At 43.7% G+C, this 140,516-nt stretch overlaps 1 protein-coding gene across 1 annotated transcript; it reads right to left on the reverse strand.

The window, feature by feature from the left end:
• Positions 1–31,308: 31,308 nt before the first annotated feature.
• On the reverse strand, positions 31,309–108,609 carry NHSL3 (NHS like 3). The gene is made up of 7 exons (XM_073615347.1): positions 108,206–108,609; positions 64,116–64,265; positions 60,267–60,304; positions 56,850–56,958; positions 47,578–47,694; positions 44,681–47,461; positions 31,309–35,797 (listed from the first exon to the last, which is right to left on the reverse strand). The coding sequence occupies exons 1-7, from the start codon at positions 108,384–108,386 to the stop codon at positions 35,793–35,795; spliced, it is 3,381 nt and encodes a 1,126-aa protein (XP_073471448.1). The 5' UTR covers positions 108,387–108,609; the 3' UTR covers positions 31,309–35,792.
• Positions 108,610–140,516: the final 31,907 nt, after the last annotated feature.

Genomic DNA, 140,516 nt, shown 5'->3' on the forward strand with positions numbered 1-140,516 from the left:
GAGCTTTGCCAACTCAAGAAAATACAGTTATGGGAATCTGGGCGCCATCTAGTGGTTTGTTAGTTAATGATCAGTCATCAGATTCCAATACCGCATATCAATTAGCCAGATCACAGAATTTACCTGAAACATGTTTAAAAGAATCCATTGCTTGTGAAATCTCTCCGTTAGGTTTTCATTTAGCTAATGCGGTGAAAGAGAAAATTTGGAGAGGAGAATTTTTAGATATGTTATCTTTACTTCCTTCTGCTAAAGAGTTCATCGTTAAAGAAAAGAAAGAAGAGGATGATAGAAGGAGACCAGTTACTAGGTCATTTAATAACTGGTTACAGGCTTTTTGCATTTTTTCAGGTATTCTGTGTGAAAAATTTCCGGAAAAAAGCGCAGGCCTTTTTCAACATCTGGACATTGTTCTCGAGGCTTTTAGGAATTTTGGTGGCACTGCATGGTTTAATTATGATGAGGCTTTTCGCCAAAAATTATCGGTACATCCAACATTGAATTGGGGATTGAAGGATGTGGGCCTTTGGCTCAGTCTTTTTCTTCCCCGAGAACGAGTTTTGTTAAGCAGAGCCAAATTTCTCAGCCTTCAAACAATCCCATCTATAGAAAAGGAATCTGTTTCAACTTCAATGATGGTCAGTGCAAATGGCCAAACTCGTGCAAATATCGACATGAGTGTGCCTTCTGCACAGGAACACATCCAATTTCAAAGTGTTTCAAAAAGATGTCAGCAAACAACCAACAATCAGGGAATGTTCACAAAAGCAATTACACCCGTGAGATGGCAAGATATACTCCCTTGGCTCAGAATATTTCCAGACAAGTTGAAGGCCCAGCTTCTAATTGAAGGCTTTAAAGATGAATTTTCATTACCAGTTTTTTCCGGTAAAGGGTGTGCTTTGGTTAATAATCTTAAATCTGTAGCTCAATTTTCGGATGTAGTATATGCAAAGATTTTAAAAGAAATTATGGAAGGTAGGGTTGCAGGTCCTTTTAGTTCTCCTCCTTTGAGTAATTTCAGAATTTCCCCTTTGGGAATTGTACCAAAAAAAGAGAAAAATTCCTTTAGACTGATTCATCATTTATCATTCCCTTCGGGTCAATCTCTTAACGATCAAATTGATAATATTCTTTCGTCAGTTACTTATGCCTCTTTTGAGGACGCTTTGTCAAAACTGAGACATTTAGGAAAGGGGGCCCTCATGGCAAAAGCTGATATTAAATCAGCATTTCGCCTTCTTCCTATTAACCCAGCATGTTTTAACTCTTTAGGTTTTTTCTTTAATAATCAATTTTATTTTGACAAGTGTTTACCAATGGGTTGCTCTTTATCTTGTTTTTATTTTGAGTCTTTTTCATCTTTTTTAGAGTGGGTGGTTAGTGTAGAATCTGGTTCGCAATTTTTAATTCATTATTTAGATGATTTTTTATTTTTAGGTTCGGCTAATTCTTTTGAATGTTCGTTGTTATTGGAGACATTTTTTAAAATTTTGTAACATTTTTGGTATTCCGCTAGCTTTTGAAAAGACGGCCTGGCCTTCAACTTGTCTTGAGTTTCTAGGCATTACTATTGATTCAGAGTTAATGGAATTTAGGTTACCTGAGGAGAAAATAAATAAACTTACATCTTTGCTGTTGGTTATAATAAGAAAAAAGAAGGTATGCTTAAAAGATATGCAGTCACTATTAGGCCTGTTGGCCTTCGCTTCTAGAGTTATGCCAGTCGGCAAAATTTTTTCTAGGAAATTATTTATGGCTATTTCGGGATTAAAATCCCCCTTTTCTCATATTAGAATAACTCACGACATGAGAGAAGATTTATTAGTTTGGTTACAATTTCTTACATATTTTAACGGGAAATCTGTATGGCAAGAGGAATTTATTTTGGATAAAGACTTTTTTCTGTTCACTGACGCTGCTGGATCTTGCGGTTTTGCAGCGATTTGGCAAGCTCAGTGGTGCGCAGATAGTTGGAATCCCAAATGGCAACAGAAGGGTCTTTTTAAAAACATAGTTCTTTTAGAGTTGTTTCCGATAATTGTAGCTCTAGAAATTTGGGGTCCTTACTTTAAAAATAAGCAAATATTAGTTAGGACAGATAACAAAGGAGTCATGTATGCGATTAACTGTTTAACATCTAAATCTCCGCCGGTCACTGTCCTGTTGCGTTATATGATTTTCAAATGTCTAAAATTGAACATTTGGTTAAAAGCAATTCATGTGGCAGGTAAGGACAATGACATGGCGGACTCCTTGTCTCCCTTTCAGATGGATCGATTTTTTCAGCTGTTTCCAGATGCGGACAAAGTAGGAATACAGTTAAATTATGGGATCTGGTCTGAAATCAATATCGGAATATATTAGAAATTCGGTTGCACCTTCGACATTGGCTGGATATCAATCGGCCTGGTTGCTTTGGCTGTTTTTTTTTTTTTAATTCGATCCAAGAACCTGCAGGTTCTTTTTCTGAAAATTTAGTGCTGCTCTTTTTGAATGTTTTATTCGATAAAGTATATTCGTGGTCTTATGTACAAAGGACCCTTTCCGGAGTTTCATTTTTTCTTAAGCTTAAGAATTTACCTTCTTGTTTGCATTATTTCTCAGTTCGTCAAGCGTTGAAGGGTTATAAAAAAAGAAATTTTACATGGGACCAGCGTAAACCTATTACTCCAGATATCTTAGGTAAACTTTGTTCAATCACTGAACAGGTTTGTTTTTCCGTATTTGAGTCAATACTCTTTAAAGCAGTTTTTTCTATTACGTTTTTTGGTGTGCTTAGAGTGTCAGAATTATTTTTTATACAGGTCAATGACATTATTATCTCCGACTCAATGGTAAGAATTTTTATTAGAAGGTCAAAAACTGACCAACTAGGTAAAGGTATTTGGATTAATTTATATGCTTGTACTAGTTCTCCTATTTGCCCTGTTCAATTATTGAGCAAATATTATTCTATTAGACCTTTCATGTATGATAATTTTTTCATACATGAGTCTGGTTCCCCGTTAACGAAGTATCAATTCAATTGTGTATTCAAAAGATGTTTAGAACAGTAATGCCGCGTACACACGAGCGGACTTTCTATCCTACTTGGTCCGGCACACTTTCCGACGGACTTTGTCCGCCAGGTGCGCCGGACTTTAAAACGAACGGACTTGCCCACACACGCCGGGATTTTCCGGCGGGCTAAGTCCGCCCGTCTTTCCGACGGACTTTCGCCGGAGTTCCGGCGGACTTTCAGAATGAACGGACTTGCCCACACACGGACAAGTCCGTTCATTTTGAACGTGACTCAGGTGCGACGGGACTAGAAAAGGATGTCAATCTTGCCGCTTTTATCGGCTAGATTGACACCTTGCGAGCCCCGTCGCGGGGCATACCAGGCCCTTAGGTCTGGTATGGATTATAAAGGGGAACCCCGCTACGCCGAAAAAACGGCGTGGGGTCCCCCTAAAATCCATACCAGACCCCGATCCGAGCACGCAGCCTGGCCGGTCAGGAAAGGGGGTGGGGACGAGCGAGCGCCCCCCCCCCTCCTGAACCGTACCAGGCTGCATGCCCTCAACATGGGGGGTGGGTGCTTTGGGGGAGGGGGGCGCCCTGCGCCCCCCCCCCCCAAAGCACCTTGTCCCCATGTTGATGAGGACAAGGGCCTCTTCCCGACAACCCTGGCCGTTGGTTGTCGGGGTCTGCGGGCGGGGGCTTATCGGAATCTGGGAGCCCCCTTTAATAAGGGGGCCCCCAGATCCCGGCCCCCCCACCCTATGTAAATGAGTATGGGGTACATGGTACCCCTACCCATTTACCTAGGAAAAAAGTGTAAGTAATAAAACACACTACACAGGTTTTTAAAATATTTTATTAAACAGCTCCGGGGGGGGGATCTTCCTCCGGCTTCGGGGGTCTTCTTCCGGCTTCGGGGGTCCCTCCGCTTCATCTTCTCCCGGCGTCCGGTTGGTTCTTCTCCGCTCTCCGGCCTCTTCTCCCGGTGTCGCAGGTCTTCGGCCGGCCCCTCCGCTCTCTTCATGTAGCTCTATTGCGAGCGGAGGTCCGGACTTCTGGGCTTCTTGGCTTCTTGGCTTGGCTTGGCTTCTCTTCTCTTCCCCCAGATGTTGACACGACGCTCTCTCCGGCTGGACTGGTTTCTGAGGGCTGCGTTGTGACTTATATAGGCGGAGACCCCGCCCCCATATGATGTCACAGTCCCTGGGCATGCTGGGACTGTGACGTTTTAGGGGGCGTGGTCGGGGGGCGTGGTCGACCACGCCCCCTAAAACGTCACAGTCCCAGCATGCCCAGGGACTGTGACATCATATGGGGGCGGGGTCTCCGCCTATATAAGTCACAACGCAGCCCTCAGAAACCAGTCCAGCCGGAGAGAGCGTCGTGTCAACATCTGGGGGAAGAGAAGAGAAGCCAAGCCAAGCCAAGAAGCCAAGAAGCCAAGAAGCCCAGAAGTCCGGACCTCCGCTCGCAATAGAGCTACATGAAGAGAGCGGAGGGGCCGGCCGAAGACCTGCGACACCGGGAGAAGAGGCCGGAGAGCGGAGAAGAACCAACCGGACGCCGGGAGAAGATGAAGCGGAGGGACCCCCGAAGCCGGAAGAAGACCCCCGAAGCCGGAGGAAGATCCCCCCCCGGAGCTGTTTAATAAAATATTTTAAAAACCTGTGTAGTGTGTTTTATTACTTACACTTTTTTCCTAGGTAAATGGGTAGGGGTACCATGTACCCCATACTCATTTACATAGGGTGGGGGGCCGGGATCTGGGGGCCCCCTTATTAAAGGGGGCTCCCAGATTCCGATAAGCCCCCGCCCGCAGACCCCGACAACCAACGGCCAGGGTTGTCGGGAAGAGGCCCTTGTCCTCATCAACATGGGGACAAGGTGCTTTGGGGGGGGGGGGGGGGCGCAGGGCGCCCCCCTCCCCCAAAGCACCCACCCCCCATGTTGAGGGCATGCGGCCTGGTACGGTTCAGGAGGGGGGGGGGCGCTCGCTCGTCCCCACCCCCTTTCCTGACCGGCCAGGCTGCGTGCTCGGATCGGGGTCTGGTATGGATTTTAGGGGGACCCCACGCCGTTTTTTCGGCGTAGCGGGGTTCCCCTTTATAATCCATACCAGACCTAAGGGCCTGGTATGCCCCGCGCTCGCCGCAATAGGAAGATTTGTTTTTCCTATTGCAGCGAGCGCGAGATGCAATACCATCCCCTCGTGTCGTATTTGGTCTGTCGGACCAGCCTACACACGAGCGGGCTTTCCGTCGGACCAGCACACACACGAGCGGACTTTCCGCCCGAAACTGAGTCCGACGGAAAGATTTCAAACATGTTTGAAATCTAGGTCCGGCGGGCTTTTGGGAAGAAGTCCGCCGGAAAAGTCCGCCGCCGCCCACACACGGGCGGATTGTCCGGCACACTCTGGTCCGCCGGACCAAGTATGCCGGAAAGTCCGACCGTGTGTACGCGGCATTAAAGTTACAGAATTCTCACCTTACATCGCACTCTTTTAGAATTGGAGCGGCTACAGAAGCAGCTAGGTTAGGGTTAGACACTAATATGATAAAAAAAGTTGGTAGATGGAAATCTGACAGTTATCTATTATATATTCGACCTAATCAATCTTTCTGATTCATTTCAGGTAAATGCCGGATAATATGGATTGTTGGACATTCCTATGTGTTTTGGGCACATCTGAGAGCTAAGAATAGAGTGTATTCTAACAATTTAGGTTTGGACCCTTTGCAGTTTAGCATTTTTTGGTATGGGAAAAGAGGTATGGTTTGGGAGAATTTAATGTCTGTAATAGGTAGGCTTCTCCAGCGTTTTCCATCTCCAGATGTATTAATTATACATCTGGGGGGGGAACGATATAGGAAAACAAAAAACGTTAGACATTATTTTCAGAATTAGAGATGACTTACACAGGATTCAATTGTCTTTTCCTCACACTGTTATTGTCTTTTCAGAGATAGTGCAAAGGTTGAGATGGCTTTCTCCACCTTCCATGCGCCATGGGGAAAAAAATTAGAAAAAGAGTGAATAGGGCAGTTGCAAAATTTTTACAGGCATTAGGTATAATCTCATTTAGGCATGTGGAATTGGAAGGAAATATAAAAGGTTTATATAGAGAGGATGGAATTCATTTATCCGACATAGGTTTGGATATTTTTAATACAAATTTGAGTACTTGTGTTGAAATGGCCGCGGTGTGGGGTGTTGGTGACAGGTGGTGTTGAAACCACCTGTCCTTTGGATAATTTTGGTTTCTGATAATATTTATGCAGCCTGAGCCGTAGTGGCTAGGTTGTTTTAAGCCTATTGAGTTGGTGTTATTATAATGAATATAATATTGTCTTTAAACCAATAATAAAGCAGCCGCAGCCTTATTTATCCAACACTTGTCTGAGTTTATTATTATAACTTATTATAGTTATAGTTATTAAGGATTCCTGCCTGCTGTCCCATGATAGGAAAAAGGGGTAAACGGTTTCAATAACCCCTTTTTCCTCATGGGAGAGCGGCAGGATGGGCAGTTTCAAGTCTCTCCCTTTGGGAGCCAGCTAAGGCTCTGTCACGACTAATACTCACTGAGGCCAATATGCCGAGAGCGGCTCGCCCTTACGACCACACGCACCCGAGTCCCTGGAAGTGATACAGGGAGTTGGGGGCACGCGGAGGCACGGGCTTCCGGTAACTGCAGAATTCCTGGAAGGCCTGATGGAAGTCCTGGTTGCCGTTGGTACCGGGGAACTGTAGAATAGGAAGTCCGTTAGGCAAGCAGAGGTCAGAACCGGGGTATCAGGCAGAGCAGAGTCCGTTAAGCAAGCAGAGGTCAGAACCGGTGTATCAGGCAGAGTAGAGTCCGCTAAGCAAGCAGAGGTCAGAACCGGGGTATCAGGCAGAGCAGAGTCCGTTAAGCAAGCAGAGATCAGGGATATCAGGCAGAGCAGAGTAATCCGTTGTACAGGCAGAGGTCAGGGGTATCAGGCAGAGCAGAGTAATCCGTTGTACAGGCAGAGGTCAGGGGTATCAGGCAGAGCAGAGTAATCCGTTGTACAGGCAGAGGTCAGGGGTATCAGGCAGAGCAGAGTAATCCGTTGTACAGGCAGAGATTCAACACAGGGTTAACAGGAACTTAAGAGACTTCAGTGATACAGGGGACAGGACACAGCTGACGACAAACCAGCAACCCGACTGGGTGCTGGAGCCGTCACATGTAGCCTTACCGGCAGGCGCGTCAGTGTGACGCGCTACTGGGTACCCGCACGGGCCACGGCGCGCACACGGGGACCGCCGTGCACCCGCGCGCGCTGCACCATTGGGCCGCGAACGGGTGTACATCGCAGCGCATGTCCACCGCGCATGCGCCCCGAAGCCCGGCGGACGGAGGCGACCTGCGCCTCCTGACAGTGCCCCCTTCCTAAGGGCGGACACATGACGCCCAGGCTGGACATCAATTCCGGATGATCTCGATGGAAGGCTTGAATTAAGCGTGGTGCATGCAGGTTTTTTGCGGGTTCTCAAGAATTGTCCTCAGGTGGATATCCCTCCACTGAATCAAGTACTGCAGTTGCCTGTCCTTTTTCCTACAATTAAGGATGGACTCTACCTCGAACTCATTCTCCCCATCCACCCTAATTGGTGGAGGAGGAAATTCTCCTCTTTCTGGAAAAGCGCTGACCACCACAGGCTTCAACAAGGATACATGGAAGACAGGATGGATCCTGTACGTCTTTGGTAGTGCTAGCTCCATAGCCACAGGGTTGATGATTTTTTTGATAGGGAAAGGACCAATGAACTTGGGTCCCAGTTTCTGAGATGGCACAGGTCATTTAAGATTGGTGGTGGACAACCAGACCTCCTCCCCCTCCCCTATATTAAACGTTGGATTCTCCCTCCTGCCCCGGTCATACTGTTCCTTGTAGTCCTCTTGAGCTTTCTGTAACATGTCTTGAATCTTCTGGAAATTAGATTGTAAAGAGGTTATCCTGTCCTGCACTGCAGGGACTGCTATCTCAGGAATATCGTTAGACAGAAACGTGGGGTGGAATTCGCAATTTGCCCAGAAAGGCGTTTGGTTGGTAGCTGCGTGAACGGAATTGTTATAAGCGAACTCCGCATACGGGAGAAGACTGGCCCAATCATCCTGGGATCCTGAGCAGAAACAACGGAGGTATTGCTCTAGGGTCTGGTTCGTCCTCTCCGTTTGGCCGTTGCTCTGAGGATGGTAAGCTGATGAGAGGCAGACTTTGATATCCAGGGCTTTGCAGAGCTCCCTCCAGAATTTGGACGTAAATTGCACGCCCCTATCCGACACAATACTCTTTGGTATACCATGGAGCCTGATGATTTCTTTCAGAAAAATATTGGCCGTCTCCATGGCAGAAGGGGTGCCCTTCATGGGCAAAAAATGAGCCATCTTGGAGAGACGGTCGACCACGACAAAAATAGTGGTAAAACCCCCCGAGGCTGGCAAGTCCACGATTAAATCCATGGACATGTCGGACCATGGCCATTCTGGAATGGGCAGGGGTTTGAGCTGACCCCAGGACTTGGCGTTTTGGCCTTTGTTCCGCTGACATAGAGGACAGGAGCCCACATATTCCCTGCAATCCCGTCTCCACCCAGGCCACCAGAAGGAGCGAGAGATCAGCTCAGACGTCTTCCTTATCCCGAAGTGCCCTGCCAGTTTATGGTCATGGCACATTTTAATGGTTAATGACCGTGTCTCCCGAGGTACAAAAATTTTTCCACGAATCCAAAAAAAATTCCCATATTTTTTCAAGGAATGTACCTCTGGTTCCGTACATGAGTTAGACGAAGATTTGATGGATGACATCAAGTCCGCCTGTGCCAGTCCAAGGAAGTTTTGAGGAGAGAGGATTGTGCTCGGTTCCGAAGTCTGGGAATCTGCCGAGAACATCCACAAGAGTGCGTCTGCCTTTCCATTCTTTGCACCAGGTCTGTAGGATATGTGAAAATTGAAGCGAGAGAAGAAGAGAGCCCAACGAGCTTGTCTGGGTTTTAGCCGTTTTGCTGTCCGTAGGTATTCAAGGTTCTTGTGATCTGTAAAGATCATCACTGGGTGTAGTGCACCCTCAAGCAAATACCTCCATTCCTCCAGGGCGAATTTTATGGCCAGCAGCTCCCTGTCACCCACGTCGTAGTTTAATTCCGGCGGGCTGAGTCTCCGGGATGCAAATGCAACGGGGTGTAGGATGGCTTTAGGTCCCTGTCTTTGGGAAAGAATTGCTCCTGTTGCAATTTCCGAAGCGTCCACCTCCAATACAAATGGCTGAGAAGGGTCGGGGTGACGAAGAATTGGAGCGGAACTGAACAGGGTCTTCAACCTCAGGAAGGCTTCCTGTGCGGCTTGGGACCACCAGAAGGAACCGTGCTGGCGGGTTAGCTGGGTGATAGGTGCCACTATGGCAGAGAATCCAACAATAAATTTCCGGTAAAAGTTGGCGAACCCTATAAACCGCTGGACTCCTCTTTTATCGGACGGGGCTGGCCACTCCTGAATAGCTTGTATCTTTTGGGGATCCATTGCGACCCCATTCGCTGATATGATGAACCCCAGGAACTGTAAAACTGGTTTTTCGAATTCGCACTTTTCTACTTTCAAATAAAGCTTGTGTTGCTTAAATATGGTAAGAACCTTTTTAACGTGCCCCTTGTGTAGCTCAATCGTGGAGGAGAAAATGAGTATATCGTCCAGATAGACAACAAGGAAATCGTCCAGGTATTCTCGGAATATATCATTTACTAGGTGCTGAAAAGTGGCTGGAGCATTACAAAGCCCGAATGGCATCACCAAGTACTCGAAGTGTCCAAACCTGGACCTGAAAGCCGTCTTCCATTCATCCCCGGCCCTGATTCTGACAAGGTTATAGGCACCCCGGAGGTGTTATTTTGGAAAAGACTTTGGCGGATCGGAACCATTGGAAGAGCTCTGGAATGAGCGGCAGTGGGTACCTGTTCTTGATGGTGATATTATTAAGCTGCCAGTAGTCCACACATGGTCTAAGGGACCTGTCTTTCTTTCCAACAAAGAATATACCCACTCCGGCAGGTGAGGACGAGGGACGGATAAAACCCTTTTCCAGGTTCTCATTGATATACTGTTTGAGAGCCTCCAGCTCAGTCTCCAAGAGGGGGAATATACGACCGAACGGGATCTCCGATCCCGGCAGCAGGTCAATCGGACAGTCGTAAGGCCGATGAGGTGGTAGGCGGTCGGCAATCTGTTTATTGAAGACTTCTTGGAACTCAAGATATTCAGGGGGAACATGTTGGAGTTCATCTGACGGAACAGTAACCGTAGCACAAACCTTTGGGACCAAAGGGAGGCAATGTTATGAGCAATACGGAGAGGAGAAAGATACCGCCTTAGTACTCCATTGGATTTGTGGATCGTGAGCCTGTAACCAGGGCAGGTCTAGAATGACTGGGAAAATGGGAGAGTGAATGAGGTCTAGTCGTAGGAGCTCTTGATGCCCAGAATCGGTGGTTACTAGAATAGGCTGGGTCTCCTGGGTGATTGGACCCGAACTAGGGAGAGACCCATCAGCCAGATGCACTTGTAGACCTTGAGCTTTAGTTTGAAAGGGGATACGCAGGTTGTGAGCCAAGGCAGCATCCATAAAGCAACTAAAAGCACCCGAATCAATGATGGCCGGTAAGCAGGACTCCCCTTCCGGTAGCTGTAGAGAAACAAACAACATCACGTAAGATTTTGGAGCATTGTTGTCTTGGCAATTCATCAATTTTGGCTGAAAGAACTTACTGGGCCTTATTGGGCAGTTGCGCAGGAAGTGTCCGGCTCCCCCGCAATAGAGACACAAGTTGGACTGCCGTCTGCGTTGCCTCTCTTCTGAGGTCAGTGGAGCTCGGACCAGGCCAAGCTGCATGGGTTCAGCCTCGGGAGGTGTCGTAGAAACGGCTGCTGTAGGAGATGGTGACTGCATGGCTAAGGATCTGGACGGCGTCCACGCAGGGCGTGGAACTTGGAACCGCTCTGAGCGATGTTCCCGCAAGCGCCTGTCCAGTTTCGTGGCTGCCTGAATTAACTCTTCCAAGGAAGCGGGAGTCTCCATCCTGGCTAACTCATCCTTGAGGAGTTCGGACAAGCCTTGACAGTACTGATAGCACAGGGCCAGCTTGTTCCAATTTGTGTCAGCCGCCCATTTACGGAATTCCACCATATAATCCTCAATTGGTCTCCTTCCTTGGGACAGGTTGTGCAGGATGGCTTCGGCTGTAGCCATACGCTGTGGGTCATCATAGAGCTGGGACATACTCTCGAAGAAGGTATCTATGGTATTACTGTCACGACTAATACTCACCGAGGCCAAGATGCCGAGAGAGGCTTGCCCTTACGACCACGTGCACCCGAGCCCCTGGAAGTGATACAGGGAGTTGGGGGCACGCGGAGGCACAGGCTTCCGGTAACTGCAGAATTCCTGGAAGGCCTGATGGAAGTCCTGGTTGCCGTTGGTACCAGGGAACTGTAGAATAGGAAGTCCGTTAGGCAAGCAGAGGTCAGAACCGGGGTATCAGGCAGAGCAGAGTCCGTTAAGCAAGCGGAGGTCAGAACCGGGGTATCAGGCAGAGCAGAGTCCGTTAAGCAAGCAGAGATCAGGGGTATCAGGCAGAGCAGAGTAATCCGTTGTACAGGCAGAGGTCAGGGGTATCAGGCAGAGCAGAGTAATCCGTTGTACAGGCAGAGGTTCAACACAGGGTTCACAGGAACTTAAGAGACTTCAGTGATACAGGGGACAGGACACACCTGACGACAAACCAGCAACCCAACTGGGTGCTGGAGCCGTCAGATGTAGCCTTCCCGGCGGGCGCGTCAGTGTGACGCGCTACCGGGTACCCGCACGGGCCACGGCGCGCACACGGGGACCGCCGTGCACCCGCGTGCGCCGCACCATTGGGCCGCGAACGGGTGTACGTCGCAGCGCAAGTCCACCGCGCATGTGCCCCAAAGCCCGGCGGACGGAGGCGACCTGCGCCTCCTGACAGGCTCTCAGGTGGACACCTGGTGCTCACATGGCCTGGGGGAGTAGTACATGTGACTTTCCCGGGCTTTTGGGGGTACTAGGGATGAAAGCTGGTTAAATCTGGTCAGATCCAGTGAAATATAGGGCTATATAAACGGGGTTCCGTCTAGTCAGGCTCAGTCGCCTCAGAAGACAGGAGCTGTGGTGTTCCCCTCCCCCCCCCCCCCCCCCCCCCAATTTTTTGTTTTCTGTTGCGGCTGTAATTATGTGGTGGTGTCACCTTTGTAATTAAAAAAAAAAAATTTCAAATACAAAGGGGGACAAATCTGTTTTTGAAGTTATCTAATATTAATTTATGATGTGGATAATTTTGGTTTCTGATAATATTTATGCAGCCTGAGCCGTAGTGGCTAGGTTGTTTTAAGTCTATTGAGTTGGTGTTATTATAATGAATATAATATTGTCTTTAAACCAATAATAAAGCAGCCGCGGCCTTATTTATCCAACACTTGTCTGAGTTTATTATTATAAGTTATTATAGTTATAATTATTAAGGATTCCTGCCTGCTGTCCCATGAGAAATCTGGTGAAGCTCTGCAAAGAAAACAATCAGCTTCCAGGTTCTTTTTGTCAAAGCTTTTTTGAAGCTGAAGTTAGAAGCTGATTGGTTACTATGTACAGCTGCACCAGATTCTGAGTGGACCAATTTTAGTAAATCTCCCCCAATATCTCATAGGACCCTCAGGGACTCGTTCCCCTCCTGCGCACTTCCATATATGTGCTGTTCTGTGCGTGTGGTCTCCAACACGTACGGTGTCTGTGTACAATTCTTCTGAGCAATTGCAACTGGTAGGAATGGATCCGGATAATCCCAGTCTTCTGATTCCTATTGGAACAGTTTGAGAATCTGGTAACATTCTGCCGAGAGCACTATAACCTTCAGACGCTGGCAAAAAACGGAAGTACTGTGCTCAATTCTTTAAAGCATATCGCATGCGGTATTTGGGTCATGTGAAACATTTTTCCCAAGTATCGCATGCATGACTGAAACTGTCAATTCACTATCCCTTTATGCAGTATTTACATCAAAAAGCAGAAACAGCCTTAAAGTCAATTCACTAAAGGAAATTCTTGTATATAATTCTGTCAGTCAGCATCTCTCCTCTCTGCTTCTCCATGCTCATTGGAGCGCTGATCGGTGGAGGGGGTGGGGAGCGGCCGTCTCAGCAGCTCACCGAGACTGCCACCAGCCAAGGCACCTGGCGAATCCAGACTTGGGAAGTCGGGATGACGCGCTGCCTCGACTGATTCTAGACACGTCAGTGGAGAGCAGACTTCTGACCCGTTTTCAGCTGATAGCGGTCTGAGGAGTGCAAAACGAATTGCACTCCTGTGACCCTTAGGAGAAGACCAGCCTAAAAATCTCAGGCTGGACTTCTCCCTTAAAGAGGAAGTAAACCCTGGATGTTTTCCTTTGTAAGAAAAGGCTTCTGTCTTGTCACTCTACCCCATACCCCAGACATATGAAGTATACGGGAGATAGTTGTCACATGTATCACACAACCAGTACTTGCCAGATATTCCTGCAGCTCCTTCAATGTTGCTGTAGGCCTCTTGGCAGCTTCCCCCACCAGTTTTCTTCTGGTCTTTTCAATTTTGGAGGGACATCCAGTTCTGGGCAATGTAACTGTTGTGCCATATTTTCTCCACTTGATGATGACTGTGTATATCTAATGCCTTGGAAATTCTTTTTTACCCTTCTCCTGACTGATACAGGGGGTCCCCTAGTTACAAACATCCCACTTACAAACGACTCCTACTTACAAACGGAGGGAGACAACAGGAAGTGAGAGGAAATCTACCCCTAGGAAGGGAAATTCTCTCCTGTAAGAGCTATCATGGGGGAAAGGTACCTCCACTGATGCTTTAGTACCAAGGCTTGATTCAACAACAACCCAAAATTTTCAAAATCCAATTGTCATTGGGACAGAAAGTGAGGTGAAATCTTCTGAACAGGGGCACACACAGCAAAACAAATGTTACAGGGGTGTTAACCCTTCCCTATGATATCCAAAAAGCTTAAAAATAGTTTTTTTGGCTGGAGCTACACTTAAAAAATGTACCTGTTTCAACTTACAAACAGATTCAACTTAAGAACAAACCTACAGTCCCTATCTTGTTTGTAACCCGAGGACCCCCTGTACCTTTTAACAATGACATCCCTCTGATGCTTTGGAAGCTCTCTGTGGACCATGGCTTTTGCTGTAGGATGCGAATAAGAAAAAGTCAGGAAAGACTTACTGGAACAGCAGAACTTTATTTGGGGTTAATCAGAGGCATGTTAAATGAGGTTTGTACTGACTCCTATTTAACATGAGTTTGAATGTGATTGTTTAATTCTGAACACAGCTATATCCCCAGTTATAAGAGGGTGTGCACAATTATACAACCACATTATTTTAGTTTTACTCCCCTCTTTAAAAGATTTTGGTTTGTTTTTCAATTGAGTTGTACAGTTTATAGGTCACATTAAAGGTGGAAAAAGTTCTGCAATGATTTATCTTTGTCTCATTTTTTTACATCACAAAAACCTGACATTTTAACAGGGGTGTGTAGACTTTTTATATCCACTGTATGTGTTTATGTCAATAGTACATCATATACCCCTGTATGTTGTGGTCGTTAAGGTGCCCATCTAATAGTTTTTTGAAATTATCGATGCTCCCCGTTGATACCACTGCTTGTGGGAATTCCACTTCCTTATTGCTCTGACAGTAAAGAACCCTCTACACAGTTTAAGGTTAAACCGCTTCTCTTCTAATTTTAGTGGATGGCCACGTGTGTTTTTAAATTCCCTTTCGCTAAAAAGTTTGTTCCGTATGCTAGGGTCACCAGTACGGTATTTGTACATCGCTATCATATCCCCTCTCAAGCATCTCTTCTCCAGACAGAATAAGTTCAATGCTTGTAGTCTTTCCTCATAGCTAAGGTCCTCCAGTTCCTGTATTAGCTTTGTTGCCCTTCTCTGGACTCTCTCCAGTTCCAGCACATCCTTCCTGAGGACTGGTGTCCAGAAATGGACGGCATACTCAAGATGTGGCCAGACCAGAGTCTTATAGAGTGGGAGAATTATCGTTTTATCTCTGGAGTGAATCCCCTTTTTAATACATGCCAGTATTCTGGTGGCTTTGCTTGCAGCAGCCTGGCATTGCATGCCATTGCTGAGCCTGTCATCTACTAGGATCCCCAGATCTTTTTCCATCCTAGATCCCCCAGAGGTTCTCCCCCTAGCGATTAACTTGCGTTCGTATTTTTGGCAACCAAATGCATTACTTTACATTTTTCAACATTAACCACTTGCTCACTGGGCACTTAAACCCCCCTCCTGCCCAGACCAATTTTTAGCTTTCAGCGCTGTTACACTTTGAATGACAATTGCGTGGTCATGCTACACTGTACTCAAATGAAATTTTTATCATTTTTTTCACACAAATGGAGCTTTCTTTTGGTGGTATCTAATCACCACTTGGGTTTTTATTTTTTGCTAAACAAACAAAAAAAGACACATTTTTGAAAAATAAAAAAAAACATGTTTCATAGTTTGCAAACGAGTAATTTTTCTCCTTCATTGATATTCGCTGATGAGGTTGCACTGATGGGCACTGATGGGCTGTACTGATAGGCACAGATAAGACAGTGATAGGCACTGATAAGACAGCACTGATGGGCACTGATAGATGTCACTAATGGGCACTGACTGGTGGCACTGGTAGGTGGTATTGATAGGCAGCACTGGTGATGAGGCACTGATTGGTGACATTTATAGGTGGTACTGTGGGCACTGATAGGTGACACTGTGAGCACTGATGGGTGGTACTGTGGGCACTGGTAGGTGGCACAGAAGCATCTGCAGAGGCTCTCCACAATCGGGACTGATGTCCCCCTCACAGCCGCCGGTGATCGTTTTTTTTTTTTTCTCATGCTACCAAGGCATGGATGCCACTCGACCAATTCCCTTTGGTATTAATAAAGTATTCTGTAGACCAGCCTTTCTCAACTGGGGTGCTGTGGCATCCTGGCAGAGAAAAGCTGTCAGATGAGAGTGAGCACCCGACCTGAACTGTACTTCGGCAGTGAGAGAACTCGGGTCAGATTGTTGAATACACTCAGCAAAGTGAAAGCAAAGGGTGGAGAAGTTTGGGCTGTGCTCTCTGCCTCCTCCAACAGTGCAGGACCTCCACAATTAAGCCCTGGGGAAGGGTGAAATGCATTAAAGCATCAGATGAAGTGAGGAAACTAATCTTAGGGCATGCTGCTTTGTGCATCAATGTAAGTAAATGTGATATATGTACATAAAATTGGCTTCTTTGAAATAATTCCACATCAATTCATAAGCTATAAAACTGTTTATCAGTGGTCACATATTAAATTATTTTTTTCCCTCTACTGTATAGTTAAAATTCTATAACATATTAACTGGACTGCCATAAACGCTGAATAGCAGGCTGCTCTAGGTCTGGCCCCGCTGTTTGTTTATCTATGAGGCCCATTGCTGTTATTGGCCAATAGTGAGGTTCGGAGGGGGCAGGCAGACCATAGGAGATCAACATTTATGTTTTACTGGGGCTCAAAAACAGAAAGCAATAGGTAAGCATATGGGGGTGCCCACTATTAAGTGCATGTGGCAGTTTCTTATATTGGTCTTTGCCACAGGTTTATTTTGAGGTGTGCATCCAGCTAGAACTTTTTTAAGACATTTTGAATAGAGTGGGGAAGGGTTAGAACCTCTTTTAGGTTGTTACTGCTATTCAGGGCTCCATTAGAAATGTTTTTTGCCCTCCCTTTCTGACAAATATTTCCAGATAGGAAGTGTAGGAAACTCTTCAACAGCAACACAGACAGGAACAAAAAAAACAACTTTCTTTACAGTAGGTTCACAATACCCGCAGAGAAACGCTTTACATTTTTTCTCTGCGGGTAGTGCTTGCTGCTGCTGGCAAAGGAGGTGGTGGTGGCCACTGTTTCCTCTTTAAAAAAAAAAAAAAAGTGACATTTTATTAATTTTTATGCACATCCGTTCAGCTGCTGTGCATAAAAGGCAAGGTTGCACAGAGACATGCGGAGCTGTGTGGAAAAATGCAGTCGCATTTGATTTTTCTACACCGCTCTGCCTGGCACCTGTTTCTTATACAGAAAAGGGAAGCTCTCCTCACAAGTGTGAACCAACCCTTAAGAGCTAGAACCCCTGTCTGATTTCAAAAAGAAAAAGGAAATATCCCCCGTGGGGTTTTCTAGGCAGCAAGAAATTATGAAAATGGTAAGCTGTAACTTGAAAAGGGTTTTTATTTTGTAGGACTCTAATGGCAACATGATCACAGGGAGTGACCATGATGGTTAAAATAAGAGCTGTGCTACAGGAGATAACACAAATGAAGCTGGCACACAATTATACAATGTTGAAGCGCTATAATAAGATAATAATTCTGACGCGTTTCGACCCCGTTGGGTCATCTTCAGAGGATTCAGGCGCTGTAACAAGATTTACGCATTGAAATTCATGGATATGACCATAAAAATTAAAATGTAATATAATAACCATATGTTTAACAGTATAATTACCAATCACATTGTGTTTGAACAGTTTCTCCTGAGCCTAAAATTCTCTGAAGTCTCCCCCACCGGGTCCCGGCAGGGGTCCCAGGCCGTCCACCACGTCAACAGGGGGAGGGAGGTGGGCTAATCGCCCATGCGTGTCTTACAAGGAGTCACACCAAGTGGATATTTCCCAAGACCAGGGAGGGGCGTGGGGGCAAGCGAGCGGGACCTGCAGTCAAAGCATCAAATAACAGACAACAGTACCATCAGTGCATTATATTTAGCACGGATAGAAATATATGTATCATTATCTTTTTTTATTTTTTAAAATAACTCTGTTTATAATTTGTTTAATGTTGTCTGTACTTATTGGGGTCAGCAATGTGTGGATATTCCCATAGTGGTGATGGTAAAAAAGGGGATTAAAGAAAGGTAGATATGACTACATGTAGATGTCAGTATGTCAGAGTAAGTAATAAGTAAATGGTGGTATCTATATAATTGCCGTGAAATAAGTGGCAAAGTAGAGTGGGGATGTAGGAATGTGGAGAAAGAGGCGAATGTGAGGAAAAAAAAAGGGAACGGACTGACTAGTGGGGATAAAAGGGAAAGGACAAAAAAAAAGGGGGGGGAGAGGGAGGGGGTTGGAAAGAATAGACGGGAAGGAGGGGGGGATGGGTAAAGGGGGAATAGAAAAAAGGAATGGGGAGTAAAAGAAAAGAGCCAAGAGGAAAAGATCCAGAGGAAAAAAGGAGAGAAGGGGCGTAATGGGGAGAAAAAGCAGTGAGGTGTAAAGATAGTGCAGGTGGGGTGATGAATGTGAGTGGAGGGAAGCATATGGGTGGGAAGATAGGTAAGTGCAGTGCAAGGGGCCAAAATGAAGCAAACAAAATGCAATGAAAGCAAAAATATCAACAAAGAAAACAATCCAACCATGGCTAAGTGAGAGATGGAAGTGTGTGATGGTGTGCTGGCGAGGATGTGTGAGTGCTGGAAAGGGGGGATGAGAGATCAAGAAAGGAGAGAGATAGGACAGGGGTGAGACAAGGAAAGAACACAAAAGTTAGGTGCCACAATGGTAAAACGTGTATTATGGGTGGGTAAAATCAGATATAAATTGTCCGAAATGATGTAACTATCACAATAAAGAGAAATGACGTGAAAGAGACCCACAATGCAGGGTATGTCACGTCAGATCCAACTCATCAATATATTCAAATAATGGTGATTACCTGTCTCCAGACTTTAGGTCAGTTGGTCAATCTGATGGAATGGTAGGGACTAAATGAAGATCCCCCAATCTGCTTCATCATTATGTATAGAGTGCTGGCCACTGATTGGATGCCTAATTGGGCTGCAGGTGCACGCAGGCTGACCCCACCCCCCCTCCTCCAACAGGGATAGTGCCACCTGTTGGCACTCCACATGTGGCTCCCCCGGCGTTCAGGAAGATGGATGTCCCGGCACAGCCGTCACATCCGCCGTAATTATGTGACGCCGGGACGTCACGCATACGCATGCAGCATCGCGCGCCCGCAACGCCACGGCGTCCGGATGTGATCCGGAACACCGCTGGCAGGAAGTGATACACCCGAGGGTGCAGAAAAGAGGCACAGGCCCTGTGCCCCCCTTCTTTTCCTGCCAGGAAGAAACACATTGGTGTAAGACACGCATGGGCGATTAGCCCCCCTCCCTCCCCCTGTTGACGTGGTGGACGGCCTGGGACCCCTGCCGGGACCCGGTGAAGGAGACTTCGGAGAATTTTAGGCTCAGGAGAAACTGTTCAAACACAATGTGATTGGTGATTATACTGTTAAACATATGGTTATTATATTACATTTTAATTTTTATGGTCATATCCATGAACTTCAATGTGTAAATCTTGTTACAGCGCCTGAATCCTCTGAAGATGACCCAACGGGGTCGAAACGCGTCAGTATTATTATCTTATTATAGCGCTTGAACATTGTATAATTTTGTGCCAGCTTTGTGTTATCTCCTGTAGCACAGCTCTTATTTTATCCATCATGGTCACTCCCTGTGATCATGTTGCCATTAAAGTCCTACAAAATAAAAACCTTTTCAAGTTACAGCTTACTATTTTCATAATTCCTTGCTGCCTAAAAAACCCCACGGGGGATATTTCCTTTTTCTTTTTGACAATAATCGGGGTGTGCAGCACTTCATATCTTCTCAGCATGTGTCCCTCCCCTTTACCTGTCTGATTTTTTTTTTTTTCCTGTGTTCCTGTAGCAGATTTTCCCTCACATTCTGTCTGCTAAAACAGTTGTCACTGGCATAAAAAGTGAGGGAAAATTCTCTCTAAAGGAGTCCCCGATAGCAAAAACAAGATGGGTTCTAATCTTTCCTACTCTATCCAAGACTATGAAAATAAAAGTTTTGGCCTTGGCATATGCTTTCTTTCCTAACGCTAACATGGCAGCATACATATGATATAGCTCCGCCCCTATATCCACCCACAGGACCTGTTTAGCTCTATAAAAGTCTGACTGAGAGCTACCTCTTCCATTCTCCTTTTTGTCTTCAATGTCTTCAATGATCAACACCTACAGACCGTTACACTCAGGATAAGCTCTTACCTGCTGACTACGTCGGAGTCCGTCTGGGTTCCGCCTCTCCCAGCATGCAGTTCCACATCTTAGGCTGCTAAACACACCAACAAGGTGAGGAACCCCTTCTGGTGGTCTTTTGGGGTTGAGGTGTTCTCTAATTAGAGATGGCAATCCTTTCGTGGCATGCCTGCTTTGGGGTCCGGATCAAGCAGCTGGGGCAGCATGGTGTCTGTGGAACTTTTCTCATGTAAATCTCCCTTTTTGTTTTGAGTTTTATGTGCTAGGAACGGGCCCTCTGGTGCCTTGCCTCCCCGGGGTTGCGAGCACGGCTCTCCTATCCCCTGGAGCCGGCCCAGCTGGCCCAGAGCATTCCCGCCATTCTGCGCATGAGCGGTGGACTCCGGGTCGCCGGCGGACATGTTTTTGGGGCTCAAAGACGCAAGCGCAATGCGCCGCTAGGCCATCTTGGAAGAGGGAAAAGGCTTCCCTCAGACGGCACAGACCTCCTGGAAAGGAGGATGAAGGCAGGGGGCGGAGCTACTCATAAGGCACCCTATTTAAAGGGTAGACATACAAAAATAGATGGCTTTTTGATTTCTGGCAGCAGGACAAACAACATCTCTTCAGAGGAGCAACCAGAGACAGGTGATTGAAGGGGATAGCAGGATGGCTATATTACTAGGGGATGGAAGGCTCTCTGCCCAGATTTTTACCTACCCTTTTTTTTGTAAAGAAAAAATTGTTATGTGTAGATATGTGTGTTTCCCTTCTCTTTTTCTCTTCTTATTTTCCTTCTCTGTTGTCATGCAGTCCCATTTGCACCTTTCGGTACATCTGCATGAGCCTACCACCACATAACCAAGACCACTGCAATACCAGGTATAGGCCAACTTTTGGTAAGTAAGAAGATGCAGGAGAAAAGAGTGCATTATGCAATGAAGAGCATGTCTTCTTGTCTATTGCAGCCCCGGTCGCTCGCACTCCCGCTCTTGGTGGTCCAGAGGCCCTGTGGATTGTCAAGAATTTTCCAGGGCAGAAAGTGACTCCTCCAGTCCTGACAGACCCCAGTACAAGGGACGCAAATGTACACTTAAAAGAAACCACACATCTTCTCCTCCAAGGGCTCAGCACCCGAAAGGCAAATGTTGGTCATGAGGAGATGACCCCATGCCAGGAAAGCTAATTTGCAGCAATTGCTTCAGACAGCTTGCCAGAGACCAGGAGTATGAGAGTCAGCAGGTGTCAACCTTGCTCAAGAAAGTAGTCTGCGACTCCTTGGCAGAATTTTCCGGTTGGCTTGGACAACCAGGGACAGAAGTGGATGAACAGTGTGGGCCCAGCACCAGGTCTAAACCAGGCCATTCAACCCTCTCTAATTAGAGAGTTACCAGGCCCTTCAGGGGTGACTCCAGCCCAGCAGATCAGGGGGGCTCATTCGCCAGACCCAGTATTTCAGCCAACCTTCCAGGCAGGAGGAGAAGATACCGCCTTCTCCTCGGCTAAGGAGCCTGAAGGTTCAGGCTTTGAATTTGCAATGGTGCAGCCATTTGTTAAGGCAGTAAAAGCTGCACTGGAATGGGAAGGCCCGGAACCGCCTCCAAAGAAGGAGAAGACTTATTATCCCCACCTAAAGAAACAGCGAGCTACCTTTCCTTTGCCTGTTTTAAGATGAATGGGAGAAAGGAGAGAGGAAATCGTTTTCAACAAACAGGTTGCAGAAATTGTGTCCACTCACGGAAGAGGATGCAGCGTCTCTATCTAACCCGCCAACGGTGGATGCGGCAGTTACTAGACTGGCCAAGAATGTGACACTTCTAATGGAAGTTTCCCCCTCTTTTCGGGATGTCTTGGATAGACGCATTGACTCAGACTTAAAGTCCTACCTCACAGCAGGTGGTGCCTGTAAGCTGGCTGTGGCTTTAACGTCAGTAGCAAGCGCTATGCGAGTGTGGACGCAGAACCTGGAGTATGCACTCAATAACCACTTATGGTCATGTAAATACATTTCCACTTTCCGGGATCAAACGATATCCTTGTACAGGGAATTACCCTGCTACATCTCTCAAAAGACCCCCTACTTTTATTATTCGGTTACTGGGACAAGCAACTGCTGATATGGTCTTCCAATGCTAATCATTCACATAAAGATTTGATCCCAATCTGCCTATTCGCGGCTCGGAGAGCAATACTCAAAGATTGGACCTCTTCATCCTGTCCAAAAATCTCACAGGTTAAACAAGAGCTATTGCTGCAGCTTCACAAAGAAAAAATCAACACTGACTTTAACCACACAGTCGCAAATAAAAGATTTTTCTCACGGTGGGGGTCTTTCATGCATTCAACAATACCTCCAGAGACACTCAGGTCTTTCCATAGCCCTTTCGTTTATACAAGGATCTCCATTTGAACTATGATATTGATGACACCTCTTGATCTCTCTCATCCTTCCTAACTCGCTTAAACCTCTAATGATTAGAGCTGGACTATTTATTCTTCACCCACAACTGTCCAACAAATAAAAAAAAACTCGTCACTATTGCCAGAGCTGCTAGTCTTCAACTACTGCATCTAAGGAAAGCGTTCACAGCCCCCCCCCCCCCCTCCTTCTTTCTAGGTTTTTTTTCTGGATTTACTGCTGTATGTCGAGCACTCTCTCGTCTATCATTGTGCCCCTCCCCCCCTCCAAGGGTACCAGGGTACAATGATGATTATTTACTGAATATCTACCCCTTTATTTATCTCCGCTGTTTTTAAATGTTTAAAATGCCTATTTTGGGCTACGAGGAGTCCCTCCTGTCGCTTTCACCATTTATCTGTATGACATCATCTTCAATAAATTCTTTTGAAAAAAAAAAGACCTTTTGCGGACACAGAATGTGCTCCTGCTGTCCACCCTACGGTCATTCAGCTGGATAGTCAACTATCAAAAAAGCCAGCTGGAACCTACACAGAATATGGTCTACCTAGGAGCCCAGTTCAATACCCAGGCGGCCACAGTTTCTTTGCCACTTCAGAAACTCCCCAAAATCAGAGAGAAGTTCCAACAGGCAATGGCTGCACCAGTGAGGTTAGCATCCAAGTGCATGAGTCTTCTCGGGATGATGACTTCATGTATCCCAATGATCCCCTGGGCTCACTGGAGACTCAGAGTTTTCCAACAGGGCTTCCTGATACAGTGGAAGAGGATTTGTCTAGCCCAACCATTCACTGGTACAACAGAGGCCAGTGCAGCAGGGTGGGGCGCCACCGGCGAACAACTCAAGATCCAGGACAGATGGGAATTTCCCACACACAGCCAATCCCTATTGAGAGAGGTGGAACCGGTCATGACATTGGCACAGCAATATTTCCCAGATTTGAGGGCCATATATCTTCCAGGCTGTCAGAATTTGGAAGCGGATCATCTATCCAGACAACTCAAGGATCCCAATGAATGGTCCCTTCACTCCGAAGTGTTCACACAGATCATCCATAAGTGGGGGTGCCCGCAACTTGATCTGTCTGCCTCATAAACCAACTACAAGGTGAGCCGGTTCCTCTCACGCTACCCTCATTCAGTAGCGGAGGTGACGGATGCCTTGACCCATCCTTGGGTTGCACAACTGGCCTATGCCTTCCCTCCAATTTCTCTAATCCTGATATTCCTGAAGAGATTGTTGGCAGAGAATCTGACAGTCATTTCAATACTACCCTACTGGCCTCGCAGGCCATGGTTCTCTCTAGCAATGGATCTCAGCGTGTGCCCACCGAGCACTCTGCTGGCGACTCCTCCTCTCCTGTCACAAGGAGATATCCTACACCCGCAACCATCACGACTGGCCTTACAGGCCTGGAGATTGAAAGGCAGGGGTTGCAAGAGTTAGGATGTTCTCCAGAGGTTATTAGGACTTTACAAAATTCCAGAAAGGGGTCAGCCAATGCCATCTACTCCAGAATATGGGATAGATTCACGAGCTTTGCAGCCTGACGTTAGTTTGACCCTAGTGACACGAATGTAATACTGTCTTTCCTACAAACCGGATTGGATTTGGGGCTCAGTCTCAGTTTGCTTAAGGTGCAGATTTCAGCCATCTCAGCTTTTACCCAAAAGAAATGGACAACAAACCCGCTGGTGAAACTCTTCATGAGAACAGTGCTAATGGCGCGTACACACGGTCGGACTTTTCGGCTACAAAAGTCCGACAGCCCGTCCGACAGACTTTCGACGGACTTTTGGCGGACTTGCGGCGGACTTGTGGCAGACTTTCTAACGAACGGACTTGCCTACACACGATCACACAAAAGTCCGACGGATTCGTACATTATGACGTACACCGGACTAAAATAAGGAAGTTGATAGCCAGTAGCCAATAGCTGCCCTAGCGTGGGTTTTTGTCCGTCGGACTAGCATACAGACGAGCGGATTTCTGGGTCTGGCGGAGTTACGACGTAAAGATTTGAAGCATGTTCCAAATCTAAAGTCCGTCAGATTTGTGGCTGGAAAAGTCAGTCGAAAGTCCGGGGAAGCCCACACACGATCGGATTGTCCGCCGGCTTTGGTCCGTCGGCGTCCGTCGGACTTTTGTAAATGAAAAGACCGACCGTGTGTACGCGGCATTAGACTATGCCCTCCCAAGAAAAATAGGTTCCCTTAATGGGACCTGGCCGTGGTCCCTAATTTTCCAGCAAACCCTCCTTGTGCTCCAACAGAAGACTGTTCATTATGGGATATCACCTTAAAAGTCACATTTCTAATTTCCATAACTTCAGGGGGTAGGGTGTCGGAACTCCAAGCATTGGGAGCAGCCGAACCTTATACCATATTCTTCCCAGACAGGGTAGTGCTAAGACCATTGGACCAGGGAAAGAGGCCTCGGCCAGAACCATCTCGCCCTGGATTGTAAAAACTATTCACCGAACGTATAGAGCAGCCAGGAAGGACCCTCCGGAGGTGGTTAGAGCTCACTCAACCAGGGCGATGTCTTCTGCTTGGGCAGCTGGAGACCGTATGTAAAGCGGCTAGCTGGTCATCCCATCACACATTCCTGAAACACTACAGCAGGGGTCTCAAACTGGCGGCCCTCCAGCTGTTACGAAACTACAAGTTCCATGAGGCATTGCAAGGCTGACAGTTACAAGCATGACTCCCTCAGGCAGAGGCATGATGGGACTTGTAGTTCTGCAACAGCTGGAGGGCCACTAGTTTGAGACCCCTGCACTACAGGATGGATCCAGCAGCTCTTACTACAGTAGAGTTTGGGAGGAAAACTATCCAAGCTTTTATGTCTATTGTTAAATAAAGACTAAGTTTGCAGCATGAATCCCTCCCTCTCAAAAGCTCATTATTTATCATATGTATGCTGCCATGTTGTTGTCAGGAAAATTGTATCAAATACTTACTGTAATTTTCCTTTCCTGACTCCAATACATGGCAGCATACCAACCTTCCGTCTGATCTTTGTGCTTTATACAGAGAATGGGGGAGGTAGCTCTCAGTCAGACTTTTATAGAGCTAATCGGGTCATGTGGGTGGATATAGCTGCGGAGCTATATCATATGTATGCTGCCATGTTGGCGTCATGTGTATGCTGCTATGTATTGGCGTCAGGAGAAGAAAAAATTACGGTAAGTATTTGATACAATTTTCCATTTTTTATGTGAAAAATAACAATGGGCAGTGATGTTTAGTCAGGATAAAGACATATATAGCATGCTGCTGTGCTTGAGCAATATACCTAACAAGGTGTAGACCACATCTAAACACTTCATAGGACTCGGATACAGGGAGTACCGACTCATTTACAGTGCATCTGCAAAGTATTCACAGCCACAGCGCATCACTTTTTCCACATTTTGTTATTTTGCAGCTTTATTCCAAAATGGATTAAATTCATTATTTTCTTCAAAATTCTACAAACGATACCCCATAATGAGAATGTGAAAGAAGTTTGTTTGAAATCTTTGCAAATTTATAAAAAAATAAATAAATAAATAAATAAAAAATCTCTCAGACCATAAGAAACAAAATTCTCTGGTCTGATGAAACAAACTCTTTGGCCTGAATGGCAAGTGTCATGTCTGGAAAAAACCAGGCACCACTCATCACCTAGTCAATACCATCCCTACAGTGAGGCATGTTGGTGGCAGCATCATGCTGTTGGGGATATTTTGTTCAGGACGACTCTAAGCACACAACCAAGATAACAAAGGAGTGGCTACAGGACAAGTCTGTGAATGTCTTTGAGTGGCCCAGCCAGAGCCCAGACATGAACCCGATTGAACATCTCTGGAGAAATCTGAAAATGGCTATGCGCAGACGCTCCTCATCCAACCTGATGGGGCTTGAGAGGTCCTGCAAAGAAGAATGAGAGAAACTGCCCAAAAATAGTTGTGCCAAGCTTGTAGCATCATACTCAAAAAGACTTGAGGCTGTAATTGATGCCAAAGGTGCTTCAACAAAGTATTTTGCAAAGGCTGTGAATACTTATGTACATGGGATTTTTTTTCATTTTTTTTAAATAAATTTGCAAAGATTTCAAACAAAGTTCTTTCATGTTGTCATTATGGGGTATTATTTGAAGAATTTTGAGGAAAATAATGCTTTTTATTCATTTTGGTATAATGTGGAAAAAGTGAAACGCTGTTAATACTTTCTGGATGCACTGTACACTTGCAGTTGGGGGATGGCAAAAACGGCATCCCCCCATCCCTTAAGCTGCAAAGGCAATCAGGTGTGGGTATACAAATGCCATAATGCTTTGTAGCTTCAGCAAGAATTATACCCCCGTCACGTTTGATGGGGAGTACCTCTACCTAACGCAACCTATTCAAGTGAATAGGGCCACGCCGCAAGCTTGTTTAATGCTGATGGTTGTGAAGCATTTACAGGGTTGAAACAGGCAGTGGAGAGGTAACATATGGCCTCATCACTGCCTGTCAAATGCCTCTGAAAAGTGATCTACCATAAATTGTTTTTCAGGGCTTTTTTATTGATAGCCACATGTCTTCTTAGGCTCCATGCACACTGGGCTTAAAAAAACGTCTGTTCTCTTTGAAGTAAAAAACGCTCATATAGAGTATTTTTTGTACAAAGTTTAGACGAGTTTAGGAGAGTTTTTTATGTTTTTTTCTGCCATTGAGCTCCAATCAGAAACGCGAATGAGAAGAGTTTTTTTCCCTGCCTCTAAACGTTGATCTCTAAACATGCCTGTAAACGTCCTAATGTGCATGGACACATTAGGGGTTATTTACTAAAGGCAAATCCACTCTGCACTACAAGTGTACTTGAAAGTGCAGTCTCTGTAGATCTGAGGGGAAGATCTGCTGATTTTATCATCCAATCATGTGCAAGCTAAAATGCTGTTTTTTATTTTTCTTTCATGTCCCCCTCAGATCCACAGTGACTGCACTTCCGAGTGCACTATTAAGTGCACTTGTAGTGCAAAGTGGATTTGCCTTTAGTAAATAGCCCCCATAGGGTAACATTGAGTTGCTTCTACAGGCAGAACACAAAACTCCTGTAGAAGCAATTTTTTTTACGCCAGTGTTCATGGAGTCTTATGCCCCGTACACACGGTCGGATTTTCCAACGGAAAATGTGTGATAGGACCTTGTTGTCGGAAATTCCGACCGTGTGTAGGCTCCATCACACATTTTCCATCGGATTTTCCAACACACAAAGTTTGAGAGCAGGCTATAAAATTTTCCGACAACAAAATCCGTTGTCGGAAATTCCGATCGTGTGTACACAAATTGCCACGCATGCTCAGAATAAATAAAGAGATGAAAACTATTGGCCACTGCCCCGTTTATAGTCCCGACGTACGTGTTTTATGTCACCGCGTTTAGAACGATCGGATTTTCTGACAACTTTGTGTGACCGTGTGTATGCAAGACAAGTTTGAGCCAACATCCGTCGGAAAAAATCCTAGGATTTTGTTGTCGGAATGTCCGAACAAAGTCCGACCGTGTGTACGGGGTATTAGTCTAATAACAGTGTGCATTTGGTGTCACTTGAAATGTTTAATTATCAAGAAGAGATTAGATAATTGTACACATAAACTGGAAAATCCCTTTAGGTTTTGGACAGTGTGTGATGCTTAAATACTTGTCACTTTCCCCCCCTCTGTTGTAATTCTAAGAACCATCACTGTTACTATAAAAGACAGCTATTCTACCTAACAACTTAAATTGATTGTAAAGGTATTTTTTAAATTAAAATAACAGACATCTTATACTACCTGCCTACCACTATCTGTGCAATGATATTCGAGTGTGCCCCCACAGCAAGCTGCAGCCTTGCTCCCGAACCAAGCTCTGTGCGTTCAGTGTCACCCCACCCTTGCTCTCTGCTCACAGGTTTGATTGATGGCAATGGGAGTCACCGAGCCTCCTGTGGGAAATGGGGGAGAAGAGCAGCGCTGCTGCAAACTGCCACATTTCTGTACAGATCACATGTGATGTCTGTGCGATGCGATTTTAGCCAAACAAACTGGCTGAAATCGCATCGCATTTGCACCAAAATGGTGCAGGACCCTTCTTTTGGTCCTCACTGGAATCGGATCGCATGGGTGTTCACACCTATGTGATCCGATTCCTGCACCATTTCACAGTTCCACTATGATCTGCAAACGATCTGGGGGGTGTCATTAACTTTACACTGACACCCCCACGCAGATCTCATTGTGAACCAGTGTGAGATTCAGGTGCGATGCGGGAACCCGCACTGAATCGCAGGGTTTCCCCACATTGCTTCAGTGTGAACCAAGCCTTATTTCCTTTACTGCCATGCCCCTCCCTTTTATCTGTTTTCTCTCTCACATTCTTGTTTTCACCTTCTTTTTTTAATTTTTTTTCAGGCTGACTTAAGGATCTATTGAGGATTTGCATACTCTAATGCTGGCCATACATGCACAGAATTTCGGAAGAAACTAGTTGTTTTCGGAAAGATCGTTCAACAATTGTGCCGTTAGTGGACCCAACTTTACCAACGATTTCGACCGTGGGCCTGGCTAATGTCGATGGATCCAAAGCCAAATCTTTTACTATTTCAACTAAAGTGTATATTGTAATTGAAATGATAAGAATATTCTCTCTTGTATAATTTATATATGTTTTTATTGTTATCCAATGGTAACGACGATCAAAAGTTTACTCTTTCAGCTGGGCAATTCGCTTTCGACCGTCGAATAATCGTTCAATCTGCAAAACGGCTGAAATTCTGTGCATGTATGGCCAACATAAGGCTGCATTCACACCTGCGCGTATTGTTTTCAACGCAATTTTTACTGTGTTTTTTGCCGCAATTTTGTACAGATCAGAAGGTCACTAATGTAAAAAGCAGAAAAATGCCTGTAATCTTCCCAAAAAGAAGCTCATGTACTTTATAAAGCTTCAAGCGACAGAATGCTCAGATGTGAACAGGGGCCATTTAAATTAATGGGATTTTGCTTGTTGGGCGTTTTTGAACATTTGAGATGAGCGTTTTACAAGCTGAAAATGCTCAGGTGTGAATGCAGCCTTAACAAGGGCCGATAACCTGTAAAACACTAAAGTAAAGTGAGCAGCATTAGCTGATTGCATGGAACATTTGTCTTTTTTTTCTCCTTAGATATCATCTTTAACTAATTCAGTGCCTGAGGGCTCACACTCATAGTTAAATAACAATTAAACTTCCTATTTTTTATCAGTAGGTGCATGAGACATGGAGTCATGGACAGCATCTGCAATCGCCATTCCCATTACCTTGTTATCAGAAAAATGCACATTGTTAAAATAAAAAAAAATCCTATATTGAATTATTTTTTTGTGCATTCACAGAAAGTAACACAGATCATTTTTTTTTTTTTACAGCATTTATAAAAAGATTTTCATACAGATTTTCAATCAAAGCTTCTGACATATGTTGTCAACTAAAAGCGGAAACTCAGTTTGGTCTTTAATACATAGTCCGGGTCCAGTAAAAGTCAGAATTTTTGTTTATACAAAGGCATTATTTTTGTTTTACAAAAAATGAATATGTTCATGGAATTCAAGTGGTTTTTTTCTGTTCAAAGTGTAGCTCCACTAAATGGCGTTCAGCAAGGGTGTGATTTTGTGTAATTCAATCACAATATTCATGCCCATCATCTGCCAGTGTAAAACTCATTTTGCAGCTGCCTGGTGAAGAGAGAAAACCCATTTACTAACTGCTTAGCCTATTTCCCACCCTCACCTACCTACTATGCAGATCACCCTACTCTTACCTGACAACTGTTTTGGACTTGCTCAAGCCTTGGCACTATAGTGCAGTACATACTAGGATTGGTGTTCAGGAAGTGCTACTGATTGGCTGGCTCTGATCAGCCAATCAGTATTTGTGATGCAGAAAGGTCCTACCCTCCTGACAGCTGTGCGCAAGTAACACTGATCAAGAAAACTCAGAACCTCTGTCAGATAAGCTTTCACAGACTTCTGCAATTTTTAACGGGTCATTGGATTCCTGCAACAGGGGTAGATGAATGGCTTGATTTGCCATACATTGCAACTGACAAACTATATTCGGTTAAAGAGAAAATGTAGTCTTAGTCATTCTTTTTTGTATGAAGCACACAAAAAGTCAGATTTATTGGCTGAAAAAGTAGTATATTAGTTGATAGTAATAATGGGCTGCATATTAAAATATACTTCATGTATAGACATATAAATACAACAAGGTAGATTGTCACATGGTTGTAGACAGTACATATAAGATAAATAGATAAACACATGATACACATAATGAAAAATAGATACAACTCTAATACAGCCCGTGATTAATAGAAACACGGCATATGACAGCTCTACGCATTTCGTCCACTATTCAGGAGCATGCACGTGACTTGCATCTGTAATAAAGTGAAGACATTTTATTTTTTTAACTTTTATCCTGTTTTTTCATATGGTTAGACCATATAGCAATTTCTTCACTTTATTTATTATGTGTATCATGTGTTTATCTATTTATCTTATATGTACTGTCTAAAATCATGTGACAATCTACCTTATTTGTATTTATATTAGTGTGTGTATATATATATATTTTAATATTCAGCCCATTATTACTATCAACTAATATACTACTTTTTCATCCAATAAATCTGACTTTTTTGTGTGCTTCATACAAAGTCCCACTTTTTATTCATATAGATACGGTGTGAAGGCAGATGTCCCTACCAGGTTATTGCCTTATATGAAGTCCCAAACCATTTTCTCTTTCCTTTATACATATCGGGGATGGAAGCATGCAGTTCATGCATAGTTAGGTCTGACTATAATAGCATGTATACTGCATTTCTATTTGAGTAATTCTATCGTGTTATTTTGCCCATTCCCCTCTCTGTACAATATTCACTATATTAGGGATGTGACTAGTTATCTTTTCCCTTGTCTTTATGCTTAGTTTCCCCTTGCTATGCTGTGTGTGTCACATGATCTGGTTACAGGATCCCATTGGCTCCCATCACGTCTGGGAGCTGCGATGCTTACAGCAGGCTCTCCTCCACCCCCTTCCCCTAGGGCGGGTCTCACGCTATGCATCAACGTCACGCCTTTGCGCCAGGGAGTGCGGCGTCATTCTGTGGTGCCATCTCTCCCGCGTCCTTTACATCCAGCGGCTGTATGGGAGGACTGCTATCAGTACCAATGGTGGGCGGCTTAGCCGCTCAATCGTTGACGCCTTCCCCCCCGCTCTGCATGCTGGCATGACGTTTGTGGGTGTGTGACGGCTGTGTCCATATAGGTCCCATTTCTTGGTGGCTCTTTCATTTTGGTGGTCTGTCTCTGTCTTTGCTTGGCCAACGATACACATCACTCTGGACCTCAGACTTCACATCCCAGTCTGGGTAATTTGGTAAGTAGAATTCACCATCTTTTGGAGTTGACACATTTTTCTTTTTATTTTCCTTGGTGGTTTAGTTCTACATCCTTCACTTATCTTACCACTTACTCTCACTCATCTTGGTTTTAACTGACACTTTCTACTGTACATCTGTCCTGCTCTACCTACCAATGTACAGGACATACTGCACATTGTGTATTAACACATATTATATTCTTTATAGAAGTTTTCCCATGATGGGCTTAATACTATGGTTACGAATAGCTATCCTCAATTCTGGACAATATCCCCCCTGGATGTGGCCCCTGTTGGTTCTACAGGCCTTATCCCCCCACCTCAGCTCCCGGTAGAGATGCCCTTCGGGGTGCTTCCAGTTTATAGTGCTACATTCAACATACAGCTTTGTTTGTAAGTATCTCAGAGAATGGGGCTTTATTAGTTTCCAATTTTTGTTTAATTTTTTTTACCTTTTATACTTCCTGTTTTTTTATATGGTTAGACCACATAGCAATTTCTTCACTTTATTATAGATGCAAGTCATGTGCATGCTCCTGAAGAGTGGGTATAACCTCCACGAAACGCGTAGCGCCCTCATATGCCGTGTTTCTATTCATCAAGGGCTATTTTAGAGTTTTATCTATTTTTCATTATGTGTATCATGTGTTTATCTATTTATCTTAAATGTACTGTCTACAATCATGTGACAATCTACCTTATTGTATTTATATGTGTGTGTGTATGTATATATATATATATATATATATATAGTATATTTTAATATGCAGCCCATTATTACTATCAACTAATATACTACTTTTTCATCCAATAAATTAGACTTTTTTGCATGCTTCATACAAAGTCACATTTTTTCTTTCTTTTTATTCATATAGATAGGGATGGAGGCAGATGGCCCTGCCAGGTTATTGCCTCATATAAAATCCCAAACCAGTTTCTCTTTCTTTAGTCATTCTATTGTTTTGTTTATGTGAAAATAATCTCATCAGTATGTTCTAATGAATTAGAGACCTTGGGGGTTATTTACTAAAGGCAAATCCATTTTGCACTGCACGTGCATTCGCTGTAGATCTGAGGGGGACATGCAAGGAAAATAAAAAACAGCATTTTAGCTTGTACATGATTGGATGATAAAATCAGCAGAGCTTCCCCTCATTTCAGATTTCCCCCTCATTTCAGATCTCCCAGTCATTTCAGATCTTCCCCTCAGATCTACAGTGACTGCACTTTGGGTGAACTTCAAGTGCACTTGCAATGCAAAGTGGATTTGCCTTTAGTAAATCCACCCCCTTGTCTTTATGGATTGTTTGTGTATAGAACTAGACAGCTATATTTGCTGCATTATATATGCAAACTTCGTTGCGCTTCCCTATGCTTGCACTTTACTGCTGTTTTCCATAATGCAGGTTTGTGACTTAGCTGACTTATATAAGAAACAATGCACTCCACCTATGGCTGATATCTCAACTACTGTAAAGAGAGAGTTCGTAAATGTACTGCCCAGTGATGGCTAATCAACCAATCGCTAAATTTAATGCTATAACAATTGTAAAAGAGTAAGCTTATAAAAATGTTACATCTCAAAAATTACTTTAAATTAGGTAATAAAATCATTCAAATCATGTGCTTACTAGAAAAACCCATACCATACCAGTAAAGTACATGGAAAGTATCAGATCGGCTCAATTCACTGCATACCATCAACTGTTCAGTCATCTCAAATAGGCATACTGTTGCAAGATTTTTTGTGAGTAAAGAGCAAGAGCCATACTACTTTGGCAGTATATGTTGTACCCTGGGCACTCTATTTTCGTACAGGGTAACCGAATACCAGAGGAAAAGGGCACAAATGTAGCATTTTAACAATACCCTCTTTACAATCCATGAATGCTGTTTAGTGGAATTACCCTTCAAAAAAATATTTACCTAATTGGTAATACTTGTACTATCTAATGGGGGTGGGGATATAGAGTGCCTGATTGTCTGTGCAACATGTGCGGATCCGGCCCATAAAAAGCAGCACAATGTGGGGGACTTCTGTCTCACCAGCCCACTAGGCACTATGTAGTAGTATTCATTGTGGCACTTGAGGCTGGGTCACATATAATCCTGTACAAACATTACCCATTTTACACTGAGTACACAGCATTTCTCATAAGCTTGGATAGAGGCATGTCACACAGGTTGACCAACACCCCGAGAGCAGAAATTAAATGCAGCACCAGCAGAATATTCATGAATAATTATAAATGAAAACAAAATATTGAGGCACACAAAAGTACTGCTGGGAAGATTGCTAACATACTAATATATACATTTCTGGAAGCCGTGTGTGGTTTTTGGTCATACGCACCAAGAAAGACAGCGCTAAATATTTATCAACCTAAATAACAAGTGGTTTTCTGGTCTGATCTACTATTTTGCACATAGATAAAGGCAGTTTGTTGATTTAAGGCAGTATGGTGACCTGTTTTAACTACTACCCTCAGGGGTGCTACATTCTGTGGTCTGATGTTGGGCTTGCATCTTTGACATTCATGAAATTCTGATTTTATATTTTGAATAAATAAGGTGATTGCATTAACAAATGTAGCACAGCAGTGACCTTCTTGCTTTATACCATTACAGATTGATATTTGCTGCCGATTTCAGTGTTATTAGAATGAGAGCATGCCTATATCAGTTATAGTAATGTACACATATTGAGCTTTTTGCTTGTTTGAATATAATAAATGTGCTTTAAGACTTTTAACACTGAACCATAAGGTGCATAGTCTAACCTATAAAACACACAATGGAAGATACAAAACAATTATAAGTTCCTCAGTAGAAATCTTAATCAAGCCCCATTGTTCATAATTTTGAGTGTTTCCTTGATATTATAATACAGGGTTCTGTCATACAGCCAGGTGGGAAGGGAAGCAGAACAGAGATTCATATGGCACTTGACTCCAGCAGATGTAAGCCATAAAGGCTGATTTCATATAGATTGCTCTAAAAAAAAATTTAAGGGGACATTAAAATACAGTCCATGATCATTTTCCCAATGCGTGATTGTATAGTTTAGATTGTTGATTCAGTAGTTATTGGATGGATGATATAGTATTTGCAGGGCTTTCAAAGAACAGCTTGCAATTTTTATAAGCATGACTTCCTTTGAATATCCTTTCAGGATGAAAATAAAACATTCCTTTTTTTTTCTACAAATTAACAGGGAGCTGGAATGGCACCAAGACTTGTGTGAACACCACAGTTCTAGCTGCAGTGTTACAGAAAAGTTCTTATCTTTACTTTCTTTTGTAAAATCCTAAGCTTAAAAGCCAGCAAATACGTTTTTTTTTTTAAGACTTCAGAGACGAGATGTGATATGTATGTGCTTACTTATGATACATAATGCTAGACAAACTGCTCTAGCACGTTACATAAATTAAATTTACACCAAAATACAGCTGTGTGCATTGCAATTCTTTTCAGAGATTCAGTACCAAGGGTGTTTCCGTGCAGACTGTCATGCTGCAGTAGACGTTCTTTCCACTAGGTGGCACTCCTATCAAAGTACTCAAAATTGAACAATACAGTGGTCCAAGGAAAGGATTGCAAAGTTCTGATTCATTAAAGTGAAAACCAACACCAACTGTTGCATAAATATCAAGGCTATACACAGTTAAGGCGAATCTTGTAAATCCAGTAGTTTGGAGTCTCGCAGAGCATCACAAAGGTGTCCCTGAGACATCAGAACTTGTAGTTGTATGTGCAGCAGTTCTAGGCTGAAAGAAAGAGAGATGATTTTTATTAATTGTATTTGCAGCTTATTATGCCATAATTATCCCATCATTTAAAATAAACCCTAAACAGTATGTGAGATTCTCTGAACAGTTATTGGGAATGGTGTGCAGACTCTAGCAAAGAAAATTCATCATTGGAGTTCCTGAGAGACATAAGCCAATAATTACATAATGTTTTAATTGACAAAACTACATAAAACAATGAGTAGCTGTAGTCAGTTATTAAGGGATAACACAAGGTTCTCACTGTGGTGTTAGCTACGCAACTTATGTATGCAACTTATCGTGGCAACCGGTTACTGTGTTGCATACATCAGAAACCCCATTGTTCAGTACCATGTGCAAGAGAATCTACCAAAGGAGGATAAAGAGTAAAAAAAAAATACAGTGCTCATAGGGCTTGGGAGTCTAACACCAAGAGAGCTCAAAGAGTACCACCACTTTTATTGAGATAAAATAAAAAATCCCCTTTAGATGATGTATATTGCAAGGACAAACTTTGTTGCAGATCCCTACTTGTTTCTGCTCTGAAGTAAAAGCTTTTTGTTGATTTGCAGAGTGAATCTAAATGTGAGTCAATTTTGCATTATTAATCTACTAATGCACTTGTAGTATTGATCAAGCAGAAATTTTCCAACAGGACGGTTGTATAGAAGTCGAGTGGTAGAACAACTTTTGTACAACCATTCTGCCCATACATGGATCGAAATTTGACCAGTCCCTGGTGAACTTTCATTTTCTTTTTTTTTTTCAGGCTTTTCTCCCCTTTATTTTTATCTGGCAATCCTGCAAATACCATATCTATTGTCCCTTCATGTCTACTCTCATTTCTCCATTATCTATGGAGGGAGCCATGGTTGTCACACAGGTAGACTTCAAATATGTTGGCTTTTCATTACCTACAGTGGGGACGGAAAGTATTCAGACCCCCTTAAATTTTTCCCCCTTTGTTATATTGCAGCCATTTGCTAAAATCATTTAAGTTCATTTTTTTCGTCATTAATGTACACACAGTACCCCATATTGACAGAAAAACACAGAATTGTTGACATTTTTGCAGATTTATTAAAAAAGAAAAACTGAAATATCACATGGTCCTAAGTATTCAGACCCTTTGCTGTGACACTCATATATTTAACTCAGGTGCTGTCCATTTCTTCTGATCATCCTTGAGATGGTTCTACACCTTCATTTGAGTCCAGCTGTGTTTGATTATACTGATTGGAATTGATTAGGAAAGCCACACACCTGTCTATATAAGACCTTACAGCTCACAGTGCATGTCAGAGCAAATGAGAATCATGAGGTCAAAGGAACTGCCTGAAGAGCTCAGAGACAGAATTGTGGCAAGGCACAGATCTGGCCAAGGTTACAAAAAATTTCTGCTGCACTTAAGGTTCCTAAGAGCACAGTGGCCTCCATAATCCTTAAATGGAAGATGTTTGGGACGACCAGAACACTTCCTAGAGCTGGCCATCCGGCCAAACTAAGCTATCGGGGGAGAAGAGCCTTGGTGAGAGAGGTAAAGAAGAACCCAAAGATCACTGTGGCTGAGCTCCAGAGATGCAGTCGGGAGATGGGAGAAAGTTGTAGAAAGTCAACCATCACTGCAGCCCTCCACCAGTCGGGGCTTAATGGCAGAGTGGCCCGACGGAAGCCTCTCCTCACTGCAAGACACATGAAAGCCCGCATGGAGTTTGCTAAAAAACACCTGAAAGACTCCAAGATGGTGAGAAATAAGATTCTTTGGTCTAATGAGACCAAGATAGAACTTTTTGGCCTTAATTCTAAGCAGTATGTGTGGAGAAAACCAGGCACTGCTCATCACCTGTCCAATACAGTCCCAACAGTGAAGTATGGTGGTGGCAGCATCATGCTGTGGGGGTGTTTTTCAGCTGCAGGGACAGGACAACTGGTTGCAATCGAGGGAAAGATGAATGCGGCCAAGTACAGGGATATCCTGGACTAAAACCTTCTCCAGAGTGCTCAGGACCTCAGACTGGGCCGAAGGTTTACCTTCCAACAAGACAATGACCCTAAGCACATAGCTAAAATAAGGAAGGAGTGGCTTCACAACTCCGTGACTGTTCTTGAATGGCCCAGCCAGAGCCCTGACTTAAACCCAATTGAGCATCTCTGGAGAGACCTAAAAATGGCTGTCCACCAACGTTTACCATCCAACCTGACAGAACTGGAGAGGATCTGCAAGGAGGAATGGCTGAGGATCCCCAAATCCAGGTGTGAAAAACTTGTTGCATCTTTCCCAAAAAGACTCATGGCTGTATTAGATCAAAAGGGTGCTTCTACTAAATACTGAGCAAAGGGTCTGAATACTTAGGACCATGTGATATTTCAGTTTTTGTTTTTTAATAAATCTGCAAAAATTTCAACAATTCTGTGTTTTTCTGTCAATATGGGGTGCTGCGTGTACATTAATGAGGAAAAAAAATGAACTTAAATGATTTTAGCAAATGGCTGCAATATAACAAAGAGTGAAAAATGTAAGGGGGTCTGAATACTTTCCATCCCCACTGTAGTTAATTGATGGGATTAGTCATTTACAGAAGAAAGATAAAGTCGTTTGTGCCTTCAGTTCATCTCACAGGAAGTGACAAAGACACTGCATTTCTGGCAAGATCAACAGGTATTTCTTGATCAATATTGTACAAGAGACGGGCATATTCTGGCAAGATCAACAGGTATTTCTTGATCAATATTGTACAAGAGACAGGCATATTCTGGCAAGATCAACAGGTATTTCTTGATCAATATTGTACACGAGACAGACATATTCTGGCAAGATCAACAGGTATATCTTGATCAATACTGTACAAGAGACGGGCACGACTGGGTTATATGAAGATACTGTCAGTTGATTGGACACTGGCAAAAAAATTGTGAGGACCCTCACATAACGCCTCCTGCTCCCAGCAAAACTCAGTTCTATGCTAGCTTCCCCGGTGAAGGCTCGTTCAGCTAGATCTGTTAGTGCCTCTTGGGCCTTTCAGCATTAGGCTTCTGGATTGCAAATTGTTAAGGCTGCCACCCGTTTTTCAGTTTACTAAGTTTTACCAGGTAGATGTTTAAGCCTTGGCTGATGCTGCAGTTGGACGCAAAGTTCTTTAGGCTGCTGTTTAAGTTGAGTCTGCCCCCCCCCCCTTTTTTTATGAGGGGTTTTGTTGCCTGATTTTGCTGCTGTTACCCTTCTCTCATTGGTATTCCTTGGGGGTGTTCCAATCACCTCTGAATCTGTCCTGTGCTGTATGATAAAGAAAATGGAATTTTTTATTTGCCTGTAGTCCGTTTCTTGGAGTATAATACAGGACACAGCCTGCCCCTTCCCAATGTGGTCTTTAATTGTTTGCTACAGAGTTGAGGTTTTCTGGGAGTGGGAGGGGTTATATGGGAGTCCTCAAAGTTTTTCTGCCAGTGTCCAGTCACCTGAAGGTACCAGACTATATAACTAAGTTGTCTCTGAATCTGCCTGTGTCCTGTGCTGTACTCCATGAATGGATTTTACAAGCAAGTCAAAATTCAATTTTTCTGTACTTGTTGATAATGTTTTTAGCCAGAAACGTAAAAACTACCACATCCAAGGACTTGGTAAGCTGTAATATATTTTTTAGTTTTTGTGTGTATATACAGGTGCATCTCATAAAATTTGAATATTATCAAAATGTTTAATTTATTTCAGTAATTCACTTAAAAAGTGAAACTCATATATTTTATATAGATGCGTTACACACAGAGTGATATATTTTAAGCATTTTTCTTTCTTTAAATTTTTGATGATTATGGCTTACAGCTAGTGAAAACCCAAAATTCAGTATCTCAGAAAATTTGAATATTACATAAGACCAATAAAAAAAAGGATTTTTAATACAGAAATGTTGGCTTACTGAAAAGTATGTCCATGTACAGTATAATATGCACTCAATACTTGGTCAGGGCTCCTTTTGCATAAATGACAGCGTGGCATGAAGGCGATCAACCTGTGGCACTGCTGAGGTGTTATGGAAACCCAGGTTACTTTGATAGTGGCTTTCAGCTCATCTGCATTGCTGGGTCTGGTGTCTCTCATCTTCCTCTTGACAATACCCCACAGATTCTCTATTGGGTTTACGTCAGGCCAGTTTGGTGGCCAATCAAGCACAGTGATACCGTTATCATTAAACCAGGTATTGGCACTTTTGGCAGTGTGGGCAGGTGCCAAGTTCTGCTGGAAAATTAAATCAGCATCTCCATAAAGCTGGTCAGCAGAGGGAAGCATGAAATAGAAATTCCTGGTAGAGGGCTGCGCTGACTTTGGACTTGATAAAACACAGTGGACCAACACCAGCAGATGACATAGCTCCCCAAATCATCACGGACTGTGGAAAATGTTGCATTTCATTTGGGAATCAACGTCCCAGAGTCTGGAGGAAGAGTGGAGAGGCACAGAATCCAAGTTGCATGAGGTTCAGTGCGAAGTTTCCACAGTCAGTGATGATTTGGGGAACCATGTCATTTGCTGGTGTTGGTCCATTGTGTTTTATCAAGTCCAAAGCAAGTACAGCCCTCTACCAGGAAATTCTAGCGCAACTTATGCTTTCCTCTGCTGACCAGCTTTTGGAGATGCTGATTTCATTTTCCAGCAGGACTTGGCACCTGCCCACACTGCCAAAAGTAAAAATACCTGGTTTAATGATTATGGTATCACTGTGTTTGATTGGCCGGCAAACTCGCCTGACCTATATAAAATATGAGTTTTACTTTTTGAATTGAATTATTGAAATAAATGAACTTTTTGATGATATTCTAATTTTATGAGATGCACCTGTATGTGTGTGTATATACAGTATCTCACAAAAATGAGTACACCCCTCACATTTTTGTAAATATTTTATTATATCTTTTCATGTGACAATACTGAAGAAATGGCACTTTACTGCAATGTAAAGTAGTGAGTGTACATCTTGTATAACAGTGTAAATTTGCTGTCCCCTTAAAATAACTCAACACACAGCCATTAATGTCTAAACTGCTGGCAACAAAAGTGAGTACATCCTAAGTGAAAATGTCTAAATCGGGCCCAAAGTGTCAATATTTTGAGTGGCCACCATTATTTTCCAGTACTGCCATAACCCTCTTGGGCATGGAGTTCACCGGAGCTTCACAGGTTGCCACTGGAATCTTTTTCCACTCCTCCATGATGACATCACAGAGCTGGTGGATGTTAGAGACCTTGCGCTCCTCCACCTTTCATTTGAGGATGCCCCACAGATGCTCAATAGGGTTTAGGTCTGGAGACATGCTTGGCCAGACCATCACCTTTACCCTCAGCTTCTTTAGCAAGGCAGTGGTCATCTTGGAGGTGTGTTTAGGGTCATTATCATGTTGGAATACTGCCCTGCGGCCCAGTCTCCGAAGGGAGGGGATCATGCTCTGCTTCAGTATTTCACAGTACATGTTGGCATTCATGGTTGCCTCAATGAACTGTAGCTCACCACTGCCGGCAGCACTCATGACACTCCCACCACCATCTTTGACTGTAGGCAAGACACACTTGTCTTTGTACTCCTAACCTGGCTGCCACCACACACACTTGACAACATTTGAATCAAATAAGTTTTTCTTGGTCTCATCAGACCACAGGACATGATTCCAGTAATCCATGTCCTTTAGTCTGCTTGTCTTCAGCAAACTGTTTGCGGGCTTTCTTGTACATCATCTTTAGAAGAGGCTTCCTTCTGGGACGATAGCCATGCAGACCAATTTGATGCAGTGTGCGGCGTATGGTCTTAGCACTGACAAGCTGACCCCCCACCCCTTCAACCTCTACAGCAATGCTGGCAGCACTCGTACGTCTATTTCCCAAAGACAACCTCTGGATATGACACTGAGCATGTGCACTCAACTTCTTTGGTCGACCATGGCGAGGCCTGTTCTGAGTGGAACCTGTTCTGTTAAAGCGCTGTATAGTCTTGGCCACCGTGTTGCAGCTCAGTTTCAGGGTCTTGGTAATCTTCTTATAGCCTAGGCTATCTTTATGTAGAGCAACAATTCTTTTTTTAAGATCCTCAGAGAGTTCTTTGCCATGAGGTGCCATGTTGAACTTCCAGTGACCAGTATGAAAGAGTGTGAGCGAGAACACCAGATTTAATACACCTGCTCCCCATTCACACCTGAGACCTTGTAATACTGACGAGTCACATGACACCGGAGAGGGGAAATGGCTAATTGGGCCCGAACATTTTTACTTAGGGGTGTACTCACTTTTGTTGCTGTGTGTTGAGTTATTTTGAGGGGACAGCAAATTTACACTGTTATACAAGCTGTACACTCACTACATTACACTTTACTTTACATTGTAGCAAAGTGTAATTTCTTCAGTGTTGTCACATGAAAAGATATAATAAAATATTTACAAAAATGCGAGAAGTGTACTCGTAGAGTAGAATGTGTGTGTGTATGCATATATGTATACAGTATATATGTGTGTGGGCTCTAAAAAGATTTTCTTAATTTTCTTATTATGGAAAAAAAAATATCTCCTGAAAGGGTAGCAAATATGTGCAACATGACTGGTTTATTGAAGTGACTATTCACTTTGCAAAGTGAAGATTCTGCTGAATATCTGCTTGCCAACCGCCTAATGTACTAGTACAGCAGCAAAGTGGACTCCCTGCGCTAGTGCATGATTCGCACACCCGCCTCCCAAGCTGTGCTGTGATTCACCACAGCACAAGCCGATCTGCGAGTCCTGGCCAATGATTGGCCGCTGTCACCCACTGATCGGCAAAAGCAGCACATATCACACACATTACACATAGTTAGGCACATATTTAAAACTTTGATCGCCCTAGATGTTAACCCCTTCCTACCTAATGTCATTAGTACAGTGACATATAACTGTCAGACAAACCAATCAATATACACTTTTTTTTTTTTACCAAAGACATGTAGCAGAATACATTTTGGCCAAAATTTATGATGAATTTTTAATTTTTTTTATTCTTTTATGGGATATGTTTAACTTCTTCAGATCCGCGCTATAGCTGAATGACTGCTACAGCACGGACCTACTTTGCCAGCTGATCATGTGATATAAACAGAGCTGGTAATCCGCTATTTTTTCTCCTCGTGCTGATAGCGTGAGGAGAAAAAAAAATCCGATCACCGGCAGCTGTCAGAGGGACATCTGTCCCGATCAAGGAGAGCTGTCGCCAGCTCATCTGTGCCCACCTGTGCCACCTACCAGTGCCCATCAGTGTCATCTATCAGTGGTACCTATCAGTGCCACCCATCAGTGCCATCTTATCAGTGCAGCCTATCAGTGCCCACCAGGGCAGCCTATCAGTGCCCACCAGTGCTGCCTCATCAGCGCATATCAATGAAGGAGAAACATTACCTGTTTGCAAAATTTTATAACAAACTATGAAACATGATTTTATTTTTTTTTCAAAATTTTCCATCTTTTTTTGTTTGTTTAGCAAAAAATAAATACCACAGCTGTGATTAAATACCACCAAAAAAAATTAAAGGTTTATTTGTGTGAAAAAAATGATAAAAATTTAATTTGGGCACAGTGTTGTATGACCGCGCAATTGTCATTCAAAGTGCATCAGCGCTGAAAGCTGAAAATTGGTCTGGGCAGGAGGGGGGTTTAAGTGCCCAATAAGAAAGTGGCTAGGGCTTGGTTCAAAAGATCTTTCCATGCGGCTCACAGCAGGTGTCCAGTGTGTCCCCGTTCACCATTTTAGGTCCAATTTCAGCCCCAATTTATGGCTGAATTCGGACCTGAAACAGGCCAAAAGACGCACAAGAATCCTGTGCAAATTTGCACTGGAGCCGCAGTGGAGATATGTGAACCGACTCCATAGAGAGACGGTCAAAATCTCCCGCTATTGCAAATTTCCCGCATCCAACCCAGCCTTATAGCAGAAAGTAAACAATATTGTTATTTTTTTCTAAATGTTTGGTCTTTTTGGTTTCAAATACCACTAAAAGAAATCTCTATTTGTGTGAAAAAAGTTGTATAAAATTTGATTGTGTACAGTGTTGTATGACCACGCATTTGTCAGTTAAAGTAGCGCAGTGCCGAATAGCAAAAAATAGCCTGGTCATGAAGGGAGTAAAATCTGCCGGAGGTCAAGTGGATATTCTTTATCCTTTAATAAGTCAACCCTAGTGCCTAATACTGATATGATCAATACACCAATCCACATTCAGCCAGCAAGCTGAACTAATAAAATTCAACAGATTCCACCATCCATGCTATACAACAATTTTTTCACCCAGCTGGATGTCAGTGTATTCCAGCTTTAGTGTGACCAGCTTGTTTATACGACTGCACTTTCTGGGTATTAGGACTTTTGGTGGTGTTGCAAAAACTCAAAATTCTTGTCAATGCTTTAAGTGAGAACGAGTACTAGCAAAGGGAGGGAGGGTTTGAAAGGAAAAGTAATGTGGGAGGGGCTCAGAAACAAATGAAAAGTAATATTTGAGAAATATTAATTGGGCCCTCCAACTTCATTCTCATTTTAAAAGCCAATGTTGGTTTGACTTAGAGGTAAAGATGTATTTGCATAACTGTCTCATGTTTTTCTTCCCTGTTAGATTTAGGTCTTCACACCCCATTTGTCAGTTGGCGGAACAATCTATGGGGGGGGGGGGGGGTAATTTGAACATGCCTGTAAGTCTACAGAAACAATGGCAAGGAAGGGAACAGATCACCACACTACATAGATTCATGAAATGCCTGAGTCACAAATGGATTATTGATGGTAACTATTAAAAGCTATAGTGGCTTTATTTTAGGGTGATACAACTAAAAACATTTTATCTACATCGTACATTAGGAATATGAGAAATAAAGCAAGCTACCTTGTTCCATTGGGCTTATGTGCTGCTGCTCATGGTTTTCCAGTGTTCCACTTGCACTAGTCCCAGACAAAGGTAGAACTGATATTGCATCCTGTGATGTGACTACATTGACAGCTGTGCCACCTGTTTTATTTGAAGGGCTTGTAGGAGTCCGGGGTATTCCTACTGATGGCTTCCTTGCTACAGGTGGGGGGATTTTGCTAGGTTTACGCTGTATTGGGGGTTTTCCATCTGGGCTTCGTGGTCCTCCTGGTGATTTGATTTCTGCTACCAAGTCCTTTTTCAATGACTCAGCTTCTTGTAAAACATGAGGCTCAAACCCAAACTTCTTGGATCCTCTAGCAAATACAAAACTAGCTGCGGAGGCTGGTGATCTATGTGCAGAGGGGGAATCTGGTGTTTTTTGTGGACTTGGAGATGGTTGTGTGGATGTGGGGCTTTCTCCTTGTGAAGAATCTGATCCCTGAGAAGATCTGATAGAAAGTGACTTGCGCACAGGTTTTTGGGGAGCAGGAATTCCTGAAGGGACTTGAGAAAATGGAGTTTGCGGGCCCCTGGCTTGCACAGATCGCAAACGGACCATCTGCAGCAAGGAAGGGGTTACTATAGGCAAGCTTGCATCTTCTTTTGGTTGAGCTATGGTGCCTTGATTGTTTGTTGACAGTTTTTTGGCGCTTGGAGCACTGACTGGCTTCCATACATTTGACAGGTGAAGAGGTGACGCTCCTGCAGGTGAAAGGGCTGAGCTAGTGGTAACGGCAGGTGATGGCATTACAGATGCAGAAGAATCCATAGGAGACCGTGATACAGTGCTTGCAGAATTATCAGTGGAAACTTTAGACTCCTGCTTGCAAACAGATTGATCCCGCAATGTGTTTTGTGGTACATTGACTTCAAGTTGTTCTTTAGGTTCAGCATTTCCAGCTGCTGCTGTGGCAACAAAATGTGGTTTATATACTATTGGTGGTATCAAACTTTGCTCTGAATCATCTACTGCTTTTGTTGTGGGAGGCACTGCATATTTTTGAATGTCTTTTTCAGAGTCAAACACAGATGAAGTGGGTATCTCTGAATTAACAGCAATTACAGCTGTATCTGAAGGCTTTGTATTTGTTAAAGGCACAGAATCAGGTTGCGTTTCAACAATGTCCAAAGGTACCTCATTCTTGGAGACCTTGGAGAGAGTTTTTTCTGCTTCAGTCATCGACTTGTTATCATTGCTGTGGACAGTCAGACTTGTGACACTATCACTAACTGGTTCTGAGGAAGGTGGTGGGGGCAAACAGAGTTCCTCTTCAGGAGGGGGGAAATCTGCCATAGAGAAGTCCTGCAAATCAGGGTCCTCTGGAGGAGGTGGAGGCCACAAGGATTCTTTGTGTGTTGCCTCTTCCAATGCTGATGATGGAATCTCAGCATCTGACTCTGACTTTCGTACAGGTGGGGGTGTGGGGTGATGAGATGGGGGTGGAGAAGGGGCAGGAGTTACAACTGGAGTTACCAGAAAGTCAATACTTTTAATGGGTGGTGGACAAGTAGGGGCTGGTACATTTGGATGTGGGGGAATTAGTTCTCGCTCTTCTTGATCTCCCATTGATGATCCAGCTCTTGGGGAACTTTCAAGGTGCAGAGAATTGTTTTCAGCAGAAAAAGAGCTTGTATTAATGCTTGATGCTGACTTAAGACTGGATCTTTCTGGCTTAGGTGGGGTTCTTCTACGAGTACCTGGAGACTCGAGAAGAGAACGGACAGGCAATGTTGGCGTCCCACTCTGGCTTGAGTAACCACTAGATGGAGACAACGTTCGATCTGATCGAGTAGGTGAGCTTACTTTTGGCAGAAACACCTCATTTTCTACCGCTGTTTTCTCTGTTCGTGGAACCCAAGGGTCCCTGGCGTTACTAGTCTTGATTGATGTCTTTTTCTCTGGCCTGGGGGGAAGTCCCATTTCCCTGTGCTGCTGTAATGAATAGGTACGTTTTGGAGGTGGAGGAGCCTTTTTGCTTTTTCGTAATGAAACACTACGAACGGATGAGCGACCGCTGCACAGACTGGCAGCATCAGATCCATCTTGGGTACCTGTGCTAGGGGCTGGAGATGCCCGGCCAGTGCTTAGTCCAGATTCATGCTTTTCACTTACTTCCAACATATTCTCACCACCTCGTGAGGATATGGTGGAAGAATCAGACACAATGGTCTCTGTGGATTGTGAACGGCTCCATGTTTCACTAGAGGTAGACATACCCCTTCCCCGATGCAATGAGCCACGGACTGAAGCAGGACTCGCTGAAGCCAGGCTACAACGGCTTAAAGTTCGAACGCTAGATCGAGTCAAGGCAACCACATCAACTAAAGGAGGAAGAACTGCATTTTTAATGATTTTAGACATGTAGGTCCCTTGAGGTGAAATAGACATGACAGGATTTACTGGGTCACTCTGGGGTGAATATGTAGTCATCCCAGGGACAGCTAAAGACTTTGGGCGAATGATGTATGGAGATATCTTCTGACCAGTCTTCCAACCAATACAACTGTCATCTTGATACACCTTCTCTATGTGTCGTTGCAAAGCAGCTTCTGTTTGCTCTACAGCAGCCAATGAAATGTGAGCTCCATTGTGTGGGACTTCAGCAGGCATACCGTCCACTGTAGGAATAACAACATATTCTTCCCCATCTTGCTGTACCCCATTCACTGTTGGAGTTGTAGCCTTTTCACATGGTTGTCTTTGCCCTTTGGAAAACAATTCATGGATCCCACGATGAAAGGATGGTGTATGGAGACCTTCAGATAAAATGAAGAAAACATAATATTATTATATAAATGTAATTGTTAAATGATTTTAACAGAACATGAAGTAAAAAATCAGACACTGACACTCATTTTCTTTACCGGCTTACCAAGTTCTGCTGCAATGTGCTGTGGAACTCCTACAACAGTTGCTCTCTTCTCCTTGCGTCGTCTTCCTGCTTTACCTGATGACCAACTGGGTGAGTCATGAGGCCTAAATGTGGAGCCTAAAGAGAAAATAAAAAATAAAAATCGTATTGTTTTAAAGTAACATCCAGGATGGTTTACCTTAAGAGCACTTGTACTACTTGTAACTTTCGCCTACTTTTAAGGTAATTTATCATGACCTGAGTATTTATTAGTTGCATCCAGTTGTTCCTTGACATAGAAAATTAGTATTTCTGTTTTTGAGTAGTTTGTAAGCAGGGCCAAGATGTTTTGGAAGCATTTGTAGGAGGTAAGCAAAATATTATTTCATCTGTTTTGGTCTGGGGCTGCAGTGAGGTCTTTCTCTCATTTGTCTATATACCGGAGTTTTCAGAGGTCTATGGAGTTAAGAAGTGAGGACTAAAAATGGGAGACCAGACCCTTTAAAGTGGGGGTCTTTTTAGCATAGATTTTCAATTAGAGTCAAGCGTTTGGAAGCTCCCGTATGACATCTTAGTAAGCTATGAATGTGGTAATTTATTTAAACGTACAGGAAGGCCGCATTGGCTGGTAATTGCCAATGTTCCCAATGATACTGGACAGATTTGACAGCGTCAAGGGCAAGAAGTTTGTAGATGTGGTTCCTTTCCTACACCACCAATGGAAAGCCAAAGGATTGTCATCAGCTGGAAGGAATTGGGGGGTGTCTAGGATGCCAGAGAGAGAGAGGTAAGTGGGGAGAAATCAGGTTCCTGCTCTATATAACTAGGTCCCACTGGCGCAGAGAGTGTAATAGGGAAGAATCCACAAGTTCCAAGGGGAGGGGGTCAAATATGACATTTTAGACAGGGAGGGAAGAGCATTCGGCTATTACCAAGTGTACCCAGATTGGCATTTTGGTGGTGGTGTGAAGGGAGAGCAGAAGGGAAATTTGTTCAGCATAATAGCAAAGCTTGAGGTTGGCACTACCAGGCTTCCCGTCACCCTACAACAGTACAGGTCTGGAGCAGAAAAATGGGGTCTATGGTGGAGCCAGATAAAGTGAAGTAGCTTACGTCATTCAATTCTTAGAATGTGGTTTGGTATGGGCACCGGTAAGACTATAAAATAGTAGAATACTATTATAGAATAGGAGACGTTTCGACACAGAGGTCACGCAGAGGGCATGTATCCTGCCAGACCAAGAAATCTGCAAGGAAGTCCAGAAGGCCATAAGGCCTGCTAGGTCCCTGAACAAGGAGGGGTAGTTCATCTGGTATAGGGACTCAAACAATTAGGTTAATTCAATGCAGGATATGGCAGGGAGGCAGGCCAGGAAAAGCCATAGTTATTCTGAATCCCCAAAAGTAGATCTGTGGTTAAGTTGAGGTTAAAGGCTTTAGACTTGGTTTCGTTGACACGTAAATGTGAGATCGGAAGTACCAGAATTGGAAAGGACCTTACACAAACTGGGTAGGGAGACACAAGGTGAGGAGACATATAACAAAATAACATCAACAAAGATTATCGGTTTGTGGTGCTCACCGGCTAAATCAAGGCCTCGAATATCCTGGTGTGTACAAAGGGACCGTTTTTGATCTTATACAAGGACAAAGTTGTAATGAGGCCTAGAGCCCCTTCTTTAATAAGGTGGTTTTAGCCTTTCATCTCAACCAGGACATTATGCTTCCATTCTTCTGTCTGGCCTCAGTACATCCAATGGAGATTTCTCTGCAGTGCTTGGGTGTGGTTCTTAAAATGTTACTTAATCCAGAAGCCTGCATTCCCTATATCTGGTCTCCCACAGAACATTATATTATAATTTATGATTTTGTGTTTCAAACTTCATCATACCCGGGATATCTACTAGACTCTTGTTTGGACTGATTTAAGTGTATTATTGCTAAAAATTACAGGCCTACAATATAAAACGACAAATTTCTATGCAAAATAATTGTACCGTTTTGAGACGCAAAAATCTGACATAATCATACCGCCAGGGAGGCTACAAGGCTGAGCACTTCTAGTCCTTTGGACAGCTTTTTTTTACTGTATATAGAAAAAACAAAGGGTTTCTCTACTAATGTGGAACTGCCTATTACGTCTACAGTAGCAATATATTAAATCATTTTAATGCTTTCATCATCAATTACAACAGCACCAGATACAACTTTAGGCACATAATATGACACAAAAGGGGGGATTTACTAAAACTGGTGCACAAAGATTTGGTGCAGCTGTGCAAAGTAACCAATCGGCTTCTAACTTGAGCTTGTTCAATTAACCACTTCTGGACTAAGCCTATTTTTGACACTTGTTGTTTACAAGTTAAAATCAGTATTTTTTTCCTAGAAAATTACTTAGAACCCCCAAACATTATATATAATTTATGGTTGTGGCCCTATGACAGAGAGAAATGTGGCTCACATAAACACGTGACAAGACTTGCAACATAAATAGATCTGAAGTGTGCCTTGGTGGTCTGGTCAGTATGCCAAGAAAAGGGGGCATACCCAAGGTAAGTAATGGGTAGTTTATGAAAAAGGATGTGCTCAGAAGTGCCCTAAAAAAGAGAAGGGCAGGAGGGTATCGCGCACTGGAACAAAGAGCACGGGCGAGTGGGCTGCTTAAATACCCTTTGGGCTCCTCCCATAAATTCAGGCCACCATACTGGCCTTCTTATTTATGGTCATGGCCCTATGACCGAGAGGGATGTGGATCACATAAACACGCGACAAGACTTACAAGATAAATAGACCTGAAGTGTGCCTTGGTGGTCTGGTCGGTATGCCAAGAAAAGGGGAAAAAAAGACTCAGATAGGGGAATAACTCTTAATTGATTCTTGTGGTTATTGAGCCAGCTTGGTGAAGGCTTGTGCCATTTCTTCCTGAGGATTTGGGATGTATGTGGCAAAACAAGCGGACTTCCATCGGCTTAGTTTTTTGATTACGTGGTCTGGTACTCCCTGTTGGGAGGCAGCGGAAGCTGCTTCAATCCAGAAGGAATGTCCAGAGAACTAACTGGAGTTGAAGCCCAAGCTGCTTAGGAGGATCCTGACATGCTTGATAAACTGGCAGTCACTCAGGGGTCTGGTTAGAAAGTGTAGCAACGAGCTACCTACCATCAGATTGGCTGGGTAGATGGGACAGTAGTCGGTTGAGCACCATCACTGGGTACCAGGCATTGTTAGTCTGAAACAGGTTGATGTCAACCCCGGGGCTGGTTTGTTGCGTTTTGCAGACTGTGAGATGAAGGGTGTAATGGTTCAGAAAGCGAGTCAGGTGGCGTTGGAGCAGTGTCTGCCAGAGCCACTGACGGTAAATTCACTAGGTCGTAGGAAACCGTAGAAGGCCTGGTAGATGGCCGCCTGGATGACTAGGCTGGGCAAAGCCCCAAACGGAGAACGAGTAAGGATTCCAGACATGTCCCTGAAGAGGGCACTTGTGATAGGTAGGCATTTGCCACTCACTACGGGTTGGTGTTTCTGTATGCCCTGTAGGAGGGACTTGACTGCATGGGCCAAGAATACTGATGGTTTAATGGGGTCCTGTAAGGACAGGAAATGCTGGATGCCGGCTAGGTATAGCCTGATAGTATTGTGAGAAAGAGTCAGCTGTGTGTGGCGATACGATATGAAGGCTAGGACGTGTCTAACGATGCCTAACGCTGCTCCGGGGCAAGAGGCCAAAAACTTGGGTAAAGTGTTCCAAGCAGTGCGATAGGCCTTCAGTGTATTGTGTGCCAAGGAGTGGTTAATGAGCTGGGTTGCGTTTGCGAGATGCGACTTCAGTCCCAAGTCAGTAACGACCAGGGTGAGACAGGAGTAGTTGTTGGGTCAGCTCCAGGCTCCTGCTGGAAAAACAAAGTAAGGTTAAAACGGGACAGTGCATCAGCTGCGATTTTGCATTCGCCTGGAATATGTCTACAGAAGATATAAAACTAGTGACGGAGTGACAGCTGCGCGAGCCTGCGCAGGAAGTACATGATGAGGAGTGACTTGGATCTACCTTTATTGATGATGGCGGCCGTGGCCTCATTGTCCGTAGTGAAGAACACAATCTGTCCTGTCCAAGTGTGGCCCCAGACCTTGGCAGCTGCCACGATGGGATACAGCTGCCTGGGTGAAAGCACAAATTTAAGAGAATTTCTGGGGGCCAAGGTTTGGCGAACCAGTGGCGGACGAAAAATGTCTGCGAAGTCCGTGGAGGCTGCGGCATTGGAGACCACCCCTGGTGGCTCGGCTGACATTGCCGGGATGAACATTGAATTGCTGTTCCAACTGGTGAGGAACTTGTCCCACATAGCTAAGTTTGCTACTGCTGCTTGGTCTAGTTTGAGAACTTGGTCTGGATCTTGCACTGGTGTGAGATAGACTAAAAGCTGTGATATAAAGGACCGTCCTTGAGGAATAATCCTCAGTGCGAAATTCAGCATCCCTAGTAGGGATTGCAACTGCTTCATGGTGCACCCTTGTGACCGGGTGAAGTCATGGTACGGGCTAGTTTTTTGGGGGGTAGGCTATGGCACGCATGTCCAGAGAGACACCTAGAAAGGTGATAGAGTGTGCAGGGCCTTCCACTTTATGCTCTGCTATGGGTACGTTGAGCTTGCTGAACACTATTCTCAATCTGTCTAGATCTGCTGGTGGTGTGCCTGATTGTTCAGTGAGCAGGAAGTCATTAAGGTGGTGAATAACATCTGTCGGTGGGCATGGTGTGACTTTACCTGAAATGAACTATCAACCCTGTCATACGACTAACCCTGGTGAAGATGTGAAGTGTACGTTCTTCCCCTCCTATTTTTATTTTTTTTAACTGGTAAGATAAAGTCCAACCTGGTGCCGGATGGTAACCCGAACTAACCTCAGGGAGAAAGACAGAGAAAAGATGAGTGGCCCGTGTGCCACTGGAGATGAATGGCCAACTGCGGGTTTGTGTGGCTGATTGTTTGCCACCGAGGTGTGTTTGCAAGTTAGTTTGTATGCGGGTTTGCACGTAGATGCGTACCGCAAACTGTTTTATACTACTGGAGATGATATTGCGTGGTTGCAAGGGTATCAGTGAGTGTCAGGTTGCTGGGACGATATTGCGTGGTTACAGGGGTCTCCGTGAGTATGAAGGTTTGTTTTGAGACGGCATTGCGTGGTTGCAAGGGTCTCAGTCAGGTTGCCGAGACGGTATTGCGTGGTTTCAAGGGTCTCGATGAGACGATATTGCGTGGTTTGCAAGGGTGTTGACGAGTGAGGGGTTGCTGAGACGATGTTGTGTTTTGCAAGGGTCTCAAATGAGTTTCAGGCTGCTGAGACGATTTTGTATGACTGCAAGGGTCTAAACGGGTGTCAGGTTGCTGAGACGAGATTGCGTGGTCGCAAAGGTCTAGACGAGTGTGAGGTTGCTGAGACGATATTGCGTTTTCAGGGGTCTCAAATGAGTGTCTGGCTGCTGAGACAATATTGCATGACTGCAAGGGTCTCAACGGGTGTCGGGTTTGCAGAGACGATATTGCGTTTGCAAGAGTCTCGGTGAGTGTAAGGCTGCTGAGACGATATTGCTTTTTCTCAACAAGAGTGTCAGGCTGCTAAGACGATTTGTCTGGTTGCAAGGGTCTCAATGAATGTCAGGTTGCTGGGACGAGAATGCGGGGTCACAATGGTCTTGATGAGTGGGAGGTTGCTTACGACTGTATTGCGTGGTTGCAAGGGTCTTGATGAGTGTAAGGCTGCTGAGACAGTATTGCGTTTGCAAAGGTCTCAACAAGGGTGTCAGGCTGCTGAGACGATTTTGCGTGGTTGCAAGGGTCTCAACAGGTGTCAGGTTGCTGGACCGAGATTTCATGGTGGCAAAGGTTTTTTTTAATTTTTATTTTTTTGATCAGTGAGAGGTTTGCTGAGACGATATTACGTTTTGCAAGGGTCTCAACAAGGGTCTCAGGCTGCTGAGATGATTTGCATGGTTGCGAGGGTCTCAACAGGTGTCAGGTTGTTGGACCGAGATTGCGTGGTGGCAAAGAGTTTTTTTTTTAATTTTTATTTTTTTTGATGAGTGAGGGGTAGCTGAGACGGTTTTGCATGGCTGCAACAAATGAGAATTGGGTTACTGAGAAAAGGATAGAAACACCTGGTTTGTTTGGCGGTTTCACACTGAGGCGTTGGGGGTAAACCGTCATTTTAGCAGCGCTATTCAGCCGCTACCGGGGCGCTTTTAACCCCCGCTAGCGGCCGGAAAAGGGTTAAATCCACTGGCAAAGCACCCCTGCCCATTGATTTCAATGGGCAGGGGCTCTTTAGGAGCGGTGTATACCACTGCAGTGAGAGGATAGGCTCTTTACAGGCGTTATGCAGGCGTTATTTTTAGAGCTATAGCAACTGTAAAGTGCCTCAGTGTGAAAGGAGCCTTAGCGAGCAGTATAAGGAATAAGGACAACGTCCGTTTGATTCGTAGGTTCCACAGGGGGAACTAACGAACGATATGGGAGACAACGAATAGTAACGAATTGATAGAACATAAAGAATGTGGTAAAAAATATTACTTGCGACAGTGGGCCATGCGAGTGAGTTTGCAGCAGGCTGTGGCTGGTGTGAAACGTATCGGGAAGGTGTGGCGTGATGCCGTGCTCGAGGCAAAACAACAAGGTTTGGTGTAGAAAATAGAATGCGAGAAGTGCGTACGAATGATTCGTAGGTTCCACTGCGGAACCGAACACATGGTATGTGCAACACCGCGAGTGGCCACGATTTTTGACATGACAAAACACAGTAACGAATCCTACCTGCGACAGTGACCGTGCGATTGGGTTCGCATTAGACTGGTGTCCAACACATCTGAAGAGTGTGGTGTGGCGCCGTGCATGACGCACAGAAAATAACTTTGGTTTGGTAAATAAATGAGAGGAGAACTGTGTACAAACGATTCTTAAGTTCTGTGGGAACTAAAACACACGGCATGGGGGATACAACGAACGGCAACGGTAGAAAGTATGCAATGTATCTGATACGAATCGGTTGTAAAGAGAAATGACTCTGATACGAATCGGTTGTAAAATGAATGAAATTAATCCGATACAAATCAGTAGTAAGGAGCATTAAATGAATCTGATCCGAATTGGTTGTAGAGTGTATGCCACCCATTACTCTGAAACCGAACACATACCAACCACCCAACCCCCCCAGGCTAATCAAGTGCAGACAAGGCACCAGGTGGGTCTAATTACCACCTCAATCAGCCACAGAACCCGTACAAACAATACATGCTCATCTCCAAATGGATGAGATGGCAACCCCATGGACTGCGAATCTGATAACCAGTGAAGCCTATGGTGATTGATATCGGACAATGACCGACAGCAGCTTGGAGGCTTGGATCTACAAATTAATCATTTTGGCAGAAGGAACTTATGAATGTACTGCGTCTGTGCCGAATGATGTCGGGACATGACCGACAACAACTCAAAGGCAGGTTTTTTATGAAAGGGATGCAGGATAGGAAGCATATTGCAGATGATATGAAAAGGTTTGAATACTACCTGCGAATGAGCGGGAACCGCCAAAGAAGACTACGAATGGAGATGCCGCAGTGCACTTGCGATCGAATGCACAGACTCACGAACATGAGGTGAGCTGGGAAGAGTCGCCCAGTGATGTGTAGTATCGCACACTGGAACCGACAAAATGCATGGGTGAGTGGGCTGCTTAAATACCCTTCAGGCTCCCCCCATAAATTCAGGCCACCATACTGGCCTTCTTATATATATATATATTAGCAAAGATTCTGGAGAATAAAATAGCGGTCATTGCATTATTTTATGTCACACGGTCTTTCAAACGTAATTTTTTTGGGAAAAAATGCATTTCACTGAATTAAAAAAAAAAAAAAGCAGTAAAGTAAGCCTAATTTTTTTGTATATTGTGAAAGATGATATTACACCAAGTAAATAGATACCTAATATGTTATGGTTTAAAATTGCGCACACTTGTGGAATGGCGACATACTATGGTACTTAAAAATCTCCATAGGCGACACTTGAAAAATCTTTTGGTGTGATGGTCCAACAATATTACCCATATCCCTCAGGGTTCAGACCTATAATCATTTGACCTGGTTTTCAGTTCCATCCATTTAGATCTTCTCTTAACATCTATCACATTAGGACTATTTTACCATTTACTTGCTATTCCCTTGTCCACCCACAGACGGACTGATTTCTTGGAGCCGCCTCTTTCTGCTTCATTTGCCTGCGAGCTGCGATGCGCTCCGGGCGCCCTCCCCTTCCCCTTCATTGTCATGGACACGCGGGGGTTTGGGCGGGCCTGACCTGTTGCGTATCGGCATCACGCCAGGTGTGGTGATGGCGCCGCAGCATCAGCACGTTGATCTCCACCTCTATGGTTGATTCACGGGGAGCCTCCAACGTCATCATGGGCGGCATTGACTGCTCCGGCGGGAGTGCTTCTCCCTTTGAACCATGGGACCCCTGGGTGATTTGGGCGCTAGTTAGTATCCACGTACAATCCTCCAAGGCTCTGCTGAGGAGTCAACTGATCCAGAAGCTTCATAAAAGTTGCAGTGGCCTTTGGAACACCCAAATGCAAGGAAAAGATCCAGAGAAGTAACAAAAAACACCATATTAGAAAGTCTGGCATGTGCACAAATTTATTTAACAAAGCTATTCGGAACCTCCATAATCATGCATGTCATCACACATGCGCATGGAAAATCCACATGTATAGATGTGCTGAAGTTGTAAAAGCTGGGCAGATCCATTCAACACATCTGCAAATACGTGGAATTGAGTGCATTGTCATTCTCACCTAGACGAGAAAGGCAGGAGTGCTGATCCGCAGCACAAATATACTCAAAAGCACTTAAAAAATAAAAAAATGTATCTAATTGAGTGGAGGCAGGTTCAAGTAATTTGTTTTATGGGTGATGGTCCACTTTAACCTAAAATTTAAATGCTTAAACTAACCTAAAACTGGAGGTAGGAAGTTATTACAGGAAACTGCAAATTTTGAAAAGCTGTATCACCTTTCAAGCCATGTGGTATGTCATTGGTCCTTAATGATAAGAGTGGCTAAAAAAAATGTAAAATAGTTGGCAGGTTTTCACTATGGGGTTGATTTACTAAAGCTGGAGGGTGTAAAATCATGCTCACTTTGTCAGGTTTTTACTGTGTCTTTTATCTGCCTGACAAACACTTTCACTAGTCATCTACAGTAAGTAGTATTCTTATAGTCGACATGTTTACTGGTCTTATTACCTTTTCGCTGGATCAGCTCTGAACGAACGGACATTGCATCATCTGTATTTTCTGTGGAGCAGGAAAGAGAGCGAGTACGGAAAGCATCCTCAATGACTTCAGTTGAGGGCTGTGGGTCAAGACACAACAGTGTATACATCAATGACTAGGACTAGCACTAGGAACACACTAACGCCGCGTACACACGGCCGGACTTTCCGACAGAAAAAGTCCGATGGGAGCTTTCGGTCGGACATTCCGACCGTGTGTATGCCCCATCACTTTTTCTGTCGGCATTTCCGACTGACTCATATATAGAACATGTTCTAAATCTTTCCGTCGGAAATGCCGACGGAGTTTAGCCCGTTCCCAAATCCGTCCGTGTAAACGCGGCATAAGAAAGTCTATTCGGCATCAGCATGAGAAATGAAAAAAAAAAAAAAAAGACATTATGTCACATTTAATGAAATGTAAAATATACAGATTCACTTAAAGTCCTCTCTTAAATGCACTCCTGTGACCCAAAAGAGAAGTAGGAACAAAAGAGGACCAAAAGAGCCCTAGCCCTACTTCTCGTATGGGTCGCAGGAGTGATCCCAGATTCCTGACCAGCAGCCACCTAGCCACCTCTGCCCCTTCCACAGCCCAGCGCACCAGTGAGCGCTGAAGGGGCAAAGCAGAGAGCCGGTGACTGACACTCACTGGCTCACTGAAGACCAAGAACCGAATGATCAGCTGTCCTTGATATCTCTATTCTCGGAGACTCTCTTAAGTCTCCACTGACATTTTTTTTTTTTTACCTGTATACTAGTGTTCACGGAAGATTTTTGCACACATTCATCTGATCACTCTTAAGGAGCTTTCACGCGGACGTGTCCGTGTACAGGCTCCGTTTTGCTCAGCGGGGGATCTCTCCGTCGATCCCCGCTGAGCAGGCAGATGACAGGTCTGTCTCTGCATACTGTGCAGGGACAGACCTGTCAGAGCGCCGCTCTCCTCTATGGGGGATCAAATGAAGACGGACCGTAGAGTCCGTTTTCATCCGATCCGCAGACGGATGGAAAAGTAGGGTTTTCCTCCGTCATCAGAAACTGAAGACTGATGTCATTGGATGTAAGCGGATGTTCATCCGCTGACATCCGCTGACATCAGCTATCCCATAGGGATACATGTATGTCCGTTTTTCATCTGAAAATGAATGGATGAAAAACGTGCATACGGTCCGCCCGTGTGAAAGGGGCTTTAAAGTTTATGCACGACTTTGATATATGATGTAGGGCTGAAACAACTAATCAATTAATCGACAACTAATTGATTATGAAATGAATCGATTACTATTTTCATAATCGATTAATCGGCCAGTAACATAATGGGGTTAAAAAAACTAAAACGAGCCCTTTATAATACAAAAAGAGCAAATAATCGCTACTGTAAATGTTACTTTCACAGTTCTACAGTAAAAAAAATGGCCCCTGACAGTAGTGATTATCTGCTTTTTTTTTTGTACTATAAAGGGCTAATTTTAGTTTTTTTAACCCCATTATGTTACTGAACGTCTTAGACCTGGTTCACATCTATGTGTTTTGTGGTGCTTTTTTGCAGAAGCGCACTGCAGTTCATTAACATGGTTTCCCATTGGACACGTTCACATCTATGATTTTTTCGGCCGCTGCGTATTTGGAAAAGGTCAGGGACTTTTTTTAAACGCAAAACGGTGCTTTTTTGGTTCAATATACTTTAATGGAGAAGCTGCAGAAAAGCATGTAATGCGTTTTTGCAGCAATTTGTTTTTTTTAATCTGCCCAACAAATTGGCCCAAAAAAATGCAAAAACGCAAATCGCCGCAAAATCACGTGCGCAAAAATCAAAACGCACAGCAAAAAGCACTGCAGAAACAGATCAAAAGCAAACTGCCTAGGTGTGTGCCGAGCCTTATTCTGGCCACACCGATCAATTTTCAGAATATTCAGATGAAAAATCTTTGTATATTCGCTGAATAAAAGAATGTTTGAAATTTTCACTGTTTTTAACATTCTGTTTTTAAAATGAATGTAATTTCTAAACGAAAACCACATACACTGTCTGAAAATTCCTTTGACCAAGAAGTTTTCTATTTCCAAATTTTCCCGTCACTGTGGTTGAAAATGAACGTCAATTTGACCCCACTAACAATTAAAAAATCGAACGAACGTTCTTAAAATGAAATTTTTTTTTGAAGGAAGACATTTGATCTCTGAGTCTGATAATATTTATCAGATTCACCCTTTAATATTATGTACAGTATATCTCTTCTCTAACAGTTTATACAGTATATCTCTTCTGTCTGTTATTCTCAGAGTGGATTCGATATTTTGCTCCCTAACCATATAGTTGGTTATTTATATTTACCGCCGCATAGACATATTTAAGAATAAATTGCCTTTTTTTAAAACTTTACATATTAACTAAATTATATGCCACACACTTTTTTTTTTTTAAGGTTATTAACCGATTAATCGAAACAATAATCGTCCAACTAATCGATTATGAAAATAATCGTTAGTTGCATCCCTAATATGATGTCTTCCTCAATGTTCCACTTCCCCCTTCTCAGATCACCTTCACAGTGTTACCTTTCCTCACGTGTAGTCAATCCAACTACCTCCACCGTGGCCCTTTCTCACCTTGCTTCTTTCTTTTGACTAATCTCCAAGTTTGTGTTTTTGCTCCCCTACTCTACTGCCATTTCTTCTGGTGATGTGTTCACTCTCCTGCTATTTTCCTTTCTCTAATCTGCCTCTCAGCACCACTTCTCTCCCCATGCCACTGTTCCTGCCCTCCTTTTTTTTTGCTTCTCCCTGTTTTTCCTCAAATGTCTCTCTTCTGTGGACTCTTCATCCGTGGCCAAAAATGTTTAATGTCCCTTGCCTATTGCAGCTTCTCTCTTCAGCTCTACTGTCAAAAGCACAAGCCCTGTACTATAAGATAGATATTTGTCACATGAAAAACAATCTAAATCTGCCCTAAAGTTATAATAGAGCTATACAGACATTTATGTCCACTCCCAATGTTACCACATTCATGAACAGGCCCACATTTGGTAATTTTTCAAGTATGCTGCAAAACTACTCAAAGCAGGATTTCTGACAGTTCCACTAGGAAAGCTCCCCCACCTCTACCCTCATTGTGCACATCTATAGAAAACTGCATGACAAGCTAGATCCCCACTGAGGTTTCAATACCTCTGCTTAGTCAACAGAGATTTTGTAACCTATCCTTCGAACTCCCAAAAGTCAACACTAATTTGCTGTGATTTCCTTCTTTAACAACATATTAAACTTCAGTGGAATTTATTTCCACATAAATGCTTTAACCTTTCAGAAGATTTTTTTGACAAACCATATTTGCAATTGCTACACAACAGTCTGTCAAAAGAAGCATATATAAATTGTTGCTTACCTCAGAGGTCTTATTTTCCTCTTCAATTGGATGTTTTTCTGAAGTAAAAAAAAAAAGAAAAGGTTATATTAAAACACAATGAAAAAAAAAAATTAAAAATTACATATTGAAACATATCTAACAACTATATTTAATATTTAAACATATCTATCAAATATGTAACTGTGATATCATATATCTTGGAAAAATACATTTCTTGTCTATTAAGAAACACAGGAAGGCTTAAACCTTAGGTTATACTGCCGCATACAAGAGGACTATACACTGCCAAACAGAAAAATGTAGGCTAGCCAAAACCCCTATTACTACCAGCTTGTCTTAGTTCTATTATAGAATCATAGGAGGATGGACATATTTTCTTGAGCACCTTAGCTTTGCCATTGTAAAAACTAACCTATTCTATTACTAGCACGTTTTCATTGCTGCTGGAGGCTGCCCTTTCGTTTCAAAGCAATCCACTCCAGTCGTCCTCGGCCTAGGCTGGTCGGGCTGAGCATCAGTAACTTTTTTTTTTTTTACTGGAGCCTGAAGCACCATTATTCCCTGTTTCCCACCAGCTTTGATGAAGACAGGGTTAACTGTGGAACTGAGCACTGATCGCAGAGGCCAAAAAATAGTCTTGTGCCATCTACAGCAGATATTCTATATCTAGCCCAGCTATCAGTTGTAAAGACTCTGATTCTGGGTCACTGAAATCCTTGACTGATGAGCTCACCCCTAAGAAGTCAAAGTTTACTGCTATCACTGTTAAATTAAAGGAGACTGTTTTAGCTCTTATTGATGCAGTGTGCACCACTCTTAAATTTGAGGATCAGCCTGTTCCATCTACCAGTGCTGTTTCTCATTTTGTGTCATTTAAGACTACTAATACCGCAAAGACTTTCCCTTTTCTCTTACTTTGCTTTTCCAACTGTATCTCTGGAGATTAGACGCAGCCTGATAAGTTGTCTGCGACTCCTAAGTCCCTGTTGGCTTTGTACCCATTTTGTGAGAATTTTGTTCAGAAATGGTCCATTACTACAGAGAATCTGGCTGTATCTTGACTCATCAAGGTGACTACCATACTGGTGGAGGATGCACCTGCCTTTAACCACTTCAATACTGGTCACTTTCATCCCCTTCCTGATCAGGCCAATTTTCAACTTTCAGTGCTTTCGCACTTTGAATGACAATTGCGCAGTCATGCAATGCTGTACCCAAACACAATTTTAAAAAACATTTTTTTTTAGACAGATAGAGCTTTCGTTTGGTGTCATTTAATCACCACTGGGTTTTTTTTCCCTAAAAAATAAAAAACATTTTGAAAAATACGTTTTTCTTAGTTTCTGTTTTAAAATTTTGTAAATAAGTAATTTTTCTCCTTCACTGATATGCGCTGATGAGGCTGCACTGATATGCAGCACTGATAGGCGGCACTGATGCACACTGAAAGGCAGCACTGACTGGCATCACCGCTGGGCACTGACTGGCATCACTGCTGGGCACTGATTGGCATCACTGCTGGGCACCTTTGGGGTTGCACTGATTATGTGTGCAGATCTCCCCTGTGAGCAAATGCCACTGATCGGCTCTACTCTCCTGCTGCTCTCAGTGTGAGGAAAACCAGCAATTCCTTGTTTACATGTGATCAGCTGGGATTTGACACAGCTGATCACATGGGTAAGAAGCCTCATCATCAGCTCTTTACCGAGATCAGTGATGCACCGTGTCCCAGGGAAACAGTGCACTGCCAATAGCCACGCTGTGTGCCCCCACAGGCGTGCGAGCATGGCGAGAGTGGGACAGCGTCATTTGATGTTGTCCCAGAACGAGAGCGCCAACCTGCCCCTATCATTTTACCATATGGCGGGCGGGAGGTGGTTAAAGTATATTTTCACCTTTGCAGTCAAACTTGAGAAACCCCTACTACATGTTCCTTATATGTTCCTATTCACACAGCATACCTTAAAATATAGTTTTTACTTTTCTAGTTGTTCGCAATGTGCAATTAGGGGACAGTTATTTGTCCTAAAGCGGTATTAAATTCAAAAGCAAACATTTTCAGCTCATCCATTCTTAGATGTGATGGCTGCATTAGTTCTCTTTTTTTTTCAACTTTCTTTTATTTTCACCTGGTGATCCTGCCATCACATCTGTTGTTTTTCAACAGAACATGCTGTCCTGAAGATGTAGCAGTTAGGGGGCTGAGACAAACCATTTGCCACTGACAGGGGTGCTTACAATGATCAGCTTTTATCTATTTATGTAAAACCTTTATCCCAAAAGGAACAAAACTGTTGCTGTAACTGCTTAGAAAGTGTTAGCTGAAGCTTAGTTTCAATTTGTTAGTGTATTTAAATCTGCTAGAACATCTAACACTCCCTTCCGCCCAAACTGACAATGCTGTTGTCCAAAAGGTGCCCCCTGTGCACCTTCATCCAGAGTGGGGGCATTGTAATACAGAAGGTGAATTACTGGCCAGATCACTAGGTGAAAACAGAGGAAAAGAAGCCTGAAAAAAGAAAACAACTGCATTCATCACATCTAATGATTGTGCAATATATTACATGTTTAGTTTTGGGTTTAACACTGCTTTCATTTCTTCACATAATTTATAGATACACAAATGAATGAGGCAGCAAAATCCAGTGCCAAACGATCGGGGTGGATAGGACACACGTTGCAGCTCTGGGATAGCCCTGATAACTTTGTGCCCAAGAAGGAAAAGCCACCGCTGTCAGTGCCTACACACCTCCTGGATGTCGTCACATGCCGGGGGTGCCGTGATGCCGGTATGGAGAAACATACATTTCTGGGGCAATCTCCCTTTCATCATTCCCCCTGTAAACATGAGTCTCTCCATACCGGCATCACGACACCCCAAACGTGTGACTTCATCCAGGAGGTGTGTAGGCACTGACAGCGGTGGCTTTTCCTTCTTATGTACAGAGTCATCGGAGCTATCCTAGAGCTGCAGCGTGCATCCTATCCAGCCCAACTAGGCTTCCCCAACACTCCTGAGCCTTGGAGTGGACCTGTGGTAACATCAGCTGCCAATATACCACACTACATGCTCTCCTTCACCATGTTTGTGAGTGCATTTACAAATGTTTTCATCAATAGTTACTTACTGCACTATGATCTTTTTGCGCTGGAGTTCTCTATCTTTTTGTTTATGTACCTGATCCCGAAGCTTCCCCAAGTTTTATGTTGCAATGACAATATAGTATTTATCTATCCATCTTATCTATCTTCCCCTTCTGGTCATCTGGCAGCATTGCATCTTTGCACCTTACAACAGATGCTGGTTTCACAGGTTTACCCATAACCAGTTAGGTAATTAGCAGGGCTTTCATACAGTGCATTTTTTTGTCGGTTTATTTTATGTGCATTAGTGAAGAACTATTGCAGGCCTTATGGGCTATAAGAATAGTGATATTTAATTGGAACTAGGCTTGAGCGCCAGTTTTACATTTTCCTTTTTACATATGAATGAGGGCATGTTTTAACGTGCTTTTACTGTTTAATCAGACTGTACTGTACAGTATATGCTTTAGTGTGCATGATCTGGGCACAGTTTCACTTTAAGCCCAGGTTCACACTGCCCCCGACTTCGGAACGACCTGCATGCGACTTCTTTAACAGAAGTCAATACAAGTCGTACCAAAAGTAGTACAGGAACCTTTTCCTAAGTTGGTGTGACTCAAGTCACACTGATTAAAATGGTTCCATTGCAAAGAATGGGGTCCAACTGGGGTTTGACTTCTGATGCGACAAGTGCTCCAAAGTCGGAGTGATTGTCGCATCAGTGTGAACCAGGCCTTAGACTGAGTATAAGACATTTTACACATGTGAAGTTGTTTTCCTTACCTTTTCTCTGTAAGGACTTGAGCCCCTCCTGAGCTTGGTTGTGGATGTCCTCCAGGAGAGCAGTACGTCTGCTGGGAAAGAACGCATTGTCAGGGGACTCTTCCTCCTGAACTGGAATGGGATGTGATTGGCCATCGGGTTTTGAATGGTCTATTGAAAACATAATACAGAGTAATATTATAAGCTTTGTATCAATGTTAAAGCTGAAGTTTAGGTATGGCACTTTTTAAATAGTTACATTGGTTCAGTTTAGCGTTTACATCATGATTGTCATGTGGTCCAATCAGAGAACACTTTGCATTCATTGTGAAAACAGAAAGTGTTCTTTGAATTGTGCCCATGCCAAACAAGTAACCTCCTGTGTTCAGTGAACAGCAGTGCAGCTGCTAGACACAGGACCCGGAAGCAGAGTGGAGATCACTGTAGTAACAGTGCCCACTATAGTGATTTCCAGCTCCCAGGGGATTACACACGTATGTCACTTACATACTTACATTAGTCCAAGCTGGTCTACTGTAACTATATGAAAGTGCAATGACCAAACTGTAGCTTAAATTCAATTTCCAAAGCATATTACCATAGAAATTACATTCTCATTACTGATTAAGTGAAGCACAAAATTCTGCCTTTATTCAACAGTATCCATACAGACAGGATTTACTTGCTAAGAGTGTAATTGCTTATGCCAAGGGCAGCCATCTTAAATCTGTTCATGCTTACTAGCAACTTGACTGTTTATCCTGTGATGAGTCATTCTCAGCCTGAAGGACACAAGGTTTCACTGTCACGAGTATACCATCAGCACAGTCTGAATCAGGCTGGGATGGAACTACCCACACTTTAATGCAAAGCTATTAGCAACAAGTTTTGTCCAGATATACAGTACAAACCCCAAGTCATACTGATCATGCGCTACCTCCCACATATTCCTGGTGCCTAAAGCCTTCCTTTTACCTAGATTCTGGACTTCACATTGCTGATTTTTTACTAAACTAAACACTGAATGTAAGGACCTGTGAACGACTTTTCAGATGCATATGTGATACATTTACAATATATTCGGACTGATTTTGATGCAAAAATTTAGGGCTCTTTCACACTGGGGCTGGGAGGATGGTAAAAACAGGTGGCTGAGTCACTGCTTCACCTCCCCCTGGCCAGCAACTGCAATTCGGACATTACAGCCTGACAGGGCTGTACACAGGTTGCGGCTGCAATACTTTGCCTTGCAGCAACTTTAACTCGAAATGTAAAGTTTAACGGGTGGCACTGCCTGTCAAATTTGCCCATTGACATCAACGGGGCTGCAACACAAGCATGAGCCAAACGCTTGGCTTGCAGTTGCAGCACAGTCCTGCAAAGATTGATGTTTAGCAATTAAAAGCACTGCCTCCTAAACATCTACCAGCAGCTGCTTTAGCACCCTCTGAAAAGCAGTCCACTACAGAACTCTTTTCAGAAGGTGGTAAGCTTTTCCATCTGTAGAAAGAGTTGAAATAACAGTTGTACCTGTGAGAACCTGTTTACCCCAGCAGTGTAAAAAAATGGCTGCTGGTGTGCACTGTGAAGTAAACAGTGCAGATATGCTGTTTACAATGCATAGCACTGTTTACCTTTTTATTGTATAACTTTATTGAAATGTCAAAATTACATTTCATACACCTTTCTGCGCCACAGCACATTGCAACATGTTGTGGTGAAAAAAAGTAGTGCATGTGCAACTGTTTTTTAGTGCACTAAACACATAGAACCAACCGGCCTATGCAAGGCTGCCCAGTGCAGCACATTATGGTGTGAAAGGGGTCCTAAACAAGAGAGTACCCACAACAGTGAACCATACTCTGATGCAATAAATCATCTGATAAAGTCTATTCAGAAACTGACACTTCTGAAAGTGTCAATCTCCTGTGTCCCCTACTGCACCCAGTGGTTCCTCCTTCCAGTTTAGTTAATGCTGTGTACTGTCATGTTGTAGAGAGTGGTGGGAACAACCACTAAATACAGCAGCGGACAGGAGAGAGATAATCCCAGAAGTGTCAGTTTCTGAGAAAACGTCAGAACACAGCATGCCTCTTCATCAAGTATTTACAGGTACAGCTGTTATTTCAACATGAATGGCAGAGTCAGATTCCTAACACATGGCACCATAGTTACATAGTTACATAGTTAGTGCGGTTGAAAAAAGACACAAGTCCATCAAGTCCAATCTATGTGCGTGACTATATGTCAGTATTGCATTGTATATGCCTGTATGTTGTGGTCGTTCAGGTGCTTATCTAATAGTTTCTTGAAACTATTAATGCCCCCCCGTTGAGACCACCACCTGTGGAAGGGAATTCCACATCCTTGCCACTATTGCAGTAAAGAACCCTCTACGTAGTTTAAGGTTAAACCTCTTTTATTCTAATGTTAATGAGTGGCCACGAGTCTTGTTAAACTCCATTCTGCGACAAAGTTTTATCCCTATTGTGGGGTCACCAGTATGGCATTTGTATATTGAAATCATATCCCCTCTCAAGCGTCTCTTCTCCAGAGAGAATAAGTTCAGTGCTTGCAACCTTTCCTCATAACTAATATCCTCCAGACCCTTTATTAGCTTAGTTGCCCTTCTTTGTACTCACTCCATTCCCAGTACATCCTTCCTGAGGACTGGTGCCCAGAACTGGACAGCGGCCGGACCAGAGTCTTGTAGAGCAGGAGAATTATCAGTTTTATCTCTGGATTTGATCCCCTTTTTAATGCATGCCAATATTCTGTTTGCTTTGTTAGCAGCAGCTTGGCACTGCATGCCATTGCTGAGCCTATCATCTACCCTGTTTCCCTGAAAATAAGACCTAGCGTGATTGTCGGTGATACCCCCCAAATAAGCCCTAGTCCTTGTAGGTCTTTTTTTTAGGGTAGGGCTTATTTTGGGGGAAACAGGGTAGGGCTTATTTGGGGGGTAGGGCTTATATTGCAGCCATCACTGACAATCACGCTAGGTCTTATTTTCGGGGAAACAGGGTATTAGGACCCCCTGGTCCTTTTCCATCCTTGATTCCCCCAGAGGTTCTCCCCCCCTACCATTATTTTGCATTTTTCTACATTGAACCTCAGTTGCCATGTAGTTGCCCACCCCATTAATTTGTTCAGATCTTTTTGCAAGGTTTCCACATCCAGCAGAGAAGTTATTGCCCTGCTTAGCTTAGTATCGTCCACAAATAGATAGACTGAACTGTTTACCCCATCCTCCAGGTCGTTTATGAACAAATTAAGTAAGATTGGTCCCAGCACAGAACCCTGGGGGACCCCACTACCTATCCCTGACCATTCCGAGTACTCCCCATTTATCACCACCCTCTGAACTCATCCTTGTAGCCAGTTTTCAATCCATGTACTCACCCTATGGTCCATGCCAACGGACCTTATTTTGTACAGTAAGCGTTTATGGGGAACTGTGTCAAATGCTTTTGCAAAATCCAGATACACCACGTCTTCGGGCCTTCCTTTATCTAGATGGCAACTCACCTCCTCATAGAAGGTTAATATATTGGTTTGGCAACAACGATTCTTCATGAATCCATGCTGATTACTGCTAATGATACCGTTCTCATTACTAAAATCTTGTATATAGTCCCTTATCATCCCCTCCAAGAGTTTACATACTATTGATGTTAGGCTAACTGGTCTGTAATTCCCAGGGATGTATTTTGGGCCCTTTTAAAATATTGGTGCTACATTGGCTTTTCTCCAATCAGCTGGTACCATTCCAGTCAGTAGACTGTCAGTAAACATTAGGAACAATGGTCTGACAATTCCTTGACTGAGTTCCCTAAGTACCCTCGAGTGCAAGCCATCTTGTCCCGGTGATTTATTAATGTTGTTTCCCAAGTCTAACTTTAATTCTGTCCTCTGTTAACCATGGAGGTGCTTCCTGTGATGTGTCATGAGGATAAACACTGCAGTTTTGGTTACTGAAGCCCCCTGATTCCCTTGTGAAGACTGAGGAGAAGAATAAATTCAATACCTTCGCCATCTCCCCATCCTTTATAACCAGATGTCCTTCCTCATTCTTTATGCGGCCAATATGGTCTGTCCTTCCTTTTTTACTGTTTACATACTTAAAGAATTTCTTGGGATTTTTTTTGCTCTCCTCCGCTATGTGTCTTTCATGTTCTATCTTAGCCATCCTTATTGCACCCTAACATTTCTTGTTGCATTCTTTATAAAGTCTAAATGCTGATGATGATCCCTCAAACTTGTATTTTTTGAAGGCTTTCTCCTTTGCTTTTATATGCATTTTTACATTGGAGTTAAGCTATCCAGGACTTTTGTTCGCTCTTTTAAATTTATTACCTAACGGGATGCATTGGCTAATGCCCTTATTTAATATGCTCTTAAAGCAAACCCATCTCTCCTCCGTGTTCTTTGTTCCTAATATTTTATCCCAATTTATGCCTTCTAGCAAGGTTCGTAGTTTAGGGAAGTTGGCTCTTTTGAAAGTCAGTGTCTTTGTATTCCCCTTATGTTTCCTATTTGTGTGATTTATACTGAAGCCAATTGACCTGTGATTGCTGTTACCTAAATTGCCCCGTATTTCCACATCCGTGATCAGGTCTGTATTATTGGTAATCAGTAGATCCAGTAACGCTTTATCTCTAGTTGGTGCTTCTACCATCTGACCCATAAAATTGTCCTGCAAGACATTTAGGAACTGGCGAGCCTTAGATGAATGTGCGGTTCCCTCCGGCCAGTCTATGTCTGGATAGTTAAAATCCCCTATTATGATAGCACTGCCCATCCTTGCTGCTCATCCAAATTGTGATAGGAGATCTGTCTCCACTTCCTCCCTCAGGTTAGGGGGCCTATAGCATACTCCCAGTATTATTTTCCCCTTAGCTTCATCCCTTTGGAGCTCTACCCATAAGGATTCCACCTCCTCCCTAGCTCCCTTAGTGATGTAATCTCTCACATTCACTTGTACATTATTCTTGATATATAGGTGTACCCCCCCCCCCCCTTTTTTTACCCTCTCTATCCTTGCAATAAAGGGTATACCCCTGAATGTTTGCCAGCCAATCATGAGAGCTGTTGAACCAGGTCTCTGAAATTCCCACAAAATCCAAATCCTCCTCGTACAACAGTATCTCTAGTTCATGCATCTTGTCCGCCAGGCTCCTGGCATTGGTGAACATGCCACGTAGTTTCGACCGGTCGCATATTATCCTCTTATTGGGTGTTCCGAGATTGCAACTAGGACTTGCTACTATACTTGCCTTGGGTTTATGTGCTTTGGTCAACCTACCACTAATACCCCCAATACTACCCTCTGGAATATGTTCCGGGCTGACTATCTGGACCATCCCTCCCCCATCGCCTAGTTTAAAAAACCCCTCTAACTTCTTCATTCCCAGCTGATCTGCACCCTCCTCATTTAGGTGCAGTCCGTCCCTTCTATAGTACCGGTTATTGACTGAGAAGTCGGCCCAGTCCTCCAGGAACTTAAACCCCTCCTTACTACACCAGCTCTTCAACCACTTGTTTACTTCCCTAATCTCCCTCTGCCTTTCTGGTGTGGCTCGATCTACCGGTAGTATTCCTAAGAATACTACCTTGGAGGTCCTTTTCCTCAATTTAGCTCCTAAGTCCCTAAAATCGTTCGTTAGGACACTCCATCTGCCTCTGACTTTTTCATTGGTGCCAACGTGCACCATGACAGCTGGGTCTTCGCCAGCCCCTCCCAGTAATCTGTCCACCAGATCCATGATGTGCCGAACCATACACTACAGATAAACGTGGAATAATGCTCATAGAATGCACTCATTTTTTTTCTCTTGATAAGGCAACTAACAAGTCAAATACAAAATTGTAAAAACAAAATTTGAACTGTACTACTTATCAAAGTGCGGCTTCAAGCTGCAGGGCTGTGTTTTCTGAAAAAGCATTTTTGGTACGCTTTCAGAACATGCACCAAAAATGTCCAATCTAATAGAAGGCACGGGTAACCCGCACTTAAACCACAGGTATACTACGCTGCACCTGTGCTGCCGCCAAACCACATTGCGTCTGGAAGTATGTATATGAAACAATGTAAAATCTTATTATTGTTTTACTGAGTGACCATTTCATATATGTCCAATACCTGGAAAATAAAAATTCCACAAAGTGAGCATGTTTTGTTAATTTTAAAATCATGATTTTCAGAGCAGGTGGTTAAACATCCCTTTAGTTAGAAATTATTTTATCATGTCTTTATTTCATTGCACTTCTGAAAAAGATACATCTAAAGAGGTTTATGCATAAAGACTTGACCCTGGGTAGATTTAAGGCACCTTAACATTTGTACACCCACCCCTCTTCTAAAATAGTGTTTAAAAAAAAAAGTAACAAAAAAATAAGGTTTGTAGCAGTTTGCATGTTTTTTGCTTATCTACCACTTTTAACTAACTTGTGCAGCTGCCGGACATACATCAATCAAAATTTGCTGAACCGGCCAAATTCTGATCCCTGCATAGGCAGGCTAGTTTATCGACTTGTATACAACCAGACTGTTGTGGTTTTTTTTTCCAGTTGATCAGTGATGCTGGCTATAGCCGGCAACACTGATCATTGTATTCTGATGGCAGGGACTCCCCACTGTCAGAATCTAATACCACAGCAGGAAGGGTTTCCCCATCCACCTTGCATGTATGGATAGGGGAACTGGCTTTTTTTTTCAAACCCACTGGTTGAACAAAAAAATCAAATGAATCACGTATGGCCATCCTAAGTATGATTCTGTAAATAGGACCTAGTCAGTCCTGTAATTTTGCCATTATCTCTCTCTCTTATGATGAGTAACTACCTCCTACCCCCAGCTCTGCTATTTATAAGCAACTGCCTGCGTTAGTAAAAATGCATTCAGTACATTTCCACTTAGCATCATACTCATAATTCCATATTCTAATTCATACACATTTTTTCATGCCTTTGGTACATTATGAACCATGTCCAGCTGACAGTGAATTGAGGCTCATCTAAATCTCCATATAGCTAAAGGACCCTATAGTGGAATATTTACAGTCAATGGCTTCAGTTTATCGTAGGAATGGAGAATTGACATCCAAATATATTACCACAGGTCAACATCCTAATTGTGTTTAGAGTATGAACTTTGATTAGACTCAGCAGAAATTGTGTGTTCTTATCCAAAATGTGTGTTGTATGTAGTGCTGGTTTAGGGCATTAGGGCTGGGCCACCTTGACTTGTGCAATAAATTAAGGTCAGTGTGAGAGATTTGTGCTTTGCTTTTAATCTTCCAGACAAGCCAATTTGAATTTATTGTAAATGTATCACAGATGCATCCGAAAAGTCATTCACAGGTCCTTACTTTCAGAGTGTTTAGTTGTAGTGTAGAAATCAGCAATGTCAAGTCAAAGTCAGTCTGTCATAATGATCTGATAATGTATAACAAATAGCTGAACTCACTTTACTGGCGGTGTGTTACAACTGTTCCCTGAGCATTCAAGAGAGTGACCTAAAAACATGTACCCTGTGTAAATTTTTACTGTGACCCTGTTGGCTAGAAAGAAAGTTTCAGTGAGTGCTATTTGTATGAAATATTACCTCATGACTTAAAATATTTTATTTAAAAAAAAAAATAAAAATTTAAACGCATGTTTATATTGTGTAGAACATATTTTTTAAAGAAAGGTCCTGAGTATGTTCACTCCTCCTTCTTTATTCCATAGCAGTCTATAGCTAAGTAGGTCTGAATCTGGAAAAAATCCTATTTCCCACAATGCAATGGAGACTCTCCCAGTTCTGCACCATACTGCTCTCAGTCAGAACCTAACATTTTTGAGTACCAGGCCCCAGAATGTCTGCCAGCTACCTATTTACTGCAAAAACAATAGATATAACTGTAGATAAGCTTTCTAATGGGGCAGTTGAAAACCTCTTCTGAAGTTGGAAACTGACAGCTGATAAACGACAGTGAAAAACCTCCATTTAACAGCTTTTACATACTGAGTTTAGCAGCAGTTATCAGCGGTTGTGGTTAGAAGCTTTTTTTAAAGACAACCTCAGGAGACCGTCCCAAATGTCCACAATGCAGGGAAAACATGTAAATTATGAACTATTTCAGCCATTCTGTGAGAAGAGAGAGCAGTGTGCTTTAACTATGGACTCTCTCTCTCTCACGCTCTGACAATCTCTCTCTCTCTGCCTGTCTCTTTCTCTCCCTCTGCTATCTCTCTCTCTCTGCCTGTCTCTCTCTCTCTCTGCTTGTCTCTGTCTCTCTCCCTCTGCTATCTCTCTCTCTCTGCCTGTCTCTCTCTCTGCCTGTCTCTCTCTCTCTCTCTCCCTCTGCTATCTCTCTCTCTCTCTGCCTGTCTCTCTCTCTCTGCTTGTCTCTGTCTCTCTCCCTCTGCTATCTCTCTCTCCCTGCCTGTCTCTCTCTCTGCCTGTCTCTCTCTCTCTCCCTCTGCTATCTCTCTCTCTCTCTGCCTGTCTCTCTCTCTGCCTGTCTCTCTCTCTCTCCCTCTGCTATCTCTCTCTCCCTGCCTGTCTCTCTGCCTGTCTCTCTCTCTCTCCCTTTGCTATCTCTCTCCCTGCCTGTCTCTCTCTCTGCCTGTCTCTCTTTCTCTCTCTCCCTCTGCTATCTCTCTCTCTGCCTGTCTCTCTCTCTGCCTGTCTCTCTTTGTGCCTTTCTCTCCCTCTCTCTGCCTGTCTCTCTCTCTCTGCACTCTCTCTCTGTCTGTCCCCCCCATCCCCCCCCCCCCCCCCCCCCCCCCCCCGGGCAACAGCATGTGGTGAAAATTGTGTTTCTTCCATATCTTACATGTTCCTCTTTAGAAACGCTTATAAACGAAAACGTGCCTAAACTCAGGTTACAGCTTTTACATGATTAGGGTATAACCTGATGTTAGCAAATGTTTTTTTTAAGGGTAAATGCATTCCCAAATAATGATTGCAAATGTTTTTCAAAAATGAGGTGAACCCACTTTTTTATTATTTATCCCAGTTTCTTTTTCACTCCTGCATGTTTTCTGTTATATCTACTAAAACTGTTTATTGTCAGTTTACAAAACCTGATATTTTTCAAAAGTAAAAATAAGCAAAATTGGCACAACCAAAAACACAGAGGGCTTGATTTACTAAAGGTAAATAGATTGTGCACTTTGTAAGATGCAGTTGCACCCTGCAGGTGCAGTTGCTCCAGAGCTTGGTAAATGAGGTAAAGCTTCACTTTGCAAATAATACCCAATCACGTGCAAGGAAAATAAAGAAAAGAGCATTTTTGCTAGCACATAATTGGATGATAGAAGCAAGCAGAGCTTCTGCACATTTACTAAGCAATGGAGAGACTGCTCTTGAAGAGCGACTGCAAAAGTGCGACTGCATTTGCAAAGTGCACAGTCTATCTGCCTTTAGTAAATCAACCTCAGTGTGTTTTTGGTTGCGGCTGCATTTTAAAAAAGGTGCAAGAACCTTTTACCTGCATGAAGCACTGGCACTCCAGCCAATTTAAATGAACGTCTGCCGTGCCTGTTCAAACGTGGATTATAGAGTTGCATAGATGTGAACTTAGCCTTATGTTGGGGGCATACCCTGTTCTTCCATGACGTGCCAGATCTAATCTAGTAACAAATTTACCTGCTCACTAGTTGCTATGCATTACTGCATTTTATGTATGTTTTCTTTGTCTTAATAAATTCACTTAGCCTAATGCATATAGACGATTAAGAACTGAAAAATCCTCAAGAGTAAAATCCCTGGTGCGTTCCTGTGACATTGGAACTGCAGGTGCTGCATTCAGCCTGTAATATAAGTGAATGGCTGTATGGGGCTGTACCTGGGTAAACACCAATCACTTCTGCACTGGTGTTTATCCACAAATACAGCATACCTCCTCAAACACAAATTGAGCATGCTCAGGTAAATGCTGATGCAGAAGCAATCAGCATTTAAAGGCATATGGCCGCATACAGCCATTCACTTGTATTGTTGGCTGTATACGGCAGCTGCTGCTCCCTGGGCACAGTAAAGCACTGGGGATTTTACGCATTAGGAGTTAAATAGCTAATAAGTGGTCAGACTTGAAGAACTTTCTGTAACCAAAGGCATCCAACAATTCAATTTTCAGCAACTTTATGTAGTCATCTAAAACAAAAGTTTTGTGTATGGTCACCTCCTTAAGGGCTCATTCACACCAATGGGAGCACATTATGTTCTGTATAATGTACTCCAGCTGGTGATTGCATTGTTAGTTGCTATGGTGCATAAAGCTGAATGAAATGTAATTTTGTGAAACTTCAAAAAATGGAAAAAAGAAGAAAAAATGGCAAATTGAGCTATGTGCAAGAATGAATCGCACTGCCCCTTCACAGCACATACCAAAGGGCACGCGTTATGCAGTAAAGGGGCAATAAAATGCACTGTTACAACAAATTATAAAAAAAAAAAATAGGCCTTGTTCACATGTGTGGCAGATAGGTTGGTAAAGACAGCCACTTGATCTGCCTTTTTTTTTTTTTTTTACTGCTCCGACCACCTACTGGCAAATTAACATGAGCCACAATATACCTGTACACATTGCTGCAGCTGCTTTGTGGTGCAGCAAAAAATGTTTACAGCATGTTGTTGTGGTTGGTAGGCGGTGCTGCTTGCCAATTGAACCCCATTCAATGGTACACAGCTGTGGTGTGGTCCGGCTGGATTTCAATGAAAAAATCCCCCTTGGGGATAAAAAACAAACAAAAAAAAACAGGAGTTCACAAGGTGGTATATCACCTCCTAAATGCATGTCAACTGACTCTAAACCACCTCTGTAAAATGATTCACTGTGGACTGCTTTTCAGAGCCATTTACAAACCTGCTGCACATGTGAATGAGAGCTTGCACCATGCACGAAGCAGATATACTTGATCAGCAGGTGAGGGGGGAAGAAAAGACAACAGAGTTTGGTGTTGAAAACATCTGGTATGTTGTAGTTTCATGCCAACAGCTGTCTTCCATTTCTTACCATACTCTTGAAACTGATCAACAAGCCATAGGATGTCTCTGATGTTTTTGGCTTTAATGGCCTGACATTGAAAGACTGTCATGACTCACAGCACAGTGACCTTTATTTGTGGATATTCACTAATCACATGCACATTATTTTAAATATACCTTGTGGTTTACTTTCCCCTAAGAGAACAGCAATCTGATGATGAAGAACTTGTCCATACTTGTATGTGTGATACAAGTAAGAACAATGCAGAATAAAGCCACGTGTAATTTCCCTACATTTTTGTTACAAAAATTAGCACAATACTCCCACAGTTAGAAACAGTCTCAGGGACGGCTGCTTCATTTTAAGTTGCATCTGATCTGCTCTTTATACAGGCAAAAAACACCTAATCAGAGGGAAAAATACAACGTGGTCTCCAGTTACTATCTCTGCCTACTGAATTATCTTTATTAAAAAGACATACCAGAAATTCCTAATAGCATATTTCAGAGGAATCGGACCACCTCGTATCCCTGAGGCACATAATTCATAATAATTCTAGGTCAGCTTCAAAAATCCTTCCCACTCTTACCTGCTGAACAGCAATACTGAAAAAAGAACCCATTCACACCAATAGGGTCCTTTGCAGATCTCAGCATAGGTGTAAATGGGGTCTTATTAGAACATTCCATGCTTCAGTGGAATCTCCACTTGTAAAGTCCAAAGGGTAACTGGTATTGTTATTCACTGCATCCAATAATATTTTAACCAGTAGGAACCTCATTGGTAACTGGACACTACTAGTGATTGCATTATTTATTTATTATGTATGTGATCTATTTTTTCCCAATCCTGAAGGTTAATGGCTAAACGTAAAAAAACAAAAAACAAAAAAACAACATAATTACTGTAATTATGATGATGATTATTGTCCTTCACACTTATACAGTATACTCAATATGTACATGTTTGGAATTTGAATTGTAGCATTACTGACAAACATTGCACTAATCCCTTGAAGTAGAATGATAGGCAAAACGTATTTTTCATTTTGGATAGAATAAGGGAGGGTTATAATCCCTGTCATATTTTTTTTCGCCTTCTGTATCCCATATCGGAGATTTCCCTTCACTTCCTGCCCCATAGCCAAACAGGAAGTGAGAGGAAATCCCTGCAAATTAAAGGAATTTCTTGGGCCCCCCAGGTCACCAGTACTAGTGTTTTGAAGATTTCCCCTTTATAAGACTCCTTTCACACTGAGGCAGTTTTCAGGCGTTTTAGCGCTAGAAATAGCGCCTGTAAAGCGCTTGAAAACTGCCTCCCATTCTCTGCAGTGTTTGCTTTTACACTGGAACAGTGTGCTTGTGGGACATTAGAAAAAGTCCTGCAAGCAGCATCTTTGGGGCGGGTTGGGAGCGCTATGAATAGCACTCCCAAAACGCCCCTGCTTATTGAAATGAATGGGCAGCGCTTCCAGAGCGCCGAAAACGGGTCTATTCTCGTGGGGTTTTTTTTGTTTTTTTTAAGGTCACGTTGCCATGGGATCTTAAAAAACTGGCCCGCTAGTGCCCAAAAAGCGCAGATAAAACAACGCTAAATCGGCGAAAAAACAAGTGGCGCTTTAGTGCTAAGGGCACGGCGCTTCAGTGTGAAAGTAGCCTTATTTCTCTGGGGACATCCCAAAATTTGGGATTTTCTTTCACTTTCAATGGTAATGGTAAACAGGACAAATACAGTGGGTGAATATTCCTAATGGAGGCACAGACTGCAATAAAAACTATTTCTAGTCCATAGTCCCTATTTCTAGTTCTAATCCCTTTCCACTCTATCCAAAAAAAAAAGTTTTGCCTTTTAGTTATTCTTTAACCACTTGCCACCCGCCATATATCAAAATGACAGCGGCAAAGTGGTTTAAATATCCTGACCAGACGTCATATGACATTGCCAGGATATCAAGCCACTGCGCACCCCCGGGGGCGCGCATCGTGGCGATCGTTGTTGCGGTGTGTCAGACTAGGTAAAGTCTAGGTAAAGAGTCTCTGACGGAGACTCTTTACCACGTGATCAGCCGTGTTCAGAGCCGATCGGCTGCTCCTCTGACAGGGGGGGTCTTTGCTGATTGATTATCAGCACAGCCCCCCTGAGGATGCCCACACTGGACCACCAGGGACGCCACTAGGACCACCAGGTATGCCACCCTAGACCACCAGGGATGCCAATCAGTGCCCACAATGGATGCCAATCAGTGCCCACAATGGGCATCACTGATTGGCAGGCATTATTGTTTGGCACTGATTGGCATCAATCTGTACCATCAATTAGTGTACATCCGTGCCGCCTATCAGTGCCCATCCGTGCTGCCTTTCAGTGCCCATCAGTGCCACCTATGTGTACCCATCCGTGCTGCATATCAGTGCCACCTATCAGTGCCCCATCAGTGCCGCATATTAGTGCCCATCATCAATGCTCAGCAGTGCCACCTCATCTGTGCCACCTCATCAGTGCCAATCAGTGCTGCCTTATCAGTGCCCGTCAGTGCAGTCCCATCAGTGCCCATCAGTGAAGGAGAAAACGTACTTATTTACAAAGTTTTGTAACAGAAACAAAAAAAAAAACTTTTTTTTTCTAAATTTTCTGTCTTTTTGTATTTGTTTAGCAGAAAATAAAAATCCCAGAGGTGATCAAATACCACCAAAAGAAAGCTCTATTTGTGGGAACAAAATAATAAAAATTGAGTTTGGGTACAGTGTTATATGACCGCGTAATTGTCATTCAAATTGCGACAGTGCTGAAAGCTGAAAATTGGTCTGGACAGGAAGGTGTATAAGTGCTCTGTATTGAAGTGGTTAAACTATTGAAAAATAAAAGTGAAGTGGGTCTAGAAGTCATGTACTCCATACTATGCAATTTTTCTTTTGAAAGCAATTAGAAAACGTAGTTAAATACATGTTAAAACAAAATTGCAGCCAAGTGCAGATCAGTCTCTGCAGGCAGCAATCTCCCTGAGTGCCCTGCATTGTCTGAACGTTGCATTTAATTGTGAATTTAAAAAAGATTCAGATTTTGCAACTTGACTGAGGGAGGGGGGCAGAGTGAGAGGGAGGGGGGCAGAGTGACAGGGAGGGGCAGGAGGGAGGCAGAGTGACAGGGAGGGGGGCTGAGTGACAGGGAGGGGGGCTGAGTGACAGGGAGGGGGGCAGAGTGACAGGGAGGGAGGCAGAGTGACAGGGAGGGGGGCAGAGTGACAGGGAGGGAGGCAGAGTGACAGGGAGGGGGGCAGAGTGACAGGGAGGGAGGCAGAGTGACAGGGAGGGAGGCAGAGTGACAGGGAGGGGGGCAGAGTGACAGGAGGGAAGCAGAGTGACAGGAGGGAGGCAGAGTGACAGGAGGGGGGCAGAGTGACAGGGAGGGGGGCAGAGTGACAGGGAGGGAGGCAGAGTGACAGGGAGGGAGGCAGAGTGACAGGGAGGGAGGCAGAGTGACAGGGAGGGAGGCAGAGTGACAGGGAGGGGGGCAGAGTGTCAGGGAGGGAGGCAGGGTGACAGAGTGACAGGGAGGGAGGCAGAGTGACAGGGAGGGAGGCAGAGTGACAGGGAGGGGGGCAGAGTGTCAGGGAGGGAGGCAGAGTGTCAGGGAGGGAGGCAGAGTGACAGAGTGTCAGGGAGGGAGGCAGAGTGTCAGGGAGGGAGGCAGAGTGTCAGGGAGGGAGGCAGAGTGTCAGGGAGGGAGGCAGAGTGTCAGGGAGGGAGGCAGAGTGACAGGGAGGGAGGCAGAGTGACAGGGAGGGAGGCAGAGTGACAGGGAGGGAGGCAGAGTGACAGGGAGGGAGGCAGAGTGACAGGGAGGGAGGCAGAGTGACAGAGTGTCAGGGAGGGAGGCAGAGTGACAGGGAGCGGGGCAGAGTGACAGGGAGGAGGGGAGGCAGATTGACAAGAGGGAGGCAGAGTGACAGGGAGGGAGGCAGAATCTGTTCAGCTGTCTGCATGATAAACTACATGCTGATTGGCCAAACAGGGAGCTCCCATCCCCGATCCAGTGCAGCTGTCCCCCAATTCTCCACTGACATCCGAATTGTCAGGACTGTTGTATAAGGATAAGAAACTTGTGCCTGATGAACATTAATTAGTAATTTTCCTTCCACGGCTCCAAGCTGAGAAGATGGAGCCCAGAGCTGCAGTCCAGTCTGGATCATGTGTCCGGGTTCCAGGCAGACTGAGACCCGGACACACAATTCAAAATTACTCGAAACCCCTACTGTCTGGATCAATCCCAGACAGGTGGCAACCTGTAAAATGCTTGTAATAGACTTCTAAAATGCTTGTAATACACTTTTAAAGATGCTTAGAATAAAAACTCCTGAAAGTCGCTCTGCTCAGGTGTGAACAAAGCCTTAAAGCTTTCTGCTACTGAAGAGTGAAGCTAGAAGGTCATAGATATAAAAGATCCCTTAGAAACCTACAAGGGTCCACAAAAAATAGTAATGCTTGTACATGTGACTAAAACACATAGGAGGTAACAGGTGGAGCTTCTTAAAGTTGGTTATTTTATCAGTAAGGCCTCATGCACACTGGACGCATTAGCAGTTTTTAGCAAAACTATACTCCCACAAAAGCTTATGGTTCAAAAATGCCCATAAACGCCAAATAGCTGCATTTTTCAGCCTGTTTCAGAGTTAAGCGCCTTTCACGCTGGGGCGCTTTACCGCTGTTCGAACGGCGCTTTTCGGTCACGGGGGGGGGGGTTGCTTTTAACTCTAAAGAAGGGGTTAAAAACACCCGTGTTGCGGCGCTTCCGAATTGCTTTTCAGCCGCTTCGGAAAGCACTGCCTATTCATTGCAATGGCAGGGGCATTTTGGGAGCGCTGTATACAGCACTTCCAAACCGCCCAAAAGATGCTGCTTGCAGGACTTTTTGTAACGTCCTGCTAGCGCACCTCCCCAGCGTGAAAGCACTCACACACTTGGACAGCATGGGAGGCAGTTTTCAGGCACTTTTCTAGCGCTAAAATGTCAGAAAACTGCTTCAGTGTGAAAGGGGTCTTAGAGCGTTTTTACAGCTGAAAAACTCCTCTTCAAACCAGCTAGTTCTGTTTTTTTTCCAAATGTTGATAAAAGTCTATGTGTGCATGGACACATAGGATAACATGCTGGGGAGTTTACAGGCTGCAGAAAAAAACGCCTGAAGCCAAAAACAGCAGCTGTAAAAATGTCCAGTGTGCATGAGGCCTAAGGCTGGGTTCACACTACTGCAAATTGGATGCAGATTTCTCAGGAGAGTGTGACCGGCTCTCAATGGAGCCGTTTCACACAGCTCCGGGGCAGCCGCGCTCTGCATTAGAAAAGGGTCCTGTGTGTCTTCTGGTTTGTTTCAGGTGCGAATTCAGTCAAAAGTTCAGACCTGATGCGCACCTGAAACGGAGAACAGGGACGCACCGGACCCCATGCTGTGAGCCGTGGCTGCAGCTAGTGTGAGCCCAGCCTAAATGTAATTAAAACCCGTGTGTTGATATATGAACACTGTACAGAGAGCACAACTATTTTCAATTAAAAACAGTATTCTGTCAATAAGTAGGAAACAGGTATGATGCATTAAAAGCCATCAGGCTTGGGATACCAGCTTTGGCAAAACAGGCTGAATTGCCAAAATGGAAATTTTCAGTCACAATCGAGCTGTTCTCTGTTTGGAGACATGAACCTGTGCCATGTTTCACAATGCCTGTAATACTAATGAAACAGCTATTTCATTAGCTCAAGAGGAAATATCTGTTTTACATTTCTGAATAGCCCCTAGAGAATGCACTGTCTTTGATTGAAAAATTTGGGAGTTACTCTGGTCTTCACATCAATTAGGATAAATCCACAATCCCTTCCATGGCGATTTCACTAGCCATATGTCACATGTTAAAGCAGTTGTTAGACTTTAAAAATCTGGGAATACGAATTGCTAAATCTATTAATCATTACATCCCATTAAATGCAAAACCTTTACTGCTTAACCACTTCAGCCCCGGAAGGATTTGCCCCCTTCCTGACCAGGCCATTTTCTGCAGTGGTGCGATGTTGTACCCGAACAAAAATTTATGTCCTTTTTTCCCCACAAATAGAGCTTTCTTTTGGTAGTTTTCTATTTTTTGCGCTATAAACAAAAAAAAGAGCGACAATTTCTTCATCAGTTTAGGCCGATATGTATTCTTCTATATATTTTTGATTAAAAAAAATCGCAATAAGCACATATTGATTGGTGTGCACAAAAGTTATAGCGTCTACAAAATAGGGGATAGATTTATGGCATTTTTATTATTTATTATTTTTTTATTTTTTTACTAGTAATGGCGGTGATCTGCGATTTTTATCGGGACTGCAACATTGCGTCAGACACTTTTGATACTTTTTTGGGACCGGTGACATTTATACAGCGATCAGAGCTAAAAATAGCCCACTGATTACTGTATAAATGTCACTGGCAGGGAAGGGGTTAACCCTAGAGGGCGATCAAGGGGTTAACTGTTTTCCCTATGTGTGTGTTTCTAATTGTGTGGAGAATGTGGCTGACTAGAGGAGAAAGATCGTTGTTCGTCCTCCTTAACCCGGACAGAACTGGGATTTGTCTGTTTACACACACAGATCCCAGTTCTCGCTCTGTCACGAGCGATCGCAAGTGCCTGGCGGTCATCGCACATCGGCTCCAGGGACATGCTGCAGGCGCGCCTGCTACAGCGTATTAATAAGCCAATGTACAGCTATGAAGGCTCGCGCAGCCGTGCCAACCTGCCACAGTATAACTGCAGCGGCTGATCAGTAAGTGGTTAAAGTGGCATTAAAGTATAAAGGTTTTTTGCCTTAAAATGTTTGTAATCCTGAAAAAAAAATGGATCCTGTTCCTTTAAAGCATATTATACAGCACAGTGCTTATGCTGTGTAATTTACATAGTTAGTCAGGTAGAAAAAAGACACAAGTCCATCTAGTTAAAAAAAAAATCCATACAATCCCATATACGCAATCCTTTACCCACAGTTGATCCAGAGGAAGAGGAAAACCCCCAGCAAAGCATGATCCAATTTACTACAGCAGGGGAAAAATTTCCTTCCTCATCCTCCGAGAGGCAATCGGATATTCCCTGGATCAACTTTGCCTATAAATATCAGTACCCAGTTTTATTATGTACACCTAGGAAAGAATCCAGGCCTTTTTTAAAGCAATCTACTGAGCTGGCTGGAACCACCTCTGGAGGGAGTCTATTCTACATTTTCACAGCTCTTACTGTGAAGAAACCTTTCCGTATTTGGAGATGAAATCTCTTTTCCTCTAGATGTAAAGAGTGCCCTCTTGTCCTCTGTGATGACCTTAATGTGAATAACTCAACACCAAGTTTACTATATGGACCCCCTATATATTTGTACATACTGATCATATCCCCCCTTATTCTCCTCTTCTCAAGAGAGAATACATTCAGTTCCTCTAATCTTTCCTCATAGCTGATCTCCTCCATGCCTCTTATCAGTTTGGTTGTCCTTCTCTGCACTTTCTCCAGTTCCCTGATATCCTTTTTGTAACTGGTTCCCAACACTGAGCTGCATATTCCAGATGAGGTCTTACTAATGATTTGTACAGGGGCAAAATTCTCCCCCTAGTGTATAGATTGCATTCATATTTTTGCCATCCAAATGCATTATTTCACATTTTTCTACATTAAACCTCATTTGCCATGTATTTGCCCACCCCATTAATTTGTTCAGATCTTCTTGAAAGGTTTCCACATCCTGCGGAGAAGTTATTGTCCTGCTTAACTTAGTATCGTCCGCAAATACAGAGATTGAACTGTTTACCCCCTCCTCCAGGTCGTTTATGAACAAATTAAATAGAATTGGTCCCAGCACAGAACCATGGGGGACCCCACTACCCACCCCTGACCATTCCGAGTACTCCCCAATTATCACCACCCTCTGAACTCACCCTTGTAGCCAGTTCTCAATCCATGTACTCACCCTACGGTCCATGCCAACAGACCTTATTTTGTACAGTAAACATTTATGGGGAACTGTGTCAAATGCTTTTGCAAAATCCAGATACACCACGTCTACGGGCCTTCCTTTATCTAGATGGCAACTCACCTCCTCATAGAAGGTTAATAGATTGGTTTGGCAAGAACGATTTTTCATGAATTCATACTGATTACTGGTAATGATACAGTTTTCATTACTAAAATCTTGTATATAGTCCCTTATCTTCCCCTCCAAGAGCTTGCATACTATTGATGTTAGGCTAACTGGTCGGTAATTCCCAGGGATGTATTTTGGGCCCTTTTTAAATATTGGTGCTATATTGGCTTTTCTCCAATCCGCTGGTACCATTCCAGTCAGTAGCCTGTCAGTAAAAATTAGGAACAATGGTCAGGCAATCACTGAGTTCCCTAAGTACCCTCGGGTGCAAGCCATCCGGTTCCGGTAATTTATTAATGTTAAGTTTCCAAGTCTAATTCTAATTCTGTCCTCTGTTAGCCATGGAAGTGCTTCCTGTGATGTGTCACAAAAATAAACACTGTAGTTTTGGTTACTGAAGCCCCCTGATTCCCTCGTGAAATCTGAGAAGAATAAATTCAATACCTTCGCCATCTCCCCATCCTTTGTAACCAGATGTCCTTCCTCATTCTTTATGGGGCCAATATGGTCTGTCCTAACTTTTTTGCTGTTTACATACTTAAAGAATTTCTTGGGAATTTTTTTTTTTGCTCTCCTCCGCTATGTGTCTTTCATGTTCTATCTTAGCCATCCTTATTGCACCCTTACATTTCTTGTTGCATTCTTTATAAAGTTTGAATGTTGATGATGACCCCTAACCTTGTATTTTTTGAAGGCCTTCTCTTTTGCTTTTATATGCATTTTTACATTGGTGTTAAGCCATCTAGGACTTTTGTTTGCTCTTTTAAATTTATTACCCAATGAGATACATTGGCTAATGCCCTTATTTAATATGCTCCGTGTTCTTTGTTCCTAAGATTTTATCCCAATTTATATCTTCTAGCAAGGTTCGTAGTTTAGGGAAGTTGGCTCTTTTGAAATTCAGTGTCTTTGTATTTCCCTTATGTTTCCTATTTGTGTGATTTATACTGAAGCCAATTGACCTGTGATCGCTGTTTCCTAAACTGCCCCTTATTTCTACAACTGTGATCAGGTCTGTATTGTTGATAATCAGTAGATCTAGTAACGCTTTATTTCTAGTTGGTGAATCTACCATCTGACCCATGAAATTGTCCTGCAAGACATTTAGGAACTGGCGAGCCTTAGACGAATGCGTGGTTCCCTCCGCCCAGTCTATGTCTGGATAATTAAAATCCCCCATTATGATAACACTTCCCATCCTTGCTGCTAATCCAAATTGTGATAGGAGGTCATCCCGCTATGTCCTTTGTATAAAATATGCCAATTTGTACCTTATTTCATAGCGCCACTCAGCGCTCACGTAACTGCTCACTGCTCTCCTCCCAACTGACGTCAGCAGTGGATTCTTAGCCCCTCCTGCTATAGCTGTCAGAGGGAGTAGCAAGCAGTCACGTGAACACTGAGCAACACTATGAAATAAGGAACAAATCTGCATTTTTAAAAAAAGAAGATACACTGGAGCATAGACCGTTATCTAACAGAGGGGATTGTATGTACTTTACAAAGTGGCTTTACAACCACTTTAACCACTTGCTTACTGGGCACATATACCCCCTTCCTGCCCATGCCAATTTTCAGCTTTCAGCGCCGTCACTCTTTGAATGACAATTGCGCGATCATGCTACACTGTACCCATATGAAATTTTTATCATTTTTTTCACACAAATAGAGCTTTCTTTTGGTGGTATTTAGTCAGCACTGGGGTTTTATTTTTTGCCAAACTACCAAAAAAAAAAAAAACCACGAAAATTTTGGAGAAAAAAAAAACGTTTTCATTGTTTGTTATAAAATTTTGCAAACAGGTCATTTTTCTCCTTCATTGGTGTGCGCTGATGAGGCTGCACTGATAAGGCAGCTATGATCAGGAAGTACTGATAGGTGGCACTGATGGGCACTGGTAGGTGGCACTGATGATGAGGCACTGACTGGCAGCACTGATAGGTGGCACTGGTGGGCACTGATAGGTGGCACTGGTTAGCAGTACTGATGGGCACTGGTAGGTGGCACTGGTTGGCACAGGTTTGCAGCACTTGCGTCTACTGAGTGGGACCGATGTCCCTCTTACAGAAGCAGGCAACCAGCTTTATTTCTCCTCATGGAAAAAAAAAACAGATTACCGGCTTCTGTTTACATCATGTGATCAGCTGATTACATGGTAAAGGGCCGGGAACGGCCCTTTACACTAATCTGTGATCGGCCGAGTCACAAGGACTCGGTGATCACAGAGCACGCCGCCTGTGCACCACAGGTGGCGCGCGGGCAATGTGAGCAGGGGAGGACTTACGTGGATGCCCTCCCGGCAATCTAAGCCCACGCTGTAGCCATCTTTCGGCTATAGCGTGGGCGTGAAGTGGTTAATACATACTCTGCATTAAGGTAAAAAATACCCAACTACCTTTCCTACCCTCCTCCATCCCTAAACACTTATCTGGCTGTTGTCACCGCTCTGGCACTGTCTCCAGCTTTTGCCAGATCCTGCACACAGCCTGGTTCGGGAGGTGCCTCTTAGCACAGAAACAGAAGGGGAGAGACTGTCATATTGCCACGCGCCATCATCCCATAATTACACAGAACATACCAAAAACAAGAATGTGGAGGGACTTTTAAGGCGCACATTGTGCACCTTAAAAGTCCCTTCACATTCCCATTTTTGGTATGTTCTATGCCTCCTTAGCTTGCTAAGGAGACACCCAGAGGGAGAAGCTGGCAGTGACCTTTCTGTGCAATATCGTTGTTGCATAGATCAGGTATTTTTAAACAAAAACAAAATATATGTATAGCCTTTAGTATCATTATTTTAGGAGTAAATGTTTGAAGATGGTGTGTATACCACTGCTGCTGTTTTTTTAATAACTTGCCTTGCTGGATACCCTTAACTATCTTCAATCTTAAATCACCCTCATGTTTCCCACCTCACATTGAATTGGAAGAGTGTGGAATGCTGCAAAATGCCTACTGGGAGTTAAAAGCCTTTCAACATATATACTCAGCTATGGTCCAATTTGCCCATCATATGCAGCCTCTGTGCCCATCAAATGCAGCCACTGTGCCCATCATATGCAGCCACTGTGCCCATCATATGCAGCCACTGTGCCCATAAAATGCAGCCACTGTGCCCACCATATGCAGCCTCTGTGCCTATAATACGCAGCCTCTGTGCCCATCATATGCAGCCACTGTGTCCATCATATGCAGCCACTGCAGCCACATCATATGCAGTCACTGTGCCCATCATATGCAGTCACTGTGCCCATCAAATACAGCCACTGTGCCCATCAAATGCAGCCACTGTGCCCATCATATGCAGCCACTGTGCCCATCAAATGCAGCCACTGTCCATAAAATGCAGCCACTGTGCCCCATAAAATGCAGCCACTGTGCCCCATAAAATGCAGCCACTGTGCCCATCAAATGCAGCCACTGTGCCCATCAAATGCAGCCACTGTGCCCATCATATGCAGCCTCTGTGCCCATCATATGCAGCCTCTGTGCCCATCATATGCAGCTGTGCCCCCCCCCTGATCGCCCGCTCACCGTCTGACCGGCACTTACCACATCCTGGTAGCGGGTCAGGCAGCTGGTGATGGCGGCGAGCTGTGGGACATGCAGTGGGTCAGGCAACGGCTCCTGCATCCCCCATGGTTCCTGTGCGTCTCTCCTTCCGTTTCCGCTAGACGTTTATGTGCCTTCAGCCAATCAGGTCACGGGTATTAGACCCGCTCTTCCTGATTGGCCGAGAGGCAGTCCAGTGTTAGAAAATCAAATAGTAATTTGTTTTTCCCACACACTTGGGTGGCCTCCGAGTGCAACGCTGTGCACTCCGAGTCTACCTTTTTTGAAGCCTATTGGAGCCTATGGCTCTAATCAGGTGCTTCAGAGGAACACCCCGCCGCTGTAATTCAGGCACCCGGCGTCCGAAAAAGGGCTGGATGCCTGAATACAGTGGCTACAGTGGCCATGGAAAGATTCATGCTATGCCTGAATCTATCCATTTTACATATAGCCCTTAATGGATGCACCGCCACTGCTATCATGACATAGTACAACACATTAACCAGACTTTCTCTACCAAGTTAGGCTACAATACTTTTGCTTCTATACTAGTATACAACCCCAGTTCCAAAAAAGTTGGGATGCTGTGTAAAATCTACATAAAAAATAATGCAATGATTTTCAAATCTCATAAACCAATATTTTATTCACAATAGAAAATGTTTAAATGGAAAAAAAAAACATTTTAAGAATAATAGAAGAATAAAAACATAAATAAGGTAACTTTGAAATTGACAGCATCACGTCACAAAAAAGTGCAACAAAAAGCTAGCAAAGCAAGCTGGAAGAACATTTTGCAACTAATTTGAGGTGGCAACAGGTCAGTAACATGACTGGGTCTAAAAAGAGCATATTATAAAGTCAGTGTGTGTCTCAGAAGTAAAGATGGGCAGAGTTTCACCAATCTGTGAAAAGCTGTGTCTAAAAATTGTTGAACAATTTTTGAATAATGTACCTCAATGTAAAATTGCAAAGACCTAAAATATATAATCTACAGTAGATAATATCATCAAAAGATTCCAAGAATCTGGAGAAATCTCTAAGCATGAGAGAAAAGGCCAAAACACAATACTGGATACCCGTGATCTTCGGGCCCTCAGACAGCACTGCAATAAAAACCGCCATGATTCTTTGATGGACAGCAGGGCTCAGCACTACTTCCAAACATCACTATCTGAACACAGTTCGCCATGCCATTAAAAATGCAAGTTAAAGCTCTATAGTGCAAAGAAGATGCCATATCTAAACATGATCCAAAAACACTGCCGTCTTCTCTGGGCCAAAGCTCATTTACATGGCCTGTTGTAAAGTGGAAAACTGCTCTGTGATCAAAAAAATGGAAATTTGTTTGGTTTTTTTTGGCAACCATAGGTGCCACATCCTCCAGACTAAAGAGGAGAGGGAGCTTCTAGTCGGTTATCAGGGCTCATTTCAAAAGCCTGCACCTCTGATGATATGGGGGTGCATTAGTGCATATGGAATGGGCAGCTTGGTGTGTTCTGGTAGGGGCAATCACAACACAATAGCACAGCGGGCAGGTGGCTGTACTAACATTGCATAGATAGTACAGCAAGCTCCTCCTTTTTTCTGTTCAGCCCGTTGGGTTGAATGAAAAAAAACCTTATTGTGTATACCAGGCTTAATACTTGGCATCTAAACAAAATGATACTGTGCAAGAGTATGCCACACCCAATTGTAGACATGTCTTCTGTAAGTCTTTTAATCTTTATAAAGGATGGTATGCTTTATTCTACTCCTCCCAGATTTCTGACTGGCACACTGATGCGCATGGCTTTTCTGAAAAGTTGGATGGGATCTGTAATTGTATAACTATAAACTGATCTCAGGAATTTTATTTGCAAACACAACTAGCTCAGTACCCTAAAATAATCACATTTTTGGATGGAGTTTGCATGTGTCTAAGCTTCATGACAACATATTATAGTTCGTAGTTCCTAAGGGAATAGTCTTTTCTACTTTAAAGTTACACTCTAGTCTAGGAAAATAACTAAATATAATCTTGAAATATGAACTATGTGAACTGCGTTACATGCCATAGAATTTGTTATATTGTGCAGCCAGTTTTGTCATGTAGGCATCTTTGCCCAACAGCATAGCCAATCGTCTGCAGCACCACGACCACTCCTTGGTCAAAAGCATACCCCCAACCTGCTGACTGGAAAGTGAGAGGGCAGTGGCACAATGATGTAGTAAAGCCTGGTACACACTAGAAGTTTTTTTTTCCTTCAACCCAGCAGGCTGAACCAAAAAAAAAAAAACAGGGCTTGTCGTATTAACGCAAGCGATGTTAGTGTGGCAATTCCTTCCACTAAGCTATCTAAGCTATTGTATTCTGGCAGGGGGCTGTCACCTCTTGGCTGCCAGTGATGATCGGATACTACTTTTCCAGCATGCCTATTCAACGGAAGCCAGTTATGAGACCGGCTTCTGTAGAAAACATAGCTGTACACATGGGCCAAAAGTCAGAACCAACCAATTTCGGACCCCCGTGTGTACAAGGCTTAACTCTGGTCTCTTCCTCCTGTCAGTATGTTCACTGTTAGCACACATGCGTTGCAGTCAGACTGGCTCCCAGTGCTTGAAGTGCCGTTCCAGTCATTTGTTTGTTTATTAAAAGTCAACGGCTACCAAACGTGTAGCTGCTGACTTTTAATAAACAGCCACTCACCTGTCCCACGGTCCAGCGGTGTACTCACCACAGCCGTGTTCTCCCAGTGTCCTCCCTCGGCGGTGCTGGCATCTCTACTATGGACACCCGGCTGTGACAGCTTGCGGCTTCACAGCCGGGTGCCCACCGCACATGCGCAAGCTGTGCTGTGGTCTGTGACTGGACCCGAAGTCTTCTAGGACCTGCCATATGTCCCAGGAGACTTCAGAGGGGAGAGCTTCTGCTTCCGGTCACCTAGGCGACCGGAACGGAAGTGGGAGCAGGTACCTGTCAAAATCGGGTACTTGCTCACCCCCCTCCTCCCCAAAAGCTCTGTTTCACAAACAGGAGATGGGCAGGAGACCTTAAAGTGGAAGTTCCACTTTTGAGCAGAACTCGCTTTAACTTCCCTTTCGTATTCTAAATGCTGCTGCAAATGTAACTCACACTAATGTCAAGAAAAATTCAGATGCTTACACAAGTTGCATTTAATAATAATTTAAAAGTATATCTAAAGTCATTTTTTACATTTTTGGTACACCACTGGGGAATTGTTAGGCCCGTTTCTGATGAGAGGTCCGATCGGGTCCATCTGTCCATTTTTCAGTGGACAGATCCCCTGATGAGCAAACCAGAGTTAAGCGAAGTCCAGCCCGTGTGAAAGGGGCTGTAAAACTCCTGTCAGTTTTTTTTTGTTTTGTTTTTGTTTCTGTCTAGTTCAGAACTACCTTCACTTCCAGTCCCAAAGACACAAAAAGGATGTTAGGGGAACTTTCCGACGGAAAATGTCCGATGGAGCCTACACACGGTCGGAATTTTCAACAACAAGCTCCGATGCACATTTTCCGTCGGAAAGTCTGATTGTGTGTACAGGGCATAAGACAGTTGTCATCAGAACAAGTGTCTCCATTGGAAGACTTCCCCTCTACTCCTGTTCTAATGCCAACTCAAAATTTGGGATTTTTCATCACAGTAACAATGGTCATTGGGACAAATACAGAGTATGAATCTACCCACTGGGGTCACAGAGAGTAATAAAGACTTGACAGAGGTTCTAACCATTCCCTATGCTAAATGAATGGTTAAAAAAAATTGCATAACTACACTAACTGGTTTGTGTTTTATATCTGCATGAAGTTCAGCTGTAATCACAAAATATGATTGTTACTCAGCCTCACCCTAGTTGTTTGAGTAACTTGAACACTGGGACTAGGTGGGGTTCAAGAGTATTGATATCACTGATCTGTCCCTCTGGTTAGCACAGTAGTACTAGGGTTTCATGCTGCTCTGATTGTCAAAAAAAGTGGCATGCTCCTGGCCTTAGTTATAAAAAGTGCAGTTTTTCCACATAAGAACTGTCAAGAATCAAATGCACCTCTGTACTTCACAATGTGAGTGGTTTTGCTATGTTTACCTTGCTAAACCACAAACACATGAATCACAGTGAGATTAAAAGGAATTTGATTCTGGTAGCACATTAGGCCAGTCATACAGTAGATGCCCCTGACGTCCGCAGAGTGAGCTTTCATACCATTCTGTAGCATGTATTGTCTACAATGTTACGAAATGTGTTCTCTGCAGGGTGACCAAAAGGAAGTTCTATTCACAAGTCTACAAAAGGAAGAGATCAGGTAAAATAGACGGCCTCCCTACGCTGACAGCTGATTGTCGTTCAGTCGTACTGAAACACCACTTTGAACAATGATAGGATAGTGAAGCCAAGATATTTTGATGAGAGCTGGACTTTTCTTAAGGGAACACCTTTCATGGAAGAGCAACTTTAAAAACACACGTTACACTTTGCGCTGTACTTTGTAGTATTTTCATGAGAAACATAAAAATAATATTTTCTGGTGTTTATATCCATTTCAATATCTTAAATACATGCAGGTTTGGTTTGTAAAACATATAAAACCTACACAGAGAACTGCCTACCCTACTTAGTACATACCTGTGCCCACAATTTGAAAAAGTAGCTTCTAACATTAGATGAATGTGTCCACAACCATCCAAATTAACATTACAGACTCCACAGAGCAAATAATTGCAGGGCGAAATATATTTGTAAAAATATATTTAAAAAAAAATCTACTTTTACAAGAATTTCCAAAAGTAAAGTTGCCACAAAGCTGGGTATCTCAAAATGAACATAATTAAAGTGGTTGTAAACCCTCACAAATACCCAGTGAAATGAATAGCCTCAGATGATACACAGAGATGAAACAAATCCTCCTACATAGGTTTTACATGTACTGTATATCTGCTATCTTCTCCTTTCTACACCCTTTCAAAATTGCAAAGGCAGAGGAATGAAAGAGGAATGAAAGAACATGCAGAGCTGTATTCTGAATAGACTGTCTAAACCGCTGACAACAAAAGTGAGTACACCCCTAAGTGAAAATGTCCAAATTGGGCCCAAAGTGTCAATATTTTGTGTGGGCACAATTATTTTCCAGCACTCTTGGGCATGGAGTTCACCAGAGCTTCACAGGTTGCAACTGGAGTCCTCTTCCACTCCTTCATTATGACATCACAGAGCTGGTGGATGTAAGAGACCTTGTGTTCCTCCACCTTCCATTTGAGGATGCCCCACAGATGCTCAATAGGGTTTAGGTCTGGAGACATGCTTGGCCAGTCCATCACCTTTTACCCTCAGCTTCTTTAGCAACACAGTGGTCGTCTTGGAAGTGTGTTTAGGGTCGTTATGATGTTGGAAAACTGCCCTGCGGCCTAGTCTCCAAAGGATAGGGATCATGCTCAGCTTCAGTGTGTCACAGTACATGTTGGGATTCATGTTTCCCTCAATGAACTGTAGCTTCCCAGTGCCGGCAGCACTTATGCAGCCCCAGACCATGACACTTGCACCACCATACTTGACTGTAGACAAGACACACTGGTCTTTGTACTCCTCACCTGGTTGCTGCCACACACGCCTGACACCATCTGAACCAAATAAGTTTATCTTGGTCTCATCAGACCACAGGACATGGTTCCAGTTATCCACAACCTTAGTCTGCTTGTCTTCAGCAAACTGTTTGCGGGCTTTCTTGTGCAATCATCTTTTAGAACAGGCTTTCTTTTGTGATGACAGCGATGCAGACCAATTTGATGCAGTGTGCAGCGTATGGTCTGAGCACTGACAGGCTAACCCCCCACCCCTTCAAACTCTGCAGCAATGCTGGCAGCACTCATACGTCTATTTCCCAAAGACAACCTCTGAATATGACGTACGTTTCAGGGTCTTGGCAATCTTCTTATAGCCCAGGCCATCTTTATGTAAAGCAACAATTCTTTTTTTTTCACATCCTCAGAGTTCTTTGCCATGAGGTGCCATGTTGAACTTCCAGTGACCAGTATGAGAGAGTGAGAGCGATAACATCAAATTTAACACACCTGCTCCCCATTCACACCTGAGACCTTGTAACACTAACGAGTCACATGACACCAGTGAGGGAAAATGGCTAATTGGGCCCAATTTGGACATTTTCACTTAGGGGTGTACTCACTTTTGTTGCCACTGGTTTAGACATTAATGGCTGTGTGTCGAGTTATTTTGAGGGGACAGCAAATTTACACTGTTATACAAGCTGTACACTTTACAAAAATGTGAGGGGTGCACTCACTTTTGTGAGATACTGTATGTGCCTTGCTCAAATTCCATGACTGGGGTTTACTACCACGGCACATAAAATGTTATAGGAAAACATTGACTTTTCTCATAATAGATTGGCCATTGCTTCACCCCTCCTTATTTGTATTTTAATGAACAGGCAGCCTTATTGTCCAATAAGGATAGTAAATTAAAGTATAACTATAGGCAAAACTCTTTTTTAGCTTTGGCTAAGAGTGCAGAGGGATTAGAACACCTGTCACTTTTTATTGCTGCCCGTGTCCCCATTAGGGAAATTTTGGTCCGTCGGAACAGCATACAGACGATCGGTTTTCCTGATAGGAATTGGTTCCGTTGGAAATATTTAGAACATGTTCCATTTCTAGGTCCGTCAGAATTTTTGAAAAAAAAAAGTCAGATGAGGCACATACACACGATCGGAATATACGATGAAAAGCTTTCGTCTGACTTTTTCTGTCGGACATTCCGCTCGTGTGTACGTGGCTTTAGAATGTTGATATGAGGGTATTGTTTCCATGACATCAGTTCTCTGATTTATTTCACCTGTTTAGCTGTCTCTATCCTTAAAGAACAAAAAAAATCTATATGTGTCTTGCTTAAAATAATAATATTGATATAGGGGGTTATTTAGGAAAGGCAAATCCACTTTGTACTACAAGTGCACTTGAAAGTTCACTTGTAAGTGAAGTCGCTGTAGATCGCTGTAGATGTGAGGGGAAGCTCTGCTGATTTTATTATCCAATCACGTGCAAGCAAAAATGCTGGTTTTTATTTTCCTTGCATGTCCTCCTCAGATCTACAGTGACTGCACTTTCAGTGCATTTGTAGTGAAAAGTGGATTTGCCTTTTGTAAATAAACCCCATAGTGTCACTACCTTGTAATATCTAACATAATAAACAAATCATAATCACATAGGAATCAAAAATAGTGTCAATGACTCAAATGTGCAAATCCCATAAAATACCTAGTGTAAAGCCGCATCCTTAAAGTGGAACTTCAGAAAATGAAGTCCTACTAGATGACTTTAGGCTGGCCCGTTTTACAGGTATAGCTATGTAAACCATTAAAAATAAGTGCCTATACTGTTTAAAATCCAGTAATACACTGTCTAACCCTGCTCTGCACATTTGTAGGCACTGCAGAGTTTGTACAGACAGATCTGCTGACAGCCTTAAAGGAGTTGTAAAGGCAGGTTTTTCATCCTAATGCACTCTATGCATTAGGATAAAAAACCTTTTGTGGGTAGCAGCCTCCCCAGCACCCCCCCCCCCAATACTTACCTGAGCCCCTTCTCTCTCCAACGATGTCCATGAATGTCTAAGCCATCCGGGACGCTCCCCCTGATTAGCTGAGAGACAGCAGGGGCGCCATTGGCCCCCGTGGCTGTCAAAGTCAGCCAATCAGGGGAGAGAGTGGGTGGGGCTGGGCCAGGGCTCCGTGTCTGAATGGATACACTGAGCTGTGACTCAGGTCTAGTCCCCCCATATGAAGGTGCTGACTGTGAGGGCACTCGATAGGAGGGAAGGGCCAGGAGCAGCAAAGAGGGACCCGAGAAAAAGAGGAAAACCAACTGCAGAAGAGGTAAGTATAACATGTGACAGTTATCAATCCCGGCATTCCAGGAATGTAACTGTTTTTTGAAACCGTTAAATTGATGGGTTTAGTTCCGCTTTATGATTTACTGCTGTTCAGGGGCTCTGGGATTCAGCAAAATGGCAGCCTCCAGCAAGAAGAAACAGGAGCCATGTTGGAGGCAATTTACAGCACACTAATTTTGGTAGCATAATTATTAATGTGGAATGTATGTTCCTTGCTAAAGAACATTATTTTTTATCAAGTTGTTATGGGTAAAGTTCTGCTTTAAGTGTGAACAACAAATCTTGAATGATTGTTAAAATCTTCCAATCAACTCTTTGAAGATCAAAATGCTATTATGCAACCAACACTGACCCCTCTGGGCACGCTCTCACCTTCAAAAGGAGACCTTTAAACTATAAAAAGTCAGGTAAAGCAGAATTTCTTACGTAAAGCTGGGACACAAGCTGTGGTCACTGTCAGTTTTCACCTGAACAATCACTGCATACAAGGACATTGATTAACCACTTGCCGACCGCTGTCATCACATATATGTCGGCAGAATGGCACAGCTGGGCAAAGTACCGTACCTGTACGTTACTTTGAACTTCCCACCAGCGGCACGCCCGCGCGCCTGCTGCAAGCTCCGTGACCATGCCCGCGGGACCTGTGGACTCGATCGCTGCTGGGATTCCCGCGATCGTGTCACGGAGCTAAAGAACAGGGAGATGGCGATGTAAACAACATCTCCCCGTTCTGCCTAGTGACAGGACACCAATCGTCTGCTCCCTGTCATCGGGAGCAGCGATCAGTGTCATGTCACTGCTAGCCCACCCCCCCACCCCACCCCCGCACAGTTGCAATCACTGCCAGTGACATTTTTACAGTATTCAAAGCAATTTTATAGCATTGATCACTGTATTAATGCCAATGGTCCCAAAAATGTGTCAAAATTGTCCGATGTGTCCGCAATAATGTCGCAGTCACGATAAAAATTACTAATAAAAAAAAATATTAATAAAAATGCCATAAAACTATCCCCTATTTTGCAGACGCTATAACTTTTGCGCAAACCAATCAATAAACGCTTATTGCGATTTTTTTTTTTTTTTTAAACCAAAAATATGTCGAAGAATATGATCTGCCTAAACTGAGGGAAAAAAATGTTTTTTTATATATTTTTGGGGGATATTTATTATAGCAAAAAGTAAAAAATAATGCGTTTTTTTCATAATTGTCGCTATTTTTTTGTTTATAGCGCAAAAAATAAAAACCTCAGAGGTGATCAAATACCACCAAAAGAAAGCTCTATTTGTGGGGAAAAAAGGACGTCAACATTGTTTGGAAGCCACGTCACACGACCGCGCAATTGTCAGTTAAAGCGACGCAGTGCCGAATCGCAAAAAGTGCTCTGGTCAGGAAGGGGGTAAATTCTTCCGGGGCTGAAGTGGTTAAGGCAATATACTCGAAGAAAAATGTCTCCAGCTCTTAAAATGTACCTTTATTGCGCACTGTAGAAAAGGTTAAAACTGCTTAAGACATCCAATGAAAGTGATAAATTCTCCCCTATATACCAGCAGGTTGCAGTAAGCATGTCACGCTACTAGATGGCTCATGCCAGGTAGGTCTATATCCTTATTGGCTATGTGTTTACGTGCCAGGCATTAGATCTACCTTCCCATTTTCTGCTGTTCACAGCACATATAACTGTGGAACTGTGGATGTGCTGAATTGTGTACATAAATGTGCAATGTATGTTTGCTGTGACCATGCTTTCGCCGGCATTGGTTAGATACCGTGAGCCCAATACATTGGCTTAAAGCTGATGATCAATATGTTTTGACTGCAGTCACCTGACTAAGCAGTTATTTTAGTACAATGCTTTGAAAGAACAATTAACACATTATCTACCTCTTCCTGTTTTTTGTGTATGCCTGAGAAAAAAAATACAATTTACTTTGACTCCGTTAAGCGGATCAGCCTGCTTAGCGGGGGGGGGGGGATCCATCCGCTGATCCCCACTGAGCAGGCAGATGCCAGGTCCGTGTCCGCTCCGATATGCAGAGTGGACACGGACACAGTTCTCTATTCTCTATGGGGCAGTTGGCTGGAAACGGACCACCTGTCTATTTCCATATGACTGTTCCTCTGATCTGATCCACCAGACGAATGGGGAATGGATCCCCATCTGCCTGTTTTTAGTGGACATGATTGAATCAGATGCCGGCGGGTGTCAGAGCAAAGGATGGTCGATCGGGTCCACCTGAAAAACTGACAAGGCAGACCCCACCGGTTCATCAGTGTAAAAGGGGCCTAAAGTGTATGTTACCCCAACATTTCATATTCCTGATATGTGTCTATTGTACCATGTACTTGTATTAAAAATGATCCTTTTTCCTTTTTTCTTTGCATTGCTTCCCTTGTCTGAAATTCTGGAAGATCCTGCCAGTCCCCCTGCTTTCCCATTTCAAACTGACAATGCTAAGTATAGAAGCACATCACATATGAGTGTGGTCACTTTTTTGGCTGTGCTGGGAGCACAGCTTGCCTGTCCTCCAATGATCAGACTTGTGCTGATATGCTCCCCTACCATTTGTGGGAAGATCAGTGTAATGCTCTCCTGCTGGTATGCATACTCCCCCCTGCAGTATTCACCCCCACCTCTCTAAGCCCCTTTTGCAGCTGAGAACAGAGATTATGTGATCACTCATTAATAAAGAAAAAAAGGTTTTTATAATGTAAGGGTAAGCCTCGGTTCACACCAGAGGCGGCACGACTTGCAGGTCGCCTCAGAGGCGACCTGCACACGACTGCCGGGGCGACTTGCAAAACGACTTCTGTATAGAAGTCTATGCAAGTCGCCCCCAAAGTCGTACAGGAACCTTTTTCTAAGTCGGAGCCACTTGCGTCGCTCCGATTAGAACGGTTCCATTGTACTGAATGGGACGCTACTAGGTCGCCTGACAAGTCGTCCCAGTGTGAACCGAGGTTCACAAATACTTTTGAGTGACACTATCCTTATTCTCAAAAAAATAATCCATACACATACACAATTTAATGGTCCCGTACTCTTTTTTTTCATGAAATTGTTTATTGCTTATTGTGCTTTCTGCCTCCTTGTAACATCCTTTATGCGCTCCTGAACCTCTTCTTTCCCCTCTCACTTCTGTTTGTTTGGAATGAGCACTACACATTAGTTGCAGTCATGCACATTACAAATCCCATAATCCATAGTACCTAGCAAACAAGATAGAGTGGCTATGTTCCTACATACAGTGAGACCATGGAGAATGAACATAGCCACCCTCTAATCGAAGTCAGACCAGAGCAGCAAAAAAAAAAAGAATTGGAGGATGCTGAGAGCATTAGAAGGGACCTTTCTGAGTTAAGAAAACATGCATAACATGATTGTAAGGCTTTGTTTTTTATTTTTTTTAAATAACAAACATATCATACTTACCTCCACTGTGCAGTTCGTTTTGCACAGAGTGGCCCCGATCATCATCTTCTGGGGTCCCCCGGCGGCGCTGGTAGCTCCTCCCGCATCGTATAACCCCCTAGGAGAGGTGCTGTCCTGGAGGCTTACCTTGCAGGCGCGCTCCTGAGTCCAGCATTCATAAACGCTGAATGTAGGACTGGGCCCCGCCCTCCGGCGCTCATGTCATTGGACAGGCATGCATGGACAGCACCAAAAACCTCAGAGGTTCTAACCATATTTTTGTAGCTGCTTTTGTCCCAATTACAGAGACTGTCTGTCACTTCCTTTCTCTCTGATCTACTACCCTCGGGGCAGAAAGTAGAGGGGAAAACAAACAGCTATAGACAGCACAATTCCACACTCCATCCAAACTTTTTTTTCAGTAGTTGGGCTTGAAAGCCTTCTAACCAAAATCCGGTCACAAAGACCCAAACACCCCTCAGTCATGAAAGAGTTAAAGTGATTGTAAAGGTTTCTTTTTTTTTCTAAAATAACAAACATACTTACCTGCTCTATATAAGAGCCCTTTCACACCGGGCCGCCCATAGCGTCGGTGGTAAAACGCTGCTATTTTTAGTGGCGTTTTACCGTCGGATAAGCGGCGCATTTCGGCTGCTAGCGGGGCGCTTTTACCCCCTGCTAGCGGCCGAGAAAGGGTTAAAACCGCCCTCAATGCGCCACAATAGCGGCGTTATGCCGGCGGTATCCCAGCGCTGCCCCATTGATTTCACACACCGCTCCTTCACCGCTCCAAAGAAGCTGCTGGCAGGACTTTTTTTCCCGTCCTGCCAGCGCAGCGCTCCAGTGTGAAAGCCCTCAGGCTTTCACACTGGAGACAATGCTGCAGCTGTTTGAGGGTGGATTGCAGGCGCTATTTTTAACGCTATAGCGCCTGCAAAACGCCCTCGGTGTGAAAGGGGTCTAATGGTTTTGCAGAGCGGTCCCGATCCTCCTCTTCTGGGTTCCCCGCCAGTGCTCTTGGCTCCTCCTCTTCTCCAACTGCCTCCATAGCAAGCAACTTGTTATGGGGGAACTCGTGCAGGCTAAATCCCATCTATTGACACCCGCAGTGCAGCTTAGCCCCCCCCGCTCTCTGCTCACAGGATTTGATTGACAGCAGCAGGAGCCAATGTCCCCCCACTGCTGCTAAGTTTCCCTTCAGCAGAAAGGGGGGGTTGTGAGCTAACATTAAAAGTTTTTTTTTACCTTAATGCAGAGAATGCATTAAGGTAAAAAACCCTTTAACTTTACAATGACTTTAATACTAAAATATTTTACCCCACCTTTGTTTCTTCAGAGTACCCAGTATATTTACAGTCATAGTGAGTCAGTCCTCACACATTCACACACACTCAATTTTTTTCGTTTTAGCTAAAATTGTGAACAGACTGCAGCATTGAAGAACATATTTCAGATTGTCCGTAAACTGTAATATTAGACATGTAGCATTAGGCAGGAGCACATCACAATCTATGGGTTTTTTCAGGCTCTGTTCACATCTAGGCATTTTTGGGCAATATTCTGTTCTAAGCCTCAGCTCTAAAAACGCCCAACAAGACAAATGCCATTCATTTCAATGGCCCCTGTTCACATCTAAGCGTTCTGTCGCCTGAAGCAAAACGCCTATTGCTCAAAAAAGTACATGAGCTTCTTTTTTGGCAGATTACCGGCATTTCACTGCTTTTCATTGGTGACTTGTCAACTTCAAAACACCTGTGCAAAAACGCTGCAAAAATGCCAGAAAAAACATCTGTAAACCATCAACGCCTAGATGTGAACGGAGCCTTATAGCGCTAACATAAGTATCTAATTTTGTGTTGATAAAAGCCTCCTGTAATAGACTGCACAATACTACTCACAGTTGGGGTGGAAGGGACAGAGGATTCAGGTAACCAGGTATTAATTCTTTGCATTGTGCTGTCACTCTAACAGAAAAGGACTACACAGAGATGTTCTTTATCAGTGTGCTGATGCTCCTTCCGTGGCCCATTTAAACCACTGCACTGTGGTAATGTTGGGGCGATGTAGTGTCACCACAAAGCACCCTGCCAACAGATCAGGGGCGGATCCAGAGTCTACTCTTGGGAGGGGCACTGCCAGAAAATACGTTTTTTTGCAGGCAATTTATCGGGGAAATGGCTTGTGTTGGCGCTTCAATCATCATGGCACCAAGGTTGTTATGGTGTCAGGGCAATTGAAGTGCATTATTTCTATTATTACATTGGAATATAAAATAAAATAGTTCAACTCACCCTGATGCAGAATCAGTGGGAGCCCCGAATGTGTTACTTGCCACGTGGCCTGCCACCAGATGCGGACTGTCACTTGCCACGTCACCTGCCACCAGATGCTAATGGTCACTTGTCACGTCACCTGCCACCAGATGCTGATTGTCACTTGCCACGTCACCTGCCACCAGATGCTGATCATCACTTGTCACGTCACCTGCCACCAGATGCTGGTTGTCACTTGCCACTTCACCTGCCACAAGTTGCAGATTGTCCCTCGCCATGTCACCTGCCACAAGTTGCAGATTGTCACTTGCCAGATACATGGTGCCGCTTGTCACTTGCCACGTCACCTGCCACATGTTGTGGATTGTCACCTGCCACAACTTGCGGATTGTCACTTGCCACGTCACCTGCCATACATTGCAGATTGTCACTTGCTGTGTCACTTGCCTGCTACAAGGTGCGGATTGCCACTTGCAACATCACCTGCCACAAGCTGCAGATTGTCACTTGCTGTGTCACTTGCCTGCTACAAGGTGCAGATTGTCATTTGTCACCTCACCTGCCACAAGTTGCGGATTGTCACTTGCCATGTCACCTGCCATACGTTGCGGATTGTCACTTGCTGTGTCACTTGCCTGCTACAAGGTGTGGATTGTCACTTGCCACGTCACCTGCCACAAGTTGTGGATTGTCACTTGCCACGTCACCTTGCCATCAGATGCAGATTGTCACTTGCTGTGTCACTTGCCTGCTACACGGTGCAGATTCTCTTTTGCTGTGTCCCAGAATGAAGGCGGGCAGCAGAGAGATGATGTAATCTCTCTGCTGCCCGCGGCTGCACAGTGAGGGCAGGAGAGCGGTGATGCAGGGCGGGCGGTGATAGATGATGTCATCTCTCTGCATCCCGCCGCCCCCTCACCTGCCGACTGGCCTGTTCGGCCGCTCACCTGCCGGCACACTGACTGATCCGCCAGCCTAATAACTGATCCGCCGGCTTACCCGCCTGCTTGTCACTAATTTCTCAAAGCGGGGGAGCAATATCCCCCTTGCCCCCCCCCCCCCGATCTGCTCCTGCAACAGATGTGTGTTGCACTGCCAAAAATGCTACATGCACCTTTTGGTGCATTAGGCAGCCCACTCAAATGAATGTACAGTCGTGCTCAAAAGTTTGCATACCCTGGCAAAAATCATGACATTTCATGGCGTTGATATTGAAAATAGGACTGATCATGTTGAAAAACGTAAAAATTATTTTTTTAAGGGTATTGATCATATGAAGCCATTTATTATCACATAGCTGTTTGGCTCCTTCTTAAAGTGTAAGTAAACCCCCCTATCATTTTCAGCCAAGGAAGCTGCCATCTTTGCCTCTGTTTAATCTACAACTGCTATGATGCTGCACATATGATCAGTTATGACACCAGCTATTGGATGGTTTGACAGTATGGTTGAGAGCACAACCAATGGGAGTGTTACATTTCCAGCATGTGCCAGAAATTAAACTGTTTTATAGATGGATTTACATCTGTTTGAATTATAACAGAACTTACCCAAATGGTCCTGATCAAAATCTTACATGCCCTGGAATGTTTGGCTTTGGTACAGACACACAAGGAGCCACACATAGGTTAAAGTAGCAATTAAAGGTTAACTTTCCACATCTGTGGCTTTTTAAATTTCAATTAGTGTCTATATTTAAACAGTCAATGAGTTTGTTAGCTCTCACATGGATGCACTGAGCAGTCTAGATACTGAACCACAAGGAGCAGAAAATAACTGTCAAAAGACCTGCGTAACAAGGTAATGGAAATTTATAAAGACACAAAAGGATATCCAAAGCCTTGATTATACCAATCAGTACTGTTGAATCACTTATTAAGAAGTGGAAAATTCAGGGATCTCATGATACCAAGCCAAGGTCAGGTAGCTCAAGAAAGATTGCAACCACAACTGCAAGAAGAATTGTTCAGGATACAAAGAAACACCCACAGGTAACCCCAGGAGAAATACAGGCTGCTCTGGAAAAAGATGGTGTGGTTGTTTTTAAGGAGCACAATATGACAATACTTGAACAAAAGTGAGCTGCACGGTCTAGTTGCCAGAAAGAAGCCTCTACTGCACCAATGCCACAAAAATGCCCAGTTACAATATGTCCCACCACACCTTGGCTTCCTTTTTTTGTGATATTGACACAGTAAAGGCTTCTTTCTGGCAACTCGACCATGCAGCTCATTTTTGTTCAAGTATTGTGCTCCGTGTCATTAGGGTGCCAGCTGTGGGAACCCAGAGAGGCTGGATTATTAGAGATCAGAGCTGGATTCACTGGGTGTAAGGTCAATGGTCTAGCTATGCTGTCTGTCAAACATGCCTGGATCACAAAGCAGGCTGAGCAAAACCCATAATCCTTTGGCAGGTAAAACAGTTCATAGGTAGGTATTAAATAGCCATGCTTTTAAGGGGAGTTCTTCTTAAAACAAATTTAAAACATTTACTTAGAATGTGACCATTTGCCCTCTGACACATCACACTTGTACCAAATCAGCAGACACTTATGAATATGGACAACATTTTAAAAAAATGTTAATTTGAAACCTGCTGGAAACAACTTCTGCAAACAAGCTTACAAAGGAATAACAGACTACGTACAACTGTACATGTAATCGGTGATATCACACAGATACACCCAGCATGTGTTACACAGCTCCGGGAAAAAGGGTGTGTAACCTACACAGGAAGGAAAGTGTTTGTGTGTCATGTTAGACCATTTAGGAAATAGGCAGGACAAGGAAAATCCCATATAATCACACATATATGCTAGTGCACTTTTCTGTTACAATACAATATACTGGATAAACACTGCCATATATTATTTAAGACTCAACAGACCCACAACATGTGTTTGCAGAACATGGCCTAAACAGCAATGTTTATGTATTTTGCCTGTGTAGTTGCTACCCCCTCGGCTAGGTAATTCTAGGGACTATATAATAGCAGAACATTGGCTAGCCATAGACATGAGATGGAGATCTGAATTTCCAACTGTAGCACAATTTTTATGTAGAAAAAAATGTAACATAAACATGAAAACAATGTTTCTCCCAAATGTGCATGTTTTTGTATCACAAAGTCATACTTTTTTCTATGATAAAGGTGCCAGAAGGGAGGGTGAGAGAGGAGAACAGAGATCTGGACTGATTTTCTTAACAGAGACTTTCTCTTGAGACATTGCACAACACTCTGATCCAGCTCATTTTGTCATGAGATCTTCACCCCCCAAAAAATGGGAACATCAGTGACTGCTGTACAATGTCTATGCGTGGCCCTACACTGAAAAACAATAATGATTTATCCAGAAAAATCCGCTTGGGACTTTTGAGTTTTCCCTAGATAGCAGTCAGCCAGAGGCTGTTCGCTGAGTTTGTACCAAGGCAAACCACATAGATTGTTTACTAAAATGGCCATTATTGGTCAAATCAGGGGACAATTCAATGGAGCCTATGGCAGCCATAGTGTACATGTATAAATGTCACGTAAATACTATCAACGAGAACTAGTTCATTGTAGATAATGGGCAGCATGCAGCACTGATTACTGGTAACTCTATGCACCACACATTGACTGCCTTGGGCCAAATAACTATGTAACAAGTGAGCAAAGCTCCAGGGGGGAGTGTGAGATTATACTTCTCCTTAATTTGAGAACAGAATGTACACTCACCATATACACATTATGTCTGTATGACTGACACACATTTCCTCTCAGTCACGATACAAAATAAATCAGGGTCGCTTCTTAACCCCTTAAACCTCAATGCCTGAACCAAGATTTGCAATTTTGATATGTGTTAGTAAAACTGTACATATCTTTGCAACTGTTTTGTGTATCCAGCAGAAATTCTCCTACTCCTGAACTATGCATGGTGATACCACATACATTCTTGATCAAGTGATTGTCATAACAGCTGAACACTTCCTGATACACAACAGCACTGCATATGAGTGACAGCACAGGATAAAGCCTCGTACTCACAATGAGAATATTGGATGAATGAGAAACCAATAGGTTACTAAAGTTACTAAAGTCCTTGTTAGATAGAAGACAACTTTAGATGTGATGTAATGTATTCTTTCGTTTCCTAGCATGCACAGATTTTTTTCTTACAAATACTATACTAATTACACAAAAATCATTTGTTCTGTTATCTTACGGGAAAAATTTTCCAGCTTGTCCCTTCAGATATGTTCACATGAACTGTCATGATCAGCTTTCAAAAGCACAAACTAATACATTTTTGGATGATCGTTCTGAATGCGTTCCGAACCCCCCCTTATACTTATCTGAACCTCATCTCGATCCTGTGATGTTGCACGAGTGCCTCGACTGTCCGGGACTCTCCCTCCTGATTGGCTGAGACACATTGGCGACCGCTGCTGTCAAAGTCAGTGAGCCAATGAGACGAGAGAAGGGACGGGGCCAAGCCACGGCTCTTTGTCTGAATGGACAAACAGAGCAGTGGCTTGGCTCAGGTGCCTCCATAGCAAGCTGCTTGCTGTGGGGGGCCTCGGCAGGAGGGAGGGGCCAGGTGCACCAGCAAGGGACCCGAGAAGAGAAGGATCTGGGCTGTTCTGTGCAAAACCACTGCAACAGAGCAGGTAAGTATACACATTTGTTAATTTTAAACAAAAAAACAAGACTTTAAAGTGGTTCTAAAACCTTGAGGTTTTTCACCTTAATGCATTATATGCATTAAGGTGAAAAACATTCTGTGCTGCAGCTCCCCCCCGCCGCCGTTTTCTTACCTGAGCCCAATCTGATCCAGTGATGTGCACAAGCATAGCGGCTCCATCCGCTGTCTCTCTCCTCATTGGACAGATTGATATGAGTCATTGGCTCCCGCTGCTGTCAAGCAAGTACTGTGACACGGGAGCGGGGTGCGTGCCCGAGTCCCGCTGTCTGTGTCAATGGATGCAGCAGCAAGACTCAGGAGTGAGCCCACACAGGTGCCCCCAAGGAAAGTGGCTTTCCGTGGGTCCACCCAATGAAGATGAGGGGCTTGGAGCGCTGGCGGGGGACCCCAGAAGAAGAGGGGGTTTGAGGCTGCTCTGTGCAAATCGATTGCACAGAGAAGGTAAGTATAGGCATGTTTGTTATTTTTATAAAAAAAAAAACTGAAAGTTTACAACCAATTTAATATCACTTTAAGGCTCACCCCATGCTGCTCCATGTACGTATGTATGCATATGGTCAATGGAAAGGAAGTCAACTGACACCTAACAAACATACAAATGGCTTGCTCAATACAGCACATTTTTGAGCATAAATAATTTCCAGGTAATAAACACATACTGGTGATGCTTCCAATGGTGCAAGGAGGTAGCAAGACAAGCATTCTTGAATCAGGGTGAGAACCATGCCTTGTAAGTTGCCACAACTTAATATTCCCATTTCACATGTTCCTGGGAAAAGCCTGGCATATAGGGGCGCTAAACAATAGCCATCTGGTTAGAATAGCATAATGTGAACAATTGGCACCAGCACACTAGAGACACTTTAAATATCTTACAAACGTTTACATGTTAAAGCCACATGGGACCCCTTTATCAGGCATGTGATGATAAGCAGGTCACAATAAACAAACTCAGGGGAACACAAACAACAAAATGAATTAAAGGGTTTATTTACTAAAGGCAAATCCACTTTGCACTGCAAGTGCACTTGGAAGTGCAGTCGCTGTAGATCTGAGGAGGACATGCAAGGGAAATAAAAAAACAGCATTTTTGCTTGTACATGATTGGATGATAAAATCAGCAGAGCTTCCCCTCATTTTGATCTTCCCCTCAGATCTACAGCGACTGCACTTCCAAGTGCACTTGCAGTGCAAAGTTCATTTGCCTTTAGTAAATAACCCCCTAAGTGTAAGAATACAGGGGTTGATTTACTAAAGACAAATAGACTGTGCACTTTGCAAGTGCAGTTGCTCCAGAGCTTAGTAAATAAACAGAAGCTCAGCTGACTTCCATCATTCAATCATGTAAAAGCAAAAATGCTTTTTTTTTTTTTTTTTTCCTTGCACGTTATTGGGTATTTTTTGCAAAAGTGAGGCTTTACCTCATTTACTAAGCTTTGCAGCGACTGCACTTGCAAAGTGCACAGTCTATTTGCCTTTAGTAAATCAACTCCATAGTGTCTCACTGGCATTTTAAGGCTGAACTCCGGGAAAGTAAAAATCCTCCTATGCAGTGGGGCTGCCCCTGCATTGCAAACGAATAAATACTTGTTTACGACTAGGGCACCAGAAAAAGCAGTTTTACTTACCTGATCCTCTCTCTTGCAGGCTCCCTTTACACAGCCTCCTCTCCTCTATGCTCTGTGCTGTTGCCACTCCTCTGATGTCATCAAGTACAATGTAGTGAATGAGCAATGAACGTCAGGACTCCAAGGGACAGTCCACTGCCATGGGAACATAGGGGGAGTAGAGGAGAGTCCTGGCTGCTGGGGGGGGGGGGGGGGATCAGGTAAATAAAACTGCATTTTGCGGCCCCCTAGACCTAAATGAACACCTAAACACCTAACCCTTGCAACGCAGGGGCAGCCCCACTGAAGAGGAGGATTTTTACTTTTCCTGGAGATGGGCGTTAAAGATGCCTGCCAAAAGAGTTCTGCACAGCCTTGTAATGTTGCACTGACACTGTGATGTAATCAATTAACATCTGCAATTTGCACTATATGTAAAGAATCCAATGTGTGCTGATGACATATGTTTACGTCTATGGGTTGCCACCAGGCATTATGCGCTAATTTAAACCACTGTCCTGCTTTCTATTATGGTAAACCTGTGCAGGCAGCTAAAGCATGATGGATAGGCCTATCTATGGGAGCTCACAACATGTCATAGCCAAACTTACACGAACAAGTAGAATAAAGCATACAAGCCTGGACATGGGTATATATTGCCCCAGGTAGCCAGCCTGACTACACATACTCCTCAGTAATAAGCGTCTCTTAACTGATAATCCATACATCAAATACATCCCAGTAACATGCATTGACCTTGAACTGACACTCGCCTTTCTCTCATCATATTTCTAATATTTCTATGCTGTTATTCTGGGAAAACATAAGAAAGATTTCGCTTCTGCGCTGCTTAATTATTCATTAACAGCGTCCCATGTAAAGTGTTTGCTATCTCCTGATATTTATCTGCAAAGTCACAGAGAGAAAGCTGCCGTCAGACATTTTACTTGTCATCTGACCTCAACTCTGTACTTTTACAAAAAGCGTATTTATAGCGAAGATGGTATTCTGAATCACGTCAGTTGTGTTCTATATGATCAGGTGAGATCCAATACAGAAAATACACCCTACTGATTCCTGAGCAGATTGATGGGATGGGGCACATGGTTGTGTTTACAGGAGCCCAATGTTTTGTCATTCTTCTGATTATGTGGTATCTTGTGATTCTAGCAACATGCAATGATTTATTTTATAAACAGAACACAAAGCTGGGCTCAAAAAAGAAGAGAGGATTAGAAGAAAAAAAAAGTTTGCAAAGTTTGTTATAGATCATTGATGAGTGACAACATGTGAATGATATGCAGAATAAAAGGTCCCTGTGGTCAGTATGTAGGAGGGGATGAGGGTGAGGATGGGTACAGGCACTAGGCCTGTTGGCATGAAGGTGATCAGGTAACCTGGAAGCAGTGCCTGCCTATACATGACAGGTGGGTGCTGAGAGGAGTACACTTCTATCTACCTGCTCCCCAGCCAGACTGAGCCTCCCCCATCCTCCTCCTCCTCATGTACCCCCTTCATATGGCACACACCTGGCACTCCTCACCTTTCTCACCATCCTGCCGCTTGGCCTCCGGCTTCTTCTTCTTCCGCCCGCGCAGCCAGCTCAGTGCCCGGCGTAAAGTGCCGCTCTTGTGCTTCTTCTTCTTGGGCTCCAGAGCCTGGCCCGAGTCTGGCCCGGTGGGCACAGGGTCAGAGTCCGGGGGGAGGGCGATGTGGGCAGACATGGTTCACTGGGCGGGGGGCATGCTGCCACTTGCCAGGCTACACAATGCGGGCGGCGCCCGACCCTCCACGTGTCATAGCCGTATTGTGAGCGCTGTGTGTCTCCGGTGCCCCCCAAGCTGTCCCGACCGGGCTTCTCTCTCCGGGAATCTCCCCGCCGTGTCTCTCCGGACTCCTCCTCCCACCCGCTTCCGCATTCCAGCCCCGGGAGGGCGGGGCCCGGCACACCTGGGACACCGGGGACACCAGGATGGGACGGGAGGGACACCACCTGACACCGGGACAAGTCACACTGGGAGACATTTCCTTCTGCCAGCTGGGCATCACACACCCAATATTCTTCACAACCTTCCCTTTTAGATTGTAAGCTCTTGGAACTGGACTGTTTCCATTATTTTATAAACTGTTGGCACGCTACAAATCACATATATATATGATTTGTAGAATTACACACACATATATACATTATATATAAATACACACACACACACACACATATATATATATATATATATATATATATATATATACACACACAAACATAATATTATATAGGATTTATATATATATATATATATATATATATATATATATATATATATATATATACTGTATATAGTATATAAATAGATAGATACAGTATATACAGCGTGCTCTGATTTCCCAATGACCTCTATCACAAATCTCCTTGCCTTGGCAACCTGCTGATAAGGGCAGTGAAGGGTTAAAGGGAGATGGGCACGCTGCTGATAAGGGCAGTGAAGGGTGAAAGGTAGATGGGCAGCTGCTGATTGGGGCAGTGAAGGGTTAAAGAGAGATGGGCACGCTGCTGATTGGGGCAGTGAAGGGTTGAAGAGAGATGGGCATGCTGCTGATTGGGGCAGTGAAGGGTAAAAGGGAGATGGGCATGCTGTTGATTGGGGCAGTGAAGGGTTAAAGAGAGATGGGCACCCTGCTGATTGGGGCAGTAAAGATGGGCATGCTGCAGTGAGGGAGATGGGCACAATGCTGATTGGTGCTGAGAAGGGTTAAAGGGAGATGGGTATGCTGCTGATAAGGGTAGAGAAGGGTTAAAAGGAGATGGGTATGCTGCTGATAAGAGCAGAAAAGGGTTAAAGGGAGATGAGTATGCTGCTGATTAGGGCAATGAAGGGTTAAAGGGAGATGGGTATGCGGCTGATAAGGGCAATGAAGGGTTAAAGGGAGATGGGTATGCTGCTGATAAGGGCAATGAAGGGTTAAAGGGAGATGGGTATGCTGCTGATAAGGGCAATGAAGGGTTAAAGGGAGATGGGTAGCTGCTGATAAGGGCAGTGAAGGGTTAAAGGGAGATGGGTGCAGTGCTGAAGTTGGTTAACCCATTGTGTGTTGTCCATGCGCCTCCCTCTGTAAACACGATTCCGTTGTCATAACATTGGGCTTGTCCTAAAAACGCTTGCAGCTACATCAGAGGCAGCAAGAAGAATAGAGCTATTGTCAGCAGGAGAGAGGGAGGGTGGTCACCTAAATACACAGCCAGCTCACACAAACACACACTCCATTAGATGGCAGGGTGAAGGTTAGGGGGGCTCTACAAACATTGGGAAAAAGAAGCTGTAAAACACTTGAATCAATTGCACAGAGCGATTAATGATCCACCAGTTGTAGATCAAGTAGTTATAAAACTTCACTAAAGGTAGTTCAGTGCAAACTTTTAGATTGAGTGTCTAGAGTGATACATAACTAGTTACAAAAATGGAAATGGTCAACGTAACTGTATCATTTATTCCCAATTTGAGAGGATAAATAGGGTTCCCTGAAAGTCTGGATATATTGGCAAAAATATATTTAAAAAATACAGTAAAGCTGGCCATAGACAGAGGAATCTCGGCTGGTTCAGCAGAGAGCGGCTGAGATTCGAACTATCTATGGGCAGGCTGAATGTACCCAAGTTGATTGATCAGTTTGGGTACAACCAGCATGTCGGATTGTTTATGCGATTATTGCCAGTGGTTATGGCTGCTGGCAATAGTCATTGTGTGTTCTCCCCACCGAGGCAGCTCCCTGTACCTCCCTCCCCACCACTTGTGTGTACTCTCAATACAAAAATATTGGACAGTCCCTAATGCCTAGTACACAAGATCAGAAAATCAGAGAAAAACACCACTTTTGGAGCGATCATACAATAATCTGATCATTAGTACACAGCTTTCGAGACGAGAGACGACAGTCCATGCGAAATTATCCAAGAAAATTGAAAATGAATACATTACAATACAATACAACACATTACATCACTTCCAAAGTGGTATTCTGTCGTACGAGAATTTTCTTAACTGTAAACCGTAGCCTTTTTTTCTTTTAAACCTGCAAAACAAAAGCATTAATGTGCTAGTACGCATATGCTTAACACTAACAGGGCTTCCATCTTCACCCAGTCTACCCTTCCAGGTTTGCGTGCTCCGGCCATCTGATTGGCTGAGCCGCGATAACGTCACTTCCGCACATGTGCATGGGAGGCGCGGCTGCAGCACAGAGCTCTGAAGGAACGGCACAGGTATAGCGTCCCTTTAGAGCGCATGCGCCGGTGACGTCACTGGCTGCATGCAGCGTGAATAACTCTTGAACACTGCAAGTTTAGGAGGTATTTACTGTACCTAGAGGTAAGCTTTATTATAGGCTTACCTGTAGGTACAAGACTACCACTTTAAAGCGGAGTTCCACCCAAAAATGGAACTTCCACTTTAAGGGAGGTGACCCCCTGACATGCCACATTTGGCATGTCATTTTTTTGGGGGGGAGCCGGTACCATCTTTTTAGAGGATTCCAGCTCCCACTTCCAGCGGCACCAGAAGGGAGATAACCTCTCCCCCCTCCCTATCGGCAATCATATGGACACGTCACAGGTCCCAGATTATTGCCCTTCCAGTCACAGCACGCGGCTCGCGCATGCACATCCGGGCGCCCACAGTGACTATGCTGGCAATGCAGAGAGGAGGGGGAGACAAGCGGGGCTTAGTTTCCCCGCATCTCTGGACCCTGGGACAGGTAAGTGTCCAATTATTAAAAGTCAGCAGCTGCAGTATTTGTAGCTGCTGACTTTACATTTTTTTTTGAAGCGGAACTCCGCTTTAAGTAGATTATTATTATTATTATACAGGATTTATATAGCGCCAACAGTTTGAATGCAGACATTACAGTTACATTACAATTTGATAGAGTCAGAGTGCCCTGCTCGTTGGAGCTTACAATCTAAGATTAATAGGCAAAACTAGTTTTTTCATTTTGGATAGAGCAAGAGAGAGTTTTAACCCCTGTCAGTTTTTTATTTATTATTGCGATCTGTGTCCCATAGCCAGGAAAGGAGACGAAATCCCTGCAAATTAAGGGTATTCCTTGGGGACCCCCAGATCACCAGACCTAATGCCCCATTGGAAGATTTCCCCTCTATTACTTTCCTGAGGACAACACAAAATTTGCAACATAACTGCAATTGCAACGCAATCTTTAGGAACTCCCCCAACAGCCACTGACACCTTTAGCTGGTCTTCTTTCAGCTACTGATCTTCAGCCGCTTTGATTGGCCAGGCTGAGATGACATCACGCCAGCGCGTGCACAGGAGTTTATTAATCTCGGCAGATGCCCAAATTGTACACTGAGCTGCACATGTGCAGGTTAGAACCTTTAATGCAGAAGAAACACAGTGGGGTGAATTTACTAAATGCAAATAGACTGTGCACTTTTCAAGTGCAGTTGCTCCAGAGCTTAGTAAATGAGATGCTCAACCACACTGCAGGGTGCATGAGCATCATGGGAAATGTAGTTCCAAAACATCTGGGGTGCCAAGGTTCGCCATCACTGCTCTAGGGTGTTAGAAAATAAAATATATAATGATGTTTGGGGGTTCTAAGTAATTTTCTAGCAAAAAAAAAATGTTTTTAACTTGTAAACACCAAATCTCAGAAAGAGGCTCAGTCCTTAAGTGGTTAAGATAAAATAAAAAAGTCCATCTCGATCCAGCGATGTTGCGCGACAGCCTCGGCAGTCCGGGGCTCTCCCTCCACATTGGCTGAGGCAGCAGCGGACGCCAATGGCTCCCGCTGCTGTTAATCAAAATAAGTGAGCCAATGAGGAAAGAGAGGGGCGGGGCTGGGACGCGGCTCCCTGTCTGAATGGACACACAGAGCAGCAGCTCAGTTCGGGTGCCCCCATAGCAAGCTGCTTGCTATGGAGGCACTCCATGTGAATGAGCGCAGCGGCTCCATCCACTGTCTCTCTCCTCATTGGACAGATTAATATCAGCCATTGTCTCCCACTGCTGTCAATCAAATCCTGTGACACAGGAGCGTAGTGCATGGCCGAGTCGTGAAAGACACAAAAGTGTCTTTCCCTGGGGGCACCCGAGGAAGATGAGGGGCTTAGAGCGCTGGCGGGGGACCCCAGAAAAAGAGGATCTGGACTGCTCTGTGCAATACCATTCCACAGAGCAGGTAAGTATAACATGTTCGTTATTTTTAAACATAAAAAAACAAGCCTTTAGTATCACTTTAACATAGGGTTGCCACCTGTTTGGGATTCACCTGGACAGTCCGGGTTTTGAATCATGGTTTCAGGCAGACTGAAACCCGGACACATTATTCAGAGTGGGCTGGGGCTCCCCAAGTAAGCAAGATAATCACACACAAATCTGTTGCTGCCTGGGAGCTGCCTGGGTGCAGGTTTGGCATCACTGGGGCGGGGGGGAGCAGGGTGATGATGTCAGTAAGAGTCCTTTGGCTACACCCACTGTTCGCTACGGCACGCTTTGCACACCGCATTACTACCCTCCTTGGGGCACCCAAAGGTGCCCCAGACTGCTAAAGTGTTTGGGTTTGGCTTGACGAAAAGGTGGCAACCCTAATTTCACATCATGCAGATCTCCTGAGCATGAGGCTTTATCAATCCGTGCATTTTCCATCCAAGCTTTTGTAAATTTGATTAGTGATGATCTCCACTTCACTGTAATCTTCAGATTAGGTCTAATATGCCCTCCTCAGTCTTCTATACATAGTTGGAGAATCTGTAAGGACTGAAAATGCATTTACTGTATATGATATATATTTATCTATATTTTGGTAAGGAATTTGCCATTTAAAAAAAAAAAGCAGTCAGTTATGTTTGATCTCCAAGCTAAGCTGATTTTTGTGACTTTCAGAAAGCTCGGAATTGGAATGTTTCACTAAAGAGGGGGACTCACAGGGGGCAGCTGCCACACTGCTGTGTTACAGACGAGAGCTGGCACACAGAGATTCCTTCGTGGCATACAAGAGTGCACAGTCACTCAGAGTAAGTCGTTGTAATTGACATGACATCACCATCCCATATAAACAATCACTCTTTCCCTCAGAGGCCTGTTTCTGTAAACATGAAAAAGCAAGATTAATATGGACTATGCATCTTTTACTCCCTCCCCCAGGCCATATGGATCCATCCCTCCAGCGCTGCTCTATAATTAGACAATTTTGCATATTTCATGGTTATTGTCATACATTCAGTGCACGTTTATTGGCAATGGTGAGAGAATGACATCTTATAAAAAGAGAAAAAAAAATAAGCAAAAGTTTACGGAAGACGATAATGTCCAGTGATGAGAACATTCCCGCAGAATTCAAGGGTCACACCACTAGATTTAGCAGCCAGGGAATGCCTAAAATCTGTATTTGGAGACAGTAGAGAATGGTTTATAATTCCGTTCTTTTTTTTTTATTTTTTTGCTGTCCTGTTGCTGAAATCTCTCTTTGCCTGAAGACACAACAGGAAGTAAGGAAATGTCTACAAAGGAAGGGGAATTCCACTATTACACAGCTGTCACTGGAACAGGTGTCCTTATTAAATGATATCGCCTTACCTCCTGTTCTGGTATCAGTGACTTGAGCTGGCATACAATGCTTTGAAAAAGTATTAATACCCCTTGAAATTTTCCACATTTTGTCATGTTACAACCAAAAACAAAAATTTATTTTTTGGGGATTTTATGAGACCAACACAAAGGGGCACATAATTGTGAAGTTGAAGGAAAATTATAAATGAGTTTCAAAATTTTTTACAAATAAATATCTGAAAAGTTTTGCGTGCATTTGTATTCAGCCTCCTTTATTCTGATACCCCTAACTAAAATCTAGTGGAACCAATTGCCTTCAGAAGTCTCCTAATTAGTAAATAGAGTCCACCTGTGTGTATTTTAATCTCAGTATAAATACAGCTGTTCTGTGAAGCCCTCAGAGGTTTGTTAGAGAACCTTAGTGAACAAACGGCATCATGAAAGCCAAGGAAGACACCAGACAGGTCAGGGATGTGAAGTTGTGGGGAAGTTTAAAGCAGGGTTAGGTTATAAAAAAAATATCCCAAGCTTTGAACATCTCACGGAGCACTGTTCAATCCATCATCTGAAAATGGAAAGAGTATGGCACAACTGCAAACCTACCAAGACATGGCTTTCCACCTAAACTGACAGGCCGGGCAAGGAGGGCATTATTCAGAGAAGCAGCCATAAGGCCCATGGTAACTCTGGAGGAGCTGCAGAGATCCACAGCTCAGGTGGGAGAATCTGTCCACAGGACAACTATTAGTCGTACACTCCACAAATCTGGTCTTTATGGAAGAGTGGCAAGAAGAAAGCCATTGTTGAAAGAAAGCCATAAGAAGTTCCGTTTGCAGTTTGCGAGAAGCCATGTGGGGGACACAGCAAACATGTGGAAGAAGGTGCTCTGGTCAGATGAGACCAAAATGTAACTTTTTGGCCTAAAAGCAAAACGCTATGTGTGGCGGAAAACTAACACTGCACATCACCCTGAATACACCATCCCCACTGTGAAATATATTGCTGGCAGCATCATGTTGTGGGGATGCTTTTCTTCAGCAGGGACAGGGAAGCTGGTCAGTGTTGACGGGAAGATGGATGGAGCCAAATACAGAGCAATCCTAGAAGAAAACGTATTAGAGTCTGCAAAAGGCTTGAGACTGGAGGTTCATCTTCCAGCAGGACAACAACCTTAAACATACAGCCAGAGCTACAATGGAATGGTTTAGATCAAAGCATTATTATGTGTTAGAATGGGCCAGTCAAAGTACAGACCTAAATCCAAAGGAGAGTCTGTGGCAAGACTTAAAAATTGCTCACAGACGCTCTCCATCCAATCTGACAGAGCTTGAGCTATTTTGCAAAGAAAAATGGGCAAAACTGTCACTCTCTAGATGTGGAAAGCTGGTAGAGATATCCCCAAAAAGACTTGCAGCTGTAACTGCAGTGAAATGTGGTTCTACAAAGTATTGACTCAGGGGGGCTGAATACAAATGCACACCACACTTTTCACATTTATTTGTAAAAAAAAATATTGAAAACCATTTATCATTTTCCTTCCACTCCACAATTATGTGCCACTTTGTGTTGGTCTATCACATAAAATCCCAATAAAATGCATTTACGTTTTTGGTTGTATCATGACAAAATGTGGAAAATTTCAAGGGGTATGAATATTTTTTCAAGGCACTGTATACTATTAGTTTTATTTAATTCGGCCACTGGACTGAACAAAAAAAGAAACTGAAACAGATTCCTCCATGCACACAGACGAGTTAGGTGGAGGAATCCCCATACCGAGACTTTGTATTCTGGCAGTGGCTGTCAATGAATCCCTTTGACAGAAGTCAATTAAACAATCCTCCCTGCATACTTTTCAAACTGCATACTCATTCACTTTACATGGGCTGACCTCACAGGGTGAGTACCCATGTGAATGAGCCCTTAAAGGGGTTGTAAAGTCTCATTTTTGTTTTTTAAATAACAAATGTGTCATACTTACCTCCTCTGTGCAAGGGTTTTGCACAGAGTGGACCCGATCCTTCTCTTCTGGGGTCCCTCTGCGCTGCTACAGGCTCCTCCTCTTCTCCAGTGCCCTGACAGAGAAGCGCTTTCCTTGGGGGCACTCGTGCGGGCGCGCTGCCATGTTCTGATGCTGCGTCCATTGGCACAGACAGCAGGACCCGGCCCCGCCCCCGGCTCCCACGTCATTGGATTTGATTGACAGCAGCGGGAGCCATTTACTCCGTTTGCTATCAATCTATCCATTGAAAACCTGAGAATCTATCCAATCTATCCGTAGATTACGTGCCGTTGCTTCAGTTAGACTGTGCCGTTACCGGTGGCTCCCGTGCACATGCACGGTATAGGAGATATCCCCTGTATCAGCATGTGCCGACATCATCAGCACATGCGCACTGAAGCAATGGCTCGTTCGTGCCGTTGCTTCAGCTAGTATGCCATTACTGGGAGCTCCCGCACGCATGATTCACAGTTGTGCAGGTTGTAGTTTGCATATTGCAGGTGCAGTTTGCATTTTTCAATACACATCTTTAAACCGTTGAAGCCTACGGAACCAAAAACTAGAAAAAAAAACCCTGGACCTTTCCAGAAAATGTACCGATGTGAACTACATTCATAAGAAACCATGTTAAATGGACTGTAGTGTGTTTCTGCAAAACTGAAAATGCACTAAAAAATGCATAGAATGTGAACCAGCTTTCATGATACTAGTATCGGTATCGGTGCCAATACCAAGTATTTAACCAAGTACTTGTACTCGGGCAAATGCTCCCAATGCTTCACCCGATATCTTTTACATACAGAGTCTCCCAGAAGTCAGTGGGCGGAGTGGGTGGAGAAGGCAAAGCAGAGCTCGAGTCCTGGCACAGTGAGAGCGAGTCCTTGCAGCGGAAGGTAAGCTTATGGGGCAGGGGTGTAGGTCGCAGCCGCATGTGCCGCCCATCAGAATCGGTGACCCGGGCCGTCAGAATTGTTAACGGAAGTGACGGCCCGAGTCTCCGTCAGAGACTGTACACCGCGACGCTCATCTTGGCACACCCTGCACTCAGCCTCAATAAGCCTGCAGTCACAAGGGGGCAGCGGACATCTTGTTACACCCAGCCCATATAGTTCACTAACTATATGGGTTGGGTGTAACAAGATATCCGCTGCTGCATTCTGACTAGGCTTACTGAGGTCGAATGCAGGGTGTATCAAGATGGGCTCTTGTATACTCTACTCTTTATCGATTTAATTTTATCATGCCAGGCTGCCAGCAATTATCAGTGCTGCATTTCAGCGCCAATGCCTACCAATCAGTTTGACCTATCATTGCCCATAAGTGCCACCTATTAGTGCCCATAAGTGCCACCTATCAGTGCTGCAAATCAGTGCCCATCAGTCAGTGCCACCTATCAGTGCCAGCCATCAGTTTCGCATATCAGTGCCCATTAGTAAGTGCCACATATCAGTGCCCATAAGTGCCACCCATCATTGCCGCAAATCAGTGGCCATCAGTCAGTGCCACCTGTCAGTGCTGCAAATCAGTGCCCATCAGTCAGTGCCACCTATCAGTGCTGCAAATCAGTGCCCTTCAGTCTTCATAATTATAAAAAAGATATTGTGATGCCGCGTACACACGAGCAGACTTTACGGCAGACTTTGTCCGGCGGACTTTTCGACGGACTTTACGACGGACTTTCTGAATGAACGGACTTGCCTACACACGATCAACCAAAGTATGACGTGATGACGTACGACCGGACTAAAACAAGGAAGTTGATAGCCAGTAGCCAATAGCTGCCCTAGCGTCGGTTTTTGTCTGTCGAACTAGCATACAGACGAGCTGACTTTTCGACCGGACTCAAGTCCGTCGGAAAGATTTGAAACCTGTTTCATTTCTAGGTCCGTCGAACTTTTGGGGAAAAAAAGTCAGCTGGAGCCCACACACAATCGAATTGTCCGACGGACTCCGGTCCGCCGGACCAAGTATGCCGTAAAATCTGGTCGTGTGTACGCGGCATTAGTCTGTATTGTGCTTTGAAAGCCGTCACTTGACATTAAAAAAGTATCGGTAATCGGTATCACCGAGCACTTGAAAAAAAAAGTATCGGTACTTGTACTTGGTCTTAAAAAAGTGGTATCGGTGCAACCTTACATCCAATGATTGTGACATTCCAGACAAACAAATCCTGATAATTATCAGTATAGTTAACAGTTGTTAACATGGGGTAATCTGTATCAAATATAGCTTACCGGATCAGGTTTCCAGGATGGAGGATCTGTTTCTAAATAAAAAAAAAAATTTGTTTCACTAAGGTAGACAATGCTAGGAAATGTTTTGTTTCACATACCAGTCTGTCAACATGCACTTGAACCTATGATAAATGGAACATACCATCATGTTTAACTGTGATGCATTTCAATATGGCATTTCGAGATTTCATCATTTGTCACGTCACGAATGTTACTTCTCCATTACGAACGCTAGTTTACAACACCGACCGCTTCCAGTTCATCCTTGCTTCCGAGCATGCGTGTTTGTACTATGGACTTTTGTCCGACGGACTTGTGTACACACGCTCGGAAAATCCAACAACAGACATTTGTCCGTGGAAAATTTTAAAGCCTGACATCCAACATTTGTCCGTGGAAAATCCGGCAACAATTGTCCGATGGAGCGTACAAATGGTCGGATTTTCCACCAACAGCCTGTCATCACACATTTCCCGTCGGAAAATCCGATCATGTGTACGCAGCTTAAACCAGGAGTAAGGGACCTAGAATCACTCTGGCATGTGTGGTGGTGTGTAGCGCAATATGTTTTCATGTGTAGGCGCCCCTAATGCATGCATTTATGTTCTTATGTTTATGTATGTAGGGTGAGGGGGCTCAAAAATTCTTTTTTTTTGGGGGGGTGGTAATTTTTTTTTTAATTAAAAAAAAAAAAACATTTGTTTTTACTTAAAGCAAAACTATAGTAATCTCCGCTCCAGCAATACGGCATCCCTGAGCTCCCCACCCAGCCACTGACATCATTGGGCGGGCGGCTTCCGGGTCTTGATCACTGGCCGATTTTATTGGCTTGGAGGGGATGACATCTCATTCAGTCAAATTTGCCATTGCATGTGCAGCTCACTGTACATGAGCGGACAGGTTCTCAAGTAATTTTAATGCAGAAGAAACAAAGCTTAATCCCTGCCTGCTCGCTCATTTTGTTCCACTTTTGTCTTACAACATTTTAACAAATTTCACTTTTAACATTTAACATTTTTCATCAAATAGTGGACAAAAAATCCCCTATGTGATGATTTTTTGGTGACAAGTTCTCTTTATTGAGGTTTAAAATACCTCAGATGTCTCACCTGTCCTCCAATGATGATCACATTCCACCAGCTTCTACCCAGCCATATAGGCTGGGCAAAGTGACATGGAGCCACAGGAGTGATGTTTTATGTGTTGCTTTCAGGTCAGTAAGAGGAAGAGAAGAACAATGAATGGATGCTCACTCAGCTCCCTCACTTCTACCCAGCAGCACCTGCCATTCTCATCCTGGGTCTACCGATGGGCGCGAAGAGCCCTGAAAGCATAGTGGGGGCATGCGTGGGTTGTGGCTGTTATCAGGGTTGTGCATAGCCTCTTGATCTATTCCATCCAACAGCTGGCAGTTGACTTGTCAGACATACATGCAGATGCCAGGAGTGTGTGTAAAAACCCCTGCTGCTACCAACACAGTTTCTGCGTTGGTGGATTAAAAGGGTTGAAGAAGACTTCTAGCAGGCAGGTAAATTCACTTTATTGCATGTTTCTTCCACAATAAATAGCACGCCTGCTCACATTTTTTTTTTGTTTATTCAGACTTTCGTTTCACTTTAAGTTTTCTGAATGGAATCCAATACACAGTAAAAATCTGCATAGAATGTGAAACAGCTTTCATGATACTAGTATCGCTATCGGTGCCAATACCAAGTATTTAACCAAGTACTCGGGCAAATGCTCCCAATGCTTCACCCGATACCTTTTACATACAGAGTCTCCCGGAAGTCAGTGGGCGGAGAAGGAAGAGCGAAGCTCGAGTCCTGGCACAGTGAGAGTGAGTCCTTGCAGCGGAAGGAGCTTATGGGACAGGGGTGTAGGTCGCAGCCGCATGTGCAGCCCATCAGAATCGGTGACCCGGGCCGTCAGAATCGTTAACGGAAGTGACGGCCCGAGTCTCCGTCAGAGACTGTACACCGCAACGCTCCTCTTGGAACACCCTGCACTCAGCATCAGTAAGCCTGCAGTCACAAGGCGGCAGCGGACATCTTGTTACACCCAGCCCATATAGTTGACTAACTATATGGGTTGGGTGTAACAAGATGTCCGCTGCTGCATTCTGACTAGGCTTACTGAGGTCAAGTGCAGGGTGTATCAAGATGGGCTCTTGTATACTCTACTCTTTGTCGATTTAATTTTATCATGCCAGGCTGCCAGCAATTATCAGTGCTGCATTTCAGCGTGAATGCCTACCAATCAGTTTGACCTATCATTGCCCATAAGTGCCACCTATTAGTGCCCATAAGTGCCACCTATCAGTCCTGCAAATCGGTGCCCATCAGTCAGTGCCACCTATCAGTGCCAGCCATCAGTGCCGCATATCAGTGGCCATCAGTCAGTGCCACCTGTCAGTGCTGCAAATCAGTGCCCATCAGTCAGTGCCACCTATCAATGCTGCAAATCAGTGCCCTTCAGTCTTCATAATTACAAAAAAGATATCGTTAGTCTGTATTGTGCTTTGAAAACCGTCACTTGGCATTAAAAAAAAGTATCGGTAATTGGTATCGACGAGCACTTGAAAAAAAAAGTATCGGTACTTGTACTTGGTCTTAAAAAAGTGGTATCGGTGCAACCTTACATCCAATGATTGTGACATTCCAGACAAACAAATCTTGATAATTATCAGTATAGTTAACAGTTGTTAACATGGGGTAATCTGTATCAAATATAGCTTGCCAGATCAGGTTTCCAGGATGGAGGATCTGTTTCTAAATAAAAAAAAATTTGTTTCACTAACTTAGATAATGCTAGGAAATGTTTTGTTTCACATACCAGTCTGACAACATGCCCTTGAACCTATGATAAATGGAACATACCATCATGTTTAACTGTGTCGCAATATTTATTTAGTTATGTTCCCCTATGTTGAACACAAAGTGGAACTAAGGTATAGAGGAGAAGAAAAGACAGTTATGTAAGCTTGGCAGGGCAGTCTTTAATATTGATTGGACCCTGGGCAAATATTTCCTTGCAAGCAATTTCTCTCTCCACCTCCTCTGAGACTTACTATAAATAGCAGCTAGACTCAAAATCAGATCAGGCAGCAATTGCGATTGGTTGCCAGAGGTTACAGTGTATCATTACCATTCACTGACTGGCTGCTAGAGGTTACAGCACACATTATGGCTCACTGATTATTTGCTAGAGGGTACAGTGCATGACTTCTGCTTGTTGATTGGTTGCTAGAGATTGCTGTACATCAGTACTTCTCACTGATTGGTTTCTAGAGGTTACTGGACATCCCTACCACTCAATTATTGGTTGCAAGTGGTTAGTGCACATCACCACTGCTCATTGATTGGTTGCTAAAGGTTACAGCACATCATCTCCTCACTGCCTGCACACCATGGACTGGGGAGGTGAGGGACCCATCAATAGACAGAAAACTCCTAGGGATCCTAGGACTCCTGGGATCAGTGGCGATGCTGGGGGAGGGGGGTGTGATCAGTGGCAACGCTTGGGGGTTGATGGCATCAGTGGCAGTGGTGGGGGCAGTACACTGTGTCAAATTCGGAATCAAGTAGAGCAAAGCAGGAAATCTTTGGCAGGTATATATTAGTGGATTCTACACTGATCACCAATGTAATGGGGAATTTGCAATGACCACTAATGTGAGGGGGAGATTTACACTGACCACCCTGTAATAGGGGAATTTACGCCACCCATCAAAATAAAGAGGGATTTCTACACTGACACCAATGTAATAGGAGCATTTACACCAACCACTAGTGTAACCACTGACGTCTTTTGACAGCTCTTTGGTCTTGTCCATGATGGTGAGGTTTAAATGGAAGAAAGAGATTCTGTGGACAGTTGTCATTAGGAGCACCTTAAATTAAGAGGACTAATCTGTGTACCACATAAGCACATACTGTAGCCAGTCTGTGGGAGCCAGAATTATTGTTGGTTGGTAGGGGACCAAATACTTATTTCACTCACTGAACTGTAACTCAACATTTGTATCATGTGTTTTTTCTGTATTTCTGGTTGATATTCTGTCTCTGTTATTTAAAATACACCAATGATAACAAGTATAGCCCCTTCATTTCTTTTGTAAGTGGACAAACTTACAAAAGCTGCAGGGGATCAAATAATTATTTTCCCCAGTGTAAGTAGTTAGTCTACGGACCCATTCACACTTATGAAAGGCGGCCGTTTAGGGGTTACCCACAGGGGACTCAACAAAGTTACCTGTAATTAGCTGCTCGCAGGACGCCCCATTGAAAGAAATGGAGCATGTTAGCTCCCGCAGCTATTTGCAGCCATTCACATGTAATTACTTTTGCAGCGATTACCTGCTGATGATCAGCCCCAGACGCAGACTGTTACAGCACTACAGCTCTGTAGATGGCATGGTATATTCAAATGGTGTGACAATTCAAATATTGCTTGCAAGTACAACAGTTAAACAATACTGAAACAGGTACTTTTCAGTCAAGGAAATTATCATGTTGCGCAAAGAGATTTTTCGACAGGTTTGAAAATGTGCCATCATTATTTGATTATTCGATTTTCTGTAGAGAAAAGGTAATCAAGCATTTACCAGAGATCTGTAATTTCCTGCTTGTGTGATTGGCTTACCGATTTTCATAGAAGTCTGCACTAGGATACAAGTCAGATTTTAGGCATCCCCTGCAACAAAAATATAATTTTTGGTGAGATATTCCCAAAAGGAAATCACGGGATACAGACCCTGCCACTTTTTACATTGGAACCCTTCAAGTGCAGCAGCTGACTAATAATTATTAAAATCTTTTTTTTTTTCAAAAAAATTATTATTAAACTCTATCACGTTCACATTCACTTTGCACATGAATACAGGCAAACAGCTATTTCTTCAGAATAACAAAAAGCAGGAACCTGCAACAATGTTTGTTAAAATCCCTGCAATGTACATACAGTAGAACTAAAGTGGAGTTACTCTTTAAAGAGGAAAGTAGACTACTGCACTGACTTTTCTGGGGCTGAACCTTTTTGTCACACATCGAGCAACCAATAAAGTCTTTCTAGAGTGAGGATTAAAACCACCAGTTTTTTTTTTTCATCTGTGTCCCCATTTAGGAAATTCCTGTACCGCATATTCAATGGGGGAACATCTTTTCAATGTAAGTAAAGTTCTCTTAGACAGTTGTCACAGGAACAACTAGGAGTAGCAGTTCCCTCTATTCCTGTTCTGGTGGCAACACAACATTTTTGATTTACCCTCAATTTAATTCCCAGTGACATTGGTGATCAGCACAATTAGAGAGTATATCTCCCTAACGGGGGCACAGGCAGCAATAAGAACCTTGACAGTGGTTCTTATGCCGCGTACACACGGTCGGATTTTTCGGCTACAAAAGTCCGACAGCCTGTCCGACAGACTTTCGACAGGCTTTTGGCAGACTTGCGGTGGACTTTATAACGAACGGACTTGCCTACATACGATCACAGAAAAGTCCGACGGATTTGTACGTGATGACGTACGACCGGACTAAAATAAGGAAGTTGATAGCCAGTAGCCAATAGCTGCCCTAGCGTGGGTTTTTGTCCATCGGACTAGCATACAGACGAGCGGATTTCTGGGTCCGGCGTAGTTACGACGTAAAGATTTGAAGCATTTTCCAAATCTAAAGTCCATCAGATTTGCGACTGGAAAAGTCCGCTGAAGGTCCGGTGAAGCCCACACACGATCGGATTGTCCACCGGATTTGGTCCGTCGGCGTCCGTCGGACCAGTCCGGTCGAAAAGTCCGACTGTGTGTACGCAGCATAACTCCTCATCAAATCTGAATGAAAGGGTTTGGCGTTATTTATACTTTAATGCCATTGAGATTAATGAGATTATATCCCTCTGACAGTTTTTTTTTTTTTTTTTAAATCTCATGGTTTTCCTGGCACACATACATATGTATTTATTTGTAGAAATGTTGCATGGGGGCTTGCATGTTTTATATAATATAGCAAATAAATAAAATAAGTAAACTTCTGTCCATTTGGGACCAAGGTTTTCAGTGTTGGAAATCCTTAGCCCACACATCTCTGCACATGGCCCTTCTGTTTATTTTTGGTGGGACTTTGATTTATTTGGTTTGTGTACCTATATAATATAGCATGGCACAAGCAACATCAGGAAAAGGCATTACACGTGGGGGCCTTTGTTCACATCACAAGTTTTTGTAAAGCTAAATTTTGTTTTCAAATTTTGAATAGCGTGAGGAGGTGTTTAATCCCTATCGGGTATTTTTTTAAAAGAAATGATACCACCCTGGGAAATACCCAGATTATGTTACCCCTTAAATTTGAAACAAAAATGAACCTTTTCATTTTTGTATCGGGTATTTATGGCTTTCTGTTGCCGCTGAGGAGATTCACTCTTCTCATTGGGCCTGGTGGCTATTGTCACCACTCCATTAACCGATATGAAATGCAAAAGTTTAGAGTTGTCACAGGAAATAAGGTAAGGGGATATCTTCCAATGAGGTCACCTGTTCAGGTGACAAGAATCTGAGAGGGGATTTGCCCTCTCTTTGAAGACATTTCCTCTTCCTGCTGTTTCTCTGGGACAGGAAGTGAAGGTAAAGCTTTCCAATGTGACAAAGACAGCAAAAGAAAACTGGACAAGGGGCTTAATGCACTATTCCAGGGTTCCTCTGGAGGGTGCTAGGAGTTCCTTGTGCTGTAGTTGATTGACCTTTTATTTGATGGTGCCGGCATAGTTCCAGGTCCAAAACCAATAGCAAGACTCCACTGACAAAACACCAATGTAAGGACGACTTTTCCCACCAATTAATTTGTTTTCGAAAGATTTTCTCAAAACCTGAAACTATGTTAAGGGTTCCTAGGGCAAAAAGTTTGAGAAAGGGTACTCTCTCCCAAATTAAAAAACTAGATGGTCGTGACTGTTTCTCAAGACAAAGAAGACCTAGCCCCCAGTTCAGCCTTGGAGTTGCCCCAAACAACTTAGGAATCACCATTAAAGTGATATTAAAGGCATTTTTTTTTTTTTTTAACGTGTTATACTTACCTGTTCTGTGCAGTGGTTTTGCACAGAGCAACCCTGATCCTCTTCTTCTCGGGTCCCCTGCTGGCGCTCCAGGCCCCTCCCTCCTTCTAAATGCCCGCATAGCAAACAGCTTGCTATGGGGGCACCCAAGCAGGCTTACTCCTGAGCCGCCTCTATGTGTCCATTTATACACGGAGTGCGGCTCGGCCCTGTCCCCTCTCACTCCTCATAGGCTCACTGGCTGTAATTGATAGTAGCAGGAACCAATGGATCCTGCTGCTGTCTCAGCCAATGGAGAGGGAGAGACCTGGGAGAGCAAAGACTCCCATGCACTGCGCTGGAGGAAGATTGGGCTCAGGCAAGTATAAGGGGGGGGGGGGGGGGGCTGGGGGAGGCTGCTGCACACAGAAGGTTTTTTTAACTTCATGCATGAAGGTAAAAAATATTTAGCCTTTACAACCACTTTAAATATCTTTGAGGCATTTTGTAGCTTGTAACTTCAGCCAACTGGTTAAAGCCATACATAATATGTAGCATGATACTGAAAACAACAGTACTAATGTGCACTAACCCATACAACCAATAAGCATGTTAGTTTTCAGCAATCAATATGATCAATATAATGGAATATGATTGCTTATTGGTTGCTGTGGCTTAGTGTACTCTGTACTCATCCCATTAAATAAACCCATTAATGGCTGTTCCTGATGGATCACTTAGTCTATTCCAATTAGCAGTGGATGATAGATCACATGGCCTATTCTGTCCCTTGTTTGTGTACATCCTTCAATTGCCAACAGTCATCAATTGGTAGTGGAATCTATGTCAGAGGACTACAGGTTTATAACAGCAGTATATTACAATCATTAAAACATATATAAGAAAAGGATAGAAGATGAAGTTAGCATTTGATTTGCTCCTAAGCAACATGATAATTTTTGCTTAGTTCCCTGAGCATAGCCCAAAAATGCTTAGTTTAGTAATTAAAGCTCACACAAAACCCTGACTTGGCATTCTGTAAGGTCTATGGTATTTCCCATGGTGCAAGGGTTAAACGAGCTGAATGAGCCAGAATGCACCATCCAGGATGAAGATGGAAGATCTCTAGAGGGTGATGCTGAGCATGTTATTGATTGCTGGAGTAGTGAAATGAGAGCTCTTATGCCCCATTATAAATGCTGTAATCATTGTAAGTGCTGGGGGTAGGGCAGAAACAAATGTGTATACATCTCTTTATGAATATATTCTATTTACTCTATATCTAAATAAAACAAATAAAATATCGTTCAGTATTTAATATTACAAGAGTAATCTTGTATGATCTGCCAGAGACAAATTTTGTTATGCCGCTTTTTATTCACTTTGTGGCTATATGCTGCAATATTAGCGTCAGAAAAAATGGGCATACAATAATCAGGAGGGAAAAGGTCATTAGCTACAGGCTTAGATCATTAGAACATAAAATCGGTGTATAGGTCTCAAATATCCTTAAATGGACAGTCCCTGTGCCCCTGTCAAAGAAAGATGAGTAAGATATAAATGTTTGCTGTTTAAAAAAAAAAAATGATGTCATGTCTGCTAATGTCTTAAAGACGGTCAGTATAAAATATTTACAAAAAAACGTAAAGTGTAACTAAGCTCTCTCAACCAACATTAACTATTTTTAATCCTTATGCTGTTAGAAACAGTAAATAGATAAGAAAGTATCTCATATTTACTTATTTCAAACCTTTTTTTTTTTCTACATTTCTTCAGTTACTTCCTGGTTTCTGGCCCAGACCAAAATGATGTCATACATCTCTGGAGGCTTCATTGGTACTTTCATCTGGAGGAGGGGAGGAGAGGTTTTCTTAGCCAAGCACATCCTCCTGCCTGAAGAAGAGTGGATGGATTCCTAAAAGTATATGCTACATGAATCATCTTCCCTAAAGCTGGCTGGGTTGAACAAAGAAAAAATGCTCCGAATTCCCTCAGTTGTGCTATTGTGTTTTGACACCTACACTGATCATTTGGGAAAAACCTGACAGGCTGGTTGTACACAAGTTAATCGATAGATCAACTGAGATAACACATCACCGGGATAGATCATCATTGGGAGAACACAATAGCTAAACGGGAGGGATTCCCCTGTCAACACTGACTGTGTTGAAGGGGGAATCAAGCGATTTTCTTTCCTGCAACCTGTGGTTGCAGGAAAGAAAATTGCTCCATCTGTGGCTGGCCTTAGCCCTCCCCAGCAGCTCATAATTACCTTCCTTTATCTCTGCCCTGCTGTTCTTTTAAGCTGCTACAAGCAAAGGAAGTTGTAAAATGTACAGGATTATGAACTCATAGACACAAATCCCATCTTTCCCTCATTTGAAGAGACTGTCCCTCTTTTTGCAACCAAATTCCTCTGTTTCTCTTTCCTCCTCAATTGTTCCTCTTTTAGGACAATTGTCTATAATAAATGAAATACTTAAACTGGTTGTAAACCCTTACATATACCCAGTGGAGTGACTAGTCTAAGGTGATACACAGAGGTGAAACAAATTCTCCTACATAGGTTGTACCTTGTTATCTGCAGCCAATTGTTCTGTACATCCTTCTAAAACCAAGAGATGAAAAGTATTTTTCACAGACTAACAAAGCAGGGGACGAGATGCTGCAGTTACACACAGTACAAGAGCTCTGAGAGCTGATTGGAGGGAAGGGACACACCTCCTTCACACAGCACACAGGAACAGAGCTAAAGCTATCAATCACAGATTGATCCCTCCCCGTCACCTTTTTTTGCTTGGTGTCAGAAAAACTTGTCATAGGTGACTCATGCTGATAACAGAGGAACTAGACAGCAGAGATAAATGACACGTAGTGCTCTAGAGAAAGGCAAGTAAAAACTACAGAAATATGTGACTTTGTTCCGATTTCATGTCTGAGGTTTACCATCACTTTAACTACCAAAATTGTTACATCACACTTGACTTTTATCACAAACCTTTTTGAATTAATATTTTAAAAAGCTAGTATAATGGAAACATAATGATCAAAAATGCATTTGTGGGTTTAGCCAATCGTTTTTTACTTTATAATTCTTCATGGTCCATGTAGGTGGGGGTTTCTCCTTGGCCTAAACACTTTGTGTTAAGGGGTGTCCATCTTTCCCATCTCAGAAAGTTGGGAGGTATGCCCATAAGTGAGAGTTCTCAGTGCTATTACATGGAGCAAGTCACAAGCCCCCCCCATACGAGGACGTATCCTTTCAGCTTCCAGTGCTAACAGCAGCAGCAGAGGGGGGAAGGACCCATAAGTATACAGTATCTCACACAAGTGAGTACACCCCTCACATTTTTGTAAATATTTTCTTCTATCTTTTCATGTGACAAAACTGAAGAAATTACACTTTGCTACAATGTAAAGTATTGAGTTTACAGCTTGTATAATGCCCTGTACACACAATCTGACTTTTTTCCGGCAGAAAATCGGAGCTTGTTGTCGGAAATTCCGACCGTGTGTAGGCTCCATCTGACTTTTTCCATCAGAATTTCCGACACACAAAGTTTGAGAGCTGACTCTAAAATTTTCCAACAACAAAATCCGTTCGCGTAAATTCCGATCGTGTGTAGACAATTCCGACACACAAAGTGCCACGCATGCTCGGAATCAAGCAGAAGAGCAGCACTGGCTATTGAACTTAATTTTTCTCGGCTCATCGTACGTCTCCACGTTCTTGACGTTCGGAATTTCCGACCAACTTTGTGTGACTGTGTGTATGCAAGTTGAGCCAACATCCGTCGGAAAAAATCAGATGGATTTTGTTGTCGGAATGTGCGATCGTGTGTACAGGCATTACAATGTAAATTTGCTGTCCCCTCAAAATAACTCAACACACAGCCATTAATGTCTAAACCGCTGGCAACAAAAGTGAGAACACCCCTAAGTGAAAATGTCCAAATTGGGGCCAATTAGCCATTTTCCCTCCCTGTCATGTGACTCATTAGTGTTACAAGGTCTCAGGTGTGAATGGGGAGCAGGTGTGTTAAATTTGGTGTTATCGCTGTCACTCTCTCATACTGGTCACTGGAAGTTCAACATGGCACCTCATGGCAAAGAACTCTCTGAGGACCTAAAAAAAAGAATTGCTGCTCTACATAAAAATGGCCTAGGCTATAAGAAGATTCCCAAGACCCTGAAACTGAGCTGCAGCACAGTGGCCAAGACCATACAGCGCTTTTTTAGGACAGGTTCCCCTCAGAACAGGCCTCGCCATGGTCGCCCAAAGAAGTTGAGTGCATGTGCTCAGCGTCATATCCAAAGGTTGTCTTTGGGAAATATACGTATGGGTGCTGCCAGCATTGCTGCAGAGGTTGAAGGGGTGGGGGTCAGCCAGTCAGTGCTCAGACCATACGCCGAACACCGCATCAAATTGGTCTGCATGGCTGTCGTCCCAGAACGAAGCCTCTTCTAATGATGATGCACAAGAAAGTCCGAAAACAGTTTGCTGAAGACAAGCAGACTAAGGACATGGATTACTAAAGCCATGTCCTGTGGTCTGATGAGACCAAGATAAACTTATTTGGTTCAGATGGTGTCAAGTGTGTGTGGCAGCAACCAGGTGAGGAGTAGAAAGACCAGTGTGTCTTGTCTACAGTCAAGTATGGTGGTGGGAGTGTCAAGGTCTGGGGCTGCATGAGTGCTGCCGGCACTGGAGAGATACAGTGAACCATGAATGCCAACATGTACTGTGATATACTGAAGCAGAGCATGATCCCCTCCCTTCAGAGACTGGGCCACAGGGCAGTATTCCAACATAACAACCCCAACCACTCCTCCAAGACGACCACTGCCTTGCTAAAGAAGCTGAGGGTAAGGTGATGGACTGGCCAAGCATGTCTACAGACCAAAACCCTATTGAGCATCTGTGGGGCATCCTCAAACAGAAGGTGGAGGAGCGCAAGGTCTCTAACATCCACCAGCCCTGTGATGTCGTCATGGAGCAGTGGAAGAGGACTTCAGTGGCAACCTGTGAAGCTCTTGTGAACTCCATGCCCAAGGGGGTTAAGGCAATGCTGGAAAATAATGGTGGCCACACAAAATGTTGACACTTTGGGCCCAAATTGGACATTTTCACTTAGGGGTGTACTCACTTTTGTTGCCAGCGGTTTAGATATTAATAGCTGTGTGTTGAGTTATTTTGAGGGGACAGCAAATTTACACTGTTATACAAGCTGTACACTCACAACTTTACATTGTAGCAAAGTGTCATTTCTTCAGTGTTGTCACATGAAAAAATATAATAAAATATCTACAAAAATGTGAGGGGTGTACTCACTTTTGTGAAGTGTAGGAAGGAGTTAATGTTAATTGTTTTGAACACGGTAAAGACAGAGTGCCCCTGTCACACTGACACCAAGCAATTTTTTTTTTTTTTTCTGATTACTGCATGGTGTCAGTTTGTGACAGTTAGTGTGGTAGGACAGTTACTGTTAGCCCCATTTAGGTCTAGGGTACCCCACTAACCCCCCCTAATAAAGTTTTAACCCCTTGATCACCCCCCGTCGCCAGTGTCGCTAAGCAATCATTTTTTTGATCGCTGTATTAGTGTCACTGGTGACGCTAGTTAGGGAGCTAAATATTTAGGTTCACCGTCAGCATTTTATAGCGACAAGGACCCCCATATACTATCTAATAAATGTTTTAACCCCTTGATTGCCCCCTAGTTAACCCTTTCACCACTGATCACCGTATAACCGTTACGGGTGACGCTGGTTTGTTAGTTTATTTTTTATAGTGTCAGGGCACCCGCCCTTTATTACCGAATAAAGGTTTAGCCCCCTGATTGCCCGGCAGTGATATACGTCGTCCCAGGCAGCGTCAGATTAGCGCCAGTACCGCTAACACCCACGCACGCAGCATACGCCTCCCTTAGTGGTATATATCTGTACGGATCAATAACTGATCTGATCAGATCTATACTAGCGTCCCCAGTAGCTTAGGGTTCCCAAAAACGCAGTGTTAGCAGGATCAGCCCAGATACCTGCTAGCACCTGCGTTTTGCCCCTCCGCCCAGCCCAGCCCAGCCCACCCAAGTGCAGTATCGATCGATCACTGTCACTTACAAAACACTAAATGCATAACTGCAGCGTTCGCAGAGTCAGGCCTGATCCCTGCGATCGCTAACAGTTTTTTGGTAGCGTTTTGGTGAACTGGCAAGCACCAGCGGCCTAGTACACCCGGTCATAGTCAAACCAGCACTGCAGTAACACTTGGTGACGTGGCGAGTCCCATAAGTGCAGTTCAAGCTGGTGAGGTGGCAAGCACAAGTAGTGTCCCGCTGCCACCAAGAAGAAGACAAACACAGGCCCGTCGTACCCATAGTGCCCTTCCTGCTGCATTCGCCAATCCTAATTGGGAACCCACCACTTCTGCAGCACCCGTACTTCCCCCAGTCACATCCCCAACCAAATGCAGTCGGCTGCATGAGAGGCATTTTCTTTATGTCCTCCCGAGTACCCCTACCCAGCGAACCCCTCCCAAAAAAGATGTTGTGTCTGTAGAAAGCGCGGATATAGGCGTGACACCCGCTATTATTGTCCCCCCTGTCCTGACAATCCTGGTCTTTGCATTGGTGAATGTTTTGAACGCTACCATTCACTAGTTGAGTATTAGCGTAGGGTACAGCATTGCAAAGACTAGGCACACTTTCACAGGGTCTCCTAAGATGCCATCGCATTTTGAGAGACCCGAACCTGGAACCGGTTACAGTTATAAAAGTTAGTTACAAAAAAAAGTGTAAAAAAAAAAAAATATATATATATATATATATATAAAATAAAAAAAATAGTTGTCGTTTTATTGTTCTCTCTCTCTATTCTCTCTCTATTGTTCTGCTCTTTTTTACTGTATTCTATTCTGCAATGTTTTATTGTTATTATGTTTTATCATGTTTGCTTTTCAGGTATGCAATTTTTTATACTTTACCGTTTACTGTGTTTTATTGTTAACCATTTTTTTGTCTTCAGGTACGCCATTCACGACTTTGAGTGGTTATACCAGAATGATGCCTGCAGGTTTAGGTATCATCTTGGTATCATTCTTTTCAGCCAGCGGTCGGCTTTCATGTAAAAGCAATCCTAGCGGCTAATTAGCCTCTAGACTGCTTTTACAAGCAGTGGGAGGGAATGCCCCCCCACCGTCTTCCGTGTTTTTCTCTGGCTCTCCTGTCTCAACAGGGAACCTGAGAATGCAGCCGGTGATTCAGCCAGCTGACCATAGAGCTGATCAGAGACCAGAGTGGCTCCAAACATCTCTATGGCCTAAGAAACCGGAAGCTACGAGCATTTCATGACTTAGATTTCGCCGGATGTAAACAGCGCCATTGGGAAATTGGGAAAGCATTTTATCACACCGATCTTGGTGTGGTCAGATGCTTTGAGGGCAGAGGAGAGATCTAGGGTCTAATAGACCCCAATTTTTTAAAAAAAGAGTACCTGTCACTACCTATTGCTATCATAGGGGATATTTACATTCCCTGAGATAACAATAAAAATGATTTTAAAAAAATGAAAGGAACAGTTTAAAAATAAGATAAAAAAGCAAAAAAATAATAAAGAAAAAAAAAAAAAAAAAAAAAAAAAAAGCACCCTTGCAAACGCAAGCTTTGCTCTGGCGTCAAATGTAAACAGCAATTGCACCATGCATGTGAGGTGTCACCGCGAACGTCAGATCGAAGGCAGTAATTTTAGCAGTAGATCTCCTCTATAAATCTAAAGTGGTAACCTGTAAAGGCTTTTAAAGGCTTTTAAAAATGTATTTAGTTTGCCGCCACTGCACGTTTGTGCGCAATTTTAAAGCATGTCATGTTTTGTATCCATGTACTCGGCCTAAGATCATCTTTTTTATCTCATCAAACATTTGGGCAATATAGTGTGTTTTAGTGCATTAAAATTTAAAAAGTGTGTTTTTTCCCCAAAAAATACGTTTGAAAAATCGCTGGGGAGGGGAGTTGGCAGAAAAGGGTACATTAGCAGTTCTTAAAGATAAATGGCTGCTGTGCACTCTTGAGGAGGAAGTGAAGTAAAAAGGCATATTAGCAGTTCAGAAAAAGGAAACTGCTATGCATCCTTGAGGAGCAGGAGGTAAGAGGTGCATTGTCCGTCCAAAAAAAAAATCAGCTGCTATGCACCCTTGAAGAGGAAGAAAAGGGTGCATTAGGAGTCAAAAAAATAATGTCTGCTATGCGTCCTAGAGCAAGAGAAGTAAAAGAGGGGATGAGCCGAACACCCCCCAGTTCAGTTCACAGCAGAACATGCGAACAGGCAAAAAATTTGTGCGAACACCGGTAAAGTCTATGGGGTGCGAACGTGGAAAATCAAAAGTGCTCATTTTAAAGGCTTATATGCAAGTTATTGCCATAAAAAATGTTTGGGGACCCGGGTCCTGCTCCAGGGGACATGTATCAATGCAAACAAAAGTTTTAAAAATGGCCGTTTTTCCGGGAGCAGTGATTTTAATAATGCTTAAAGTGAAACAATAAAAATGAAATATTCCTTTATATGTCGTGCCTGGGGGTGTCCTTAGTATGCCTGTAAAGTAGCGCATCTTTCCCATGTTTATAACAGTACTACAGCAAAATGACATTTCTAAAGGGGATAAAAATTGGGCCTTTGGTTTTGGTGGCGCCAGAACACTGCAACCCCTCACAGTAAAGCCTCGTACACATGATCGGACTTTACGACAACAAAACCTTGGAATTTTGTCCGAAAGGTGTTGGCTCAAACTTGTCTTGCATACACACTGTCACACAAATGTTGGCCAACAATTACGAATGTAGTGACGTACTAGATGTACTATGTGGTTTTTCAGCTCTTTGGCGCTACCATTTGGGCTCCTTCTGCTAATTTCGTGTTAGTAGAAGTTTGGTGAGTGTTGATTCGTGCTTTTCTTTTCATGTTTTTCATTTATCGCTTTTCATTTTGTGCGTTTCAATTAGCTTCTGAACGGCCGTTCGTCAACCAGACATGTTGTGGAATTTGAGGAGATAACGTGTCATTTATTATTGGCCTTGGAGTTATTTCATTGACATTATTTTTTTGGTTGAATAATGATTTGATTTGGTAAATTTTCTGGCCAACATTTATGAACATAGTGATGTACTACACGTACTATGTGGTTTTTCAGCTCTTTAGCGCCACCCTTTGGGCTCCTTCTGCTAATTTCGTGTTAGTAGAAGTTTGGCCAGTGTTGGTTCGTGCTTTTCTTTTCATGTTTTTCATTTATCGCTTTTCATTTTGTGCTTTTCAATTTGTTTCTGAACGTTCGTCAACCAGACATGTTGCAGAATCGGAGGAGATAACGTGTTATTTATTATTGGCCTTGGAGTTATTGCTTTGACATTATTTTTTTGGTTGAATAATGATTTGGTAAATTTTCTATATTTTTGGATGCATAGAATGCACTTTTTGGTTATTTTCTATTGGCAGATAGCATGTCTAATTTTTTTTTTTTTAATGCACAATAAAAAAATTGTGGAGAATAATACTTGGCTATGTGTTTTACTTCAAATGACAGTTTGGGAGTAGGCAGTTACATTTTAAAAAATACAATGTAAAATTGACAAGGGACACCAAGATAGTTGTATCTTTGTTCTTAAAAACTACAGGATAATGGTGTTGTGGTAACTTGCACAAATAAAAAAAAAACATAATACTATTATTCTTGATATCACTAGAAAAAAAAGCCTTTGAAAATTAGTTTGAAAAAACTCCATCAGTATCACCAGCAAAGCAGCTTCATTATTATCCCATTAAAGAAGAAGAGAATTGTCCGCTGCATTTGGAGATTTCATAATTTGCCACGTCACGAATGTTAATTCTCCATTACAAATGCTAGTTTACAAGACTGACCGCTTCTGCTTCCGAGCATGCGTGTTTGTACTTTGGACTTTTGTCTGACAGACTTGTGTACACACGATCGGAAAGTCCGACAACACACATTTGTTGGCGGAAAATTTGAGAACATGCTAGCCAACATTTGTTGGCGGAAAGTCCGACAACAAATGTCCGATGGAACATACACACGGTCGGACTTACCGCCAACAAGCTCACATCCAACATTTCCCACCAGAAAATCTGATTGTGTGTTCGTGGCATTACTCTTGTTGGGTGCAGGAATGGGCCCTGCTTAACAATTACTTAAAAAATAGTAATTACATGCCCTCATTAAACAGGGGCATAAAAGTTGGACCTTTGGTGGTGGTGGTGCCACAACACTGTAACCCCTCACAGATAATCTTGTTGGTCGCAGCAACGGGTCCTGCTGTGAAATATTAGATCAAAAATTGTAATTACATGCCCATGTTTAAAAATTGGGCCTTGGGTGGTTGTTAGGGTTGCCACATAATCCCTTTAATCCAGGACACATATTAATTGCACAGGTTCTGAGGCTGAGTTTTTTTTTTAAATCTTTATTTGATATTATTAAAAGTACAAAAGATACATGCATAAATTTTACACAGTCTTATTGACACTTCGTTAACATCCATACCTTCCCTTCCTCCCACCCTCCTACCTCCCCAACCTCCCCAACCTCCCCCCCATCCCTCAGAACCCTACGCAACAGTTCACTTATACTAACTCATAATAATTTCAGCAAATCTCTTAGATTTTTTAAAAGAAACCCAGCTGGCCCATTTAGCCCTAATGACTTCCCCTTCCCCGGACAAGGGGTCTACTGCCTCAGTCTTCTCTAGGATGTAAGTTTCATTAACCCTTGCAGTCCAATCCCGAATCCTAGGTCCCTCTGCTTCCTGCCATTTTTTTGGTATTAAGCTTTTTGCTGAATTCAATAGAACAGGAATTATGGAAGATTGCCCCGTGGAACAGACAGACCCATGGGTCTTCCGGAATGATTTTGCCCATAATCTCCTCAATAAGCTGAATCACTTCCTGCCAATATTTTTTAATAATGGGGCAATCCCACCAGAGATGCGCCATCGTTCCCATGGCCCTACACCCTCTCCAGCAGTTTGGGGATTTGTCAGGTTGAAATTTAATAATTTTGTCGGGTGTCGCATACCACCGAGCCAGACACTTATAGTTTGTCTCAATCATTCTCATATCCACCGCCGAGCTATGTGTTGCCCCGAAAATAATCCCCAGAGTGCTTTTGCTACAAACTGATCCTAATTCATTTTCCCACTTTTTGATGTATGGCGGTGCTTCCTGCTCTCCTCCACTCGTCAAAATTTTATATAACGCTGATATATTGTTCCTTGACTTTTCCCTTAAAAAAAAGCTTCTCTAACGGCCTAAATTTTTTTTTCGTCTCTTATAGACCCAGGAAGGCTTTTGACGAAGTAAGAGAGCTGGCCATACCGCCACCACTCCCTTAGCTCGTTTAATAGGAGAATCACAGCAGATCCAACTTGGAAAATTTCTAGACTACAACTTAATACCTGTATCCAGCGCCAGATGGGTCTCTTGCAGGAATACCACATCTGTGCCATAATGCTTTAACTCTCTAAGCACTTTATGCCTCTTACTAGGAGAATTGAGCCCTTTTACATTATAAGTCAAATTCCATCATCTCATATATTAAAAAAACAGACTTTATACCAAACACTGACTCGTACCGCTTAGACTCCACTTGTAGTGCCTCTGAAGGATAGAATCTTCCCCCACCCCCGTATCCCACCCCCCCTCCCCCCAGCCAATACCTGACCACCGGACAGCAGCATCGAGATCACATCCATCTCAACCTGCATCCAACAGAGGGCATCCGTGGTCCACCCCCCCTTTATGGGGGGGGGGGGGGTGGAGAACGCGGAGGTCCCAAACATCCCTCCCACACAACCTCTGAGTTTACTCCAGATCTTTGCCTTGTCTTCATATTGATGAAACTTAATAATAATATTCCTAGGGATATCTTCTCTCACACTTTGGGGTTTTCTTATCCTATGTACCCGATCAATTTTTAGTTCTTCCTCTAAACTTCTGTCTAGCAGGGGGTTAAAAATTTCTTTCATCTTAGTGGTCAGGTCCTCTTCTCGTTGTTCTGGTACAGATCTGATCCTTAAGTTTTGCCGACAATTTTGATTTTCTTGTTCTTCCAATTTGTAGAGAACCTCTATTTGAAGCTTTCTTATTTGAGTTTTTAACTCTACAATTTCTTGTGCCTGTTTCTCTGATACCTCCTCCACTACTTCCACTTGTTTCAAGAGGTGGCTCATATCTGTCCTTACATTGAGTTTTTTTTTTTTTTTTTTTAATTGAGTTTTCTAGTTTAGACAGCATATTCTGCATCTCTGTTTTAGTTGGGAGTGAGTCCATGACAATCTCCTCCTCAGTGCTGAGGTCTAGCTCTCCTTCAGGGAGCACTTCCCCTCTAGAAGCCCCTCCTTGGGCACCTTTATTTTTGGCTGGATCTTTCTTCTTTTTCTTTGCCCCCTGATGTTTAATGTCCATGACCAGGCTTTTTAAATTTGCTTCTTTAAGGTATTTTTGAATCGAGCTTGAATTTGTGCTATCTCTGGGTTTTTTGGGTTCAGCAGCTTTTTGAGAGCACCCTCTCATGTTCCACTCCACCCACTTAACTTTCTCTTCTTTTCTTATGGCTCTCTCTTATTTGCTCCTGCACCTCTTTAGCCCCGCTTTTCGTCCCCTCCGCTTGGAAACACTTTACATCAATAATTTGCATTCCTATTGCATTTTCACTGCGGCCTTTTATATTATTTATGGTATCAGAAGGGCTATTTTACCCATTTATGAGCTATTTGTCACGGATTGTTCAGGAGACAACATAAAGTCTAGGAATAGAATAAAACGTTTCAGCAAGATCAAACGCACATTGGCCCTTTCGACCCAAAATCACAAGCAAGGTTCGATGCCACACACCTGCTCACAGTGTCTACCTTTACAGATGAGACTCATTTCTAGTGTTAAGTTCTCTGCCTAATAAATCTTATCAGCAACCGCTAAGCATGTTCCAACAGATGGTACTGTGGGATGGCAACCCACTACCTCTTTTGCAAGGTCTTAATGCATAAACTGTACAGAGCATTTAATACATCTCAGCTTCCATTAGTCCTACCTTGGGCTCTCAGCTGTTTTCAGAGGGGTGCTTCAACCCCCGCTTGACTTTCAAGGAGGGCGCTGATCCCGATCTCCTGGGAGCTCTGTTACTCTGTTGCCTTATTACACACACACGGGACAGTCCTAGACTAGGCTGGAGGCTGGAGCGAGTCGGTTCCGAGCCGGGTGCAGATCCAGGAGGGTGGATGCAGGAAAGGAGCAGCCGCGGGCTGGTGGCTTCTGAAGATGATCCAGGCGCCTTTGCTGTACGCCGATCCAATGTTGTTGCAGCCGTTACCATCGGGCTCTGACCGCTTCCTCTAGAGCGTCCCCCTCGCTGCACGCTGGTGGAAGTTACTGGGTTGTTCCCGGGCTCTCACCCCGTGTACCACCCCTCGCCATCGTGAGTTCCTCCTCCGCCCTCTTCCACAGCGCCGCCGTCAGGCCCCTCCTCCAGCTCTAGCGCATCACATCACGCACGCCCCTGAGGCTAATTTAATGCAGATAAGGCACCAAGTGAGTTTAGTTTCCTCCTTAATCAGCCATAGAACCCGTGTAATTAATATGTGTCCTGGATTAAAGGGATGATGTGGCAACACTAGTGGTGGTGGTGGTTCCCTAAACCAAAAATATTGTTGGAAGCTAGCATCATCAAGATTGAGGAGCTAGCATCATCAAGATTGATAGGATAGTCAGCATAGGCAGTCTTTAAGGGATCCCAGATCCATAGCAAATTCAATCACTTACATCAGCATCAGGTGCTTGATAACTGCTGATCCAAGACTTATTGATTTTTATGAATATGAACCTATCAACGGAGTCTGTGGACAGGCGCACTCTTTGATCCATTACAAACCCTCCAGCAGCACTGAATGTTCATTCAGAAAGCACGCTGGATGCAGGACAGGCCAGTAGCTCAACTGCATATTGTGCAAGTTCTGGCCAGTGGTCCATCCTCAAGACCCAGTAATGCAGTGGATGCTCTCTGTTGGAAAGGTCTCCAAGTCTGCTCTTGCCCCTAGATATTCCTGCACCATATAATGCAGACACTGGCGATGGTTGCTTGAACTGATCAGACCTTGGCGCTAAAGACTGAAAAATTGTTTAAAGGCATTGGTCAGCAAGTCACCTTCTCTACCGCTCTTCCTCTGACTGAACAAATCCTCAGCAACACGTTGTCCAGCACAAGGAAATGGTAACCTCCCAGGGTCTGGAAGTGCATTACACAAACCTTTCTTCAAGGCCTCCTGAAGATGTTTCATCCTCTGCTCCCTCTGCGAAGGCGGGATGAGTTCTGCAACTTTACCCTTGTAACGTGGATAATAATAAGGGTTGCCAACCAGTAATGATCCCTCTCCTTGATACCACAAATCCTATGGTCCTTTCCCAGGCTTTGCAGAATCAGGGAGGCCATGCAGCGTAAGTTTGCAGAGGCATTCGATTCTGAGTCCTCTGGGTCACTAAGGATCACATTACCTCCTCCCAGCCATGTACAACTCCTTGGGTTTCCGGGGACTGAAAATCATCCCTTAAATACTGCTGCTGAGTGTTATCCTCTACATCCATGCTGACGCAATCCTCCTCATCTTCGACCTGTGTGTTTGGCGAGCCTGTGGGAATGCTATCTGGATAAAGGGGGCCTTGAGAGGAAAGGAAGTCCTCCTCTTCCTCCCGCTGTTCTGCCTCAAGTGCCGTGTCCATGATTCTGCGAAGCGTGTGCTCCAGTAGGAAGACAAGAGGGACAGTGTCACTGATGCATGCATTATCACTGCTCACCATTCTTGTGGCCTCCTCCATTGATGACAGGACAGTGCATGCATCCTTGATCAGTAGCCACTGGCGTGGCGAAAAAGAAGCCAAGCTCCCCTGACCCTGGTGCCATACTCGCACAGGTACTCATTGATGGCCCTCTGCTGTGTGTGCAGCCGCTGCAGCATTTCCAACATTGAGTTCCACCTGGTGG

The sequence above is a fragment of the Aquarana catesbeiana genome, linkage group LG02 (assembly GCF_042186555.1).
Source record: "Aquarana catesbeiana isolate 2022-GZ linkage group LG02, ASM4218655v1, whole genome shotgun sequence".
In the NCBI taxonomy this organism is placed as follows: Eukaryota; Metazoa; Chordata; class Amphibia; order Anura; family Ranidae; genus Aquarana; species Aquarana catesbeiana.

What these genes read in the sequence shown, in the direction of transcription:
- NHSL3 (XM_073615347.1), bottom strand. Translation starts at nt 108,386, where the DNA reads ATGTCTGCCCACATCGCCCTCCCCCCGGACTCTGACCCTGTGCCCACC. An exon ending in GCGGCAGGATGGTGAGAAAG is followed by an intron (nt 64,266 to 108,205) that starts GTGAGGAGTGCC and finishes TGTTTTCAATAG; the next exon opens with ACCATTCAAAACCCGATGGC. An exon ending in CAAGTCCTTACAGAGAAAAG is followed by an intron (nt 60,305 to 64,115) that starts GTAAGGAAAACA and finishes TTTTTACTTCAG; the next exon opens with AAAAACATCCAATTGAAGAG.